The sequence below is a fragment of the Lactuca saligna genome, chromosome 5 (assembly GCF_052625555.1).
Source record: "Lactuca saligna cultivar CGN05327 chromosome 5, ASM5262555v1, whole genome shotgun sequence".
NCBI classification, from domain to species: domain Eukaryota; kingdom Viridiplantae; phylum Streptophyta; class Magnoliopsida; order Asterales; family Asteraceae; genus Lactuca; species Lactuca saligna.
The window spans coordinates 297,366,075-297,510,253 of record NC_136421.1 but is presented as its reverse complement, the minus strand read 5'-3'; the positions used below and the strand labels follow the sequence as shown (position 1 = coordinate 297,510,253).

The 144,179-nt window shown below is 36.2% G+C and overlaps 4 protein-coding genes, 1 long non-coding RNA gene and 2 other non-coding genes across 8 annotated transcripts; 2 read left to right on the top strand and 5 right to left on the bottom strand.

Moving 5' to 3' along the window:
• The first annotated feature begins 84,880 nt into the window (after positions 1 to 84,880).
• On the top strand, positions 84,881 to 86,506 carry LOC145046920 (uncharacterized). The gene has a single exon (XM_078995184.1). It carries the CDS (start codon positions 84,881 to 84,883, stop codon positions 86,504 to 86,506), a length of 1,626 nt encoding a protein of 541 aa, XP_078851310.1.
• Positions 86,507 to 86,573: 67 nt separating this feature from the next.
• On the top strand, positions 86,574 to 88,186 carry LOC145046919 (uncharacterized). Its single transcript, XM_078995183.1, has 3 exons — positions 86,574 to 87,219; positions 87,294 to 87,791; positions 87,876 to 88,186. The coding sequence occupies exons 1-3, from the start codon at positions 86,574 to 86,576 to the stop codon at positions 88,184 to 88,186; spliced, it is 1,455 nt and encodes a 484-aa protein (XP_078851309.1).
• A 13,661-nt stretch (positions 88,187 to 101,847) lies between these two features.
• LOC145048304 (Protein phosphatase 2C family protein) lies at positions 101,848 to 103,404 on the bottom strand. The gene is made up of 3 exons (XM_078996765.1): positions 102,862 to 103,404; positions 102,432 to 102,770; positions 101,848 to 102,341 (listed from the first exon to the last, which is right to left on the bottom strand). The coding sequence occupies exons 1-3, from the start codon at positions 103,327 to 103,329 to the stop codon at positions 102,000 to 102,002; spliced, it is 1,149 nt and encodes a 382-aa protein (XP_078852891.1). The 5' UTR covers positions 103,330 to 103,404; the 3' UTR covers positions 101,848 to 101,999.
• Positions 103,405 to 119,169: 15,765 nt separating this feature from the next.
• LOC145046916 (uncharacterized) lies at positions 119,170 to 119,499 on the bottom strand. Its single transcript, XM_078995178.1, has one exon. It carries the CDS (start codon positions 119,497 to 119,499, stop codon positions 119,170 to 119,172), a length of 330 nt encoding a protein of 109 aa, XP_078851304.1.
• Positions 119,500 to 123,638: 4,139 nt separating this feature from the next.
• LOC145048302 (uncharacterized) lies at positions 123,639 to 127,983 on the bottom strand. 2 transcript variants are annotated; one of them, XR_013682793.1, is made up of 4 exons: positions 127,896 to 127,983; positions 125,188 to 127,545; positions 124,994 to 125,096; positions 123,639 to 124,278 (listed from the first exon to the last, which is right to left on the bottom strand). It is a non-coding gene; the product is annotated as an uncharacterized LOC145048302 (long non-coding RNA). The 2 variants fall into 2 exon arrangements; XR_013682792.1 differs by having other exon boundaries at positions 125,188 to 127,979.
• LOC144999336 (small nucleolar RNA snoR136) lies at positions 127,215 to 127,354 on the bottom strand. Its single transcript, XR_013660845.1, has one exon. It is a non-coding gene; the product is annotated as a small nucleolar RNA snoR136 (small nucleolar RNA).
• Positions 127,453 to 127,535, bottom strand: LOC144998962 (small nucleolar RNA SNORD25). Its single transcript, XR_013660494.1, has one exon. It is a non-coding gene; the product is annotated as a small nucleolar RNA SNORD25 (small nucleolar RNA).
• Positions 127,984 to 144,179: the final 16,196 nt, after the last annotated feature.

Genomic DNA, 144,179 nt, shown 5'->3' with positions numbered 1-144,179 from the left:
ATTTCTTTTTATGATGTATGGAAATTTGACATAAGAAATCTTGTTTGTATGATCTATATATAAAATCAGAATTTGGCTTGTATGATGTTGGTATGAAATCAAATTTGTTGGTATGAAATTTGAATTTATGAAATATTCGTATGAAACCGGAATTTATTAGTATGAAATTGGTGTTTACGCTCTATATGTTGGTTTTTGAAATCAGAATTTAAGTTATATGATTTATCAGATTATAACCTTGAAGATGGTGTTGGTATGAAATCAAATTTATTGGTATTAAAATGGTGTTATTTATTAGTAACCATGAATGCAGGAAGCTTACCATCCATAACAATTTGTTCACAAGTTCGAGAAAGACATGATGATGATGATGATGATGATGATGATGATGATGATGATGATAATGATAAGTTCATCATGAGATATGAAGAATGAGATGATTTAATAGAATAAACAAATCAAAACACTTATCACATTATTGTATATACTGATATGATATGTGGGTTGTTTCCATGTTTAATGTAATTGTATTAGGTCGTGTTAGAGAGAATAAAATGCCAAATTGGTGTGTAAACGATGAGAAGCAATGTTCATGAAGCATCTTGACTATTAATGTTATGCATTCAACCATTTAAGGTAATAATGTTTTTTTTTTAATATTTCGTAATAAAGGATACTACATTGTTATGTTTTGCATTTATTAGTTTTTTTTTTGTATGACAATTTATATTTTGTTTAAATGATGTATGTTTAATTTAGATTTTGTGTGACAGATTGTATTTTTTATAATTATTTTATCCAACACAAGAGATAATATAAGGATCATATGATTATTTTCCATCATTCATCAGTCAAAGATATAATCAAAAGCATAGTCTAAGTTAGTTGTGTACTCAGTCACAAATTCTAACTCAGTTAGGATTAACTCAGTCAACATCTATCAGATGAAATTGAGATATTTTGTAAACCATGAAGACCAATTATGAAATTTTGTCAACAATCTATTATCAAATTTATTTTTCGATGTATATCAACAATATAAGCAGCAACATAAAATAAAGTATACACCATATTTTTAAGAAATTATTATTATTTCAAAATAATTTTTTAGTTTACATTACGATCATTCAAGTAAACATTTTTTTTATAGTTCTGGTGTTCATAATTTAAAAATAAAACTTAAGTCTCAAATACCTAAACTTAAAGTTTGAAACAAAAATTTGACCGATAGAAATCCTTACTCTTTAAAAAACTATAAAATCATGAAATTTTGAACTTATGGTTTTAGACTTTTAGTGTGATTGATTTTAAGCTTGGTATTTGGTCTTGCACATCTATTTAGCCTATTGTTCAGAGCTTTGGTTGCTATTCATGTCTTTTCTTATCAAAAGTTATAATTATTTGAATAGACATGTTTTCATATACGTGTCATACATTTTCATGGTTTCAAGTTATATAATATTTTTTAAGGGAATTTTAGGCTTTCTGACCATTTTTGTAAATTTTTTGCGTACCCACTAATCCTCGTTACAAACATGACTCATATTGGGTTAATCGGTTTATCACCAATCGACAATTTTTAGTTCTAGGGGTAAAATATGAAAGTTTCCTTTTGTTTAAGTTTATTCCTAGTTTTTCTATTAAAGTCCAACTCATTATGTGTCTAGGATAAATATAGGTTTTCGTTGCATCTTTATTTGGATGCAAAACTTGTTTTAATTAAATAAGAAAAGTCTTTGGCATCAACTATCCATTGGTTCTTTGTTATTCTGTCTTCCTTGTTCTTGTTTTGCTTGAGTTTAAAGCATATCCTACACTTCTAAACTTACATTTGAGAGTCGACTTTTGAAGGGGAGGAGCCTTCGGGTGCGGGGTTGCCATCGTAGCGGAAGCGCAGTTTTTGGCAGCGTTTATTTCTACGGGGAGCAAAAAAAAACCAAAGCTTTGATCGCACAAGAAGATTCGGACAGCAGAGACTATTTTATAGCAGAAGACGGAGACGGTAAAGTGTTTTCGGGTCGACCGTTGTCGTGTGGAAACGAGGAGCACCGTTCGAAACGACAGGAGTGACCCGTGATGAACATAGGCAGTCCGTGGATGTTAGTTACGATAAAAGAATAGTTTGTTTCGAGATGTTTTCATCAATGAGTGTTGCTATTTAGATTTCGCAGTTATTGATCGGTTTGTTCGTGATAAGGGATACCGACGTAGGTGCGTGAAAAGCGGGCAAGAAGGATTCGTCAAAGCAGGTAGTTTTGGATTCAGTTCGTTCGTTTGGCAGATTGAAAGAAAACGGTGAAGCGGGTGGCTTTGTTTTCTTTGTCGGTGGAGTTGCCTCTTTGAAGAACGGTAATCGAAACAAAGGAAGATATTTGAGAAACTACACTGTGTGAAGATTATGACGTTGGAGTTCAAATTGGGTGGCGTTGGATTTGGCCGGGGAGAGGTCGGGATCTTGAAAAAATCAAGATGGTAATGAACATGTCCAACGGGATGCCATGTATATGTCACATGTGTTGTCAACAATCAAAGAGATTGAGAAAAGACTTTGGACGTGACCGAGTGAAGGTGGGGTGTCCGGGAAAGGTCGGGACTCAAGATGGTTCGAAAAGAAGGTTATTAAAGGTTGTTGTGAATGGACGGTTGGACCGATTAAGAGGGTGATTGTTGCGTTAATCGGTTTATCACCAATCGACAATTTTTAGTTCTAGCGGTAAAATATGAAAGTTTCCTTTTGTTCAAGTTTATTCCTAGTTTTCCTATTAGAGTCCAACTCATTATGTGTCTAGGATAAATATAGGTTTTCGTTGCATCTTTATTTGGATGCAAAACTTGTTTTGATTAAATAAGGAAAGTCTTTGGCATCAAGCAACTATCCATAGGTTCTTTGTTATTTTGTCTTCCTTGTTCTTGTTTTGCTTGAGTTTAAAGCAAATCCTACACTTCTAAATTTACAACTCATGTTTTGAAATCACTGCAGATGAATCTTAATGATCACAATGACTGAGTAGTGTTAGGATTTAAATATAATATTAATGACCGAGTAGTGTTAGGATTTAAATATAATATTAATGACCGCAATGACTGAGTAGTGTTAGGATTTAAATATAAATCAATAGATTATCCATTATATTTTCAACATGCATGATCAAGTAACCACACCCTCCAAGACCAACTTTCACTCACCCACTAATTTGGTAATTTGTTTCTAATTAATAAGCGATATTCTTATTTTTTTTATAAGAAAAACAAAATCTATTTATGTGTTAATTTATCATGCTATCGAAAGACGACAATGTTGATTAAGGTTTATAAATCTATATCTCTTTTGTTTATAAACAAATATAGCCTTTCAAAACAAAATTCCGAAAAGATGTTCAACTTTGTGATAAGTCGACTAGTCGAGATATTTTATTGATTTTATTCACTTAGAGACACTGAGGCATTTCAGTATTTGGAAGAGTGAAAGTTCGTATAATGGACACTGCCTTAAAAACAAATCTATGGATATATATATTTTTATATATAAGTGGATAAGAGCTAGATATTTTCAAGTAAAACTTTTAATATATAAAATATGTTCGATAGATTTTACGATGGAATATTTTAAGCAAGATTGTTTTGTATATAAGTTATCCCTATTAGTATTTCCCTATATCATTTATTAAAGTAGTATTAATAATAAGGGGGTTAATACAAAAAAAAAAGTTACTAAAGTTTCGAATAGCACTATTTACTTTTTATGGTTTATTATGATTATTATTTATATTTTTCATTATTTCAAAATAATACTAGAAGTTCAATATATGTGGTCAAATAAAATCGATAACGAAAATGTAAAAGAAGAAAAAAGCTATAATCGAAACGCCAGAACACATGGAGAAGGCGACAGCCTAAAAGGAAATCTGACGGTGGCCCTACTTGCTGACTTGGCGATCGGGGATAAGTCCACGTCGGCATAGGCAAATAACAATCAGAATGTCTGTACTGAAGTATGTAGACGTGTACAATCGGCCTCCATGAAAACAAATACGTATTTGGATTTTTGACCTTTATGTTTTATCTACTCTTATCTAAAAGATATAATAACTAATAAATACTATCAACAAGAAACAATCAGAAAATTCATTTTAGAATTATGTTGTAATACAGAATAACAAAACAATAATAATAAGATTAATGTAATATCTAATAAATCGAGATGGCGTGATTAACACATACATAGAGTTGCATTAGAAATTGGTAATTACCATAAATCCATAATTGTATACATTTAGTGATTAAATAAAGATATAATTTCATAAAACGTCCTAAAAACAATATTACAATTATTTATAAATAAAAAAACAAATATATTTCATCCGAACTAAAAAACAAATACCAGAAAGAGAGTCGTTTGTCCACATATAATTGTTTGGTTAAGGATAATTAAGGATAGACTAAAGATCCGATTTGGGATGTCCTAAAAAAGGGAATAACACAAAACTTTTATATTTTGTTATTCAAATAAAATAGTATTTTAAGTTACAAAATTTTAAATCCTATAATGTTTTAAAAAAACAATATACAAATTGTTTAAACAGTTTTTAATATTTAAATTTTATAATTTATATCAAACACCATTTATATATACATACACATACACATGTATGTATATATAAAGTGGTAACAGAAGGTGAATATTGTGATAAAGGAATTTAATGGGGGAAAGGAAATGGCTGGTTCTCAAGTCGACATCAACCCAACCATCCAAAATGTGTCAGATGCAAATTGAAGTATCTAATTCAAGATCTTGCTTCATACCTTGTTTGTTTGGTAGCATAATCCATCACAATATCACTTGGCATTGGGCAAGCCTAATTTTTTAATTGTATAATTTGTAATAAAATAAGTAGGTTATTCTCTATCACTCTCTTCTCAAAAGATGAAAAAAGATTAAAAAGGTGATATTTTTATTATAATTCTTTTAATGTGTTTTTATTCATCTATTGGATAAATGAAAGTTTTGGATTAAAGTATTTTAAACAATCTTAACGAATTGACATGTTAAATAAGCTTGTATGTTTAACATTAAAAGAGTTTAATTAAGTAATGTAGTGCCGTTCTAAAAAAAGTAATATAGTTTTTACTTTCCACACAAAGGAATGAAATGCATATTAAAAAAATCTCTTTGTTTTCGACAAGTAATAAATGAAATAGAAGTATGATATTTTTTTGGGATTTTCTAATGGTTGTCTAAATGTAAAATAGGATGTTTTATTAGCCAACCCCTTTTCTAATATGTGTTCTAAGGGCACATATAAGAAGTATTAATTAACCACAATTATTACCATAATTAAATATAAAATGCATTAATTGTAGATATTATTAATGAATTTTATATTTAATTATGATAATATTTCTTATAATTAATGTGTTTAACATTTAATTATGATAATAATTATAATTAATTAATACTTGAGCCCTTAGGACACATATTAGAAAATCCTTATTTTTTTTTTTTACCATGTTTGGTTTTATTCTATGGATAAATAGGTTTTTTAAAGGTTAATTAACGTAAAACATTAAATTTACAGTTGTTTACCTTTTCATATTTTTTTTAAATCGATGATATTTTGTGACAAAAAAACGGCATTAACTATTCTCTTAACATTTAGATTGAAGGGATATGATATTGTTTTATTTATATAATTTTCACGATACTGTTTTTTTAATCAAACTTTAATAACTTTATTACTTCTTATTTCCAAAATTACTAAACATGTTATTTTTTATGATAACTCTACTATGATACTTAATAGTATTTTATTTTATTTTTTCAAACTAGTTTTTAAATGATCGATTTTTTATTTAAGAAATATATAATATATCAAAATGAAATTTAATTTTGCGAAATTTATTTAGTCATATATTTATATTTTTTATTCATCTTTCAACAACCAAATAATATACTAATTTAATCTTATATAACTTTTTCAACTATACATACAAACAAAATGACTCGATTCTTTTTAGCCAATTAACACTCAGGAAGTTAAGATCGATTTTACACATTCAATGGATATAGTTTTAAATTAAATGAATGGTAACATTAAACTGTTCATTTATTTTGTCGTATTTAGAATAAGTAATATGTTTTAGGATATAGTTTGGACTTTGGAAGAAATTGGAAGTTTGTAATGCTGGATTTTGCCGGGGTAGAAAACGGCTAAAAGGGCCATACATAACTAACTTGATCCGATGGTGGACAATGTAACATGCATATAACTAACTAACCCCCACTACCAACACACGTTAAACTTAAATCTCACACACCACCTAGTCACCACTTATTTACTGATCCTATACTTTCATCATGTATATTTTAATTTTTTTTACTATATTTTAATTACGAATATTAAAGTCAGAGCATCCACAATACAATGTATTGAACTCCATAGAGTTCAATGGATTGCCAGATCATTTTTTTAAATTACATACAACTCAATCAATTTTTTCCTATAATGTATTCAACTCTACAAAATTCAATAAAAAGTTACAAAAGCTAATTTATAGTATGTATTTAAGATTAGAAAACTTTTCTTTTTCCCATTGAAAAGTTCAATAGTCATTGAACTCCAAATCCATGGAATGCTAAGGTAACATCTCACTATGGTAGAGTTTCATCAATTAAATGACAACTAGATTTGCCACATCATTCAACTCTCTCATTGAACTTACCATAGTGGATGCTCTCAACATAATTTCTTTTAATAATGTGTTATTTGTTGGTAAAAGGGGTAATGATTATCAAAAGACACTAGGATATTACTACGAGGGTGCAATCATATTTTTCAAAATTTGTAATTTCGATTATATTAGTCTAGGTTACACAAAATCATATCTCGATCATACAAGAAATTACTATCACGATTTCAGGCAAAATCAACGATACAAAACTAGATAATATGTATTGTTTGATGTTATTATGGGACAAGGAATTCAAATGCAAATAATAGAAAAAGTGATTTCCTACAAAACTAAAAACTTATAAATATATGTGTGCAATAGTTATTTTCGCATTGTAAGGACTGTAAAAGTTTTTTTTTTTTTTGAAACGACAAATAATATTAAAAGGCATCAATGCATAGCAAAGAAGCTAATTGCGGAGGCAAAAGTACATACTAAAAGGAAAATGTAGAAAATACAATTAAAAGTGATTAAAAGGTGAACAACACCAACTAGCCCACGAGCCACAACTTGTATGACTCCTTTATTTTACCCACGAATAAGATAGGATGATAATCATGTCCGCCATTTTTATTGGAGAGCACCTTAGTTTTTTAAAGATCACATTATTTCTGGAAAACCAAACACACCAAGTAAGACAAAATAATATTGGGCTTAGGATCCCTCTTTTACGTGGATAGTTGCCATATGAAGCCGCGAAGTCGATGAACTCAAGAGTACTGGCGAAATGAGCAAGTTTTTTTGGAAAGGGATCTTCCCTAACGAGGGTTTCCGGGCCAGCTTTCGCGCACCGATTAATCCCCCGCTACAAACATAAAGCTTTGCTTCATGCCCTGGAGTCACTGCAGGCGAACCTCCATGGCCACAAGGGCTGAGTGGTGCCAGGATTTGAACATGGGTCAATAGGTTATCCACGATATCTTCCACATGCCTTACCAAGTCACCACAACCCAAGTTGCAAACCACACCATTTGAAAATCCATTTCTGCACATTCCTAGTGAACTTGCAGCTAGAGAAAAGGTGATGCGTTGTCTTCGTCTCATTATCACATAGAGCACAACATGGATTGTTCACAAACAGATAAATATAACCATTAAACCATAGATATTGTTTCAGGCGATGAACGCTCCCCCAAATCCTGCAAGAGCGGCCCGAAGGTGTTGACCACCCCGTGTGCTGTTGAGACCAAATAAGCTTATGTACACTTTGCACCTCCCAAGCTAACTATATAGGAGAAAGTGAGTTCAACTTGTCTCGATTTAATCATAGTCACATTAGACAACTTCATAAAGCTAAAATCACCAATAGTCATCTATCATTTTAGTATAACTCATTATTAACTTATATTAATATACATAAAACCAAACTTAAACATAAATGAAAATATCTAAACGATTTAAATGTCCATATTAATCTAACACACATTTCAAATACTATAACAAGACATAATTTACAATAAAATTTAGATTAGAAAACTTTTAAAAGAAATTAATATTTATATGTTTTCACAACATACATCCATAAAAATGAATATTTAAGGAAAAAAAAGAGATAAGTCAAATACACATAAAAACTGATATATAAAAGTAGTAATTTTGTAAAACAAATTCATAAAAAATAGACTTGTAAAAAGTATACGTAGATAAAATATTAAAAAGTGATAAACCATACCATCTGAACAGTCTACATAAACACATCTCGTTACTCATACGAGAGGTTAATCACGAAACACTATCAATATTTTAGATGTGTCAAGATTTGAACCATTGACATCTTCTTTGAATTAAATTTGGAAAAAATAAAAGAAAGGCCAAAGATGAAAATTTTGAAAGTTGGGGGTGGGCTGTCGTTAGTCGGAATTGAAAAAATAAATAGACTTAATTTCAGCAATTTGTTTTCAGAGAGGGACCACTTATGTGTACTTGAAAACTATAAGAACAAAAAAACATTACAATATGATATGCTTTTAGAAATACGACAACCGTTTGGTAAAATGTTAATGCATATAATAAATTTACCTCACAGTGAATCACAATGAATATTGAGTTTTTGTTTCTAGGTTGTTCATTTTGTCTTAACCATCACAACTTGGGGCAACAAATCCACATGCAATCCTTTGTCATGAATTTTCTATTATTTCTTAAATGGCTAAGAAAGTTACATGTGAACATGTTTCCACTCTTAATTTTGTTACATCTTAACATAAGATGGATCTCGATGTTTTATGTGGACCCGATCCATATGTATTATAAATGTTATAAAAAGAATAAAAAAATATATGTATCATAAATTATAATATGTTATAACATTCATATTTTAGTTGTCGAATCTTTCCAAGACTACATATCTAAGAATTGCAATTTTGGGTGTAACATCCATATTTTGGAAGAAAAAAAAACATGATATATATATATATATATATATATATATATATATATATATATATATATATGCAAAAAGGGAACTTCCCTAACAGGGGTTTCCAGGCCAGCTTTCGACCACCGACTAATCTCCTGCTGCCAACATAAAGCTCGTCTCATGCCCTGGAGTCACTGCATGTGAACCTCCATGGCCACAAGGGCTCAGTGGTGTCAGGATTTGAACATTGATCAATAGGTTATCCACCATATCTTCCATATGCCTTACCAAATCACCACAACTCAAGTGGTTAACAACATGATATTTTAGGGCTACTATATCTGATTATGTTCAGTAGGGTTACTATATCTGATTATGTTCATATACCAAAAAAACCATATTTTAGATATGAATTGTTAGAAATTTAGGGTTTGAGAATACTTGGTAATTTGAGAATCATGAAATGACTTTCAATTTGAAGTATTTCGGTTACTCCGAAAAATCTAATTAGAAAAGACACAAAAGAGATGCAAGAACATAGAAGAAGATTATTATGATCTTGGTGTACCAGAATTATAACCAAAAGCGGATTATAAACTTCTATGTCTGAAAACTACCCAAGCTATAACAAGGCAACTCGACCCCAACCAGTAGATACGTCTCTAAATGATAGTCTACTTTCAATTTTGAACAAACTTAAACAAATGTGTACTCTGCACCACCTTACTTGTTTAATGTTTATCAAGATTGTAACGTACCAATTTTAAGAATAAATTTTTTATTTTTAAACTAGAATAAACACACATTTTCAAAAAACATATATTCAAGGCAAAACCCTTTTTTTGTAAACCGTAGTTCAAAATCAGAGTTATACCGAATGTATCACGGAGTATCAGATCATAAAATTGTTGATGTGTGTATATAGTTATGCCTTCGTATCCCTACGAACTGATAAAGTGCCCGAAAAATATTTAATCAACAACTGTAAGCACACAACTTGGTGAGTTCGCGAAAATACCCCACACAACAATACACATACAATACATGCATACAAGGCCTACAATACAAAGTTAGACCACCGTCTGGGCCTTCAATACAAAGATGGACCGCCCCTGGGCCTTCAACATAAAGTTTGACTGGCCCAGGGCCTATAACATAAAGTTGGATCCCCTTCCCCCCCCCCCCACCCCCACCCCCTTGCACCTACAACATAAGCTTGGACCGTCCATGGGCCTATAACACAAGGTTAGACCGCTCCCTGGCATATAACATAAAGTTCAACAACAACCTTTACCAACGGATTAGCTAACACAAGCCTCTTAATGCCATACCGAGACTAGTTCTTAGTCAATTACTCAATCCTACCCAACTTTGACCAAAAGTCAAACTAGTCAAAAGTCAACAGTCCATGGTCACCATGTCGTGTCGAATTCTTAACTGTGCCGTGGCCACTTTAAGATAAAACAAACTTGTTGCCGCGGCCCACCACATCGTGGTTTCAGTTAGAAAGAACTTTCTTCATTAACAGCTTAATCAAGGCTCATAACATAATATATGGTACTTAATAACTCCATAATGGATAAAGTTTCCAACTTTATCCATTAGGATGGTCCAAAAAGAACCAATATCTAAACTTAAAGTCTCAAAGCATCCAAGAAGGCATCTTTCTCGACTTAATCCATTAAGTCTAAATCTTCAAATTTCAAATCTAAATCAAAATGATGTCTAAATGGATAAAATTTCCAACTTTATCCATTACAAGGCCACAAACTTCTGAGATCCAAAACCCTAAGTTGAGAAATAACTAAAAACCCATCTTTCTTAATGCGTGGAGTAAAGAGGGCCCTTGCATACACTCTTTACTCTACCAAATCACTAGATCTAAACTTTAACCTTGAACTAAGGCACATGGAGTTCGTCAAACTCCATGGAACAAGTCACAAAGGGACAAAAACTCATTAAAATGGAACAAAACACCAAGAACTCATAGATACAAATTTTCTAAAGAACTATTAAGAAATACTCCTTTTCTTGCAGTATTGAACACAAAGCTTGGGATTATGTTAATAATGTGTTCAAATCTTCAAATGTCATGGTTTCCATATTGAATTCAACATCTAATATTCAATTAGATGGGAGTTAGGTATCTCAATACGAAAGGTTCAGGTAGACTTCAAACCTATCCCTACATCTGCCTTGTGTACAAGATCTATTGTTAACCCTTTGGTTAGATGAGGGACTATGTTCAAACGAGTTCTCATAATCTCCATAGTTATCACACCATCATGATGAGATCACGAATCATGATATTTATAACACTTAAATGTCTGGACTTATCATTATACACTTGAATATAAGCCTTAGCCAAGGTTGCAACACTATCACACCTAATAGAAATGGTAGATGTCGGTTTGGGACATAATGGAATTTCGTATGTAACACCCCAAGGTTCAAGTACTTCTAAATTCACCCCTATAATTTTTTATATGAAATTTTGGTCCTTAAGTCCAAGAGAAGGTGCCTTGAAACCCTAGTGACAATATTTTAGTTTAGGCAGGAGGAGTACGCTAAGCGTACATGAGGGTACGTTGAGCATACCGTTGGGCATACTTATGTATGTTGGGCATAATAATGTCTTGAGGAAATCCTAAATTTTAGTGTTAGAGTGGTATATAAGCATCCTTATGGCCCATTTCTCTCCACATTTTCAGCCTCCACATCCTTTGAGATGTCATTGCAAAACCCTAGCCTCTTAGAGTGTGTTCTGAGCCTAAGAGTGTGTTTTTGGTGTGTTAGAGAGGAAAGAGAAGTTGCATCAAGAAGCCTTGAAGTGGAAGCAAGCTTGTGGATCTGGAATCTTTGCCCTTTTGTGAAGCTCAGAAGGTATAAAGTCTATACCTTGATGTCTTTGTTGTTAGATCTCATTTTTGAGAGTTTTATGTTGCTTTTCTTGTCCCAGAGGTCCTATTCTATGCATGTTTTGTTATTTCGTTTTGAGCTGTCCTTTCAGACCCTAGGAAGGGTCCCAAGCCATAAAAATGAGGTCCCAATGGCTAGAATTGTCTCCTGCATCTTGTAGAATGTCTTAATGGATCAATACCTTGTGTTAAGGACTTTATGGACATGAAAAGTCATAAAGTTGGAGACTTTATGACTCCAGGGTGCATTTGGACCGTAGATCTGAAGTATGGGCTTAAGTGCTTAAGCCATTAAGCACTTAATGGGGATTTAAGGTTTGCGAGGTTACACCATGTATAGGTGGGAGTACCCCCTGTGTACTTGGTCAACCACCCTGTAAGCTGGTTAGTTCGAGGCTTTGAGTACGCTTAGCGCACCTCTGGGTTACGCCATGCGTACTCGCATGAGTCAGCACTTGTTGAGTTAACTCGGTTGAGTTAACTCAATTGGGTTGACTCAGTTTGTTTAGTGGGTGTGACCAATTGACTTCGAGTTTGACCATGTTTTACTTTGAGATCATTTTGGGTATTTTGAGATTTTGATGGAATTGGTCACTTGGTGGATATAGGTATTGATGGGTTTTATACAAACAATCCTATGTGTGCATGCAACCCTAATTGGATCTATGTTTTCACTATTAGACATACAACATATGAACACAAGGAAAACCCTAGAATGCATCAAAAATTTCAAAATACACAAAACAAAAAGATTAGAATACATACCTTTGTTTCTATGTAGTAATAAACAACTAAATCTTGAAGTTCCTTTGCTCTTGAGAACAAGTACCACAAATGTAGTACCTCTAATGTCTCACAAACACAAAATAGTGAAAGGATGAATATGAGAGAGAGGAGAGAAAATATACTGCTCTATAAATCATCACTTCTAGGGTTTTTCAAGGGTGGGATGAAATCTTAAGCCTAGGGGGTCTATTTATACTTGAGGCTAGCTAGGGTTTTAAGGTGGAAACCCTAATCATTTAGCTTAGGGCCTAAGCAAGTCCATTGACCTCCTTACCTTATGCCTTGGATGAAAACTCCTAGATCCTTCTAGGATTTTTGGCCTAGCCCTAATAAGGGTGATCCAATGGCCCAAATCCTCAACTATCAAATAATTACAAAACAGTCCATGTACTTTTAATCAATTCCTTTAATCCCAAAATTAATTCCAAATTAGTTAATACTAATTAATAATATGATTTCAAATTAATATATTATTCTTATAATATATTAATAAATTATATTTATGTCCAAATTTATAATTCTTAACAATAAATCAACCTCTCTCCTTAACAGTCATCATATCCAGTCACCAATGTGAAGGCAACCCAAAAGGACCATGTTACTATCGGGTCAAGCATGTCCCAATTATATTTATGAGCTTAGATACCTAATCCAATAGTCTCCCTCTTGGATAAGTCTAATAACTATAATTTCCAATGTAACTTCAAGATCTTATTAGCAATCGTAGCTCTCAAGAACCGTTGTTGAACTATGACCTAGTCAATGACGAGTCCTTTAGATAAGGGATCATGTACTCCTACGTTCTCAATATATCATGCTAAAAAATACATGGAACATAGTCATACTTATTGTCTAGCAGTTTTTTCCCGATTTCTGATTTGTCTGATGTAGAACTTAATTGAACACATCAATTTATGTCCTGACTGGACCCGACACATAAGTCAACACAAAATCATTGAGGGGCACAAGATATCACTTTTAACCTCTTAGGATAAAAGGAATAGACTAACTTTGACTTATATGCTTGTACTATTTACTCATTAAATCATACACAACAATACGTTTTATAACATCAAGTTACTGATGTGTTTACGCATTATCAATGCACAACCAATTTGTAAACAACAACTCATATATCTCGGTTTAACGATGATATGATATTATTGTCTCACAATCACTCGTGATTTATTCCATGAAGTGATTCATGTGAGTGTGGGTTTAATCCAATACTCAAATCTTATTTTAGGAGTACTCGTGAACGTCGCAGCAAACTTTTGCTATGTCTAAATGCTTAGACAATCTACAAGCCAATTCATGACAGTCTTGCCTCAATACATACCTCCAAAGTATGATCGACTGTGGATAGTTTGATAATCATATTATTCTACAAGTTAAAACATGCAAAATGAAACAATAGTAAACAATTGACACAAGATAGTAACTTTACTCATAAATAAAACTTCTTAATTTAATCATCAAATGTCAATTACATTTTATCTATTACAAGTTTCTAATAGCTATCTAAACACTAAAACTAATATCGTTATTCAGACCAATACTCCTTGCATGCTGCAAGTGCTTAACCATACTCAGTCCCTTCGTAAGGGGATCTGCTGGGTTATCCTCTGACGATACCCTCTTTACTATGATGAGTCCCTCTTCTACTTGATGTCTAATGAAGTGATATTTTCTGTTGATATGCCTCGTTCTATCATGATCCCTCGCTTCCTTGGTTAAGGCAACAACACCTTCGTTATCACAGAAAATCTCCATAGGCTCCTTTATGGCAGGTGCAACTCCAAGGTCTCCAATGAAGTTCTTTAGCCATATTGCCTCCTTCGACTCTTCACTCGTTGCTATGTACTCTGATTCGCACGTTGAATTAGCTATGGTCTCCTGCTTGGAACTTTTCCATGTCACTGCTCCTCCATTCATGGTAAATACCCAACCTGACTAAGAGCGAAAATTGTCTCAGTCGGTCTGAAAACTAGCGTCACTATACCCTCGCACTCTCAAGTCATCACTCCTACCGAGGATTAGAACCCTATCCTTAGTCCTCGTCAGGTACTTAAGAATGTTCTTTACCGTAGTCCAGTGAGCTCTACCAGGGTTCCCTTGATATATGTTGACCATGCTCAAAGTAAAGGCCACATCAGGGCAAGTACATGTCATAACATACATGATTGAGCCAACAACGGAAGCATATGGTAGTCGACTCATTTCTGTCATCTTAGCATCGGTACTCGGACTCTGAGTCTTACTGAGTTTGGTATTGCTTTGAATTGGTAACTCCCCTTTCTTGGAATTCTCATCCAATTAAGTAATTTGACTAAGTCCTATTAGTCTCTTGCTCCTATTTCTCATTATCCTTATCCTAAGAATATAAGCAACTTCTCCGAGGTCCTTCATAGCGAAGCACTTCCCAAGCCTGGACGTGACCTCTTGTAAGGTTGGGATGTCGTTTCCTATGAGCAGTATGCCATCCACATACAAAATGAGAAAGCTAACTATACTCCCACTTGCTTTGACATATACACATGACTCATCCCCGCTTCTCGAAAAACCAAACTCTTTGACTTTCTCATCGAAACAAGGATTCCGTCTATGAGATGCTTGTTTTAATCCATAGATGGATTTTTCAAGCTTACACAGTCTATTAGGGTGCTTTGCATCGACAAAACCCTCTAGCTGACTCATGTAAATATCTTCAGCCAACTTCCCATTTAGGAAAACGATTTTGACATTCAACTACCATATTTCATAGTTATGAACATAACCCTTATAGATTTAATCTTCGCTACTGGTGAGAATGTATTGTCACAGTCAACCCCGGGATTTTGAGTAAACCCCTTCGCAACTAATCGCGCCTTATAAGTGTGTACTTTACCATCCATGTCGGTCTTCTTCTTGAAGATCCATTTGCACCCGACCGTGTTATGACCCGGTACATTGTCAATCAAGTTCCAAACATGATTGTCATACATGGATTGACTCTTGCTGTCCATAGTCTCTTTCCATTTTGTAGACTCTGGGCTTGCCATGGCTTCCTTGTAGCTATTAGGTTCTTCCAAATTTATTAGTGTACTACCACCACTAATAAACGTATCACCCTCAGCAGTGTCACACCCCCGAACCAGACGGCGGAAACGTCCGAGGGCTATCGTGACTCATTGAATACCATCACAATGCATATACATGAAACATAACATTATACATCACCAACATTTGGAATGATACAACTGGTAACGTTACATTCATTACATTGTTCAAAACATTACATTCTCAAAAAAATAACTGTTTGATACTACTTAAACCACAGCAAAACGTCATAGAGTACAAATCATCCTTCACCTTATCTGTTACCTGAGAATACAAGTATTTTGAAAACGTCAACATATGAAATGTTGGTGAGTTCATAAGTAGTGTTTGAAATCCAATGTATTGTTTGAAAACCATCAGAAAATCCGATATTTTCTAAAAATAGAATAGTGTAAAAATATGTGATGATCCATGAGTATGCTTGTTTGAATTCTATAGATGTAAGCGTAAGAGTTGTGAAATTCGACCGGTAATTCATAATTGTAATTGTTGAAAACCCTAGGAAAACCCGACGTTTTCCTATCACTTTGCTTTACTTAGTTTGTATACCGTTGTTTCGTTGCGTTAGAGGAAACCGTTGAGCTCCGGAGGCATTGAGAATACAGTGGGTGGTGAAGTGTTGTGACGTGCGTTAATGAAAACGTCCAATCGACAACCTTACAAGCGATCCCTTAGGCGTCACTCGTAATTCTTCACACCACTCAATCCTCCCGGACTTGTGTAGTCCCACGACCGGAGGGAAGAAGAGAAGGTGCGAAACCCTCGGTATTTCCCCGCGTCGTTCAAGACCATTGCAATTGCGAAGGGCCCGAAGCCCAACCCGCAATCGTGAGTTACAGACTTTACTAGCAGCACTGAAGGACCCTTGGGGACCAGCAGCATGTTTGCCATTGAAAGTCCTTTTACGTTATGTCGGATCGGTAAAACCCAACACTTCGTAAGAGAGAGGTCTTCGGGCCTTAAGATTAGGTCATTGGGCTAGCTAGGCTCAACAAACAAGATTTTACACTTTTGGGACCCAAAGATGGTGCGTAGACGTCTGTGCACACTCGCATGTATAGTGACTTCCCAATCATTATTAGTTATGAATCGTAATGTCGTAATGTCATAGTGTCGTCGTGTTAGTAGTTTCGGATTGTTATTGGTTCGAGACCGAACCAATTCGTTTGACAACGACTTTTGGTATTGTAATGTATTGTATTTCGTCGATAGGCGTGGTACCATCATTTGGTCAAATTGCATGTATCGAACTAGCCTTGAGAATTTTCTGTTTTCAGTCTCTCCTTATTTGTAAAATTTACCCTTTTCACCCCTTTATTTAAAAACTTTCCGGTTTGGTCCTTAAATCAATTTTCTTGACATTTTAACACCAAAAATTATTGAAATAAGTATTTTCCAGCATATTTTTCATAGAAAACAGCTTAAGTCCTTGAAATTGCAGTTTTCTCGGTTATAACCCCTCTTTTTCGCAATTTTTACATTTTTGGCCCAATTTGGAAAATTTTTGCAACTTTGGTCCTTTTTAAATTTGAAAAGCATTTTAAACCTTTGAAAAGTACATGGAACACTTATAGTCCACTGTTTTACAGAAAAATGCAGTTTTGGTCCTCCAAAATAGAAATTTTCGCTTATTGGGCCTCATTGGGCCGAAAATGTCATATTTAGCCCAATAAGCTTGGAATTTATGTTTTTAACCCTCCAAATAGTATATTTTCAGAAAATGCATTATGTAAACTGTTTTGAATCATCTCACCCATCAGATTTCGAAATATATCATTTTAGACCCTTCAACTTTGTATTTTTAACATTTTATGTCAAAAAAAATGAGTTTTTAGCCCAAAATAAGTATTGTCAAGCCATTTGGCTATTTTTCTTAGTACACTTTGCATGTAATAGTATATTTTATGCTAGAATAAAATATATATATCTCGGTTTTTAGTGTTTCATCACTAGATCTAGCATCAAAATCATACAAAACATACATATAAGCATAGAAATCAACCACAACATACACATAATGATGGATCTACACCTTTTCTTGTATTCTCCCCCACAAAAACTTATAAAAACCGAAAATAAGGGGGTATGAAACTCACCTTTGGATGTTGATTCGGTTTTTGAAGAAAGGATGGAAGAAAACTTGGTGATTTTCGACCCTAGCACCCCTTGTTGAAGATCTCGAGTTTATGGAGTTCTAAGACACAAGTTTATGATTTCATGGGAGTTAAGAAGAGATTTTCAGATATAAGAAGAAGTCTAAAGTGTGGATCCAAGTTTCAGCTTACCTAGATGATGATCTTTGTGGAAGAACTCCCTTGAATTCCTCTTAGATCTTCGAAAATTTGGAGAGAAATGGAGAGAGCTCCTTGAGAGAAAAGATGAGTGAAATGTTTGTGTGTGTGTTTGGGATTTGGCCGAGAGGGGGAAAGAGGAAAGAAGAGGGTGGCTTTGACAAGATAGATGCTTGGAAGTATGAGTTGCATGCATGGATATCCATCAAATAAAAGTGAGGTGGCAATCCAAAGTCAACTCCTCCTTATTCTTGGGCTTGGGCCGAGAATGGAGAGAGAAGAAAGAATTTTTGGGCTTTTTGCCTCTAAGCCCAATATTAGAGTTAGTTTGGGTGATCTTATGCCTTATAAGATAAAATTGTGATTTTTATGCTTTATTAAGCTAGATTAGGTTAATTATGGATCAAAGCTTTTAAGTCATTTCATTCTAGGCCCAAAATGACCCAAAATCTTGAATTAAATTAATGTGAGTCCAATTAGAGCCCACTTAAGAGTTCTAAGCCCATGATAGTCAAATTGGAAGCTTATTGGTCCATAGAGTCCAATAAGGAAGTCCTAGTCCAAAATGGACCTAATCAAGAACTTCTAGGGTTTCCAATTGCTTGATGTAGTGAATTGGGGTTTAGTTTTCCATTGAGTAAGCATCATACATGCTCTTGAGTTTTTGAATTCAACATTTACTTGAGTATAGTGATTACAAGACACAAAATTTCTAGTTGTGACATCATCCCCCTGTTAGAGGGAATTTCGTCCCGAAATTCTGTTTGAAAGCTAGATTTGAGAATGCTAGAATAGGTGAGGGTACTTTTGCTTCATTTGGTCTTCGCGTTCCCAAGTGAATTCTGGCCCACGCTTTGCGTTCCACCGTACTTTCACGATCGGGACGCGACTCTGCTTAGTACGCTTCACCTCCCTGTCCATGATTTCAATTGGTTCCTCAACGAACAGGAGTTTATCATTGATTTCGATTTCGTCAAGAGGAATGACGAGTGTTTCATCTGAGAGACACTTCTTCAGATTAGAGACGTGAAACACGGGGTGTACACCGTTTAGCTCTGCGGGTAGTTGCAGTCTGTATGCTACTGGACCAATTCGGGCGACGATTTCGAAAGGTCCAACGTATCGCGAATTTAGTTTTCCCCGTTTTCCGAAACGTATAACCCCTTTCCAGGGCGAGACTTTTAACAGTACTCGGTCACCGACCTGAAATTCTAAGGGCTTCCGCCGTTTGTCAGCGTAGCTCTTTTGTCGGTCACGCAATGCTTGCAGTCGAGCTCTGATTTGAACGATCTTTTCTGTGGTTTCACGGATGATCTCCGGTCCCGTTAGTGTTTTGTCCGATGTATGGGTTTTTGCTAGCTGGGTGTCACCTACTTCAGCCCAACATAGCGGTGATCTACATTTACGCCCGTACAGTGCTTCGAAAGGAGCCACCTTGATGCTCGAATGGTAACTATTGTTGTATGAGAACTCGATTAAGGGTAGGTGGGTATCCCAAGACTTTCCAAAGTCTATCACGCATGCGCGGAGCATATCTTCGAGCGTTTGGATGGTTCGCTCGCTTTGACCATCCGTTTGTGGATGATAAGCGGTGCTCATATCGAGGTTTGTTCCCATCGCCTTATGGAGTGATTGCCAAAATCGGGACGTGAACCTACTGTCCCTATCCGAGATGATAGATGTTGGTATTCCGTGGAGTCTCACGATCTCTCGAATGTATAAACGCGTCAATCTCTCCATCTTGTACGATTCCTTAATTGGCAGGAAATGGGCAGATTTCGTTAGTCGGTCGATTATTACCCATATAGTGTCTAATCCATCCGACGTTTTGGGTAGCTTGGTCACGAAATCCATAGAAATCCCCTCCCATTTCCACTCAGGGATTGCCGGTTGCTGTAACAATCCTGAGGGTTTTTGGTATTCCACTTTTACTTTGGCGCACGTAAGGCACTTACTGACGTAGGTCGCGATTTCCGCCTTCATGTTAGGCCACCAATAGTGTTGCTTAATATCCAAATACATCTTATCGGAACCGGGATGAATGGAGTATCGCGTCTTATGGGCTTCCTTCATGACAACATCTCTAAACCCTCCAAATTTAGGGACCCAAATACGGTTCATGAAATAGTATACTCCATTCTCCTTTGCCTCCAGGTTCTTTTCCATTCCGCGCAATACTTCGCTTGCTCTATTTTCTGTCTTCATGGCCTCTGACTGGGCTACTGCAATTTGAGTGGCCAGGTGTGATTGAATGGTTATCGAGAGAGTTTTCGTACAACGATTAGAGTACTCCTTCGGACTTAATGCATCAGCTACCACGTTGGCCTTGCCTGGGTGGTACTTAATCTCACACTCATAATCATTTAGCAACTCAACCCATCTTCGTTGCCTCATGTTTAACTCCTTTTGGTTCAAGATGTGTTGGAGACTCTTGTGATCCGTGAAGATGGTGCACTTTGTACCGTAAAGGTAATGCCTCCAAATTTTTAGGGCAAAGACTACAACTCCCAATTCTAGGTCATGGGTCGTGTAGTTTACTTCATGCGCCTTTAGCTGGCGGGATGCATAGGCTATCACTCTCCCACATTGCATGAGAACGCAACCTAAACCCTAATTTGACGTGTCGCAGTAGACTACAAAGTCTTCCGTTCCTTCAGGCAGAGATAGTACCGGTGCGCTACAGAGAGCTTGTTTCAAGGTTCGAAACGCAATCTCTTGTTTGTCTGTCCATTTGAATGGTACGCCCTTTTGCGTAAGCGAGGTAAGTGGCTTGGCGATCTTAGAGAAGTTTTGAATGAACCTCCTATAGTAGCCTGCTAATCCCAAGAATTGACGAATTTCCGTGGGCGTTGTCGGGATTGCCCATCCTTCTACAGCTTTGACCTTAGAGGGATCCACATGGATTCCATCTTGGCTGACTACATGACCTAGGAAGTTCACGCTCCGCAGCCAGAACTCACACTTGGAGAGTTTGGCGTAAAGTTTTTCTGATCGTAGAGTTTCTAAGACTTGTCGAAGATGTTGGCCATGCTCTTCCTTGCTTCGAGAATAGACGAGGATGTCATCGATAAAAACAATGACAAAGTTGTTGAGAAACGGTCGGCAGATTCGATTCATTAGGTCCATAAATGCGGCAGGGGCATTCGTTAGACCGAAGGGCATTACGACAAATTCATAATGTCCGTAGCGAGTTCGGAAAGCGGTTTTTGGAATATCCTCTTCCCGGACTTTGAGTTGGTGGTATCCGGACCGTAGATCTATTTTAGAAAAATAACTAGCTCCTTGGAGCTGGTCAAATAGGTCATCGATTCGTGGGAGTGGGTAGCGGTTCTTGATTGTGAGTTTATTTAACTCTCTGTAATCGATACACATTCTAAAAGATCCGTCTTTCTTTTTGACAAAGAGCACCGGAGCTCCCCATGGCGAGTAACTAGGTCGTATAAATCCCTTATCCAAAAGTTCACTGAGTTGGCTGGATAATTCCTGCATTTCGGCAGGAGCCAACCGGTAGGGTGATTTAGCGAGAGGAGTTGCTCCTGGAATAAGGTCGATTCGAAACTCAACCTGTCTCTCTGGGGGTACTCCCGGAAGATCTTCAGGAAACACGTCCGGAAATTCACATACTACGGGAATGTCTCGAACATTAATCTCCTCCTTGGTTTTGTCCACCACGTGAGCCAGGAACGCCAGATTGTTCCTTCGTAGATATTTTTGTGCTTTGATACACGAAACGAGGCGAAGGTTCATGCTAGATTTGTCTCCGTAAATTACTAGGGTTTCATGATTTGGAAGGCGAAGACGAACGGCCTTCTCATGACACATAATTTCGGCATGGTGGGGGCTTAACCAGTCCATGCCGATGATCACATCGAAGCTCCTAATTGACACTGGCATTAGATCTATTCGAAAAACGTGTTGATTAAGAGTTAGGGTACATCCGGTGTAGATTTCCCCAGTGGATTCGGTTTTCCCATTGGCCATTTCCACCGTATAGGCTTCATTTAGCTTTTGGGGAAGTTGTTTTAATAAGTGCTTAAACTTATTGCTTACGAAACTTCGCTCCACTCCGGTGTCAAATAAGATGCATGCATATGCGTGGTTTAAGAGAAACGTACCGGTAACAACAGAAGGGTCTTGAATAGCCTCACTCTGACCCATGGTCAACATCCTTCCTGTTCCTCCATTTCTTAAATTGTTGTTGTTGGGACATTCTTGGCGGATGTGTCCAGTCTTCCCGCATCCGAAGCAGGTGTAGTTAGGCCCTGCACTATTGTCGCTGGCATGGGCGTTGTTGTTGTTGCGAGGGTTGTTGTTGTTGATTCCCTGATTTTGGTTATGGGACGGGTAAGCCTTGCAGTACTTTGCGGTGTGACCCCTTCGGTTGCAAATGGTGCACTGAAAATCCTTGCATTCTCCATAGTGATGGAAACCGCACTTGTTGCATTTGGGAAGATTATCGGAATAAGGTTTGGAAGCATTTGAAGTGGCTGAGGTTGGAGCATGTGGTGCGGCTGGAACCAATGTGATAACAGCATTAACCGCCACTGTCTGCTGCTTCTTGGAGGTGTCGGGGCCCTGGCGCCCCTTCCTCTTATTGTTCTTTCCCCTCTTGCCATCTCCTTCCTTCGTCTTCTCAGCCTCCACTGGCTTCTCTCCCTTTTTGTTGTTATGGTCGTACAACCTTTTTGCCAGTCTCTTTGCACTGTCAAATGTTTCGGGGTTTGCAGCTATCACATTCCCTTGAATTGGTGATGTGAGTCCCCAGATGAATCGCTCAATCTTCTTTCCTTCCGAGGTGATCATACCCGGGCACAGCAAAGATAGTTCGCTAAATCTCAATATGTAGGCATCGATATTCGCATTCTGCACAGTGAGGTTCCATAGCTCTTGTTCCATCTTCTGTATTTCGCCTCGTGGGCAGTACTCTGCCATTAACATTTCTTTCATCTCCGTCCACGGCATAGAGTTGGCTACAGGGAGTGTCATGGATTCTACATGTCCGTTCCACCAGGTGAGTGCTTGATCCACAAAAGTGCAGGCTGCGAACTTCACCTTCATGTGCTCAGGGCAGTCGCATATCTCGAATACCGACTCCACCTTTTCGATCCATCGCTTCAGAGTGATCACTCCTCCAGTGCCATTAAAAGTTCGTGGTTTGACGTTTGTGAAGTCCTTGTAGGTACATGTCTTGGTGGGTCCTTGATTCATTCCATTGTTTGAACTTCCGGCTCCTTGCCCATTGACTCCTCCATTGTTCCCTTGTTGAATTTGCGCAATCGCTGCAGTGACTGCTGCAGATACAGCTACCTGGAAGGCGGCTGAGTCAACTTCAGGTGGGGTTGGTCCTGGATTTCCGCGAGTAGGTCGGAGAGGCATCTTTCTGTGACAAAACGGAAAGATGTTGAGGGTATGTGGTTTCGGTGAGGTCGTGATCCTACTGACTAGGTGCATGGTACGAACTTAAACACTACTACCATTTACCAATCAATAATAATATCTCAACACATAGCAATTTGCAATATCGTAATAAAACACGTAAAAATTTATTAATATTATCCGCATTTGATACATGAAAATTTGCTCGTAGGAGCATACATGAGTGATACTAGTTCGACAGCATAACGGCTCTATGAGTAGTGTAGTCACTTAAACATAGAGTCGGAGTGCATAGCGCATTTCCTAACGACCTACTAAGATAAGTCTATCCCTAACCGCGATGAGTTGCGTCCTACTATAACGGTGAAATCATATGCCAAAGTGCTGAGCCAACAGCTGCGCCATCTCTGTCATGTCTACAATGACCTCATCCCTCTCAAGCTCTGCTTGCACGACTCGTGCTTCCATGGCGAACAGTTGTTGCCGTAAGTCGGTAATCACGGCTTCTGGGGAGCGATTCTCCCTTGCGGAGTTCACTGGTGGGACCTGGGGATCCTGTTGCACTTCGCTAACAGGAGATGCGACGTGACCCATGTCCGGTGCCTGATCCTCCTCCATGTCATCGTCGGTCTCCTCGAACTCGTAGTCGGTGTCCATGTACTCGTCAGGTTCAACGCCGTGGACTCCCTCTTGATTCCCCTCTGGTTCGTCTTCGAGTACCCCGTGTGCCCCTGGGGCTTGGAGGAACTGAATGCCCTGATGCTCTCCCTCCATGAAGACTGGGAGAAAGTATACGAATAAGCTATCACTTTCCTATGATTCTAACGCTATGGCACAAGCTAAACAGACGTTCTCTTTTCGGTGGTAGGGGTATAGTTTTAGATTCCCTAGAAATCCCGATCTCATCAGGACGTGTGTTAGTTTTACTTTGGAGAGAATGTAGTTGATTAGGCTGCATTCACTCCTTGGTATCACTAAGAACAGTTCCCGAATTAACCGAGACACTAGTATTATTTTTGTTTGGTTCGGCGTTATGTTCCTATTCCTAGTGCAAACAAGGGTGTTTTATTTACTTGTTTTGTTCAGAGTTATGTTAGTCCCTCTTTTTGGTTTATAGTTGCATATCCATGTGTGGCTAGATATGCTAGTTCACTATAAACAAAACTCTGATACCAACCTGTCACACCCCCGAACCAGACGGCGGAAACGTCCGAGGGCTATCGTGACTCATTGAATACCATCACAATGCATATACATGAAACATAACATTATACATCACCAACATTTGGAATGATACAACTGGTAACGTTACATTCATTACATTGTTCAAACCATTACATTCTCAAAAAAAATAACTGTTTGATACTACTTAAACCACAGCAAAACGTCATAGAGTACAAATCATCCTTCACCTTATCTGTTACCTGAGAATACAAGTATTTTGAAAACGTTAACATATGAAATGTTGGTGAGTTCATAAGTAGTGTTTGAAATCCAATGTATTGTTTGAAAACCATCAGAAAATCCGATATTTTCTAAAAATAGAATAGTGTAAAAATATGTGATGATCCATGAGTATGCTTGTTTGAATTCTATAGATGTAAGCGTAAGAGTTGTGAAATTCGACCGGTAATTCATAATTGTAATTGTTGAAAACCCTAGGAAAACCCGACGTTTTCCTATCACTTTGCTTTACTTAGTTTGTATACCGTTGTTTCGTTGCGTTAGAGGAAACCGTTGAGCTCCGGAGGCATTGAGAATACAGTGGGTGGTGAAGTGTTGTGACGTGCGTTAATGAAAACGTCCAATCGACAACCTTACAAGCGATCCCTTAGGCGTCACTCGTAATTCTTCACACCACTCAATCCTCCCGGACTTGTGTAGTCCCACGACCGGAGGGAAGAAGAGAAGGTGCGAAACCCTCGGTATTTCCCCGCGTCGTTCAAGACCATTGCAATTGCGAAGGGCCCGAAGCCCAACCCGCAATCGTGAGTTACAGACTTTACTAGCAGCACTGAAGGACCCTTGGGGACCAGCAGCATGTTTGCCATTGAAAGTCCTTTTACGTTATATCGGATCGGTAAAACCCAACACTTCGTAAGAGAGAGGTCTTCGGGCCTTAAGATCAGGTCATTGGGCTAGCTAGGCTCAACAAACAAGATTTTACACTTTTGGGGCCCAAAGATGGTGCGCAGACGTCTGTGCACACTCGCATGTATAGTGACTTCCCAATCGTTATTAGTTATAAATCGTAATGTCGTAATGTCATAGTGTCGTCGTGTTAGTAGTTTCGGATTGTTATTGGTTCGAGACCGAACCAATTCGTTTGACAACGACTTTTGGTATTGTAATGTATTGTATTTCGTCGATAGGCGTGGTACCATCATTTGGTCAAATTGCATGTATCGAACTAGCCTTGAGAATTTTCTGTTTTCAGTCCCTCCTTATTTGTAAAATTTACCCTTTTCACCCCTTTATTTAAAAACTTTCCGGTTTGGTCCTTAAATCAATTTTCTTGACATTTTAACACCAAAAATTATTGAAATAAGTATTTTCCAGCATATTTTTCATAGAAAACAGCTTAAGTCCTTGAAATTGCAGTTTTCTCGGTTATAACCCCTCTTTTTCGCAATTTTTACATTTTTGGCCCAATTTGGAAAATTTTTGCAACTTTGGTCCTTTTTAAATTTGAAAAGCATTTTAAACCTTTGAAAAGTACATGGAACACTTATAGTCCACTGTTTTACAGAAAAATGCAGTTTTGGTCCTCCAAAATAGAAAATTTCGCTTATTGGGCCTCATTGGGCCGAAAATGTCATATTTAGCCCAATAAGCTTGGAATTTATGTTTTTAACCCTCCAAATAGTATATTTTCAGAAAATGCATTATGTAAAATGTTTTGACTCATCTCACCCATCAGATTTCGAAATATATCATTTTAGACCCTTCAACTTTGTATTTTTAACATTTCATGTCAAAAAAAATGAGTTTTTAGCCCAAAATAAGTATTGTCAAGCCATTTGGCTATTTTTCTTAGTACACTTTGCATGTAATAGTATATTTTATGCTAGAATAAAATATATATATCTTGGTTTTTAGTGTTTCATCACTAGATCTAGCATCAAAATCATACAAAACATACATATAAGCATAGAAATCAACCACAACATACACATAATGATGGATCTACACCTTTTCTTGTATTCTCCCCCACAAAAACTTATAAAAACCGAAAATAAGGGGGTATGAAACTCACCTTTGGATGTTGATTCGGTTTTTGAAGAAAGGATGGAAGAAAACTTGGTGATTTTCGACCCTAGCACCCCTTGTTGAAGATCTCGAGTTTATGGAGTTCTAAGACACAAGTTTATGATTTCATGGGAGTTAAGAAGAGATTTTCGGATATAAGAAGAAGTCTAAAGTGTGGATCCAAGTTTCAACTTACCTAGATGATGATCTTTGTGGAAGAACTCCCTTGAATTCCTCTTAGATCTTCGAAAATTTGGAGAGAAATGGAGAGAGCTCCTTGAGAGAAAAGATGAGTGAAATGTTTGTGTGTGTGTTTGGGATTCGGCCGAGAGGGGGAAAGAGGAAAGAAGAGGGTGGCTTTGACAAGATAGATGCTTGGAAGTATGAGTTGCATGCATGGATATCCATCAAATAAAAGTGAGGTGGCAATCCAAAGTCAACTCCTCCTTATTCTTGGGCTTGGGCCGAGAATGGAGAGGGAAGAAAGAATTTTTGGGCTTTTTGCCCCTAAGCCCAATATTAGAGTTAGTTTGGGTGATCTTTGGCCTTATAAGATAAAATTGTGATTTTTATGCTTTATTAAGCTATATTAGGTTAATTATGGATCAAAGCTTTTAAGTCATTTCATTCTAGGCCCAAAATGACCCAAAATCTTGAATTAAGTTAATGTGGGTCCAATTAGAGCCCACTTAAGAGTTCTAAGCCCATGATAGTCAAATTGGAAGCTTATTGGTCCATAGAGTCCAATAAGGAAGTCCTAGTCCAAAATGGACCTAATCAAGAACTTCTAGGGTTTCCAATTGCTTGATGTAGTGAATTGGGGTTTAGTTTTCCATTGAGTAAGCATCATACATGCTCTTGAGTTTTTGAATTCAACATTTACTTGAGTATAGTGATTACAAGACACAAAATTTCTAGTTGTGACATCATCCCCCCGTTAGAGGGAATTTCGTCCCGAAATTCTGTTTGAAAGCTAGATTTGAGAATGCTAGAATAGGTGAGGGTACTTTTGCTTCATTTGGTCTTCGCGTTCCCAAGTGAATTCTGGCCCACGCTTTGCGTTCCACCGTACTTTCACGATCGGGACGCGACTCTGCTTAGTACGCTTCACCTCCCTGTCCATGATTTCAATTGGTTCCTCAACGAACAGGAGTTTCTCATTGATTTCGATTTCGTCAAGAGGAATGACGAGTGTTTCATCTGAGAGACACTTCTTCAGATTAGAGATGTGAAACACGGGGTGTACACCGTTTAGCTCTGCGGGTAGTTGCAGTCTGTATGCTACTGGACCAATTCGGGCGACGATTTCGAAAGGTCCAACGTATCGCGGATTTAGTTTTCCCCGTTTTCCGAAACGTATAACCCCTTTCCAGGGCGAGACTTTTAACAGTACTCGGTCACCGACCTGAAATTCTAAGGGCTTCCGCCGTTTGTCAGCGTAGCTCTTTTGTCGGTCACGCGATGCTTGCAGTCGAGCTCTGATTTGAACGATCTTTTCCGTGGTTTCACGGATGATCTCCGGTCCCGTTAGTGTTTTGTCTGACGTATGGGTTTTTGCTAGCTGGGTGTCACCTACTTCAGCCCAACATAGCGGTGATCTACATTTACGCCCATACGGTGCTTCGAAAGGAGCCACCTTGATGCTCGAGACGGAGTTATGTTTTTAAGGATCCTAGATTTTGTGTAAACAATTATGAATATGTGTTTTCGATAAATTGTCATTTAGGGGATTTGTCAATTTTGTTGATGAGATTCATGTGATTTTAAAAATGAAAATTTGCGGTGTTACAAGTTGGTATCAAAGCCTTAGTTTGAGGGACTTGGATTTACCTTCGGGTGTGTCTGGACTCAAACTAAGGATTTGAGAAATTTTTTCAAAAGAAATGATTTTTTCTAAAACGAGTAAGAGTTTTTAAGAGAAAAACGAGTTGGAGCAGTGTGTACAATCAGCTAGAGCCCGAACGATGATTTCTTAAAATACCCTTGCTTATTTGTGTTATGAGATATTCAAGAGATATTAGGGATGCATGCTAGAGGATAGGCTAGGTATTTCATATTTTAGGGCTAGAGTTGCCTAATTTGTGATGCCTTTGTTGGGTTTTATACAAACAGTCCTATGTGTGCATGCAACCCTAGAATTGGATCTATGTTTTCACTATTAGATACACAACATTATGAACACATAAAGAAACCCTAATACTAGCATATAAGTAATCATATTAACATAAGAATAGGTTTATAATATTACCTTGATTGTTATGTAGGAATAACAATCCCAAATCTCCTTGTATTGACTTTGGAAGGCTTAGAGTCACAAGTGTCACTCCTCTAATGGCTTACAAACACCAAGAGCAAATGGAGAAGGTATAAAGAGAGAGGAGAGAGGTTAGAATTCGTCCTTAAATGCTCTAGGGATCAAGTGCACGAATTCTAAGGCCTTAGGGGTCTTTATATAGGGTTAGGATTAGGGTTTTAGTCCTTATCCTTATCTAGTTGCTTGTCCACCAAGCAACCATAAGATAAGTCTTAGAAACCCTTATCTTAGTCGAATTCTAAGGCATTATCACCTTAAATTCGTTCACCATATATTTAAGATAATCCTTACCTTATTTTGTAACTATCACATAATTACAATTCAACCCCTCTAGTTTAATTAATTACACTTGATCACAAAATTAATTCTTAATTAATTATTGACCAATAATAATTAAAAAAATATGATTTCTCCTTTAACATATTATTCTGATAACATATTAATTAATCATATTATCCTCTCTCTCTATATACTTCTCCAATCAGGTTGCTTCAGTGAAGGCAACCCAAAAGGACCATGCACCATCGGGTCAAGTACATACCAAAATAGTTATGGACTTAGACACTAATCCAATAGTCTCCCACTTGGATAAGTCTATTAACTATTCTGCGTATGACTTTAGATCCTTATCTGCAATCGTAGCTTTCCAAAGCCACTGTCAACTCTGATCATATCAGATACGTGTGTCCCTAGATAAGGGATCATATATTCCTCCATTCTAGATATCATATGAGATATGATTTCTAATCATTCTCTTTGTACTACTTCTCGATTTCTGATTTATGATGACTGACTAATTGAACAAATCAAATTAGCCCTAGCCCGGCCGAGCATTTACGTATGTCATCACTAAACAATCGAGGGGCCCAAAGATATCGCTTTTATCCTACTTTGGATAAAAGGAACAGATAAACTTTGATACAATGCTCGCTTGCACTCACTCACCGAATTACACACAACAATATGTTTTATAACACCAAGTTACTAGTGTGTTTACATATTATCAACGTGCAACCGATTCGCAAGATACAACTCACACATCTCGGTTTCAAGAATATAAGATGTTATCGTCTCACAAATCACTCGTGATAAAATTCATGGAGCGATCCAAGTGAGCGTGGGTTTAATCCAATGCTCAAATCATATTCGTAAGCACTCATGAACGTTGCAGCAAACATTTGCTTATGTCTAATACTTTTCTAGACAATCCAAACACCAATTCATGACAGTCTTCATTCATATCTGCTTCCAACATATGAACGACTGTGGCCCGTTCGAATAATTCGATTATTCTTAATAAACTCAATTATTCTGGAAATCAAAACATGCAAAGTGAAACACAAGAATAATACTAATCTCATATGGCCTCAAACTTTTGAGTATAAATAAAACTCCTTTTATTTATCACCATACCGATTACTCATTATTTGTCGTTTCGGGTAATCAACTTCTTACTTGAATTATTACACTTGTCCCATGCTCCTAGGATGCACACAATGTTTACCTATGGTTCTTACTTTTGTGAAATAGACAAATTGAGCACATTTCCAATCATTCTCATTTCACAACTCCAAATCCTTTTTCATAAGTGTAAGAATATCACATTCTTGCTACTTACAGAATATGCTAGATTCTAACATTCTATGCAACGATCCTTTCGTAATGTCATTGCACCAAAGTCACAAAGACTATTGCCAATGATATTACAAAGTTCTCTAACGGAGATTGTTACAAGACATTTCCTTAGATATGATGTCTCTGACTCAAAGTACATTCCTTTGAACATCCTTTTGCATAAAAGTTTCTAATCTAGTCATAGTTTTTCAATATTTACTTCCCAATATAGACACGCTTCCATATGTTCCATATGACAACTTATTCTTAATAGAATCTTTTCTATTCATAATAAGGTCGATATGGTCCATCCAATATGGAAACATTTCCACATTTTCCATATGACAACTCATTCTTAATAGAATCTTTTCTATTCATCATAATGTCAATATGGTCCATTAATACCATTCTTCCAACTACTCACAAGCAACCAATGCTCATCGAACTTTGGATTGTCCTTTGTTAGTTGTTTAATTATTTTAGTCAAAACCAATTCTAGTCCCTTTTTCCTCTAAATGCGCTAGACATTTGGAAAATTTTAGAATGGTCAAATATTAAAGCATTTGCAATCGATCCTATACCCGAAGCGTATGAGACACGACGCATAATGTTTTATTTGCTATGTTCTCAAAATTCGAATTATGAAGAGGAATGTCGTAATCATAATCGAAATTTTAAGAACACACTATGTACCTTTGATTAAATTTATTAACATTTTTCAACCTAATCCTTTAGATTTGAAATGAAGCATAATATTCTCTCCCTTAATTATAGCAAAACAACTTTACAACCCTTACGACTTTGCAAGGTATAACTCTTTTTTTCTATAATTAATATTACCAACTTGCAATACTTTCCATAATAATCATACAATCATAACTTTTATGCTCCCTCTATCATGATGATTACTATAAAACATAACACGTATGCTCTCACTAGCTTCGACATGTATTCAAAACATCTTAACTTCCAGAAAAACAATACCTATTGAATTTCTTAAGTTCATGTTTCTAATACTTAATGCTTTGATAATCTTTTATCAAGGCTTCTTGAACTTATACACCTTTGCCTTAGATAGTTCATATGTGTGTCTAAACATTTAAGACTAATTGCCAAACCTCACAATTCAAATCATGGAAAGGGATACAGTAACCATAATTGAATTTGAGAATGAAATTTTACAATCACTATCTTCTTAAAATCTTTCTTAGTGAAAGCATTTCCTCACAATCATTTTCATGAAGTAGGAAATCTTATGACACTTAGATTTAAAGCTGTGTATTTGTTTCTATCCATGTGAATTTGTTAAAACCAAAGTTTACGACAAATTCAAACTCATATGGACCAAACTTTCTTAATCTTAATTTCTTGCCTTATGGTAGCACAGCTGCTCACCATGTCTTCCAAGTAGTTAAGCAACTCACCCTTTCCTATCAATGTACCTTTCATTGATTAAGGTGCTTTGCCTTTTATGTGTTCTAAATGAGAACTCATAGGACTCACATGCATAATTAACTCAATTGGAACAGCACAGAAACAAATTAATATCAACACGATAGGTTGTAAACCTCAACTCGTGTGCTAGTGATGATCGTTAAGGTTTATTTGATTTGTTCTTGAAACTTTTCAAGTCCATTAAAACTCCCACTGACTCCTTAACATATATAGGATTCTTTTGTCAATAACCATTTCTTGACAAACAAATATCCAAGAGTTAGTGTAGTTTTTATCAAAACACTTCATAAATTGGCTCTAGTTGGTCTTTGTCTTATTCAAGACATCACAACTTTCCACATTTGATGAATGTTATAAATCTTTAATACTTTTCACTCATTGTCACAATCTTAACTTTAAGACTTGTTATTGGGACGAAGTATGATTGACGTCTTGATTTAACCATTTCTTCAATCCTTGATTCCTCTTCTCAAACATACAATTGTACTAAGACTCACTTAGAGGATCAATTGACATATGGTTCTTAATCATTAAGACCTATCATAAAGCATAAAAGCTACTCTCCCTTCTTCTGAGAATGGAGAAACTCTTATCTTTCTGCATACTTGATTCTTCTTATTCGTTTTGCTATTGATTTAAACCTTTTTAATCAATTCCGAATTACACTTAATCTCATAAGTATAATCACATTTACTAAACTTTTAGTAAATCATGACGAATATCTTGTTACTAATATGGTGGACTTTTACCAACACACAACTTTGTGTACTCAATCTCCTAGTCCTTCACTTGACACTTTGTCAACGAGTTAGTCTAATTTCCAAATATGAAATTTCTCATTCATCATGCAACCAAGTTGCGTGATTCCAAATTTCTATCCAATTGAAACTTTGGGCGATGGGAAACTCTCCCTATTTGGTAAATTCTTGACATTTCCATAAATAACATAGCTAAGAATCATATCCATTCATTGTAGAAATATGCAAACATCAATTTTCATAACGATTTCATTGTAAGGAAATAAACAAATAAATAAATAAGTCAAACAAAATTTATTTTATTTATAAAAGCAGCGGAAATATTTGTCCTTACAATGCAAAATCCATTGAAAACTATGTAAAAATAAAATTTCTAACAACTCTATCATAACTATCTAAGCTCAAAATCTAATCTTCAAGTCCATGCGATCGAGATCCATCTCTTGGTGATTAGATTCGTCTTGCTCTCTCAACAAGCTTCCTTTCTTTTCACCGATCCTGCAAAACATTCAAATGCAATCTTATCACATCATGTATTAAGAATCAATGAATAGGAACTTAATGGAGTTATATAGTGGATTTTACCTAAAGTACAGTCATACTTTTGACTCTCCCATCTCTTAGATCTCTTAGGTAATTAGGGCAACTTCGTCTCTAATGCCCCTTCTCTTGGCAATAAAAGCAAATTTACTCTTTTGGAACAACACATGGAACTACTTCAGACATCGCCTTTCTCTTATGATCAACCTTTAGATCATTGCATGTCTTTCATTGGCATTGTCTATATCCATAGAGGTCTTGAAGGCAGATTCACCAATCAACTTTGCTTTTCTATTGCACTAAACCATTGTTGATTCAGCAGCAATAAGCATTTAGGTGAGATCTATAAGTGTCATGTCGTGGTTCAACATATAGTACTCACTTACGAACTCACTATACGAGTTGGGAAATGACTGAAGAACCCAATCAACAACCATTTCCTCACTGACAACGGATCCTATCATTCTTAACCTATCAATGTGTGACTTCATCCCTAGGACGTGTGCACACACCGACTCTCCTTCTTTATGTTTACTTGCCAAAAGGGCTTGAGTGATATTGAACCTTTCAATTTTACAATCTTGTGGGTTAGGGAGAATAATTGGAGGAGGAGGAGGAAGTGAAGCATGATTTCTTGTTCCTCGATCGAATCGTGGAATATCATCTTCATGTGGAATACTTGTTCCACGGGATTCGGGAAGACCATAGTTGTCGAACTTTGACATCTATAAAACGGGAGAAAACGAAATTCAAGTTAGTTGATTGATTAAGTCCTTGGTAAATCACCCAAATGAAATTCCAAGGCTAGGACCCAACACAATACGCTACAACCTAGAAAAGGGATGCCGTAATCTAGTTGCAGAATATTTGAAGGTAAGTGAATGACGATTCACTAATTTCCACTAAAAAACGAAAAATTAATTTAAGTTTTAAATCTATGAAAACTCCTAGATCCTTTGAGATTCATTGAACATTTCAACGGCATGTTTAAATCTCGATATGCCCCTCTAGTTTGTGACTGGGATGTCGAGGATCACAAAGCGGGTGTGAATAACCATGCAAACTTACATGGTGCCCTCACATGTTACAGTCACCTATTCGATGTGCCGGTAAACCACACATGCTCCATCGAACTATGACAAACATTGAGTCACCCTTTGCTACCTTTGCTTAGAACCATTTAGTGTGCCGGTAAACCACACACGCTCCACTAACGTCTTCGCAAGGGCACAAAGTGTAATTTTATGGAATTGCATCAATTCATTTTGCCTAAGTAACTAAGATTGGGAATTTGAAGAACATTTAGTTACTTTTATACTTCATTATACTTATAATGGAAGGTTTCGTCCTATCCTACCCGTTCGGCTAACGACCATCCACTAGTCAAGAGTGCGGTGGGTAAGAGTGGATACCCATTCAATCGCCATTTTATAGGCAATTTCCTTAAACACTCCTTATAGACCAGCTTCGTGAATGAGGCCTACTAACGGTAAGACTGACTTTTAGTTATACATATATATAATGTTAGACTTTTAATGTTATACATAGTATAAGGGTGTATTTATGCTTTTAAAATACTAGGTGGTTTAATTTTACAAATTACACTTTTAATTTAATTAAATGTAAACCATAACATTATAGATTTATTAACTCTCTCTTAATTATACATTTAATCAATTTTAATAAAACCATAAGGGTGAAATTCGAACTTTTCAAAACTAGGGTTTTAGAATTTAACATTTTAAAATTAAACTTTTAATCTAAATTTAAATTCCAAAACTTGAGGGCAAGTTTTTGAAACTTCTCAAAACAATTAGGTTTCATTCTCACTTTAAAATTTTCGAAATTTAATACCATTTAAATTAAAATTTCAAATATTAAAACTCTTGATTTAATAATTATCTTGAATTAAACTATTAATTTAAATTATTAAATCATAAGGGATTATCTAAATCATAAAGGATAATTACCAATTAAACAATTAAGATATCCTAATCCCTTAAATATCTCTATAGATTTCGAAAATCATGGGATAGGATAATTCATAATCTTTAATTACCATATATAACCATTAAAGGATAATTACAAGATATCGGATAATCCAAATCCCTAAAAATTAGGATCTTATCTTGGGGAGGAGGCTAATCTCGAAAATCAAGGGTTGGATAACCCTAGAATTCGAAAAATTTGGTGGCTAAGGAAAGGGTTTAGGAAACCCTAACCAATTTCGAAAATCAGGGTTCAAGAACCCTAATTTCGAAAATTCAAGCTTCCTAGGGTTTATTGGCCATAAACCCTAATTTTTCAAGTTCATACATTTGTATCATGCTAATTGAAAACAAAAAACCAATGGCTCTGATACCACTGTTGGGTTTTATACAAACAATCCTATGTGTGCATGCAACCTAGGGATGAGATTTAGAACCGGAAAACCGGACCGGAACCGGAACCGAACCGGAACCGGACCCGTTAGAACCGGAATATATAGAACCGGGTCCGGTTCCGGGTTTAAAAATTGGCTTTATCCGAGTTCCGGTTAATCCGGGTTTGGGTCCATTGGGTCCAGGTAAACCGGGTCTAAAATCCGGAACCGGTTTTTGGAACCGGAACCACTTTTTGTGAAACGTTTACAAGATGTATATCTTATTCGTTTCAACTCCAATTGACATACGGTTTTTTCCAACATGTAGTTTAGAGTTTGTACATGATTGTAGACTATAAATTTTTCATTTTTAGTATTATATTCATTGACTTACAGTCCTCAAAAGTTGAGATACCAAAGCTGAAAGTTTTTAGTTTTTTAGTTTTTTTGTATTCGGTGAAAGTTTTAAAGCATGCATATCTAATTCGTTTGAAGTCGGATTGACATGTGGTTTTTTTTCAACTTCTAGTTTACAGTTTGTGCATGAGTTTAGACTATAATTTTGTCATTTTTGGTTTAACATTCAATGATTTACAGTCCTCCGAAGTCGGGATATCAAAACTGAAAATGTTTTTGTACTTTGTATTATGTGAAAATATTAACACAGGTATATCTCATTCGTTTAAATTCGGATTGACATGCGGGTTTTTCCAGAGTGTATTTTAGACTTTGTACATGATTTTGGACTCTAATTTTGTTAATTGTGGTTTCGTATTCAATAAGTAACAGCCCCCCAAAGTGGAGATATCAATATGAAAATTTTCAAAGTTCAACCCACTAAGTTGTAAGTAATTACCAAAAATTCCGGTTTTTTCGGGTTTTTCGGGTCTAAACCCACTTTATCCGGTTCCAACCTACCCACTTTGATGTTTCCGGGTTTTCCGGTTCTAGACCCACTTTACCCGGAACCATACCCGGAACCGAACCGGAACCGGTTCCTATATACCGGTTCGGTTTCCAGTTCTATAAAATCCCGTTAACCGGTTCCGGGTTTTCCGGGTCCGGGTCCATCGGGTCCGGGTTTGGACCCACTTTCATCCCTAATGCAATCCTAGAATTGGATCTATGTTTTCACTATTAGATACACAACATTATGAACACATAAAGAAACCCTAATACTAGCATATAAGTAATCATATTAACATAAGAATAGGTTTATAATATTACCTTGATTGTTATGTAGCAATAACAATCCCAAATCTCCTTGTATTGACTTTGGAAGGCTTAGAGTCACAAGTATCACTCCTCTAATGGCTTACAAACACCAAGAGCAAATGGAGAAGGTATAAAGAGAGAGGAGAGAGGTTAGAATTCATCCTTAGATGCTCTAGGGATCAAGTGCACGAATTCTAAGGCCTTAGGGGTCTTTATATAGGGTTAGGATTAGGGTTTTAGTCCTTATCCTTATCTAGTTGCTTGTCCACCAAGCAACCATAAGATAAGTCATAGAAACCCTTATCCTAGTCGAATTCTAAGGCATTATCACCTTAAATTCGTTCACCATATATTTAAGATAATCCTTACCTTATTTTGTAACTATCACATAATTACAATTCAGCCCCTCTAGTTTAATTAATTACACTTGATCACAAAATTAATTCTTAATTAATGATTGACCAATAATAATTAAACAAATATGATTTCTCCTTTAATATATTATTCTTATAACATATTAATAAATCATATTATCCTCTCTCTCTATATACTTCTCCAATCAAGTTGCTTCGGTGAAGGCAACCCAAAAGGACCATCTACCATCGGGTAAAGTACATACCAAAATAGTTATGGAGTTAGACACTAATCCAACAGCCTTAGCATAGGAGATGCTATTGATCGATGTTATCTGTTATTTGCCTTGAATATGTGCTGAGTAAGAGTATCAAGCAAGAATCAATTGGAAAGAGCTCTGAGTCGAGGGATAATCTAGAATAGATAACTAGATGAGCACATGAGGGTTTACTGAGAGGGTAGTCTGATATTCGTGAGAGATAGAGTACTTGTGAATTAGGATCCTAGGAGGAGGACTTGGGGTGACTGGGGGTGGTGTGGAAGGTAGTATTGGGCCCGTACTATTGAAAACACCGGCTATATATGTGACCCAAGTAAGAATCCTTAGAATGCTAAGGAGCATGTAAGGACGGGTAATCAAGTGTGAGTAAACTCGAGCTAGTCTCTGATGATTTTCATGTTGTGTTTTAGAGACACTATGGTGGGTACACGCCACAGCCCAGGGAGCAGTGGGACCAGTGATGAGGAAATATGCATGATCATTGCGGAGGAGGTGGCCACAACCATCTGAGAGGAGACACCAGAGATGTATGGGTCTACTAAGACCATATTTATTGAGACATTCGATGAGCAGTGTCACGGTGTTACTGAGGTTGCTGATGATACCGCCACCGCAGTCGTAGCCGCTGCTAGGCCTCATGTAGGTGACTAATGGTTGTTCTGGGATTTCAGCAACACGAAGCCACTAGAGTTTGATGGAACACAGGATCCAATTGATACTATGAGATGGATCTCCGGCATTAAGGGGTGTTTTTACACATGTTCATGCCCCGAGCACCTGAGAGTTTGCCTTGCACTGAACCAGTTCACTTGGGAGCGAAGGATTGGTGGAGGTTTGTGACAGCCAGATTTACTCCTGTAGATCATGCTGCAGTGACATGGGAGAGATTTACATAGTGGTTTCGAAACTAGTATGTTCCCCCAGTGGAGAGGGAACTGTTAGCCCAAGAGTTTGTCTCTCAAGTAGAAGACAGAAAGTGTGACTGAGATCACAAGGATGTTCCATGAGAGGGTGTTGTTTTGCCCTGAGCACGTGCACGTGTGATTCGTTATCTGAGCATACTAAGGAGGGATATACGGCAGTTCATGGCGAACTCGTCGTACAAGACATTAGCTGAGCTTTAGACCAATGCCATGAGGAGGGATATTGAGCTAGAGTTGTATACCAAAGAGGAGGAGAAGTCATGGGGTAGAGACAAGAGACCGATACAGTCACAGCCGGCGACGAAGCAGGAAAAGCCTGCTGATATGAGAGTTGGGGGACAGAAGGGTCGCACTTGTGGCAAGTGTGGCAAGAGTCACGAGGGATCATGTTGGTCAGGGATTTGCTACAAATGTGGAAAAGAGGGTCACATGGCGAAGGATTACCCCAAGGGGTTTGTAGTTTGCTTTCACTGCAACCAGACCGACCATCGGAAGGTCGATTGCCCTCTGATCACTCAGGGAGCAGCTCAGGATTCTGCACTTGTTGCTTTACGTGCTACTGCTAGTCGGCCAACAAAGGTCGGGACACCGAGGGCTCATGGGAGAGCTTTCCAGCTGACAACAGAGGAGGTCCGCGCAGTACCTGATGTCGTGGCTTGTATGTATTTCCTTATTTATATTATTTTGAGATTTGTTGTGCTTATATTGTGCTGTATATAGGTACTTTTCTTGTGAGTTTTGTACTTGCTTTAGAATTATTTGACTCGGGTGCGAGTTGATCCTTCGTGTCTTTAGCTTTTAGTCATCACATCAGTATCCGATGTGAGACGTTAAGTGGACCTCTGAGGGTTTCTATAGCTGAAGAGCATGCGGTTTTTGCCACTAATGTATTCCGGGGATGCGTATTAGAGATTTTTGGTGTTGAGTTCCCGATAGACTTGGTACCGATAGCGATGGGTGATTTATGTGTCATAGTGGGCATGGATTGGTTGAGTTGGTTTGGAACTGTGATCGACTGTGAGCGTCAGATGGTGACCATACGAGACCCTAGTGGGGGAGTTCTTATGGTGTATGGCGAGGGTACCGGATCTGGACCAGCTTTCTACTCTGCTGCCAGGGCGAGATAAAGTTTACAGGAGGCTTGTATAGGCTTTTTGGCGTACGTGATGGATACACAGGTTGCTATAGAGAGGCCGAGTTCTATCTCTGAGGTTCCGATAGTGTGCAAGTTTCCGGACGTTTTCCCCGAGGAATTGTCGGGTGTGCCTCCCGAAAGGCAGGTGGAGTTTCGGATTGATTTGGTTCCAGGTGCGACGCGTATTGCCAAGGCACATTATCGCCTTGCGCTACCTGAGATGCAGGAGTTATCCTCACAACTCCAGGATCTGCTTGGGAAGGGTTTTATCAGATCGAGTAGCTCATTATGGGGATCACCGATCCTATTTGCCAAGAAAAAGGATGGTTCACGTTGGATGTGCATTGATTATCAAGAGTTGAAAAAACTGGCGGTCAATAACTATTATCCACTAATAAGTCTCAACAATTTATTCGATAAGTTGCAGGGGGATCTTGGTTTTCCAAGATTAATTTGAGATCTGGATATCATCGTATGAGAGTTTACGAGGAGGTTAGTCAAAAGACAGCCTTCAGAACTCGTTATGGGCATTACGAGTTTGTGGTGATGCCTTTCAGACTCACCAACGCACCAGCAATGTTCATGGTCCTCGAACCGGGTGTGCAGGTCCATGTTGGAACGATCGGTGATCGTGTTCATCGATGATATTCTGGTGTACTCGAGGTCCAGAGAGCAGCATGAGGAGCATCTTTGGGAGATTCTTCGAGTATTGAGGACGGAGAGGTTTTACACCAAATTCTCCAAGTGTGATTTATGGATATGAGAGGTCCAGTTCCTGGGGCACTTCGTTAATCATAATGGGATTTTGGTCGACCCGGCTAAAATTGAGGCAGTTATGCGATGGGAGGTGTCGAGATCCCCATCCGAGATCTAGATTTTTCTGGGTTTGGCCAGCTACTATCGGAGGTTTATCAGACATTTCTCCAAGATTGTTGTTCCTCTCACCAGATTGACCCGGAAGGGTGTTACTTTTGCCTGGGGGCCCGAGCAGCAGGCCTCATTCGAGACTCTTCGCCAGAGATTGTGCGAAGCTCCAGTGGTAGCCCTTTCCCGAGGGAGTGGAAGACTTCGTAGTTTACTGTGATGCATCTATATCTACAATGGGTGCATTGTTCATGTAGAGGGGGAATATGATAGCATATGCATCGAGGCAGTTGATGCCTTACGAGACGAGCTATCCCACCCACGATTTGGAGCTGGGGGTGGTGGTGTTTACCCTCAATATCTGGTGTCACTATCTGTATGGAGTCCAGTGTACCATATACATGGACCATAAGAGCCTAAAGTACCTCATGGATTAACCCAACCTGAATATGAGACATAGGAGGTGGCTGGATGTAGAGAAAGACTACGACTGCGAGATCTTGTATCATCCGGGCAAGGCTAACATGGTATCCGATGCCTTGAGCCATAGAGCAGTGAGTTCTCCGATCTGAGATGTGTGTATGAGGATGACGATGATGACCCCAGTCTTATATACCATCCGAGAGGCCCAGGTGGAGGCCGTGAGACCGGATAACCGCAAGAGGGAGTGAGTGATCGGACAGGTTTATGAGTTTGAGACGGATAGTCGGGGACTTATAACTTTCCGTGGGTGGATATGAGTGCCTTATACAGGCGGAGCTCGACGTATTCTGATGAAGGAGGCACATAGATTGAGATTCTCAATCCACCCGGGAGCCATTAAGATGTATTTCGATGTAAAGAGTGATTATTGGAGGCCCTATATGAAGAGAGATGTGGCATGGGTTTAAGGTGGAGCATGAATGACCACATGGACCATTGCAGCCTCTAGAGATTCCCAATGGAAGTGGGAATAGATCTCCATGGATTTTATCACCAAGTTACTGAGGACCGTTCTTGGGGTTGATGCGATATGGGTGATTGTAGACCGGTTGACAAAGAGTGCTCACTTCCTCGCTATCAGTGAGAGCTTTTCTGCAGAGAAATTAGCCGAGATCTACGTACGAGAGGTGATGGCATGACATGGAGTGCTATCATCAATAGTGTCAGATCGAGATATGCGCTTTACTTCCAGGTTCTGGAAGAAATTTGATGAGGAGTTGGGTACCTGGTTGCACTTTAGTACCGCATACCACCTACAGACAGATGGGTAGAGTGAACAGACGATTCAGAAGCTCGAGGACGTGCTACGTGCATGTGTTATGGACTTCGGTGGATGTTGGGATACTTATTTAACCTTGGATGAGTTTTATTACAACGACAACCATTATTCCAATCGTCTGTTCACTGAGATAGGGCAGAGGGTGATGGGTGGCACTGAGATAGTGCTCACGACGACTGAGCAGATTCAACAGGTCAAACGGAGGTTACTGATGGCCAGAGTCGCCAGAAGAGTTATGCAAACCAGCGACGCTCCGAGCTAGAGTTCCAGGTTGGAGATTTTATCCTCGTAAAGGTATCCCCGTGGAAAGGGGTGATCCGATTCAGAAAGCAGGGAAAGTTGGGTCCTACATATATCGGCCCCTTTGGAGTGACTGCTTGAGTAGGGAAGGTATCTTATCGGTTGGAGCTACCTGCAGAGTTGAGTTAGATTCATAACACCTTCCACGTGTCTCAGTTGAGGAAGTATGTAGCCGATGAGACGTCAATGGTACCTTTATAGGACATTCAGGTCGACACAAGCCTGAACTATATTGAGAGACCAATAAAAGATAGAACAAGTGTGTGTTCTTGGTGTTCACGGTACATCATTATTTCTCCCATTGCATTCACATCGTGATCTTCTCACATAAACAGAAATGTAAACTATATTTTGATAATGATAGTCATACTTGGGAAAAATACTCACTTTTACAAACAAACAGCATTCAGAACATTCGGGTCTTGGAAGAAGGCTAGATTTCATGATAAATAGAAAATATAGGAATTTTTAGGAGATACAAACATTTACAACAAACACATACAAACATTTACAACAAAACTTTACAAACACTTTCTTCAAACTTATACAAACATTTGCTACTAAATACTTATGAACTCACCAGCTTAAATGTTGATCCTCTTTTTCAAAATAACTTGTATTCTCAGGTCACCAGTAGACAAGTACAGATGACAGGTTTTGAAGAAGACGGAGCACTTTCAGACTCATCTTTTATTTTGATATATATATGTATATATATATATATATATATATATATATATATATATATATATATATATATATATATATATATTGGTGTCTTACATTTACATTCAGAACACACTTGTATTGAATTATACTATTAATGTAACACCGTGATTTTCAAGGCAAAATTTTCATTTAATTAATCAAATTAATATTAAATCACTTGTTTAAATCTCATACACATTTGAATTACAAAAACATAGTTCCATTTTCACTTAGTAGAAAACCAGGATCCTCCAGAATACAACTCTTTCTTTGGTGTGTACAATCGAGCCGGTGCCATCCCGCGTTACTGAAAGAACCTGAAACAACATACATAAAACACTGTAAGCACGAAGCTTAGTGAGTTCCCCAATATACACCTTACGCACATACGCCTTTCCAGGCCCTGACCTTCCGGTCCACTGCACAATGCCTTCCGGCCCATGAGATAATCGCCTTCCGGCCCATAACGTGTTGCCTTCCGGCCCATAGTACATTGCCTTCCGGCCCATAACATATAGCCTTCCGGCCCAAAAACATATACGGCACATAATACATTTACTCTAACACATAAAGCACATATATCATATATCATACCTGACCTTTCTGTCACATAACACTTTGCCTTCCGGCCCATATAAACATGCATATCACGCGTAGCAACTAACTTTCCATTTATAGCATATATACATAACACATAACATCTTCGACCTTCCGGTCACACAATCAAACCCTTCCGGGTACAGTATAGTGAGAAGACTCACCTCGTGGATGCTGGAAGTTAGCAACCCTTGAAATCACTTGCACCTGATCCGCCGAGCTACAAGCTCCCTATAACAATATATCTCTTATTAATACTTTTATCTTCCACGTTAACTGACCCTAAGAAATCACACACAGGTCAAATCTAGTCAACGGTCATCTCGACTGGACTCGGCGAGTACCCTGGCGACTCGGCGAGTCTAGTCGTCCTCACAAATTCCCGGATGTTCCCTTTCTACTCGTCGAGTATCTCTCTTGACTCGATGAGTTCCTCGTGGAAGAATCGCGGGGCCACCCCGACTCCACTCGCCGAGTCTGAAGAACAACTCGACGAGTCCCAGCTATTCTTCAAGCTACTCGCCGAGTCTGCTCATCCGACTCGGCGAGTCCATGCCATGCAGTCGATCAAACTACTTCCTAAGATCAGAATCGTCCCGACCAATCATAGGTCTGGTCCTCCTAAGCTGGTCCATCACAAAAGGCCTTCATTTAGGTGCTCATGCTACACCCCAAGACTCATAATTCCCATGTTAACCTAAGGCATAAGGATTTCAATCCAAAACCTTCACCAATTCCCGAAATGCACAGACCTGGGATCTTCTGGACCTCCAAGGGTCCTAACACAGGGTTACAATCGTTTGGGGGACAAGGGTAACCATTAATCTAATCACAAAAGGGTTCCTTAAACCCTAATCCATGCACACATTCACATAACAGAATATAATCTGGAATGTTACCTGAATAATGCCCTCTCTGTGTCCCCAAGCCTCAGAACATGATTCCCTTGTTGTTCCTTTAGCCAAAACCTTCCCCTTCTTGAACAATAACTTCTTCAAAATCACCAATAGCCTTCAATCCTTGCTCTAGATGCCCCAACCGATTTAGGGTTCTTCTCAGCAGCTAAAAGGGAACAACGACGGCCAATGATCCCATTTATACGTCCCCAAACCTGAACGGCTAGGGTTTACGCTAAACAGCGCAGACTCGTCGAGTCCCTATCTGGACTCGTCGAGTCCAGTCGCGAACCCGCGACCAAATCTGCGATCCTACACGGCGAGTCAGGCTCCAACTCGCCGAGTCCCCCCTTTAAAACACCCCAAAATGTGATTTAACAATACTTTGAGATTTCGGGCTGTTACAATTAATGCAATGGATGATGTTGTTGCTTGTTTACTATTATCCATTGTTATGATACTGTACATGACGTCTTCCGCCCTCGAATATTTCCGCCAATTCAGTTTTGGGGTGCGACACTTATCCATACTTAGCTTATGTTTGAAGGTAAAAGTCAACACCTTGCTTATTATTTTGATTAGATCTCGTTTTTGGGAAGCTTTAGTGCGTTTTCCATCTTTCCTTGAGTCGTTGAGTATCTTGAGCTTGCCAGGAGATTGGGACTTCAGATCTAGACCTTGTGAGGTCCCTTAAGCCCAAAGGTCCAAGCTTTATCAAGCTAAAGGAGAGCTTTTATGCTTAGGACCCCAAATGGAGCTTGTTTTAGCATTTCAAGCCCTAAGTGCCATGCATGGACATTAAGCTTGCAGCTTTACGTGGTATCTCAGCCTTGGGAGGCTAGATCTTGAGTTTGTGGTCCCTCCTATTTATAACTATTTTTGGGGTGCACAGAGTGCATTTTAAGGCAACGTCTTCCCATCCACTTTGAGCCACGTGTTGGCATCTCCGTGGTCTGCATTTTCACCTTCTAGAAGTGTGTGTCGTGCACTCGACGCGCACCTGGCGCGCATTGCACATGATGCAAATCACGGATTTTGTAGATTCAAAATATTGTTCATACAGACTCCATTTTTGACTTTTTTTTTCACGCGTAGCCCTCGATGAGTACTACTACTTTGCTTAAGACTCCACAACTAGTTCTAACTTTATTTTTCATCCTTATTTTTAAAACATTTAATGATTTTGCAAAAATCATAACTCTCTTGTATGGACTTTGATTTTGGTGTTAATTTTATGAAAATCCATATCTTAAAGAATACTATGATTGTTATATTTGTGACTTTGCCCCAAAAGTCAATCATTCTTTTCGTACCTTATAGTGTCACATATTCACTATCCGAATCTAACTTTTATATTTTATAAAAATCATATCTAATTTATACGGAGTCGGATTTCTATAAAAGTTATACTTTCGGGATTGGGACGACGTATACTTTATATACATACATACATACATACATACATACATACATACATATATATATATATATATATATATATATATATATATATATATATGTATTTATGTATGTATGTATGTATATAAAGTATACGTCGTCCCAATCCCGAAAGTATAATTTTTATAGAAATCCGACTCCGTATGAATTAGATATGATTTTTATAAAATATAAATACTAGTTGTGTTCCCATGCTATACAGCGGGACACAAATTGTTTGGGTGAGGACGGAGCGGTTTCTTTCAATTTTTTTTGAATGCTAAACCGTAAAGTGATTTTGGCATGGTATTATTCAAATGATTAGAAATACTTTAAAAATTAATAAAATATAAGTAATTAATTATCATCAAATGATTACAGTTTTTATTTGCATCAATTTTTTTGGCTTTGTTTTGTGGGCAATGTATCGGTTCGTAAACTAAACATACCCAGTTTTTAATAAAAAAAATAAAATCATAGTTGGTTCGACTTTCATTTACAAATGCACAAAACAAATCAGCTAAAGTTAATTAAATAACATATGCAAAAGACGTTTTGCAGTGGCCAACAAAGCATCGTAGGCTAATGTTAGTGATGCATGTAGAAATTTATTCTTTGTTGCACAATAAGTGAGTTATTCATCATAAAATCCTCTACTTTATAAAGAGTAAATTACACGAATGGTCCCTATGGTTTGGGATAATTTGCATGTTTGGTCCCTAACTTATTTTTTTAACTCGGAAGGTCCCTACTATTTGTTTTTGTTACGCGTTTGGTCCCTACTGTTTGTTTTTGTTAAGCACTTGGTCCCTGTCTTACCTAAAAATACCATTATTTAAATAGAAAAAAATGGTGGGGTGCGTAAGGTAAGGTGAGAGGAGTGGGGCTATGGGTGTGTTTGTTTAAATAAATTAAAAAATCAATGAAAAAATAGTCTTTTTAGGAAAGACAGGGGCTAAGTGCGTAACAAAAACAAATAGTAGGGACCTTCCGAGTTAAAAAAATAAGTTATGAACCCGCGCAAATTACCCTAAACCATAGGGACCATTCACGTAATTTACTCCTTTATAAACCAACCACATTTTCAAATTAAGTCATAACCGTGAATGTTAATGCAAACAATGTGAGATATGTCAAACAAATTTAATCAAAACTTATGTTGCCTAATGTACAACATAATATTGAAATTGAATTGAAATAATTCATTGAGCGCACATCTCAATCTCTATCTTTAAATTGTACAAAATTTTCAAATCATATGCATAAATGGAATACATATCTAAGATTTAACCTTCTAATAAAAACAAAAAAAGATACAATGCTATTAACTATAACTGGGTAAAATTTTCATAGTACACTGTCTTAATAGTAAAGATGAAATTGAGAGACATTTAAATTATAAACAATCATCATACAAAATGATAAAAGAATCACTAATAAATGAAAACACAATATAATTTCTTACATTTAGCAAAATAATCGCATGTCATAAGTACATAATTTCAAAATTATTAAACTGAATACATACATATATACATACACACACACACACACACACACATATATATATATATATATATATATATATATATATATATAGAGAGAGAGAGAGAGAGAGAGAGAGAGTCAAGATCAAATAAGAAGGAAAATTTTGGTAGGAAGGTAAAAAAAAAATTATATACATATTTTCTTAGCAAAAAAATGAAATGAATCATTAGATGAATCATATGTAAGATGATTCACAAGAAAAAATTCCGAAAAAAACATCTTCATGATTCATTTTTAGGTAAATTAAGAAAAAATTCACTTTTGTGACAATTTTAGTGAATATCAACAAATTCATCGTAAAAATGAATCATCGAAATGTTTTATTGCGATTTTTTTGGTGAATCATGTTATTATTGATTCATTTGTTTTGTTCGCCAAAAAAACAAGCCGAAATTTTTTTTTCTTACTTTCCTACCAAAAAAAATTTCTTACTAGATCTATATCCTATATATATGTATGTATGTATGTATGTATGTATGTATAGCATTTCATTATATCACTTTCATTTATTTTCGTAATATTGTGGCATCATCTTTTGCCAATGGGAGATGGTATAGCTAGGCATCCACCACCTTGTTTTCTCGCATTAACAGTTCAGAAGTAATCATACAAACGCCAAATGATTCACGTTAAAAATTTGCTACCAATATGATATTGATGTTGTTCGTTGCACCTCCATACCATAACACACATGTGAGAATTCTTTGAATCTTGAGTAATATAATCAAACGACAGAAAAAAGACAAAACTTTGACTGGAAATTGATGCAAGATTAAAATGAATGAAAACTGAAACTAACCGTACCATAACTTATGCATGTGTGTTGCTTCAAAAAGCTCTCTGGACATAAAGATTCAGCTTTTTAAACCTGATACAGATTGGTGGTATAGAGTATGATGTAAATGTATGTACAAAGTATAACTCTTTAAGCTTTGAATATAAAATTTTTACGTATGATATTATGATGTAAAATAAGGGGGTAAGTACTAGACCTCCAGACCATGGTTATTAAAGTCGAATTTGCAGAAACCTAGAATGACAAAGAGGACGATTACCTTATTAGAATTCAACTAACAGAAGAATCAATGCAATGAATTGATTCAATGAATTTGATAGAGTCAAACCCATCAACCATGGGGAATGCATGTGTCCTCAAACAACAATCTCTTGTTCTTCCTCTCTCTAAAGAGAACATAAAAAGAAAGTATTCGTTGGTAAAATCGACTGGGACCGAGGGATTTGATTAAATGTGCAAATACAAAATCATAGAATGTTTATGTAATTGTGATAGTAGGGCCGATATTTGTTCTTCTAAATTATACCCATTTTCCATTTTAGTGCATAAGCTTGTCCATGTGAGTTATGCTCTCATAAAAAATTGTAAACCACAAATTTCAAAAAAAAAACTAAATTATTAGTAATCTTATTTCTTAATGAAGATAACTAAAAAACAAAAATGATGGAGAATATGATATTTTAAACAAACAAATGACTTATATAAGAAAAGCCTAGGGAGATTAAAGATGAATTTGAGATTTTAGAAAAGAAATCAAACTCATAACTTCCTTTACTCATGCTTACTGCTAAAATTTAAGAACATATAGCTTTCTTAACTGCTAAAAATTCAACCTATAATTTTCTCTATTCACGGTAATGAATGTAACGTATAATGATATTATAGGGTAACTGATTCTAATTAATGTTGATTAGAATTAGTAGTTTAGGTTAGGTTTTAAAGTTTATATTTTATTTTAGAATAAAGATATAACATGGAGGAAAAACGGGAAAAATGAAATATAGTGGAAATCTTCTAAAAGCCATAATTACGGGTTTAATTTTTTTAATAAGGGATTAACAGTTTATGTGCAAAACTTGATTATATATCTAGGAGTGAAAATTGTAACACTTAGATTTCAAAAAATGCTCAATATATATATATATATATATATATATATATATATATATATATATATGCTCAATATATATATATATGTGTGTGTGTGTGTGTGTATGTATGTGTTTGCGCACTTAGTTTTACGATTTAACTGATTTTTCTATTTTTCCTTAATACGAAACTTGTGTTATATAGTTTGCAACACGTATAACTATAGATTATCCTAATCAAGGATTTAATTTTAATAATTTGTTATTTATTATGTGTAGCCTATATATGTGGGTGTTACAGTTATCTCCCCCTTAGGATGATTACGTCGCAGAATCATCAACAAAACAGGGCTTGTATAATGACTCTGCACGTTACCTCTCCATCCTAGGTGATAATCGTAACTCTCATGTCTTTTCTATCGAGTTTATAATTATTATACTTCTTGATGGTTGATGGTTCTGCACCTACTCTTCCTCCTAAATTAAGGTCTTTACTTTGAATACCTTAACATACTGATGGGTCATGTTCTAATGACCTCTCATCGTATGATGCAACAGTTAGACTCAGGTCTCTTTGAGTCAGACTCTAACATGAAAGGTGTATTCCTACATGTTATAATGTGCTATAATAATGTTTTATCATGTTGCAATATCTAGCTACTAGTTGTTAAGCTATAATGTCGATTTGTAATATGTTTGTCTATTACTTTGATCATCTCCTTCTTCGATCTTTAAATAAGGTATGAAACTATGTTGAAGTTACTTCCTAGATTAGTCAGAATCGACTCGATATGACCACTAAGGTCAGAATAATATTTATCTTCATAGTCATTACGGAAACAAAGGTAATGTTGGAAATGAACAAAATAGCTCGATTAGTTAGAGATTTAGTAACCTTGTGACATTCCCTCATCCAAGTCTGAGTCTTGTGCTTCCGGTAGTATAGGCCTCTACTACTTTTCATACCTAATCATAGTTGTCCCAAGTAGTGTCTCGCAGTCCATTAAGTTATGACAAAAAGAATATCATACAGAAAACACATAACATATTCTAGGAAATTATATTGTTTCTTGGAAACAATTACAACATTTATTTGAGTTTTCCATACTCATTAGGATACATACGATAATCCTAATTATTTATCTACTTCCCTCGAGTACTCTAGACAAGAAGCTCCAAACTCTCGCCCTCTTGTTGCCTCATCAAGTCCCATAAAATATGCTCTCCTTCTTGGCTTTGGCGGAGAATTCGACCTTGAAATTCCTTCTTTCTTCAGGCAGTTTTGCTCGAAGTGTCCTTCTTCACCACACTTGAAGCAGACTTCCTTCTTGGCCGTGCATTCATTAGCATAGTGACCAATTTTCCTGCACTTGTAACACATCACTCCATCAATACATTCCCCAAAGTGCTTCTTTTTGCACTTGTTGCACCACCTCGCCATGTCACTTCCAAAGTTTTGATCTTTAGTGTTTGAGGACTTACTCTTCTTATTGGGTCTTGAAGATTCCTCCAACTTCCTCTTTTTTCCAACCTCCATATTCTCCAGACCTTTCTCTCTAATATCAATCTCTACGTTCTTAGCTGCTCTGACAGCTTCCTTTAGTGCGGTTTCCATATTCACCATTGGACTAAAGTCCGTTTGTACTCCGTTAGCAAACCTCTATATTTTAGAGAGTTCATTGGGCAACAAGTAGGGAAATAGCTTCATCTTCTCTGTGAAATAAATGGCATACTCAAGGACGCTCAATATTCCCTTCTTCAAATTCTAGAACTCGTTATTTATCTCTAATAGGTCAATTTCTGAACGGTATTGTCTCTTCAACTATTCCATAATTTTTTCCCATGACATCTTGATGGCCTTTCTTCTGGGCCTTATGTCAACCAATATCTTCTACCAACTCAACATGCCGGTATTTAGTTGCTTGACAGTGAAGATCATCTTCTTTTTGTTACTACAATCGTAACTATCAAACACATCTCCATCTTAGAGATCCAATCCATAACTTCTATTGGTTTTGGGATTTCTGAAAGACTTGGTGGCTTTTCATTCATGAAGTCCTTATACTTACACCTATTCTTTCCATCTCCTCCATTAGGGTGATTTCTCCTTACTACTTGGGGTTCCATACGACTAATAGTTCTACTGTAGTTTCCTTCTTGTAACGGCTCCTCTTCAAGATCACATTGTACAACCAGTGCAGTAGGATCTCTTCCATTCTCCTGGATCAGATGCCTCATTTCCTATATTTGCTCGCCTAATAGATTCCTAAGCATTGCCACTATGACAAGTTCAGCTATCGATACTGCTTCAGGTGCATGCTCAACTATTCGAGGCTTAGGTTGATGACTTCTGTTATCATTTACTAGTCCACTACATGTCCTCACCACGATGTTCTATACACCGAAGTAGGCTTTAAGTGTACAATGACGAGAATATAGATAGGAAAGGTTTAGACGTGTAATCCTCCTTATTACTTATAAAAATTATATGTTAGTTCTAATATCGTAATTAAACATTTGGAAACATGAACACATAAAATTTACTTATTCTAGGTCGGAAATATAACTTAAATTATACCTAATAATAACATCTAAGATACGCAAATCCTAAAACATGCTATAGCATAACTCATTTAACACATAAAAGCAAATTAGGCATCAAATCCTATAGTAAGCTAGTACTAGTGTCAATTTAGGTGTACTACCCAGAATATGTAACGCCCGCAGATCCGGTCTAGTCAATTTAGAGGCAATAGGGGTCAAAAATAAATTTTCGACAAAAGATTATTTATAATAAATAATCTTAACCAAGTTGTAGAATATGTCACAAGGTTTCCGTACATATAAAGAACGCCGAAATCCGAGTTATAACGAAGAAGTTATGGCCCGTCGAAGTTTCGCGACGGAACCGACACGGCACCGGGAAGCGTAAATAGTGAATTTACGATGGAGGACTTTTTAGCCTTAGTGATCTAAATGAAATTCGTAGAATATGTTAAACTAAGAGCGTCGATAAAAAGAACGCCCAAATCTGACTTCGTATGAGGAAGTTATGATTTTTCTAAGATTCGGCTTAGCAGTATACAGTCCGAAACTCGAATTTTAGTTCGAGCGGTTTTTGGATTACGTGACCTAAATGAGAGTTGAAGATCTCATTCATAGGAACTCAACGGTAAAAAGACAGACGAAAACGGAGTCCGTATGAAGGAGTTATGAACTCTTCGCGCTCATTTAACAGTCTAAACGCCTCCTACTGTTAAATTTGATATCGGTCGAGAATTAGCTGACAGAGTCTAAATGAAAGTTGTAGATCTTGATTTTACCTACGCGTGGATATAAAGAACGTCAAAAATGGAGCTCGTATGCGAAAGTTATGATTTTTCTAAGTTCGAAGGCTGATACGCGATAGGGGGTGACGTGGCACCACCAGAATTGGACACGTGGCACCACCAGAAGGCCACCACATGGACCAACTCGGCGAGTAGGTCCCCCCTACTCGGCGAGTAGACCAGTCAGCACCCCTATAAATAGAGGTGTCGGGTTCCATTCATTCTCACACCTTCAACCTTCTTCTTTCTCTCTCTATACTCTCTCTCTAAGCTCCCTTAAACCCCTAAAAGCCTAGGTAAACCCCTAGCACCCGAAGGAATCCCCAAGGCTCTCGGAGTCCCGAGAAAAAGGGTCTTTCGGCTCGGAAACGCTGCTCTAGCGAAGCCCGGTTTTCGAGAAAAACCCGCTGTAAGTGAACTATGCCTACGCTATCTTTAGTATAGCTTATGTTTTAATATAGTAACATTATTAGGAACTTATAATGAGTATTTGGGCTATTATTATGAGTTATATTGAGTGTTATTTAACGCTTATATAATAATAATAATAGTCAGACTATTAGTTTGTCGCGGTTATCGTTAGACTAAACCCTAGTGGTATTGATACTAGGTTTTATCGAAGGAAATTGTGTTGAGAGTATCGAAGCGTTGTCCGAGTGTTGAGTCACCACCTATCAGGTGAGTGCATGGTCCCTTTCATCTTACACATAGATATGAAGTATTTAATATAATTTACGTGTTGTGAGTGCATAGTCCCTTTCATCTTACACATAGATATGAAGTATTTTATATAAACTACGTGCTATGTGTGCATATTATCTGAATACTTGCTGTCTATGCTGGATGAATGTTTTATACATGATCTAAAGGATTTAAACTGTATACGTATTTTATATATACGAATATGTTGGGTATGATGATGGGTAGATGAATGATGAGAGATAGAAGATGACGTGAGTATACATTGGCAGCTATAGACTTAGTGCCTATGGGAAAAACACCGGTAGCTATGGACTTAGTACCTGTTAGACGTTGGTAGCTATGGATTTAGTACCTGTTGGGAATTGGTAGCTATGGACTTAGTACCTATTAGTTAGACGCTGGTAGCTAAGGATTTAGTACCTGTAGGAATTGGTAGCTATGGACTTAGTACCTGTTGAACATTGGTAGCTATGGACTTAGTACCTATTAGATAAAGGCTGGTAGCTATGGATTTAGTACCCGATGAATAGACTATAGCAGCTATGGAATTAGTGCTTTATGAACGAACATCGGCAGCTATGGATTTAGTGCCAGTCCTATAACCCTGGAAGTAAGGGACTCTGGAATAAACGAATGCAGGATAGATGACTCTTAGGAGTAAAGAAGATAACGGGGATGGGTAATTGGGTTAATTGTTTGCTGATTGAACATAACAATTATATTATTGTGGGTTGAAAACCCTATGTACTCACCAGGTTTCCCAACCTGACCCACTCAGTTTATTTACATCACAGGTGGCGATATGAAGTGACATTACAATGAGAGATTTAAAGAGATGTAGATCACTAGTGTAAATAATTGTAAGTTCTGTTTATGCTTATGTTTCTGTATTAACGATGACATCCTAAACGTTTTAAGATGAATAAAAATACGTTTCTTCGAAAATGTTTTAATAACGTATTTATCGTATTTTTCTGGGAACAAATTCCGCAACCTTTTTATAAAATGAAGTACTCTGATTTTCATAAAGCATAAACAAAATCGGTCTTTTCTGGCCGTGATTTTGGGGATATCACAGTTGGTATCAGAGCATTAGTTTAAGCGAACTAGGAATATGGATTTATTTCTAGACTTAAACTTAGAATGCTAAGTAATGATTGTGAGGAGTGTGTCAAATAGATTTAGGTAATACACCTGAATAGACACAAGCACTAGCTTATTTAGGGAAAATTCCTAACATGCTTTTATGTGCTAAATGATTTATGATATGCATTATATGATCGAATCTATGGTCTGTTGTCGACCGGATCTGGAAATTTTATGTGCTCAGGTTTCTAAACGTTTAATTACGATATTAGAACTGGCATGTAACTTTTTGGAGTAATAAGGAGGAATATGTGTCTAATTCTTCCTCTATCTATATTCTCATCTCGATACACCAAACGCTTGCTTTGGAAAATAGAATGTCATGATAAGGACTCATAGATAATTGAGTAAGTGGAGGAAATGAAAAGGCTTACGATAGTGAATGACACTTATCGGAAGATATCATAAGAGTGGTATCTTGCCATTAGAATATGTCATGTTGTACGTTTAGAGAAGTACAGTATGTCCGAAGTACACCTTCGATTGGCAGGATGATGGAATGATTGGCGTAATTCATGAACTTGACCCATCGTATGGTATTTCCACCGAGCTGAAGCAGAATTGATGATTGAAGATACGCATAGAAGAAGTCCTAGTAGAGTCTAGGGAAAATTTTGTGATTGTTTGGACACATTTTTATGTGATAAAAATTGTTTTGTGATAATAACTTGGGAAAACTGCGAGACAATACTTGGGACGCGAATGAGTAGGTGTGAAAGGTAGTAGATGCATATACTACCGGAAGCACAGGACTCACGCTTGGATCAGGGAAAGTCACAAGGTTACCAAGAAACTAGTAATTGATTTCGATTTATTCAAGTGTGTTGTTACCATTGTTTCGGTAATGACTAAGATGATTGTTGATATTCCGACCCTAGTGGTCATATCGAATTGAGTCCGACTACGATGAGTATGTTACGCGGTTCAGAGAACCAAGTTTGATGTAGCGTCCGACTTAAACCAAACGATTGAAATCAAAGCGATCAATAGAAATATCGCGCTCGTTGTTAAAAGAAGATGGTTGCTAGAGATGCTACCTTTTGAGATGTGACTAGACCATGAAGGAAGGTATAGACTGTTCTGGAATTTGACTCTAAGAGACCTGAGTCTGAGCATTGCAACATACGATGAGAGGTCATTAGAATATGACACATCGGTCCATTGTATTAATAAAAGAACTTATCTTAAGTTCGTATCTAGTGAGGATCGAGATTGTGACTTGAAGGTCATAATTTGGAGTCTAACGTGAGATAGAGAGCGTATGCAAGATCGAGAACCACCTGTAGTCAAGGAGTCTAAGAGTTAGATACACGTTCGAAGAAACATCAAACTTATGACTTAGGATGAATAGATAACAAATGGAGTCATCATGTGAGCCATGTTTCGTTGATGATTCCGGGACGTAATCATCCTAAGGGGGAGATAATTGTAACGCCCGCAGATCAGAGCTAGTCAATTTAGAGGCAATAGGGGTCAAAAATAAATTTTCGACAAAAGATTATTTAGAATAAATAATCTTAACCAAGTTGTAGAATATGTCACAAGGTTTCCGTACATATAAAGAACGCCGAAATCCGAGTTCTAACGAAGAAGTTATGGCCCGTCGAAGTTTCGCGACGGAACCGGCACGGCACCGGGAAGCGTAAATAGTGAATTTACGATGGAGGACTTTTTAGCCTTAGTTATCTAAATGAAATTCGTAGAATATGTTAAACTAAGAGCGTCGATAAAAAGAACGCCCAAATCTGACTTCGTATGAGGAAGTTATGATTTTTCTAAGATTCGGCTTAGCAGTATACAGTCCGAAACTCGAATTTTAGTTCGAGCGGTTTTTGGATTACGTGACCTAAATGAGAGTTGAAGATCTCATTCATAGGAACTCAACGGTAAAAAGACAGACGAAAACGGAGTCCGTATGAAGGAGTTATGAACTCTTCGCGGTCATTTAACAGTCTAAACGCCTCCTACTGTTAAATTTGAGATCAGTCGAGAATTAGCTGACAGAGTCTAAATGAAAGTTGTAGATCTTGATTTTACCTACGCATGGATATAAAGAACGTCAAAAACGGAGCTCGTATGCGAAAGTTATGATTTTTCTAAGTTCGAAGGCTGATACGCGATAGGGGGTGACGTGGCACCACCAGAATTGGACACGTGGCACCACCAGAAGGCCACCACATGGACCAACTCGGCGAGTAGGTCCCCCCTACTCAGCGAGTAGACCAGTCAGCACCCCTATAAATAGAGGTGTCGGGTTCCATTCATTCTCACACCTTCAACCTTCTTCTTTCTCTCTCTATACTCTCTCTCTAAGCTCCCTTAAACCCCTAAAAGCCTAGGTAAACCCCTAGCACCCGAAGGAAGCCCCGAGGCTCTCGGAGTCCCGAGAAAAAGGGTCTTTCGGCTCAGAAACGCTGCTCCAGCGAAGCCCGGTTTTCGAGAAAAACCCGCTGTAAGTGAACTATGCCTACGCTATCTTTAGTATAGCTTATGTTTTAATATAGTAACATTATTAGGAACTTATAATGAGTATTTGGGCTATTATTATGAGTTATATTGAGTGTTATTTAACGCTTATATAATAATAATAATAGTCAGACTATTAGTTTGTCGCAGTTATCGTTAGACTAAACCCTAGTGGTATTGATACTAGGTTTTATCGAAGGAAATTGTGTTGAGAGTATCGAAGCGCTGTCCGAGTGTTGAGTCACCACCTATCAGGTGAGTGCATGGTCCCTTTCATCTTACACATAGATATGAAGTATTTAATATAATTTACGTGTTGTGAGTGCATAGTCCCTTTCATCTTACACATAGATATGAAGTATTTTATATAAACTACGTGCTATGTGTGCCTATTATCTGAATACTTGCTGTCTATGCTGGATGAATGTTTTATACATGATCTAAAGGATTTAAACTGTATACGTATTTTATATATACGAATATGTTGGGTATGATGATGGGTAGATGAATGATGAGAGATAGAAGATGACGTGAGTATACATTGGCATCTATAGACTTAGTGCCTATGGGAAAAACACCGGTAGCTATGGACTTAGTACCTGTTAGACGTTGGTAGCTATGGATTTAGTACCTGTTGGGAATTGGTAGCTATGGACTTAGTACCTATTAGTTAGACGCTGGTAGCTAAGGATTTAGTACCTGTAGGAATTGGTAGCTATGGACTTAGTACCTGTTGAACATTGGTAGCTATGGACTTAGTACCTATTAGATAAAGGCTGGTAGCTATGGATTTAGTACCCGATGAATAGACTATAGCAGCTATGGAATTAGTGCTTTATGAACGAACATCGGCAGCTATGGATTTAGTGCCAGTCCTATAACCCTGGAAGTAAGGGACTCTGGAATAAACGAATGCAGGATAGATGACTCTTAGGAGTAAAGAAGATAACGGGGATGGGTAATTGGGTTAATTGTTTGCTGATTGAACATAACAATTATATTATTGTGGGTTGAAAACCCTATGTACTCACCAAGTTTCCCAACCTGACCCACTCAGTTTATTTACATCACAGGTGGCGATATGAAGTGACATTACACTGAGAGATTTAAAGAGATGTAGATCACTAGTGTAAATAATTGTAAGTTCTGTTTATGCTTATGTTTCTGTATTAACGATGACATCCCAAACGTTTTAGATGAATAAAAATACGTTTCTTCGAAAATGTTTTAATAACGTATTTATCGTGTTTTTCTGGGAACAAATTCCGCAACCTTTTTATAAAATGAAGTACTCTGATTTTCATAAAGCATAAACAAAATCGGTCTTTTCTGGCCGTGATTTTGGGGATGTCACAGAATATAATAGAAACACATCTCACGATCAGAGAATCCTTTTAAAAATATTTCAACTGTGACATCCCCATTTTTACGGCCATAAAAGACCGATTTGCTGATGTTTATGAAATCAAAGAATCCTTTTAAAAAGATTTACTTTGCGGAATTCGTCCCAAAAATATGATAATAACATTATCAAGACATTTCAAAGAAATGTATTTTATTTATAAAACTCGGGATGTCAATGTCAATACAAGAAACATAACCATAAAGGATGACTTACAACATCTCTTTATATTAATAATATATATCTCCTTTGAATCTCTCGAAAAATACCTGTATCATCATATATAATTACATGTGATACAATAAACTGAGTGGGTAAAGTTGGGAAACCTAATGACTACTTAGGGTTTTCAACCAAAATAATATAATTTATCTCTTTATATAAATCACACCAAACAGTTAACCCGATTACATTTTCCCATTACTCTTTCTTTCTCTCTCTCTCCCCCCCCTCTCTCTCTCTCTCTCTCTCTCTCTCTCTCTCTCGGGTTCTACCCTAAGGGTTACGTGTTGATAACGTAATCAAGGAAAAATAGAGTACTCAAATGAATCCACAATCCATACTCTTGGTTTGTGTGATTTCATTAACACCTACAGAGTGCAAGTCTGCTAGTGTTCTACTGGACTATCTAGAATAGTTCGTGGTCTCGATCAATACTCGACTTGATGATAGATCTTTGTTGGGCATGGTCTCTTTGCCCTATCTCTAGTATTGTCTCTTACCACTAGTCTAACTCTGATATGGTTTCTTACCATCATCTTTTTTCTCTTATGGTCTCTCACCGCTATCTCTACTCTTATGGCTCCTAATTTTTATCTCAGTTTTCTTATTTCTTTCTACCCATCCTACCAAATACATCATGAGTACGGTAAAATACATATATATATATATATATATATATATATATATATATATATATATATATATATATATATATATATATATATATATTAGAAAAATAATTATCTCATGTAACTCAGATAATAAGCACATAAAGCATTTAGGCAAATTAAATAATTGATATTATGTGTAAGTTGAAGGTAACTATGCACTCGGTTGTTAAGGTGGATGACTGGAAAGTTGGACAACACTTCGCTTTAGCACTTAGCTTTTCCTTTGATATGACATAGGTTTAGTTATCTCTAGGTCTTAGTTTATTACCTCTTATGACTTTTTAAGAGTTTAGATTCCTCAAAAATCTCAATGTCTACTGATCTATAGCTGATAAGGGACAACCATGTAGGATCATATCAGAGGTAGGTTCCTGTTTGGTATATAAAGTATACTGTTTGGAAATTCCACTTTAAACATCTCACTAAATCCAACATAACGATCATCCCCGTAAGTAGACCAATCAATATATGGACATGGAATTACTGATAAATCTTATTTATAGGTTCATAATAACGACTTATGACTATAAATATAAGTTACACTGGAAGATATAGAGTGTAGCTTAACTTACAATGATTTTCCTGACAAAAGTTAGTAAATTGCACTGGACGACAGGAAGAGCTTCTACTCGCTAGCTACTACTATTTCAGGGATTGCAGGGGTTTGTCAAAGGTTAAAAGTTATGGAAAACACGATGAAATCAAAATCAACTCGACAGAGAAGATCTTGGGAGGTGTGGTTAGGGAATGAGGCTTGGCCTCCTAATTTATAGCCTTTTTGGGGTGCACGACAAGCAAAAGGGGTACACGTCGTGGATTTTAAGGCTACATATCCCCAGCCACTTTATGCCACGTGTCAGCCTCTCCATGGTCCAAATTTTCACCTTCTAGAAGCGTGCGTCACGCTCCCGGTGCGCACTACTCGGGGCGCAAATCGCATATTTTGTAAATTCCATAACATCTTCACACAGACTCTATTTTTGATGCTCTTTTTTTACACGTAGCTCTCGACGAGTACTACAACTTTTCTTTAGACTCCATCAATTAATTCTAACTTTATATTTTGTCCCTATTTTTTTTAAGATTTAATGATTTTGCAAAAAATTATAACTCTCTTGTACGGATTCCGATTTTTGTGTTCATTCTCCCAAATTCATATCTTAAAGAGTACTACGATTGTCTCTTTGGTGAATTTACTCAAAATTTAACCATTATCTTTGTACTTTTTAACGTCACAAATTCCTTGTGCGCAGCTGACTTTTATATTTTATAAAAATCATATATAATTCATGCAGAGTCGGATTTTTACGAAATTTATATTTTTGGGATCGGGGTGACGTGTACTCTCTCTCTCTCTCTCTCTCTCTCTCTCTATATATATATATATATATATATATATATATATATATATATATATATATATAGGTTCTGGCACACTTATTTTTACGACTTACGAATGACTTGGCTGATTGTTTCCATTTTTCCTTAATACAAAACTCATATTATATAGTCTGCAGTGCACATGACTATAGATTATCCTGATCGATAATTTAATTTTAATAATTATTACTTATTATGTGTTTCTTGAATTTGTGGGTGTTAGATAATATTGGAAATTCTAACAACATGAGCATAAGTATCAAAGAAATCAAGATCCATTATGTATTATTTCTCACTAGGGTAAAAAACTATTTTACCCTTCCAAGGCTAAACCCACCCAATCATGGCCCAAGGCCTAAAATGACATATTTTAACTTTTGGGAGTACGCCATGCGTACACCCCAACCACCCCCGCGTACCAAGTTTCAACAGAAAAGATATCAGGACAAAACCTATTACGTGTTGCATACTCCAGGAGTGTGTCCTGCGTACTCAAGCAGTTACCAAAACTTATTTTTAAGTCCTTAATACCTTAAGAACATAAGTCAAACTCTCAGATCTGCACCTAAGGGATGTCTAAGTTCATAAATTTCCTGACTTTATGACTTTGCATGGATAATGAGAGCCTAAAACCAAACGCTAGTTTAATAACTTCACAAAATGACCAACAATTCATGCATGGGCGATAAGTAACCACTAAGCTCCAATTTTTATGTCATAAAAACCTCAAAAACATCAAGAAATGCTAAACCTAAGCTTTGGAGTAGCTTCTACTCACAAGAACCAAGCCATGGGACCAAACGCATGAAAATTTCTATGTTAACCAATATCTAAGCATAAGAATCCTAAAGGTTCAAGCTTTATACATCTTGAAGCTTGCATAGGTGGTGAAAATTTTGGATCTTCAAGCTTCAAGCTCACCAACACTTCTCCAGTGGATTCCCTCTTCACAAGGATACACAAAAACCACACTAAGGCCTTAAACTTTCACAAACTGGGGTAGAGTTTCGAGTTGACATAATAAGGGAATGGATGAAGAAGGTAAAGGGGTCTCAAGGACTTAAGGTCCTTTAAGTAGAAGCCAAACCCTAAAAATTAGGGTTTTGGATCAGATCGAGTACACCCTATATACTACTCAAGTACGCCTTGCGCAATGAATGAATCTTTTGTGCAATTTAACGATGTACACTCTGTGTAGACCTCATGTACGCCCTGCGTACTACCAACTCTCATATCCAACTTAACTTTAAATAGTCATAACTTCTTCGTTCAAACTCCGTTTTTAGTGTTCTTTATATGCACATAAAGGTATTGAAAAGCCCCACAATTATATATAGTTACTTATGACTTACCACCAACCGAACTAATACAAAAACCATCCCAAGAAGCCAAATCCGACTTTACCCTTTCTACCCTTTGGCCCAATACACAAATTAAAGGAATTAGGCCTCACCAACAACATTATTAACCTTCAATAAGACCTAAAATTTCTTTCCTTAAAGTCCAAAATCCTTTTCATGATCGAACTTCGAATCACCACACCGAGTTCATAAACGACCCGAAACATGGTGTTACAGTGTTGAAGGTAGAGTAGTGGTGGCAGGGGAAAGAGAGGTGGTAGATTCATAAATGAAAATACCTAAATTTATATTCACATATGAATATTACCTCACCCCCATTGCGCCGATACGAAAGTACATTTTTTAGAAAATATAAATGTGTAGTTGAAAATGGTTCTTCATTCTCAAATTTTTTTTCTCAATTAAACTTCTCTCCCCCCCCTCTCTTTCTCTCTCTCTCTCTCTCTCTCTCTCTATATATATATATATATATATATATATATATATATATATATATATATATATATATATATATATATATATATATATATATATATATATATATATATATATAAAAGTAATTTTTAAGTAGTCATGCAACTTATTTCTTTATAGAATGAAAAAATAGCACTTAAAAATAAATATCCTAGCAAAGGCATTAGTGATCGAGATGTTGGTGACAGAAGTGACAGAGGTGTTAGTGAGAGGTTAGTGGTGATAGCAGTGGCAGGGATGGTGGTGGTAGAAGTGACTAAGGTGGTGATGATGGTCGTTGCAGCGGCGACGAGGGTGTTAGTGTGTGGCAGAGGTGTTAATGATGTTAACGATGGCGGAGGTGATGGTGGAGGCGGTGGTAGTGGTGGCGACGTGACAGAGGTGGTGGTGGCAGAGAAGAAGGGAGGTGGTGGATTCATTTGAATATACCTAAATTTATAATCACATATGAATATTACATTCCCTCCTATCGCGTCGTATGTAGGAGCATTTTTGCAGAAAAAATAAATGTGTGATGAAGAATGATTCGCTCATTCTAAATTCCAGTTGACGAGATATCTCCGGTGTGTCGCAATGCATGTTTGGATTCTTTTGGAGAGCATGTAGTTCATTATAAATAACTCTCAGGGTTCAAATATAGGCACGATATGGTTAGGGATGTTTTGTTTGACATATTTAAGCGTGTCGGGGTTTAGAGGCACCTATGAATTTCTTGACTGACCCGAAAGAAGGAAGTCAACCATTAGACCGACTGACATTTTGATTTTTGGATGGGTCGGAGAGAAATACGCATGCGTTGACCTTACGGGGTATCCCTTCTCGCGGGCTTAAAAGCTGGAGGTTTCACGGTGGGACATGCTGCTTTAAAAGTTGTTACAGACAAAGTCACCAAACATGAGAAATCATGCATGGAAAATGAACACGTGTTCATCCCGTTTGCATTTGATACGTTTTGATTTTTCTCGTTGGATTCGGTGGAACTTCTTAATATAGTACAACAGATTACAGATCATGCATAACAATGTTATATCCCTAGATATATTGATGTAATATTCAAAAGAATTAGTTTACCATATAAAAGGCTTAGTGGCGTAGCTTGTTCTCTGTTTATCATCTCATTCGTTTTATGATGATAATTAAATTAATGAAAAAATTAAATTTTTGTTCAAAAATTAAATTTAAAAAAGACATGAAAAATGAAGTTGTCTACGAAATATTTGGCACGAAATCAAGGAAAAGAAACATAAAACATAAGACGTGGGATGTTTGTTGGTTTGTCGAATTTGGGAGTGTTCATGTTTTTATAGCTAAAGTTGGGGTGATCATTGTCGTTGCCAAAATTTGTTGGCTAATCCTAATTACATAAACCACCCCTTCAGTTTATATTTACAATCCTAACCCCTACTGACTTTTGACTTTTGACTTCCAATTGAGATTTGAGGCTGGCCCATGATATTCCCTTCACCCTTTTTGACCAAAATTGTTTACATGCACGAAAATATGTAACTTTAATTGAACAAAGCATTGGTTCCTATCTTTTGATTGATTAATGGATCAATTTCTACATTTGAAACACCATTTTTGGAATTTTTACGGTTTTTATTTATAGTCTGTATTCAATCAGCATACGATTTTAGGAGCATTTATGTTTGGGTGTAATATAAGACATAATTTTATATTTCAAAAGTGGTATTATTATTAAAGTCTTTTGAACTTGACATATTTTACAATAAGCTATATAAAATATATAATACAATAACTATATACATTATTCATAATATCATTCTTCACTCTCAAATCTAAACAATGAATCTAGTTTGACGTCATCCTACACCATATGTCCCTTTTATTGATAGTCCTTACAATTGGGTTCGGTTCGAATCGATGGATTGTTGGATCAGAAAATATAAACTTAACCAAATCAATATAATATATGAGTTGGTGGGTTGGTGGGTCACGGACTGGTGGGTTGGAAACTGCACTCCAACCCAACCCAACCTAACCCATATAACCCGTTTAAATATATGAGTTTACGGGTCGACAAGTTAACGAGTCAAACCTAACCCATACAACTCGTTTAATAAATAAGCAATGCATTTTTAAAAGTAATTAACATAAAAAAGTGGGTTTCAATATAACTTCATAATTATTATCAACGTAAAATTGAAAAATGAACACATTCATACAAAATAGACGCGTTCTTCGTTCGTTATTCGTAAATATCTAAAAATGACATGTGTTTTTTTCTTTTTTGATTAGGCCACCGCAAACACAAACTAACCACATATGAATACGGAAGAAATACAATAATAAGAAATATTACAAATACGAAATTAAGGAAATCAGATTTCACTAATATATATATATATATATATATATATATATATATATATATATATATATATATATATATATATATATATATATATAAACGGGTTGACGGATCAAAAATCTCAATCTAAACCTATCTACTTTCGGATTAGATCAATGTCGGGTTATAGATTGGATCGAAAGTTGCCACCCTTACTTAGAGACATATTTTCTATTCATGTATCCTATACATATATTATGGGAAGTGATTTGTACACAACAGTTTTTTGCCGTACACAACAATTTATGCATTATAGAGTTGTACAATACAACACTTTAAAGCACAAATTGTTGTGTATGGAAAAAAAATATTGTGTACGAATCAGTTCCCATATATTATAGCTTGCATTGACTTTAAAATAAGTTATAAAAAACGACAACATTAACTGTGTATTCGAAAAAGAAATCAAATTTATAGTAAAATATTATATGATAAATATAATATTATACAAGTAGAAGGGTGTGAGTTTAGATTTTAAAAATCACATGGAAAGATTTTGTACAACTCTCATGTGGTAGTAGTTGCCTTTCAACACACGGGGTTCTCTCTCCATGTTTGTGCGCTTGCGAGCATGCATGCGCATACTTAGCAATTTTAGGGCAGCAAAAATAAACCATAATACAAGAAAACTGAAAAAGAAAGACCGATTGTATAGTCTTTTATTTTCTAAGGATCGAGTATTTACACTGCGGTTTGGTTTTATATTTTATACAACACCGAAATAGCGACACCGCAACATTTGGATAGGGATGTCAACATAGGAAAACGGGACGGGGAGTGCATCCCTGTCCCTGCCTCCTGAAATTTTCCCGTTACCCTGTTTCCGCCCCCACTTCGGAAATGTTCAGCCTTCCTACCCGCCCACGCCCCCGAATCCCCTTTATTACCGCCGACCCCGCCCCCGATTAATTTTGGGCTACCTCTTTTTAGGCTAAAAAAGTTGTTATTTATGCTGGAAGAAATTATTTTTAGGTAACAAATAATTATTTATAACATAATTTACATGTTAAAAATAAAAACGTTATGACATCTTAAAAATATTATACGAACAATTTAAAAACATGTTTTTGATGAATTTTGAAAACTCAAAATCATGTTATTGTTTATTATATTTATATAATTTATATATGTAAATATATATGTAATTTATTAACGGGGTCCCCATGAGGGTTTCGAGACGAGATTGTCTACCCCACTCCCGCCCCCAAAATTAAAACGCGGGTTAACATTGCCCCCGTCCCCGTCCCCGCCCACAATTTTTTTTTCTTTTTTTAAATCCCCCAAACGGAACAGGACCCTACGGGAACGGGGTTCCACATGACTTTTTGACATCCCTACATTTGGAAAACCACACCCAAAAACTGTACCGAAATAACTGGACTTATTTTTAATATTTGAATAATAAATATTGCCTAAATTTATAAAACACATTACCGTTATTATATCTTTCAATTACTAATTGTCTAAGAAATTAAGAAACATGAAGTCAGTTGAGAATTATAGAATACGGATAGGGAGAAAGATTCTTTTTCTTTTTTGAATGATTAAGTGTTGAACCTTTTGTTTTCGTACACATATAAGAAGGCAACATTTTCTTGATGGAGCATGATGGCTTTGTTCGTCGACCACTTATTCTCTTTCAAAATGCTCATGTTCTCCGTTTCAACTTTAATAAGTGCCTATATATCTTCGATTTTTGCGGTTATAAAACCAAACTACACAAAAAAGCCAAAACACTTAGCAATGTTAAAACCAAAACCAAAATCGAATGCAACCGAATTGAATACATAAACCGAAAACCGATTTTGCAGAAAAATGATAAACTACACCATCTCAGTGGTCGACGTCAACCCATCTTAGGGTCATGTAGGAGGTCAATCATGAACATAAACAATATTTTTGGTGTGTTATGGTTTAAACCCTAAACCTCTACTCGTACATCATGGGGCAAACTATCTTATACATACAAACCAAACAAACAAATTCAGTTCCACTAAAACCGAATTATAAAATCGAAAACCGCATCATACTCATCCATAAAAATATTTATAATTTGAATTGGTTGAATTATGTACGCGTATACAATATAAACTCTATTTTAACAAAATGTTAGGTTACGTTGGCAAATTAAGGTAGTCTACATATAACTAATAAGTAATAACCATTCCCTAAGATATTGCATGATTGCCGAAATGAATGAATTATTGCAAAGTACCCAATAAATGGATATAAATAAAACCTTAAATACTATTACAATTTTATATCGAAATTTGAAGCATTGAAGGCGGGCTCAACAATTGGGCTCCTTTGAGTTTAAGGTCAGCTACATTGACAAGGGTGGCATGAGAATTGCCGCATGTTTTCTTTAGTTGTTCTTTTTTCTATTTTTGGTACCCATTATCTACATTAAAAAGTAAGCTTTTTGTCTCAATCATGTAAATATAGAGATGTTAAAAAAAACTAATGGATAAATTACACCAACGGTCCCTATGGTTTGGTGTAATGTTACATAATATGTTTTTATCTTATTTAACAAATTTTTTTAACTCGAATAGACCCATAATACGTTTTTGTTGTGTCTTCGGTCCCTAAGACCAATAATATGTTTATGTTTCCATTTTTTATCTTCTTAATATATATATATATATATATATATATATATATATATATATATATATATATATATATATATATATATATATATATATATATTACTTATTATTATAAAAGAAATGGTAATTAGATTTATAGCTCTTGCACCACATTTTATCCCTTTCCATTTCTCTCCTATCAAACCCAAACCTAGGTATCTCTCTTTTTACTCTTTTCCGCCGCCGACAACCTTCCATTACTGCCACTCACCTATCGTCATTGTTATATCGTCACCTCATAACCCTCACCTTGTAACCCAAACGTTCTTTCCTCTTTATTAGACCACCGACACCTTTGAAAGTATGTGCCCCTCTACCACTGGTAACCTAAACACACATGAAAACCCTATCGGAACAATAAAACTCAAAGCTTTCAAATTCATTAACTAGTTCTCAAATATTTGAAAGAAATCATTAGGGATGAAATGCAATTTCGTTGTGTTGATCCTTCTGTCTCAATTTCTCCCTACTCAGATTATAGAATTATGGTATGGTTAGTTGAAGAACATTTCAATCTATTTTGCTTTTGTTTCAGATTTCTAGATTGCAAAATTTAGATTCGCTTCAAATTTACTAGATGATTTTACCCAACAAATTCAATAGTGGTTTTAAGGTACAGAGGAGATGACTCAAGGTGGAAAAAGATAGGTGAATATTTTAGCTGAATGTTTAACACCCAGTTTCTGGTATGTATTTAATTTATTGTTTATTCAAATTTTAAGAGCAACCGGACAAGTTGGAAGCTCCAAACCCGTCTAGTAGAGATTTGGCAACTTTATGAGGTAAAAAGTCCCAAACTTGATGCTTAATATCTTAGATCTCTCTTAGTTTTATTTTATTGATCTTTTTTACCCCTATTGTTGGAATATGATAACCCCTCATAATGTGATGCTAAAAACTTCCATTCTCAGTGTTATTTGGTCCTTAGATTCATAAAAGAGGTCCTAAAGTCGTTTATGATAAAAAAATGACCATATCCATAGAATTAGGTTGCTATATCTCGAGATTAGGTCCATTTGAGGCATGTAAAGCCATCAAGTTGTCAACTTTACAGATGTATACCATGGAAACAATGTAGATCTATATTATGGAACCTTAGATCCGAGGAAAGGGCTTAATGGATTAAGAATCATGAAGAACTCAACGAGTTCATGGAGGAACTCAATGAGTTGGGTCGAACAGTCTCGATCCTGTTAAAAGGAAGAACTTGGCGAGTTGGAGGAAAACTCGACGAGTTACATCGTGATTTCGCAATTTCGTGATTCTTGGGAACTCGAAGAGACGAAGGGTAAACTCGACGAGTTGGGTCAACTCGGAGCGTTGACTTTGACTTGACCTTGATTTTGACCATAGTTCACCCTAAAAGGGGTTATGAGCATGAAATGGTATCTAAGGGGATGTTTTAGTTCAGGGAGTGACTAGAGTTGATTCCGGGCAGAGACGTTTCAACTATCATCCGATATTTGAGGTGAGCTTCCTCCTAGTTTGAACGGGTCGAAGGCACCAAGGCCGACATGTGTATGTTATGTGTGTTGATTAGTAGCTAAGTGTAGGCATGACCCGTATCTTAGCAATATTTAAGTATGGATAGATAGATTTGGTTATGCTTGTTGTCTGTGTGATACTTGTATGTGTTTCTTAGTATCCGAGTGTGGGTAGGGCCCGTATCTCTTAGTAGCCGAGTGTGGGTGCCCGTATCTCTAATCAGCCGAGTGTGTGTGTGGGGGGGGGGGGCATATCTCCTAGATAGTTGAGTGTGGGCAGTGCCCATATCTCATTAAGTGTAGGCAAGGCCTGTATTTCAGATGGCGGGGCCCGTTAGAAGAGTGTGGTGAGGCCCATGTCTCCTAGTTGTATGTTATGTGTATTGTATGTGGTAGTTTGGGGAGACTCACTAAGCTCCGTGCTTATAGTGTTCAGTTTTGGTTTCAGGTACTTCCGTTAGTAAGGGGAATGAGTTAGGATGACTGCATTGCACACACCATGATGTCTAGTCTGGGATGTTACTCTGATATGTTTGACACGTGTTTTATTATGGATGTATTGATTTCGATTGTTTGAGATACTATGGTTCCTGTTTGATAAAATGATTTCAATAATTATGGTTTATTAATGATTTAAAAATGAAAATTTTGGTAATGATTTTTGGGATGTTTCAGTATGTATAGAAGAAAAGGTGGACGTGTTGCGGTGCAGGGGGCAGAATGTAAGGCGAAGCGGGTTATATAGGAGATGGTGATTAGAAAGATTTGATTTTTCAGGCCTGCGGCGATCTTAATTTCCAGTTTGGTGGTTTGATTTTGAAGATACGATAGTATAATATTTAGGTCTAATTTCATGTTCAAGATTTTGGTTTGAGTATGGTGTTGCGGGTTTGACAATACCAAATTTTATAGTAGTTTGTTTTTAACTTAAATTTCTTGATTGAGAAAAAAAGGAAAAATAAAATCAAAATTCGGATATGTGAATTTTTTTTTGCATCTCCATCTTTACATTCTAGGCTTAAAATAACAGAGAGATCAAATCAAAAATTGGTATGATTCTAGTTCATTTTGGTGATTTCACCTTTACCAGTAGGGATGGTAGTGACAGAGATGGTGTTCGTGGTGGCCAACAACCGATTACTGGAATGGGTGAGAGAGAAGAGATGGTGACAATGAAGGAAAAGGGAAAAGGATGTGTGCGTTTCTCTTATGAATGGAGGGGAAGTGGAGGGGGGGGGGGGGTTAATTAATTTATTTACTTTTAATGTAAAACTGATAAAACAAATATATATATATATATATATATATATATATATATATATATATATATATATATATATATATATATAATGTTAGAATAGTCTTTTACGTCATTTAGGGACCAAGCATGTACTAAAACCAAAACATATGGATTGTCCTAGTTAAAAAAGGTTGTTCGGGACCAAGTTTGCAAATTACGACAAACTACAGGACCATATGTGTAATTTACCATAAACTAATTATTAAGTTTTAATTAAAAAAAAATAGTCATAATAGTTATTTTACAAATTATTACCATAAAATAACCACAAAAGTAGAAATTGACATAGTAGCCATAATTTTCATAGTTGTGCCATATCTGAAAATGTACGTTTTCGTAGTTAGCTTCATTTTTTCCATTACGATTTTTGTAGCAAGGCGTTCCATTGACATTTTACATACCCAAATTGGAAGTAGGGCCTAACACCCGTTTACCAGAATGTATTAGCTAAAGATTAAATGGGATCAAAGATGGAGTCTTTGGAGAAAAACCATGTGTCACGACGTGGCATGGCTTTTATGGAACATGTATTTGTAGTGAGCACCGCGACATGACAATAGGGTTGCCACGTCCAAGTGGATGTTGCAACCCAAGCCTATAATTTGTAGGTTTCTTCCGTATTTAAAGCCTCTAACTTCAAGATTCGGGTATTGTAACATCTCGGGAATTATAAGTATCATACTGCATGCATGTGCTTGGTCTAATTAAGTGTGGAGGTTTTTCAAACCTAGAACCTTTAATTTCTAGCTTGGTGTTGGAGGCAAGGCTCGAACGCAGGGAGTTCATATTTTGAACGCTCAATGTTCAGTGCATGAAGTTGGACACGTAGGCCAAGTCGAACGCGGGGAGTTCCAAGGAAGAATGCATGGAATTTGCCATTTGCACTAAAAAACCCTAAGTGTGCACTATCTAAACAACATAAGACCCAAGGTCCTTCATTCTTTCAACCTTCACTGTACCTTAAGCCTCATTTCGAAACCCTAACCCTAATTATGAGTGTGTGAGGTTGGAAGACCATCTTTGAGTGTATTTTGGTGTTCTTGAAGGAGAGTGATTACCTTGGAGTCTGATTAATCAAGGAAGAGCTTTTGGATCTAGGATCTACAGCTTATTTGCAAGTCTTATAAGGTATAAAGTCTGTATCTTGCTATATTATAGCTTAAGATCTAGATTAGGGCTTGTTTTGTGATTCACACATTTCTTAGTTGTTAGGGTCATAAAAATGGTAACTTGATGGTCATGCAATAAGCTTCATCATTCGAGGTGAGTTTTCATCACTGTACTTATAGGTCGAAGGCACCAATGCCGACCATGTTGGATTGTTATCCTGGTTTATCTTATGATTAAGTGTTGTTATGATCTGTTAGATCGGTATCCTGGTAGATAGGATGGTGCCATGCTTAGTGATCTGTAAGATCTACCTGTTTGCCTGTTGATTGGCTATGTGTTTAATGGCTATATATATGTCGACATGTGTGTGTATGGTTGAGTTGAGAGGTGGTCCTGTTGTGTGCTGAAGGCTAACAAACCCAGGGCAGCCTGGATAGATTGAAGGCCTACGAGACGATCCAATTAGGCCGAAGGCCCAGAGCGTATTCCAGATAGAGTATAGGCCTTGCGAGGTGGTCCGGTCATGAAGAAAGCTCGAGAGCGGTCCAGATAGGTTGTAGGCCGAGTGATGCAGTCCAGACGTGCTGAAGGCTCAGTATACATGCTGCTATTTGTATATGTTATCTGTTTGGGTGATGGTATTTTGGGGGAACTCACTAAGCTTTGTGCTTACCATTTTAGTTTATGGTTTCAGGTACTTTAGTAGATCGTTGCAAGGTGAATGTGTGACCGTACACATCCTCGTGTTTTGGACTTATGATTTCTGGGAAACTCTGATAATGTGAACTTTTTGGAAACTATGTTGAAATAGATTCTGATTTTCAGATAAAGTTTAGAGAATAATGGTTTTTGTAAACACTACTATATAAAAAGGGTTGTTTTGAAATTTTTAAATTTTATGAAATTCTGAGGATGTTATATGCATCCTTCTCAGCCTCTAACCTTACTAAATAAAACCCTAGCCCCCTTTGACGATTGTCGATGTATTCTTGGTGTTCTTGAGGTTTTAAGCCTTGGTTTGCACTTTGGGAAGTAAAAGAAGGTGTGCTTGCTAGTTAGAACTTACAAGAGTGTATCTACTTCATATCTTGCATATCCTGCATCTTGTGGGGCTTAGTAATGTATAAAGCTTCCACCTTTATCATCATCTTTTTTTCTTTAATGCCATGAAGTCCCTTGAAGCAGTATTCTTGGAGTTTTGGGCAACTCCATAACCCTAGGCTTGTTGGACGACCATCTTTTGGCCCTAGGTAATGGAAAAAGTGTTAAGTCTTGGTCCCCTTTTCTCCATACACAAGTTGAGATCTTATTAAAGGTTTTATGGAATTAGGGTTTTAGATTTTGTCTTATGGTGAGGTCCAAAATGGATAAAGTAGGAAACTTTATCCATTAAGTTACTAAGAGGAATTGGATATGGAAATATGAGTTTTGATTTGTAAGGATTAAGCTCTTAATAGATAATTGTTGTGTCTACCAAAGATCACTACATGACTAAGCAGTCACCACGACGTGGATAAGTTTAGACTCGCGATGGTTTCTGATAGTTGATGTAACGTCCGTAGATCCGGGCTAGTCAATTTAGAGACGATAGGCGTCAAAAATGAATTTTTGATGAAAGATTATTTAGAATGAATAATATTAACTAAGTTATAGTATTTGTTACAAGGTTTCCGTGCATATAAAGAACGCCGAAATCCGAGTTATAACGAAGAAGTTATGACCTGTCGAAGTTTCGCGACAGAACCGGCACGACGCTGAATGACATAAAAAGTGAATTTACGTTAGAGTGATATTTAGCCTTATCAATCTAAATGAAAGTCATAGAGTTCATTAAACCATGAACGTGCATAAAAAGAACGCCCAAATCTGACTTCGTATGAGGAAGTTATGATTTTTCGAAGTTTCGACTTAACGGTATGCAGCTCGAATACTCAATTTGAGATCGAGCGGTTTTTTGCTGAAACAATATAAATGAGAATCGAAGATCTCATTAATTGTAGTAAACCAATAAAAAGATAGGCGAAAACGGACGTCGGATGAAGAAGTTATGAATTTATAACAGAATTTTCCTTTCCCGGCCTACTAAAAATAAATTCAAAACTAGCCGACGGAGTCTAAACGACAGTTGTAGATCGTGGCCTCACCTACGCGGGGATATAAAGAACGTCGAAAATGGAGATCGTGTGAGGAAGATATGAATTTTGAAGTTTATTAAATAATTAAAGTATTTAAATTAAATAAAAATTCGGATATTATCCAAAGGAGGGAGTCACCGGGCTTATCCACATTACGCCTAGCGTAAATGAGCTTCAAGCCCCCTATAAAAGGGTGTCGAGGGCAACCGAATTCTTTGCTCATTTCTTCCCTTTTTCTCGCGTTTTGCATCGTTTTTCGTGCAAGAAATATCCTGAAGCCCTGGTATCATTCCCGAGCCCCGAAGCAAGTCCCGAGGCCCCGAAGATCCCGAGAAGTGAGATTCCCGAGCCGAAGCTCTGCCCGCGAGGAGCCCGATTTTTGTGAAAATGTTCCAGATCTACGGAAGAATACTACTTCTACAAGTCGTAGTGCTGTCCGATCATCTTATAATCAAGTGAGTGTGTGGTTACTTTCTTCTAACGCATAATTATTAAGTATTTAGTATAAAATACGTGTTATGTATATATTTTGTTGTTATATGCGTGAATGTATATTCACTTTCTTCTATCTCATAGATCTGATTTATTCTCTGTGAAATACGTGTTATGTGGGTATGCCTCATCTGTTATGTGGAATAGGTATTGAATGAGAATGTTATACAGGTTTTAAACTATGTATAAAAATGTATATTTTTATCTACTAATATGTTGGGTAGAACATGGGTAGATAGTTGATGTGTGATAAACAGATGAGAGACCCCGATGTTGTTGTTGTTGATCTAGTTATTCACCGAGTATGGATTGGACCAAGAGGTTAGTTTTAGATCCGGGAGTATGGATCAGGTAAAGAGATTAGTCCGGGAGTATAGATTAAGACTAAGTTAATTGTCCCTAGTCCGGGAGTATGGATTGGGCACAGTTATTGATCCAGGAGTATGGATCAGATCAGGATTAGGGTATAGTTAATTGTCCTTATTCCGGGAGTATGGATTGGGTACAATTATTGATCCGGGAGTATGGATCAGATCAGGATGTTAGTTTTAGATCCGTGAGTATGGATCAGGGGAAAAGGTTAGTTTTAGATCCGTCAGTATGGATCAGGTGAAAAGGTTAGTTTTAGATCCGTGAGTATGGATCGAGTGAAGATAATAGTTTTAGATCCGTGAGTAGGGATCGGGTAAAGAGGAAAATTTTAGATACGAGAGTTTAGATCGTGTCGTTGTGCGGATCGATGGGGGTGGGATAAGAGTTGCCTTTATATGGTGAAATTGTAGAAGTTTGAATGTTCTATATTTATAAATATATGATATAACATTGTGGGATGAAAACCCTATATGCTCACCAGGCTCTCAAGCCTGACCCACTCAGTTTTCTTTGTATCATAGGTATTAATACAAAGACATACTTCACAGAGAGATTTAAAGGAGATATAAATCAATTGTGTAATTAAATGTAAGTTCTAATTATGCTTATATGTCTATATCGGAACATGACATCCCAGCGTAATGTAGATTTACGCCCAGCGTAAATGAGCTTCTAGCCCCCTATAAAAGGGTGTCGAGGGCAATCGACTTCTTTGCTCATTTCTTCCCTTTTTCTCGTGTTTTTGCATCGTTTTTCGTGCAAGAAATATCCCGAAGCCCTGGTATCATTCCCGAGCCCCGAAGCAAGTCCCGAGGCCCCGAAGATCCCGAGAAGTGAGATTCCCGAGCCGAAGCTCTGCCCGCGAGGAGCCCGGTTTTTGTGAAAATGTTCCAAATCTACCGAAGAATACTACTTCTACAAGTCGTAGTGCTGTCCGATCATCTTATAATCAAGTGAGTGTGTGGTTACTTTCTTCTAACGCATAATTATTAAGTATTTAGTATAAAATACGTGTTATGTATATATTTTGTTGTTATATGCGTGAATGTATATTCACTTTCTTCTATCTCATAGATCTGATTTATTCTCTGTGAAATACGTGTTATGTGGGTATGCCTCATCTGTTATGTGGAATAGGTATTGAATGAGAATGTTATACAGGTTTTAAACTATGTATAAAAATGTATATTTTTATCTACTAATATGTTGGGTAGAACATGGGTAGATAGTTGATGTGTGATAAACAGATGAGAGACCCCGATGTTGTTGTTGTTGATCTAGTTATTCACCGAGTATGGATTAGACCAAGAGGTTAGTTTTAGATCCGGGAGTATGGATCAGGTAAAGAGATTAGTCCGGGAGTATGGATTAAGACTAAGTTAATTGTCCCTAGTCCGGGAGTATGGATTGGGCACAGTTATTGATCCAGGAGTATGGATCAGATCAGGATTAGGGTATAGTTAATTGTCCTTATTCCGGGAGTATGGATTGGGTACAATTATTGATCCGGGAGTATGGATCAGATCAGGATGTTAGTTTTAGATCCGTGAGTATGGATCAGGGGAAAAGGTTAGTTTTAGATCCGTCAGTATGGATCAGGTGAAAAGGTTAGTTTTAGATCCGTGAGTATGGATCGAGTGAAGATAATAGTTTTAGATTCGTGAGTAGGGATCGGGTAAAGAGGAAAATTTTAGATACGAGAGTTTAGATCGTGTTGTTGTGCGGATCGATGGGGGTGGGATAAGAGTTGCCTTTATATGGTGAAATTGTAGAAGTTTGAATGTTCTATATTTATAAATATATGATATAACATTGTGGGATGAAAACCCTATATGCTCACCAGGCTCTCAAGCCTGACCCACTCAGTTTTCTTTGTATCACAGGTATTAATACAAAGACATATTTCACAGAGACATTTAAAGGAGATATAAATAATTTGTGTAATTAAATGTAAGTTCTATTTATGCTTATATGTCTATATCGGAACATGACATCCCAGCGTAATGTAGATTTACGCCCAGCGTAAATGAGCTTCCAGCCCCCTATAAAAGGGTGTCGAGGGCAACCGACTTCTTTGCTCATTTCTTCCCTTTTTCTCGCGTTTTTGCATCGTTTTTCGTGCAAGAAATATCCCGAAGCCCCGGTATCATTCCCGAGCCCCGAAGCAAGTCCCGAGGCCCCGAAGATCCCGAGAAGTGAGATTCCCGAGCCGAAGCTCTGCCCGCGAGGAGCCCGGTTTTTGTGAAAATGTTCCAAATCTACCGAAGAATACTACTTCTACAAGTCGTAGTGCTGTCCGATCATCTTATAATCAAGTGAGTGTGTGGTTACTTTCTTCTAACGCATAATTATTAAGTATTTAGTATAAAATACGTGTTATGTATATATTTTGTTGTTATATGCGTGAATGTATATTCACTTTCTTCTATCTCATAGATCTGATTTATTCTCTATGAAATACGTGTTATGTGGGTATGTCTCATATGTTATGTGGAATAGGTATTGAATGAGAATATTATACAGGTTTTAAACTATGTATAAAAATGTATATTTTTATCTACTAATATGTTGGGTAGAACATGGGTAGATAGCTGATGTGTGATAAACAGATGAGAGACCCCGATGTTGTTGTTGTTGATCTAGTTATTCAGCGAGTATGGATTAGACCAAGAGGTTAGTTTTAGATACAATTAGGTTCTGGATTATGAATAAGAAGGTGTATTGTGGGCTTCCCCAACCTCCATACTATATTTAAGAAATTTTGGCATATCATGCTTCATGATTGCTATAACTAATTTGGGTTAAATGATAATCTTATATATTGAATCCTAATGATAGACAAACAAATATTCTTGGTGTTAAATGACGTTGTTTGACCAATTCTCTTTAGTATTTGAACATCTAAACATCTTGCTAAATTGCAAGCTTTTTAGTTATTCAAGTCTTTTAGTTTTCAAACAATTCACAAAACCCCTCTTTTTAGTTTAATTGTAGTTATTTAGTTTTATTTCACTTGTTCAGTTTAAATGCATTGGTGATTGAATACAACCATTTCCCCATGGCCAAGGAGGGTCCACAACGTGGTAATTCCCCGCATATCATCTAGTTTGTCCTATCATGTCCACGACATGGCCAAGAGGTCTCCACATCGTGGTGGCCATTGAGTTCGTTGACCGTTGAATTTTGACCAGTTTGACTAAGGGACAAACTTTGAGGATTTGGTTTGTAAATTAAGGATTTATCTCTTTTAATATAAGTCAATTTATGGGATAGAGTAGTACAATGTGTGAGGGTATTGTTGTGCTTCTCCGGTTCTTCAGCTAAGTGAGTTTCTCACTTTGCCACGTATCCCATTATATATCCTTTACATGGTAGGATAGAGGTACTATTAGAATACAAGTATGATAGTTGGCTAGGATGACACTTTTTTATGTTGATCGTACTATTAGAATACTAGATTGGTAGGGTCTTTCATGTTGATCGTATGATGATGTTAGGAGTTATGTTTGGTTAGGGTAACTAGGGTGGGATAATTATCAGGATCATGCACGACTGACCAACGAATGACTTTATTGAGAAGTGGTCAATGGCAATGTAACTAGGGAAGGCTAGTTGCTAAGGGTATGGATATGCTAGTATATGCTATGTGCTTATGTTACATGGTTAGGTGGTAATGATATTTTAGGTTCTATGTATTTTAAGTTGGTTAACCTAAAAACTGTTGGTCTAATGTCTGATTGTGATGTTCTTGTTCGATAGTTCGCTCTCGGGTGGGTCATCTATTCGACTGTTTATCTGATCCCTGACTACGTATGACTTTAAAATTGTATGAAAGACCGGGATTTGGCCCCGGGAAATTATATGAAACACAAGGATCTAGCCCTAGCAGTTGAATGAATGACCAAGATCTAATGCTTGACAGTTGTATGGAAGAACAGGGTCTAGCCCCAGACAGTTGTATGTAAGACCGGGATTTGGCCCTCAGCATTGCAAGGAAAGACCAAGATTCGGACCATGGCAAGATGTGACTATAATACTATGATTTAGTGCATAACATCCACTCAGGGTTGGAGTAGACCCGTTATTTCATGTATGGTTGTTACGTATGTTTATGTGGATGGGAAATTTTTGGGTGGTCGGTTGTTGAACACTTTGTGTGGGATGCATTGTATGTATGATAGAATATGTGTTGTACTGGGGAACCCACTAAGATTCATGATTATATTTGTGTATTAAACATATTGTAGTTCGTTCATGAGAAGAGTTCGACAAGACTGCACACACGTATCAAAGATGTTTGTTTCTGCGGTTTTGCATATTTAACTCTAATAATGTATGGTTTCGATCAAAAAAATGTTACTCAATTATTTTTGAATCAAAGTTTTAACTGGTTATTTTATTTTAAAAATCAAAAGTCTATATGTGATTTTTGGGACGTTGCATTGGGAAACCATACTTTTTATGTAACACCCGGTTTCCAGATAGGATCGATTTAGGGCTCACGATGTGACCATAAAGTGGTCAAGATGTGAGTAGTGATCAACTAAGATTCCGATTTAAACTGAGCTCACGATGTGAGCATTAGGAGCACACAACGTGAGATGTGCTGTCACCTAAGCCCATGATCTTTTAGGGTTTCTTTTGTATTTAAACCCCATAAACTTCATTTTAGGTTCCTAAACAGCCTCCTTCATCCCTAAGCTCAGTAAAACCATAACCCTAGCCTCTACTTATGATTTTTGAGCTTTTGGTGGAGTTTTGGTGGTGTGAAGAAGAAGAGATCAACATTGAAGCATAATATTGAATTGGAAGTTTCATTTGTAACCTCTGGCTACACACCTGGACCATTGAGAGTAACCAAGATCCAAGCTTTATGTTTCCTTGTTGCTAGATCTAAGGGTTTATGCATATTTTACCATGAATTTAAGTGTTAGAGTGTCCGGACTCCATAAAGTTGGCAACTTTATGGGTCCTTAGGTTCCCTTTGTGCTTGTATGTTATGGATCTGAGTTTTGGAGGATGTTTGAGTTCATACTTAAGGATTTATCTCCTTTTTCTTCATGAATGACATAAAATCATCAATTTTTATGATCCTTGGAGTGTTAGGAAGCCACGTAGAAAAGATGGATTAGTGGCTTAGTGGAAGATGTTTTTGGATCAAAATGTCATTCAGACGGATCTCACGATGTGAGGAGATGCATGTCATGCTGTGAGGGTTGTGAGACCGACTATTTTGTCCATTAGTGGCTCATGACGTGAGCCAATAGATGGTCATGTCGTGAGGGTCTATTGACTGTTGACTTTCATTGATCGTTGACCGTTGACTTTTTGACCAAGTTTGACTTTGGGTCAAACTTGAGGATTTTAGGGTATTAATTGAGATTCTATCTAGTTCTAGTATTGTTGGATTCGCAGGATCAAGTTGTGCTGAAAAAGGGATCGTATCGCAGTGTTCAAAGTTCTTCGATTCAAGTGAGTTTCGCCTCTTTGTATCGTGGGTCAAAGGCACCAATGCCAACCCACTAGTTTTGGTTATATTTAGTAAATGGATGCCATAAGGACTGTATATAGTCATGTCGGATAGACTGACGACTCTTAATCTAGTCTTTCTTGCATGTTCCTTGTTTGGTTGTGGCTTTAGAGTAGGATCACCTATCCGGATGTCTATCTTACCTTTGAGTATATATGGTTATGTATTCCTTGGATTGTTGGCATTTAGGATGTTGCTATGTTGTAAGGATCTTTGGATTTGTATCATGTTATATAGGATGTTACTATGAGGTAGTGATCTGTAGATTTGTATGTTTACCTGTACTTATTGGATATTATCTAGTAAAGTGCCATAGGGATTGCATGTGGTCATGTAGGATAGCCTAAGAACTCTTGATCTAGGCTTTCATGTTTGTTCCTTGTTTGGTTGTGGCTCTATAGTAGGTTCATCTGTTCGGGTGGTTATCTTACCCCTGGTTACTTATAGTTACACATTTCATGGAGGTTAGCTAGTTGTGGGACAGTGTGCAGTGCGAGGACTAGTAGGTGGTAGTGAGCTCTATGATTGTTGTTGCATGTATTATGTTCCTACTTGGTCCTTATTGTTTATATGTCGACATATGGTGGTAGTGGGTTGAGGCGGGCCTGCTTTGTGCTATAGGATAAGAAACATGGTGCGGGCCAACTGTAATCCATAGGCACGGAGGCTCGGGACGAGCGGTTGGGTGAGGCGGTAGGCCAACGAAACCTCAACATTCCAATCCAATGATTGTGGGTCGTTATGTATGCTTGTATGTTTATCGTATGGTGTAGTTTGATGGAAAACTCACTAAGCTTTGTACTTACACAGTTATTTATTATTTCAGGTATCATCGGTCATCAAGGGAAGGCAAATGCATGATTGTACACATTCATCAACAACAATCAAGATTCTACGCTTTAATATTACTCTAATTTTCAATATAAATGTATTTGGAATAAACGGTTTTCTTCAAAATGATTTTATAAATAGGAAGCTTTACTTAAATAAAATAAAAAAAAATTTGTTATGAAATTAGGACGTTACAATTTAGCTCATAGTAGACTATTCAGTGAAAACTATTAAAAAAAGTTAATAGCTTCCGCATGCGAACTTTATAACAATCATCATATCAGCTAGGTTCTCTCAATTACAAGGATGTCCTATAAAAATCGAAAGAAATCAAAAATAAAACTTTTTCATTATCAGTCAAAACTTTCGTATAATACCAACGAAAACTAAAAAACAAAAAATCACATTTTCGCATATTTTCATATGTGGATCATTTTTCATTTTTGTGGCTATTTTAAAATATTAAAAAAAAACTATTATAATAATTTTCTTTTTAATTAATTGAATTCGTTAGGAAAATTGTCAGAAAAATCTTAATATTTTCGGAAAAGTTTTGCTTTAGTCTTCCCAAAAAAAATTAAATATAAAAGTTCCGATTATTTCATTTTGACTCAAATTAACAAAAAAAAAACATTTTTTAACATGAAATGACATATTATCGTGTAAAATCAAATAACCATGACTTTTCTGTTCAAAAATTAAAAAAAAAAAAAAAAAACATTGGGACTAAGGTGAAACTTTTCCGAAAATATTAAGATTTTTCTGAAAATTTATCAATTCATAAATAATAACTTGAGCAAACTTTAGAATGTAGTTAGGCCAAAAATTGATACGGATATCCTATTAAATTAATGTGCAAACCAAAATCAAAACTGATAATTTGTTTTATTATTTTAATAAGAACAATCAGGTGCTGTTCATTTTTTCGAAGTGAAAATTCATGTAGTCTGCAAATCATTTTAGGAACCCTTTGCAACAGAAGAGGTGGACCATACAGTTACAACATGTAAAAATAAGCATTTTTTTTTATCATCTACAGACTGTTGTAACAAACTTAAATTTAAATACATTAATTTTATAAATTGAAAATAGTTTTAAACACTGAAATTTTAATAATTTTAATCTTAAACCATTGAAAGAATAGTAAAATGAACATGTAAAAAATATAAATTTTCTAAAAAAAATATAAAAAAATGTTGAAGAATCTCAACGGTAAAAAATTTAAAAAATCAAAGATTTTTTTTAAATCAAATTATAAAAAAGTGCGAAAACTATAAAAAGAAATTGTATCGAATCCATAAATCAAAGTTAAAAAAAAAAAAAATCAAGTTACAAAAAAATAAGCTAAACCAAATTTCTAAAAAAAATCACTTGGAAACAATGAAAGCAAACGAGATTTGAAGAGACAAGTCAAATGTTATGCTGCTCAGAATACGTGCAGATGTTTTGTAGATTGTAGGATGAGGCCTTTCAAAAAACAAATTGTTATAAAGAGTAAGTGTTGCACGTGTGTGGCGCCGCATAACAAAGAGTAGTTTGAAGAGATTTAAAAAAAAAAAAAAAAAAACAAACAACTTAATGTAAATATATCAAAAAAAAGTATCAGTAATATATACTATTAATATAATTATTAAAACTTATAAAATAGTTTATTAGTAGGATCACTTTTAAAAAAGAATTTATATATTATATATACCATAAGAAAATCTATGGGCTTTGCCGCTTTGCCAAATTGAATATGGTTATTTGTTCTCTTTTTAAGTTGATTTGATCAAAATCATATCTTAGTGATGATTTTTTTTTTTAATTCTCTATTATCAAAGAAAAAAATATATATATTGTTTTGATTGTGTGTTTCACATCTTCAAATTTTAGATTTTTTTGTTGTATAAAGTTATCATTAATTTTTCATCTTTAATTTAGGTTGTTTCATTACTCGATAAGTTTTATTACCTTGATTTTTTTTTTTTTTTTTGGTAAAAGGGTTTTGACAATATGAATAGAGTTGAAGGCTGTTTTAGATAAACTCACCATCAAGTTATCGAAGTTATCGAAATGGAGTGAAAAATCAACAATGGTTTCAACTCTCAAATACATTAAAATTATTTAATATAGTTGTTTATTTCGAAAAGAAGAAATTTTGGTAAAAGCCTTTCATTTGCACCTGGTAGTAGGTTCATTTTTATGTAGTCGATTTAAAGAGTTTGGAAATATATTACATGTATATGTTTAAAAGTTCTAAGCATTGTTTTAAATTTAATGGAATCCTTGAGGTGTCGGTTCATTTAGGATAGCGATTTGGGTGCATGAAACTTGACTTGGGTTAGTTGGAAGAAAATAACACCGAACAAAAAAGTTGGTGGACTCGGTAGGATACCTTAGCTGCTTTTTAAATGGATTTAGTGATTTCTTGAAGTAAATAATACCTTGCGGGTTCGGATTATTAAAGCTCTTTATGGTGAAGACGGTCTTTTAGGCCAAACTTTTAGTGAGGTGCTATAAAATAGGTTGGCCTTACTTTATTGGTTGAATTAAATAGGAGTAAAAGCCTCACCCAACAATGTTGGTAGTCATGGGAGAATTGTTATTATTAAGGTAACAAGAAACACAATCACAAAACTTAATGCTCCTACAATCTCGCTAGTTGGTGATTGCCTCTCATCTATTGAGGTTCACGATCACAAGAAAAGGTAAAAGTGAAGCATCATTAATCAAGGTTGTAAAAGTCATTTGACTAACTACTATAAATTAATCGATCTATTCGGATATTAGTCGATGACTAGTCGGAGACTCTAAATAAATTTTATTGATAGTGTTTAACATGCGTTCGGATTTTCCATTTTGTTGGGAGGTGTGAGGACACAAGAAGGAAATTGACTTATGTTTTTTTGCAAAGAAATTATGGAAGTTCTTGTTATTGTACTCACCCCCGTTGTGATACTGTAAGGATTTGATGGTTGTTCAAAATTGGGTTTTAACAAGTTGAAATAATTCAGGAAATTTATCAAAAATATCATAATGAATAATATCAAATGCATGAGAAACAATGAAATCAAAACTAACAAACAAAAGCTTTGTGTGCTTGACAAGTTGACACGATTGACAAAGTTTATGAAGCTTATCATTATTACAAGAAATAAATTTATTGGATGTTAAATACGTGAAAGCTTGGTCACTAGGTGACCCAAACAATAATGTCACATGGAAGGACTCAAGGAAACTTACACTTGTAGAGTGAAAGGAACGATCGGATAAAGAGGACCCCCACTGTCAAATCGGAGTCGTGTAATCATTGGCATTAAACACAAACTCATCACATTTAATAGTGCATTTATTTTGTTTAGTGAATTGATGATCAAAGATGCGATTTTTAATAATAGAGATTGTTATGAGTACATTATTAAGGTGCAAAGGACAGTAAGGATTTTTAAGTGGGAAAGAGGTATGTCCGATAGTCACTATAGGTATGCAAGAACAATTATCGACTAACATCGAATCAAAGACACTTGTGAAGGTTAGTATTTAATATACTTGCATTTGCATGTATATGCACTAGTACAGAATAGTTTTTGTAGTGCGAATATTTGTTCTTTTTTGAGGCGGTTATTTTAGGAAACCGCCTCATCAAATCGATGTAGCACTAAAAAACACGAAAACCGTATTAAAAGAGCAACAAAAAATTCCTCCAACATTTTTATTAATGCGGTTCACCAAAAAAAGCATTAAAAACGATTTTTTGATGCTATTTGCTATAAACGCACTATTAAATTATGATTTTTTGGTGCGTTTTTTTCTAACCGCTTCATTAAACAACGATTTTTTGGTGCCATATTCAAAAACCGCTTCATTAAATTACGATTTTTTAGTGTCATATTCGAAAAATCGCATCAATTAAAAGCTAATTATTCTCGGTGCGAGGGTTTCTCTTCTTTGTAAATGTGAACATTCTTCTTCGACGAAATCCCTATGCAAGTTACAAAAACTCAAAATAGCCTCATTAAATTGTCTAGTTATCTTCATTAAAGGTAAATTAAATTTTATTGTTCTTTTGATTTTATATTACCTGTTTATTTATTAAATGATTGTTTAATTGTTATTTTAAATTGATTTGTATAGATTATTAAAATGTTAAAATTTACATAACTTGTTTGTTGAAAATCGATATATTACATTGTTTGTTTGTTTATTTTAATTTTCGGATGACTCGTGATTATTGGATGTACAAAGCTTCACGTTTTTCTGAACTTTATATAGAGGGTGTTCGAACTTTTATTAGGGTTGCCGAAGCAAATCGCGTGAATAATGGAAATGAATCGATTTCTTGTCCTTGTAACCTTTGTAAAAACTTTAAAACGTTTAATTTTATTGGAGAAATAGAGTATCATTTGTTGCAAAATGGTTTTGTGCCTAATTACACTTGTTGGTCAAGACATGGAGAAACACTTGTTGATTGTGGCACATCGTCGAGCAATATAAATATTCATAATAGTACATACAACAATGATTCATATGTTGATGAAGATGATCATCATTCAAATGAACCAAATGACAATTTCAATGAAATGTTTGATGACATGGAGACTAACATGGATGATGTTGAACAAGAAAAGTTACAACGCGTATTTGAAGAAGCGGAAACACCGTTATATAGCGGTTCCAAATTTATGAAACTCGATGTGGTATGTAGGTTGATTAACTTAAAGTCGAAAAACGGATGGACTGATAAAAGTTTCACAAGTCTATTAGAGGTTTTGCATGACATTCTTCCGGAAGATAATGTATTACCCATTTCTACATATCAAGCAAAAAAGCTAATGTGTCCGATGGGATTGGAAGTTGAAAGAATACATGCATGTCCAAATAATTGTATGTTGTACAGAAAGGAGTTCGAGAATAAACATAATTGTGTTTTTTGCGGTGCATCGAGGTATAAACGGAAAAAATATTCGGATGAAGTAGATGATGATGTGACGAAAAATGGACCACCGGCTAAAATATTATTGTATCTCCCTATTATACCAAGACTAAAAAGGTTATTTTCAAACGAAAAAGAAGCAAAGTTACTTTGTTGGCATTCGGAAGAACGTGTAACTGACGGAAAACTAAGACATGTTGCAGATTCACCTCAGTGGAGGAATATTGATAAGAAGTATCCTGAATTTGGAAAAGAGATGAGAAACATACGGTTTGGGCTGAGTTCAGACGGGATCAATCCTTTTGGGAACATTAGCAGTCGTCATAGTACATGGCCGGTTCTTTTATGCATTTACAATCTTCCACCATGGTTATGCATGAAACGAAAATACATTATGATGTCGTTGTTGATTCAGGGGCCGAGACAACCTGGTAACGATATTGATGTGTATTTGTCTCCTTTGATTGATGACTTAAAAACTCTTTGGAGTTCGGGTGTAGATGTATATGATGCTTATAAGAAACAACACTTTCAATTGCGGGCCATGATTTTTTGTACTATAAGTGATTTTCCAGCATACGGTAACTTGTCAGGATACAAAACAAAGGTTAAGAAAGCTTGTCCAGTTTGTGAAGATCAAACAAGCTCAATATGGTTAACAAATTCCAAAAAAACTGTATACATGGGACATCGAAGATTTCTTCCTAAGGGTCACCGTTTTAGGAAGAAAACTATTGAGTTTGACGGAAGTATTGAGATCAGAACGATGAGGAAACGATTTGATGCATTTTCACGAGTTGCAAGTTTAAATGTTGTGTTGGGAAAAAGATTTCGTGTTAATAAAAATGCCCTTTGGAAAAAAAAGTCAATTTTTTTTTTAATTGCCTTACTGGAGATATTTGGATGTTAGACACTGTCTAGATGTTATGCATATAGAAAAAAATGTATGTGAGAGCTTGATATGCTTATTATTAGAGATGAAGCATAAAATTAAAGAGGTTAATGCCCGAAAGGACATGGCCGAGATGGGGATACGTGAAGATCTTGCCCCCGAACAGAGTGCTAACGGTGTTTATCTCCCACCTGCTTGTTATACTACATCAAAAGAAGAAAAAATAAAGTTTTGTCAATGTTTACATGATATTAAGGTCCCATCAACTTATTCTGCAAACATTAAAAGATTTGTGTCGATGAAAGACTGTAAATTGTTTGGAATGAAGTCTCATGATTGTCATGTTTTGATGACACATATGATTCCTATCGCAATTCGTGGAATTTTACAAGATGATGTCCGGCATTCTATCACTAAGCTTTGTTTGTTTTTTAACAACATTCACTCAAAGGTTATTGATGTAGATGATTTGGATCAATGGGAGAAAGACGTTTATGTTACACTTTGTGAACTAGAGATGCACTTTCCACCCTCATTTTTTGATATAATGGTTCACCTCATATCTCATATCGTACAAGAAATTAAGGCTTGTGGTCCTATATTCTTACGATACATGTACCCTTTTGAAAGATACATGGGTATCCTAAAAGGTTATGTAAGAAACCGTAATCGGCCAGAGGGCAGTATTGTTGAAGGGTATACTTGTGAAGAGGTTATTGAGTTCTGCCAAGGTAATCCTATTAATAATATATTACAGTTATAACAATCTATAATATTTTATATATAATATTAATATTTTTTGTAGGCTATATGAAAGGTGTCGAAAGTGTTGGTGTTCCAAAAACTCGTCATTCAGGTCGACTTGAAGGAAAGGGAGGAGTCGGTTGCAAAATAAACATGCCAACTTATGAAGAGTTACAAGTTGCACATTTAGTGGTCCTAAAACACATGAAATGTCTTGCTCCTTACGTTGATGAACACATGGACATGTTAAAGTTGAAATACCCGGGTAAGGAAAAAATGTGGTACATAAACAATCATAACAAAGAGTTTTCGAGTTGGCTGGAAAAGAAGATAGCAGAAACAGATGTTGATGAAACCGTGAAAAGGTTGGGACGTGGGCCAGATTGTAGAGTTAAATCTTATCAAGGGTACGACATTAACGGTTATACATTTTACACCAAAGATCAAGATGAAAAAAGTACAATGCAGAATAGTGGAGTTACAATGATAGCATCAACGACCGAATTCGATAGACGGGATCATGATACTTTGATAAGAATAGCCAAAGATTCTTATTACGGTATTATACACAAAATTTGGGAGTTGAATTATTATGACTTCGTTATTCCTGTGTTCAAATGTAAATGGGTGAATAATCGTACAGGTGTTCAAGTTGATAAAGATGGTTTTACACTTGTTGACCTTTCAAGAAATGGCTATGTATCTGAGCCATTCGTTCTCGCAAAACATGTCACACAGGCTTTCTATATCAAAGACCCAAGCAAGAAAAAAGAGCACATCGTCTTACAAGGCAAACGACGTATTATTAGTGTTGATGATGTCGTTGACGAAGAAGAATACGACCACTTTGATGATCTACCACCATTTTCGGTTGGTATTGAACCCGGTAATTACGATAATATTGAATGCACAACATTTGTACGATCTAACATAGAAGGGACATATGTTGATTAAGTGCATGGATTGTTTTTTTTTTCTTTTTTGAATGTTGTTTTTACATGAATTTTGTATGAAATACTATCTATTGATAAATAATAACAATATTGCCCTTATCTTTTGATAATTATAATGTTTGTATAATTGTTATAAGAAATATCAAATAACATTTATAAGTATCAGTTAAGACTTTTTTTATCTGCGGTGTTTGATCACTTGTGATGGCATTTAATATTAGGCATTTAGTAAATAGGTAATCTACTTTTTTGGTGAAAACCGCCCTAATAAATAAACAAACCGCTTGAAAAAAACGAAAACCGCATCAAAAGATATACTTCTAGTTTTTACGTGGAAACCGCCCTAAAAAATAAAAGTAACCGCCTCAAAAGACAAAGACAACATCAAAAAAAATACAAAACCGCCTCAAAAAATACGTATAAAAAGAAGCTAAAAATAGCATCAAAAAATCGATAAACGCATAAAAACATATTGAGTTTTGATTGAGTAGTATTTTAGAAAAGATAATTATATATTGCTATTTTCTTTTTAGAAAAACTAAATTATTTAATTTAAAAAAACAACGAGTAATATTTTTTTAATTTTTACATTCAATTAATATACAAACTATTGGTAAAATGAAAATATATATATATATATATATATATATATATATATATATATATATATATATATATATATATATTATTGCTAAGTCCACGATGAGTAATGGGTGTGCGATCTGACTCGCCGAGTACACCTTGTGACATCTCTATTATGTCGATTACAGTCCATTCCAACACCTTCAACTCATAGATCTGGACTTCTAATGCCAACTTTGCATGTAAAGTTGCTAACTTTAGGTGCATGCAAGGTGTTATGAGGCTAGAACACTCAATCCAACTCTGGATCTGTAACGACCCAATTTTCAAGTCCAAAATTTTTATTTAATTAACTGACTCATAAAAATATTCTTAAGAAAATACTGTGAAATCACATCATCTCATAGACCGGATGCTAGGGGCTATTTCACCCCTACTAGTACCACATAGCATGTAACACATAACCATATTCTATCTAGTATGACTAGGTATGACCACCCCCTTTTGGCTTCTCTTTCCTCAAAAACGATTTAGCTCACTTAGGGTTTCTCTAAGGGACTAGTAGCCGCAATGAGAGGCTATGAGTGCCCTTAAATAGGTCCCTTGCAATGAGAGGCTATGAGTGCCCTTAAATAGACTCCTAAGATCCATCTAGCACGTAAAGTTACGAACTTTACATGCATGCATGGGACTATGAGCTCAAAAGACCCTAAAATGGCTCTTATGTCGCAAGGTACCTTCCATGGGTGCAAAAAGCAACTCCAATCTACCTTGTGACCCCTCCCAGTCCACATGGTCCACTCTCTGAGTCTATAGTATAATTGGTCCGCCCTCTTGGGGCCTTCAGCCTATCCGGACCGCTCGCCGAGCCTTCGGTCTAACTAGTCCGCCTTAGGTATATTGGCCTACAGCACAAAGCAGGACCCGCCTCAACCCAACCCCAATCCAACAACCATGTGCACATAAACATGTAATCATATAACATCTCACAACTAATCAAAGTCCTTCTTGAGCCATTTCCAAGCTTGATTATGAATTAGGGTTTGTAATAAGCTGATTAACCTTTAGATCTAGGCATGGTTGAGCTCCAGGAGCTCGGATCTACTGCCTTTATGGAGCCATATTGCATGAAAGCCCTAGATGTACTCTGTTAGTGCATTTTGAGCCCTAAAACCTTCATTGTGTTTGTTTACACGTAAAGTTGGAAACTTTACGTGATAATCGAGCCCTAGGAACCCAGATCTATGTATGGCATGAGCTGGAATCAAGCAAAATCGAGCATATAGTATTTACATGCGAAAGACTCGGCGAGTCGTTCATCGGACTCGGCGAGTCGAGTACCCGATCGTAGTAGGGGGTGAAATACTCCCCAGTACCCGGTCGAGAGGACAAAAGGGGTAGGTCAGGCACCCAGATATGCCTGACAATATATGTAGGTTATGCGATTGTATGACATGTGGTATGTTGGGGGAACTCACTAAGCTTCGTGCTTATAGTTTTCAGTTTTGGTTTCAGGTACCTCTTCTTCGATGGGGAAGGAGCTGGCGCGGTAGCGGCACATCACACACATGCCTCGTATTCCGCACTATGAGATCTTCCTGGGGATTTATACTCTGACATTATTATGTTTTATAAAATGTTTTTCCAGACATGCGATATCTTTTATGAAATGATATGATCGGTGAACGTTGTATTTCTAATGTTTTGCTAAGTACATGTTTTAAAATGAAATTTTTGGCCCGTATTTTTTGGATGTTACACATATAGAGGCTTTTCAAGCCATGCAAGTACTCCAATCCATAGATCCACTCTTCTACAGCCTAACCCTCACATAAAGTTGCAAACTTTACGTGAAAAGCAAGGAGATATAAGCCCAAAACACTTCTAGGGATAGGGTTTAAGACAAAGGGCTTCACCAATGACTCTTAGACAGGAACTTTATGACCTTTTGGGCCATCACAAGTCTAGATCTGAAGTAGCAACTTCAGATCTAAGCCTCAAACTCGAGATAGCTCCCAAACAAGCTAATGAATCCCAAATCAACCACCATTCATGAATCAATAATGAAATAGCTTAAGGAGGAGGTTCCTTACCCCTGAAATGTGCCCAAACAGAAGTAGATTCCAGATCTACCCAAGCCCCTTGATGATGGCCTCCAAATCCCCAAGCTTCTTACACTAAGAACCCTAACCAGAATCGCGACATGACTCGCCGAGTCTATCCATTGACTCGCCGAGTCGACCTTCCTTGTTTACACTAAGAACCTTGAACTTGCACCAAACTCGAATCCTTCAGTCTCCTCGTGAGTTACCTTCTATGCTCTTCTTTCTCCCTTGTGTTCAAAACCCATAAAAATCACTCAAAAGCCTTAGATCTTGCACCAAAACACTTAGGGTTTGCTATGGATGGTTTCTGGGAGCAATAGGGATGAGTGGTGGCTGAAAGAGACGATTAAATAGACTCGACGAGTTGACCCCCTTTTGACTTAGGGTTTCCTTTTCTTTCTTGGTCTTTCTGATTTTTGTTGTTACACGTAAACCCTAACCCCTGAACACTAAACCTTGAACCTTAAACCATAAACCCTAACCTTTAAACACTAAACCATAAACCCTAATCCCTATACCCAAACACTAAATCCTTAAACCCAAAACTCCAAATTAAATCCACAAACAGTAAATCGTATACAGTAAATCGAACATGACTATACACACCGACTCGAGGTGGGTTTTTGGAATTGATATTGAATTGGTTATCATTTCATGAATTTTAAAATTATAACTAATAATGTTCGAAAACTGAATTGACCTTGGGTTTTGATATTTCATTTGTTTCGAATAAAATACATTAAATATATGATTTTATGTTATTTTAAAAAGTTCAAATTTATTGGAAATTTTAGGATGTTACACCACTAAACACTAAGCAGCATGTTCGGTCTTAGGTAGACACTAAAGGCTAAACCATGCACCTTAAACATTAAAACATTGAAACTTAAACCATAATTTTTTAAATTTTGGAAGTATATATTATGTTTTTATTGTTTTTGTAATACTTATTTTTAGAATTATATATAATTAATTATGAGTCATAACTAAATATTAAATTGAATAATTTCTAAAAATAATTTTTATAAAACCAATATAATTGCTAAATAGTAATGACCGCATAAGAATTGCACCGCCTCATAAAAAACATCGCTCCACAATAGTTGCACCATAAAAATACCTAAATCCTTATTTATATTATTAATTTATGATTATGATTAAAAAAAAAAAAAAAAAAAAAAAAAAAAAACTTAAGAAAATCATCGCATTATAAAAAATAAATAAATAAAAAAAATATAAGGAAACCGCCTTATAAAATAGGAAGGAACCGCCTCAAAAAAGTGAACCCGCATTAAAAGAAAATCACCGCCTCATAAAATCATCCGCCCACAGTCAATACCTCAAGTTTAACCTCCTGTTGTTTTCTAAATTTTTCACTGCGCGCCATCTCGAAACCTCCATAGCGATTCGTAAACCCTTGCCGTCGCCGACGGAAATCCCGGTTTTAGTGGACGGCTAAGTTGACGCTGGGGCCTCCACAAGTCTCCGCGGTAAACCTCCACAGCTCTCGTATGAAACCTCCACAAGTCTCGGCCACATTTTTTGTTTTGAGTTGCTTTGTCGTTAAAGTATATTTACATTGATTTGTTGGTGGTGTATATATATTGCTTTGTTTTCAAAAGTTTATTCTTAAAAAGTGTTTGGAATCTTTTAGAATTGATCGTGACTTGTCTCGTGTCGTATAGCTTTAGAATTTTTAGAATCTGTAAAGTATTAATTTGTTGTTGTGAAAAAGTGTTATTACTTTACATTATAGTTTAGAATCTTTAGAATGCATAAACGTGTAATTGTCTCCTGGCTAATAAATGTAATACTTGGCCCCACATATATGGGGTCTACCAATTTATTGGATCGATCCTTCTTTTTCATTGGATTATGTTAGATTCTTGTTTTGTATTCATGGAATATACTATTGTATTGGATTATGTTTTTTGTTCTTATGTTATGTTTGTCTTCTATTATCCATGGATAAAAATATTTTTAATTTGTTTAATGTTGTTAGGCTTGTAAAAATGGAAAATGTACGACCAAAAAAAAGAGGTGAACGTGGTATTGCTGCATTTAAGTCAAAGATTTCTCCGGAAAAATATAAAGTGAAGTTTGATAAAAATAATATCCCAGACGATGGCATGCCAGCACAGTTTAGTTCTTGGTTTGGCATGAAGGTTCGACGCAGTTTTCCTATAGATATAGAGTCGCGTAAAGCTGGAGAAAAGTATTTTAAAGATTTATGGTTGGAAACTAAGGTATTTATATTTTAATTTATTGCAAATATAAATAACTTGTTAATTAATTATTATGTTTAACATATTTTGTTTTGAAATTGTAGAAACAGTGGAACATCGAGTCTAATGATCAGGAAAAATATTTGAAGAGGAAAGCTGTAAAACTTGCATCAAATTTTAAATCATTCCTTGTTTCAAATTTTGTGAATCAAGAATTGAATGCTTGTCTCAAATATGATTTTATAAAACCTGATGAATGGGAAAGATTTGTTGCACAAAAAACTACTCCTGGGTTTTTGGTATGTTTTAATTGTTTATTTATTTATTTATTTATTTATTTATTTATTTATTTATTATTATTATTATTATTATTATTATTATTATTATTATTATTATTATTAACAATTTGTTGATATGTGTGAAGGCAAGAAGTGCAAACGCTAAAGAAAGCAATGTGAAAAGGATATTCAATACACGTTTAGGTCGAAGTGGATGGAAGGGTCTTGAAAAAAAAAGGGATATTATATGGCCTCAACTTGTAGCCAAATACGAGTTTCTGGGTCGTATACAAAATGAGCGGTCTATGTTATATTTAATGGCTTTCGCATTAATTAACCCAGAAACAAATACGTACGATCTTCCCCAAGGGGCAATTAAAGATTTTCAATTTTTGGTAAACAATTATTTTTTTTCAATTTATATATGAAGATTTTGATTTTTCAGTAGATATATCTTTACAAGTATTTTTTTTCTTCATAGGAACAAGAAGAGAAAAGAATGATAGCTGATGGGAGTTATTTCCAAAATAAGGAAGACCCATTAGTTAGACTTTTGGGACGCGAACACGGGGGGCGATCACGGACAATATCTAATATCATTGGTCATACCCAGGTTTATGGTGGATTGTTCAAAAATGTGGAAAATAGTAGAACCACGAGACCGAGACAACAGGTTGACATGATCCCATCATTGCATGAATCTAGTGGTGCATCTGGTGGACGGTTGACAGAATACCCACCTATTAAGGTAATATATTTATAGTTTTCATATAAAAAGATATATATATATATATATATATATATATATATATATATATATATATATATATGTATATTATAAGTTATGTTTTTTATATTATATTTACGAAAAAAGTTGTATGATTCACAGGTTAGGACAGAATGTGAATTGCTAGTGAATGTGGCTGATACTCAATTGATAGTAGCTAATGGTATTGCATGGCCAACATCTGAAACGGTCATACATTCACAACAAATAAGTACAGGTTGTGTGAAAGTACAGGTTGATGAAATCGTCAAAATATATGAGAACTTGCCTGTGCATGCCGTCACACGGACGGAAGAAGTTGAATATGTTAAACATCTTCTACATACCATCGTTCAGTGGCCGAGATATGCAATAAAGGTATATTTATATTTAAATATAAATATATATTTTAATATATGTTTATTTAAATATTACAAAATATTGTAGCTTGTGAACAAGACACCTAGCAAATCAAATAGTGGCACGAGAATGGGGTCGAATCGCGCCTCACCACACATACATGTTGATGACATCATGACGACTTCAGCTTATCGTCCACAAGTATTCAACCAATTCACTCTTATTTTTTGTTAATTTAGTATTATTTTCATAATATTATAACAATTTTTAATTTTTTTGTTATTTTAGTTTGAGGAAAACCACATTGCTTATCAACATGAAATTAATGAACATTTTCAAGGTGGTTTAGTTGATATGGTTAGTCTTAAAAAACTTGTTTTATGCTCATTTTTAGACATATTATGATTTTTTAGATGTTTTATGTTTGTATATAATCATATCTAATTACTAATGTTTTGTGTTTGTCTGTAGATGTTATCTATGAATCCACCACAAGTTCATTTAAATGCACCCGAACCCAGAGCCAGACCCGAACCCGAATCCGAATTTGAATCCGAACTCGAATCCGAATCCGAATCCGAATCCGAACCCGAACCCGAATCCGAATCCGAATCCGAACCCGAACCTGAATTCGTTACACATGATGAACTTGACTTGTTTACATCCTTGAGCAAATTACAAGAACAAAGACCTCAAATTCAATCTGTTGGTTTTCAAGTAGTAGAGTTTTTTGGGAATGCAAATGTTGTTAATATTTTTTCACCCAAAGGGATGTATCACCGTAGGGTTCAAATTACCATCCAGTATATCGAGGTATTACAACTATTTTTAAGAGATTGGCTTGATCAAAGCATTATTCATTGGTTTGCAATGTAAGTTATTATTATATTTTTTAATATGGTATTATAACTTTTTAGATATAATTAATTTTTACTAACATTCTGTAATATATATAGGCTTCTTTTTAGGTCGCCCAATTCTGAACGTGCTTTTTTTGATCCGCTTTGCATTGCACGCTTAGATACTAAAACAGACCTGTCGCCCGTCACTAAACATATCGAAGAAGTATTTTCGTATCATAAAAGCAAACGATATTTTCTTGCTCCATATTTACAGGGGTAATTTTTTTTTCTTTCCATAATACGTTCACATACATATACACACTACACTTATATAAATACACAGTACACATATATGCTTACTTGTTAAATAATTCTTATTTTTGCAGTATGCATTGGTTGCTTTTTATCCTATGTCCTGAAAGCAAATGTGGTTATATTCTTGATTATTTATGTGAAAAGAACCAAGAAAAGAAAAAAGACGCTTACCACTTTCCTTCTTTCATTGATAATGTTTTCCCGGGATGAGTTAATAAGTGGGAAACAGTAAAGGTATTTTTCTATTAATTTTTATCAATGTATTTCAAGTGGTTTGAAATAGTTATTGTGAATTAAATACAATGCTACAAACAAAAAGGTGGATGGGAATGTGGATTTATAGTAATAAAACATATGAAGGAGTTTGTTGAAACCATTCAACATGATTTTGAAAATAAAGTAAGTATTTTGTATAGATTTAAAATATCAATATTTTGTGTGTGTGTGTGTGTGTGTGTGTATATATATATATATATATATATATATATATATATATATATATATATATGTATATGTTGTTTGTTTGTTTGTTGTAGTTATGGAAAAAGAAGAGTTTTGTTACGCCCGTTAAACTTGAAGATATGGTCTCAGAAATAATATCTCGTTTAATTAAGATGGTGAACGATAGTCGGAAAAGAACTTTCTAAGAATTATAATGTTTTGTGTTTTATTATAACTAAAATGTAAATTAGAAATTGTTGGTTTTTTGTATAATGAAGTTTTGTTAAATACTATGTTTTTGTTTATTAATGATTTTTAAATGATATATTATTTTTTATAGTGCGGTTTTGTTTTTGTGCTATATATATATATATATATATATATATATATATATATATATATATATATATATATATATATATATATATATATATATATATATTATTTAATAAGACGGTTTCTTATTTTTTGGCTCCATTATTTAATAGAGCGGTTTCCGATTTCTGGTGCGATTATTTAATAAGACGGTTGTTTATTTTTTGGTGCTAATATTTAATAGAGTGGTTCCTTATTTGTTGGTGCAATTAGTTAATAGGGCGGTTTTTGATTTTTTAGTGCTAATATTTAATAGAGCGGTTGCTGATTTTTTAATGCGGTTTGTTATTTTAATTTTGATATCTTATAAGGCGGTTTCTAGTGTTTTTTAATGCGGTTTGTAAACCGCATCATCAAATATACTATTTTTTAGTGCCATATTTTTTGGTGCGGTCAGAAAACCGCATCAACAAACTATATTAACCGCATTATCAAATCTCTTCTGTACTAGTGATGGTCCGTCGCCTAGTGTTAATAAGCCAGTCGTTTACCGCCGGATTGATTAACGACATGGTATTAAAAAATTTTGGAACACTAGTGGGCTATCAAGAGGTTTGTTGTGAGCCAGAATTAGTAATACTAGAGTATGAGCACTTATGAGTGTTGTACCTAATAGATAAACTTTGACAGCAATGGACTTCGTGTTGATTCCTTAGGTAAATCCTTAGGAACGAATGGATAAATGATAGTTGATTCTTAGGGTAAAACCTTAAGAAATAAAGAGGATAATGGGGATGAGTATTTGGGTTGATTGTTTGATAATTAAATATCATAAATGTATTATTATGGGTTGAAAACCCTATATGCTCACCAGACTCCCAAGTCTGACCCACTCAGTTTTCTTTGCATTACAGTTAATGGCACAAGAGTATAAGTTGGTGGACTTGACGAGAGATTTTGGATTATAGATCGGTAGTTATAAATAATTGTTGTAAGGTCTATTTTATATTGTTTATGCTTTTGGTTTGTATCGGAACATGACATCTCGGGATTTTATTATTTAATGAAAATACATTTCTTTAAAGAAATGCTTTGATAAATTCTTATCACATTTTGTTTTGGGAACAAATTCCGCAACTGTTTTCTTTAAAAGATTACTTTGATTTTTAAAACAAAGCATAAACAAATCGGTCTTTTCTGGCCGTGAAGTTGAGGATATCACAGATTTCATCTGAGATATGGGATATTTGGAGTTTCTTAGTCTCTATTGGGAAGGTCATCGAGTGTTACATAGTACGTTCCAAGAGCCAAGTGTGAAGTGCCTGGTGAAACAATCTGTGAGCGGACTGATGGCAAGCCATACTATTAGTGACTGATCCAATACTAGCAGGCAAGTTTACTAGCTCATACAATATGCACATATAGGCATCTCTTGTCTCATTTTATCATGTGAATCCATAGCAGATCCTTAGCCCTAGTCTAGCATGCTATTCACTGATTTAAAATTCAAAGCATAACACAAGAACATGTATGGGTATTTTGGGAAAACTTACTCGAGCTCGGTCGATTGCATGCACCACACCCGTTTATTTTATTAGAAAATTCTTTTATAAAACATTTCTTTTAATGAAAAATCTACCAAACCCTCAGTTTGAGTTCAGGCACCCCTGAAAGTATGCCTTAATCCCTCAAACCAAGGCTCTGATACCAACTTATAACATCCCAAAACTCAAAACCAAAATTTTTGTTTTTATATTGAATAGTTCGTCAACCAAACATGTTTTTCAAACCATAATGTACTCATTGTATATCAATAAACATTCCAAAGGTATATTAGAGTCGATAAAGCGGAAAATCATGGTGTTTGAAATGTGAGCATCCCGAGCTCTTCTCCTTTGAATCGAAAGTACCTGAAACATAAACTGAAAACTATAAGCACAAAGCTTAGTGAGTTCTCCAAAATACCTCATACCATACATACAATGGGCTTTGCTTGACAACCATCAAGCCTCGCCCGGAACAGATCTATCAGTAACATGAAATGGGCCCCGCCCAACACGCTCATCAGGCCCCGACTGGCATTGGGCCTCGTTCGATATACATACAACACATACAATGCATGTAAGAGTCACAACCATACTATAACATAATCTAATGGGCCGACATTGGTGCCTTCGACCTGCAAATAATGTGAGGAGAGTCACCTCGCACAAGGCATTTCCTTAATCTACCTATTAACAACTAAACAAAAGCTCGCAAGTCAAAAGTCAACCCTGAAGGTCAACGATCAAAGTCAAAAGTCAATGTTGACTCCCAGCCAAGGTTCTAAAAAACGCAAGGCGTGACTTGGCGGCAGGGTCAAAGTTAAGTTATGCCAAGCCTGGGCGAGCTATGATGTTTTTCAAGGCGTGACTATTTTATATACATTAAAAAAGATAAATAATATAATTATTGAATTGTATCAAATATATGAAGTTTTTAGAAGTGTTATATTAATATTTAATATAAAAAAGTTAACAAAAACTCAATTATTTTAGGCCCGACAAAAAAAATAGAAAAAAAAAACAAAAAAAAATCGAAAAAATCCGTGCCTTGAAAAAAACTCGCGCTATAACGCGATAAGGCACGCCTTGACACGTTATTTGGGCGCCAAACTTAACAAACCCGCCTTGGACGTTTTCGTAACGGCTACACCACGCCTTGCGACATGACACGCCTTGAGGCACGCCATGACGCGCTTTTTAGAACCATGCTCCCAGCCGACAAGACGTGGTGACCTAGGACCACTCTGTGGCAGCCGAGGTTCTAACAACTTAATGCATTAAGTTGTTTTCTTCGATTCCAAGAGTTCCAAATCTCAGATTTAGTCCAAACTGTGATCTAGAAGGGTAAAGTTTCTAACTTTATCCATTAGGACCACCCAAAAGGTCCAAAACCCAAATGTCTAAGTCCGAAAGTGCTTAACAATGCCAGAACCTAACCACTAAGCAATTATTCCATAAGGTCTGAAATCCATGATTTTCAGAAGTGATTCTAGCACCAAAACTAACCTAAAAGTTGGTGCTTTATAGAAATGCATGTCTTGCACCCATATTAGGTCAAATTGAGATTTTATTACCAAAATCATATGCATGGATTGAAAACCCAACCAAACTCTAGATCCAAGGCACAAACTACACCAAATGCCCCATAGATTCATAAAGTTGCAAACTTTAAGAGATCTTACCAACCCACCAAGCAAAAAAAGAAGTTAATGGGACAAAACTCAAGATCTAACAACCTAGCATGATGAAAACTGATTCTTGGACACTTATAAAGGTCCATATGAGTGCTAGGGTGAAGAATGGAGACTTGCTTGCTTGATCTTTGCTTCCTTCTTCCTCCTTCTTCCTTCTTTATCTTCAAGGAACACCAAAACTAGCTCAACAATGGAGGAAAGTGATTATGGGTTTCTTTAGGGCTTTAGGGGGGTTATGGAGGCTGAGGATAAGCAAACCGTAGCCTCCTCGTTCCTTTAAATAGGGAGCAAACCCGGAAAAATAGGGTTTTCACGTCATCCGTCCACCACGTTGTGACCAATACTGCCATGCCATGGTGGCTTAAATAAAACACGCGAATCTTTCTCGCCTCACCACGTCGTCGTGGTGCCTCCACCACGTCGTAACAATCCTCAAAATGATATTTCAATTACAAATAAAGTACCTCAATATTCGAGCATTATAATAAAATTTGGAAGTGAGTAGGACCGAAGTCCAAGTTAGAAGCCTTAAGGGTCACCGAGGAGTGATTTGAGTGCTCTCTAGGGAGTGCCAGAACAGTGGATATATGTTGAATCCCAATAAAATTTGAGCAAACAAGAAATCTGTCAATCTTGGTAAGTTTAAATCCATCTTCTCTAAGAAAAATGAATTTTCGTCCCCCTATCTGAAATTCACGAAGACCTGCATTTGCAATAAATTAGTGAAGTCGGCAGCCGAATACTTACAAAATCACAGGAGTTGCATTCTTAAGTGAGAGCAAATCTACTCATAAGGCCCTTCTATTGGTTATTGATTGTGGGGGATAGATGTTCACGACATTTGTTATACCAGGGAATCCTTTCCAACGACCTGCAATACGATGAAGTGTTTGGAGGAATAGACATTGATCTTGGTGAATAAGGACGAGTTCAAAATGCAAATTAGAACACCAGACCTTCCGATTGGGTTCACTGCTTCAAAAGCAAATTTGTTTGAGCCCTAACATCCAACTAGGTCTATACGATTGAAATCAGCCACCCGGGTTTCTTGAAGTCAAATAAATTCAATTTTTTGCATTGCTTGAGATTTCGTATCCAATCCACCTTGAGGGATTCACCAACACCCCTAATGTTTAGACTTAGGCTGTGGTTGGCGCGCCACAACTAGCTAATAAGCTAGCTTATTTTTTAAGCTTTTTTATGTTGTCGTGTTTGGTAAGCCAAAAAGTAGCTTATAAGCTAGTTTTTTGAAAAGCTACTTAGACTAGCTTTTTAGGAGTTTTTTTAAAAAAATTCCAAATACACCCCTTAATTAATTATAGAAACACATACTCTCACATGTCCTTTTATGTAATTTTATATATTTCAGCTAGCTTTTCAACTAGTTTTACCAAACGTCATTTTTCATCGGCCAGTTTTTCAGCTATCAGCTTGCTTTTTATTTAAAAACTAACGTTTCAGCTATCAGCTTGCTTTTTATTTAACAACTAACGTTTCAGCTATCAGTCAGTTTTTCAGCTAACAACTAGCTTTTCAGCTAGTATGCCAAACATAACATTTGGATATTCATTGAGGCCCTTCTTTAACTCCTTCAACATGAGTTCCGTTTCTAAGGATCTTTATAGAGAGACTATTTTCTCAATCAATCTGATAACCCACATCAGCTCCGACTTGTGCAAATTATGTCCAACACACCATTTCTATAAATCAGTCTATTCTTTTTTGGAAAATCGGAAGTTTTAATTTATGAATTTATAATAAAACTCTTAATTGAAGTCATTATTCATATCCGTTGCGATCGTATACTTCTTTATATCAAGATAAACAAGGGCCATTCCAAGGTTGTAGTCAACCACTAATTCTTCCCTTTAAGTAACTCAATAAATCGGGTAGCATAAATTGACTGATTGACCAATGGCTTCAACGGCTACATTATGACTCGTTCTCGACTCTTGTCTTCCTGACTTACTCCTTTTTCCCATTGTATATAAATGTTGATTTATATAGCTGTTAATGGAACAGTTTGTATTGTGTTCTATGTGTATTAGATTAAGATCCAAACTGATTTAAATGTAACAAAAGGTCTCACAAAAGACATAAATATATTTCTCATTTTTGTCATAAAATTTACAAAGAATGCATGAAACTTTAATGCCGATGAATCATTTTCAAATTAAAACCCCATTAACAAATGATTGAGTTATAAAGAATGAACGAATCAAGTAATTAGTTCGGGTTTATTACAATGAATCTAGTTAAACTAAGAATACTAAACATCAAAAGAACAATAGGATCATCAGAAATTGGAAAAAAAATGTTCTCTTGATGATCTTTTCTGATGATTTCATCAACAAAAACGACCCAAGTGCACAATCATCACACTCGTATCATCCATGGATCCTCTAGAAACCGAGAGGTCAACAAGCTTTTTGCAGGCCACAACAGCTTCCATTTTATCCATGGAAGCACAAAAAGGTCGAGCTATATCAACTGCTTCTTGATTGCTAACTTTGTCCCATAAACCATCGGAAGCCATGATCAAGAACTCAAATTCAGGTACGATTTTGAATACTTTGGTTTCAGGTTCTGCTGTTATCCATTGTTTCAGGCTACGATCTCCGATTCCTCTAGAGACAGCTAGTGATCCAAGAACTCTACAAACACCTCGTCTACAGTCGACATAACCTCCCTGCAAATTACCCATAAAGAAAAATCAGCAATCGATTTCTATAATTGTTTGTAATCGAGTTCAAAATGAAAGGTTTGGGCGAATTCTTACCAGGGATTCGATTCTGAGTTTCTCATCTGGTCTTGAAGGACGATGATCGGAAGTAAGAGCCTCGGCGGCTCCTCCTCTGCTGACCACTGCACGGCAGTCACCGGCGTTTGAGACCACTAGCTTGCCGGAGGTGATAATGGCAGTTACGCAACAAGCTCCGCCGCGTTGTTCTTGTTTTAAAAACTCTGCATCTGTGTTTAAGTAGCCTTGTTTGATTGCTTCCACTATTTCGATTTCACCACTCTTTTCTACTTCATTTTGAATGTTGTTTCCGAGATTTTCTGCTGCAAATTCGGCAGCTTTTGATCCACCGTGGCCGTCGAAAACACCAAAGAACGCCTGAAAATGTCACCGGAAAAAAGGTAAAGACCAGTTCAGAGTAACAGAGTAAAAAAACACAAGAAACCCTTAAATTTCATAACATATTCACCTGTGTATTCTCTCCATTGAAATCGACTAGAGCTTTAAACCGATCTTCCATCGCTTCTCTCTTTCCTCTCTTACAATAAACCGAATATCCATCTCCCTCAACCTCCACCTCCTTCCACCGGTCCTCCGCCGTCGCCACACAAGGCGTTGACTGATCTGCAGAAAAGCTCAAAGGCGCAACAGGAATAGCTAATCGAGTGGGTCTTTTTCTCTTCAAAAACGTCGGAGAAGTAGAAGTAGAAGAAGAAGAAGAAGTGGGTCCATCTTCGTTGGAAGCTCTGATAAGTCCACTAGCAGGCGGCAATGGTTTCTGAAGTCGAAACTTGAACGACGACTTTGGGGATGAAGAAGACGCCGATGGTGAATGGGTCAAAGTCAAAGATTCAGGTGAAGATTTGCAGAAAATCGAAGAAGAAACTCTCGATGATGGAGAGAACACCGGCGAGTTTGAGATCGCAACGGTACACATGTTTGATTTTCGATCTGTGTAACGTTCGAATTTTTATTGTTGTGTGGTTGGATTTCTTGATGAATTATGATTAAAGTGTTTTGGGGAATTTATATATGGAAGGTGATAGGAGAATATGGTCAAAAAGACTCGGAGTGGGACCCTTATATTCTTCTCCGTGTTAATTTTGTATTCCTTTCTCATTGCTATTTCCAGTCATATGTAGTAATGTAGAAGGATGTTTGCAATGGACTAAACTGCCCCTGTTGATTTTGTTTTATAAAATTAAGTAAAAGGATATTTCGTCCATATGTATATTGTAGAAGGATATTTGCATTTTGCAATAGACTAAATTGCCCCTTGCTGATTTTTGTTTTATAAAATTAAGGAAAAAGCATTCATTTTTGCAACAATGATGATGTCTTTTTTATTAATCTTAGGTAGAATAAAACGATTGGTTCATCTCGTTTGCCATGACCAGAGGTGAGTACAGTGTGATTCAGTGTGGTTTTTGGCAAAACCGATCGCAAACTGCGGTTTTGAATCGGTGTATTTTTTTCGGTTTTAAAATGCATAAATCGGTACGTTTTTTGGTGCGGTTTTTCATCTTACTTTCAATTTTAACACCTTACTTTACATCTTTATGAAACACACATGTATATAAAGTTTTCACAAGATTATGTGTGCTCAAATGAATTGACTCTTGTGTATCCAGTATTCCCAATATTTCATCATGTGAAAGTTAGATTACAGAATTTATATACATTTCATTTGATGAAAAGAAGGTGAGTAATTTGTGAAGTTAGATTAGTCTTGTTGCTTTCTAGTTGTTGTGTTGGTATATCGGCATATGTGAAACTAATTTGCAAAATACAATACATATGAAAACAAATTTGAAAAATACAATGTGTATGAACAAGGAACAACAATTTTTTTTTGGGAAAAGAGTTAGTTATAATAAGGTATATATACTCTTTTTGAAGGAAATTACTGATCTATAAGTTGATTTACATCTCTTTGTGTTATATGGGTTAATCCATAGTGAGTTCACACCATGTATTTCAAGAATCAAACCATGGCTAGTTGGTGCCGGCAAGGTGAAACCCTTCGAATGGCGATGCTGAAGAATGATGTCAAATTTTAGGGCAGTGAAATATATATTAATAATTAAATACTTCTTATTACATATAAAATATAAATATATAATTATTTATATATAATATAGCAGTTCAGTTCGTATTTACTTGGAGTTTGCAGTCTGGTGTCACATTGCGATGTGGTTCAGGTTTTTTTTCAATCGGTATATATATCTAAATCGTACCGAAAATTTTCGGTTTTTGCAAAGCTATAAATCAGTCCATCAGTTTTTGTTTCGGTTTCGATTCGGTTTTTGTTTACCCCTAACAACTAGTTCTTTGAGAACAACAATGAAAATATCTACACATTTGTCCCCATGGTTTCAGTTCCTTTGCTTTTGTCCCCATATTCGACTACATTGCAAGCCTATTTTGTCATCAAACGCCTCTTCCCACCTTTGTTGAAACTCGCTCTATACTGCTAGTGGAGGGACAACCAACGAACCAACTTCATAACCAAAAAGTTAATGCATATGGGTCTTGGCTCACTAGAAAACTGCATTGTTGCCTGAATTTTTGCAACACATCATAGATTCATAGTGACATTGGGAATTGAGTTCTCCATGATTGACCTTGGGGATCTTAACTTCTTTCTTGGCATTGTTGTTACGGAAGATCAACATGACATGTTTTTGTCTCTACAAAATATGCACTTGAGATTATCAAACATGTTAATATACTCAATTGCAAACTTTCTCATTGCTCGACACCTTAGTAAAACTTGATGCAACAAACTCTCTTGTTTCTTATTCAAAGTTGTATCATAGCCAGAGCCTAGAAAGAGCACTATAGAACCTTATTATTACCACACCCAACATAATACAAATTGTTCAGTAAATTGCCTTCATATGCATGATCCTCGAGAGCCTCTCTTGTTGGAGGATTAGGGTTTATGTTGGAGATCTGAATACCATTTGGATCGTGTGAACATTTTTCGAACTGATATTTCTACCCTATGACTGGGTTGCAAGAAATTCAGCCTAGGATAATCCTAAAGGACACTTAGGATTCTAGGCATAGAAATCGTAAGCCAAATTACTAGAATGATTCTCTGTTTATTTGATGAAAGAGAGCTAATAATTTTTGTGTATCTCTTCTCAAAGAGAAGAGTCATTTATATAATAAACGAGATTAGGGTTTCTTTTAGGGTTGCCGACATGGGTTGCTTTAGAAGCAAGTTAGGGAAATTCCGATTTTAATGATGATTTAAGGTTTCCAAAACTAACGAATTTCGTTAGTTTTACCATAATCACCCTCAAGAATGTGAATTTCCCACTATGGTCTCATATATAAAAATCGGAGACCTTTTGGGGCGGGACCCCATCCAGGGGCTCTGCCGCTAGACCCCGCCAAAGGGGCGCTGCCCCGGGCCCTCTTGTGACAACGTTAGTTGTCACAATTGTATAACCCCGTCCCATTGTATAACCCCGAACCCAGGGACGCTGCTCCCGAACCCCCGACTTGTCGTCAAACCAGTTTCTAATACGATCTTATACATGAGTGCACTCCACACAAACCAATACATATATTAGAGTACAAATTATGAAGTCCCTTAACTCACATGTTAGTTCAACTTACATAAAACAACATGGTGACACTAAAATCACCAACCTCACTTTCATGACTCTTATGAGGATTGTATTTTATGTTCATGGTACCACCACTTTCTGTCTGCAATTATTTTTCTCATCCTCCTGTGGTCTCACGGCTTATTCAGACGCTGATTGGCTAGGTTGTTCAACCACTAGACGATGATCTATTGTGTGTTCCTTGAAAGTAACCTCCAATCAAAGCACCATTTCCCGATCTAGTGCGGAAGCAGAATATGATGGTGTTGCAAAATGTTGTTGCCAAAACGTGTTGGATTCGCAAGCTTCTTCTTGATCTTTGCAAACCAACGGACAATACCACCATTGCCTATTGTGACGACGTTAGTGCGGTTTACTTAGCGACCAACCATGTTCAATATCACTAAACCAAGCACAATGAGATCAATATTTACTTTATTCGAGACAATATCACCATCAATCAAATCCGGGTGTTGTGTGTTCCATCATCGTGTCAATATGCAAATATCTTCATAAAGGGTATGTCGTCTACCTCGTTTTTGGTTTTTTGGTCGAGATTGAACATTTGGAACAATCACAATAATCCAAATGCATGGGATGTTACTATAGGCTATTTGATTGTATTTACTTTGTATGTAGTTAGCCCATTGTATAGCCCGTCTCATATTATGCTTGTATTAGCTATATTCCACTTAATAAAGGATGATCATTATAAAAAATATATATATAATGTCTTCATCTTCAACTTTTTTGAATGTTGATTTATTATGTCAATTGACACATCTTTTTTTCTGGTTTTCTTGAACTAACGTGGAACTAAGTATTTGAAAAAAAAAAAGAATTACATGAGAAAAGGGCTATTTTCAAGTGATTCAATCATACTCTCTAATCTCTATTGTTATATAGAATTACATCTCACTAAAGTTGATAAATATATTGCATATCAACATTCACAAATTATAGTTTCGGTTAAAAAAATGATTGATTTTTCAATGCATACGGATGGCCAACCAAACCAATTGACTGATTCAGAAAAAAAAAAAAAAAAAAAAAAAAAAAAAAAAAAAAAAAAACGAACTAATAGTAGTAGTACACAGAACTTGTAAACCAATGAAACTGCCTTTGATTAATCGTTTACTCGATTCAATGTTGTGATAAGAAAAGGGCAAAAATGTCAAAAAGCAAAATATCTAAATTTGTGAATTAAGATTGGGTGACATAGGGTCAATCATGCAGCCAGCCATGGCATTTGCCCTTTAGTAATATTAAAAGGTCAAACACGTTATTTGTATCGACAGAATTGGGTGTGTTTGACTCGTTTCAACAACTATTGATTTCCTTCTTTCAACTTCCAACACATCAATTATAACTAAAACAAGTATAATATCTCTTTATCAACTTGTGAACAACGTATAATATGTTGTACGTGTTTTTAAATCTAGTAAACTTAACTCTGAAGAAGAAACGCATCTTTTTATTGTTTTATCTTTAATAATTTATTGTTTTTTGCTTGTTGTTATTTTGAAGATGATTGTTTAATCGAGAAAAGGTTAGGGACAGATGGCACATTTTTAAGAAAGACGGAAACTACGAAGAAAGTTTGGTCTTCTTGACAAAAATATTGGGTGAGTTGTCACATTATTGAACACATGACTACAAAAAAATAATTAATGTTTTCTAAAATACGTGTTGTCGGGGTTAGGGAGTTTAGATGTTTAGGTAGTGTTTTTAAAACTTTCTTCTAGTGTTTTTAACAATTATTATGATATTTATTTATTTGGAAGATTTTGTCTTTGAGAAATCGAGTAGAGATATTGAGAATTTGAAAAAAAAAAAAATGTTAAAAGGAGTAATGTTAACAATGCTATATTGTCAGGAATGTTATTTATTTTTTATATATATATTTTTTCGTTTGCTCCCAAGTGCTTTTTATTTGCTATACTTGTCAGAATACATGAGAAATAAATTGTTACTGTGTGCACCATAAAATGGATATATGATAAGCATGCTACTTTGATTACGTTGAGATTCAATCATCATTCTCAATGATCAGAAAATCTTATTTTTTAAAGTTCTTTAATAAAGAGTGATTGTTGTAAATTTTACATACAATGCATCTAAACATGATTGTCGACTGGTATGGAAATCATGGTTAGAATTTGGGACGCCTACGAATTGCAAGATCGGTCCTGAAGATTCAAATGACCATGACAAGTCGGAAAAAAAAGTCTCTTAGACCATAACTTGTAACTAATTAACTTATATAAGCTAAAGTTTTTTTTAAAACCACGATAAACTTTATATCAATAAACATAACAAAATCATAATATTTTAATGAATAATAAGTGTGAACTATCTCTTTGGGCTTGAATATAATATTAAAAAAAAGTTAGATCATGTACAGATAAAATAAGTAACTCGTTTGAGAGTAATATTTTACCTACCAAATAGCTATCTTCATATGTCGACAGCTTATATGTTGCTATGGATAGGGATGGTGAATTTGGTATATGAGAATGAGAGATGAGACAAATAGGTATTTTAGTTCTAGAAAAGAAATGGATTAGATGTATAAGGTATCTTTTGGTAGGGCGCTGCTAATAAAACACCCCTTAGACACCTTATAATCATTTTTATAAAAAGTCAACCTATAATCAACTTCTTCTAATCATCTTTTTCGGAAAACAATGCAATTTCAACCGATAAAAATATTTCAAACATTAATTAGGGTTGTCTAAATGTTAAATAGGGTGTCTTTTTAGACAACCCCTTTTGGTAAGTTAAACTAAACTGTATAGAATAGAACAAAGTTTTTTTAAGAAGCTTTTGGTATGGATAGGACCAAACTAAAATTAGTTATTGATCTAGGTGTCGTTTGTTTTTTCGAAGCGAAAATGTCTGAAGTTTGCAGACCACCCCTGCAACCCTCTGTAGCAAAAGAGGGGGGCCAAACGGCTGCAACATGTAATGAAAAATTTGTTTGTTTTTTAACCTCTAAAGACTGCTGCAATAAGTTAAAGTAAAGTGTGAAGAGGTTTGAAACACATGGTCAATTGTTGTGTCACGCAGCACACACACAACAATTTTTAAGTTAGAAGTCTTCTAAAAAACTAACAACTGTGAAGGGCCAAATGCTGCGCAGCGCAACAATAAATTACTAGAAGAGGTTTTTTAGAAAAAACAAACAAAGCTTTATTCATTTGGACTAAATGATAAAATTTTAGTCCCATCAAAATGATGAAACAAAATGGAACAAACTTATAACGATAGAAACACCCTCTGCATATTCATCGGTTTTATTGTTGACATGTCTCACTTAACGATTCTTAAGACAATGATTCATAACAAAATACGAAATAGCACCATTAAGTTTATATTATTAAGAAAGATGAGAAATTATAATTTAAAACTAATGTAACAAACGATCATAGTCTTTGTTTGCGAAGATTGCCTTCAAGCTTTTCATTTCTCCCTAATTGTCAAAAAAAAAAAAAAAGTTGTAAGTAATTGTAGTGGTGGAACTAGATTGGGCGTTGGAGTACTACACTACCACCAAAAAATTTATATATATATATATATAAACATGTTTCACGTTATTGTACCCCAACTAAAGAGATTATAATATGTTTTTTTAATGTCCGATATTGGATAACTACATATAATATATTGATAATATTTGTACCCCATATCAAAATTTCTAGTTCCACCACTGAGTAATTGTATATATAAGAAATGCAATATTTTATAATTTACAACGACTTCGAAGTGATAAGTGAAAATTACAATTGGATAGTCAATTGTACGGTGGTTGTATGCAAGTCCGCTAGGGGTGGGAATTATTTGGTCCGGAACCAAAAAAACTCGAAAACCAAATCGAACCAAAATTGATTTCGGACCGAACCATAGTAAAATTTGGTTTTTGGTTTGGTTTGAGACCAAACTGAATTGTAAATTTAGTTTTTTGTTCAAGTTTCGGTCTCATGAAGTTTAAACTAAATCAAACCGAAAAACTGAATTTCATAAATCAATAAATTAAAAAAAATATTTTATATTTTATATTAAATAAAAGTATTAATTATAAAGTAAAAATCATTTTAACTCAATTACTATTTAGATCATTTTGTATGAAACTTTAGATCTTTCTATTTGTAACTTTAGGTTTCAATGTTAAGAACATTATAATTTATGTTTGAAAAAATTTTAAGTTAATATTTGGTTTCTCGGTTTTCAAATCAAATCAAACCGAATTAGAATTCGGTTTTCGGTTTGGTCTAGAGAATTTGAATTTGATTTGATTTGGTTTTCGAATTGGACAAAACAAAATTAACCGAGAAAACCGGTTAGAGGTAACCGAAAAACCAAAAAACCGAACTAATTCCCACCCCTAAGGTCGGCAGGCGTCTACTGTTTTGGATATATATATATATATATATATATATATATATATATATATATATATATATATATATATATATATATGGTAGGTTCGCATATTCTAACTATTTATTATGTGGATGTAGGAATCAGTATAGACCAATCATTTCACAAACCTACATAAAGGTAAATATGTAATCTTACCTACTATCCATGTTTTAAAACCCGGGTCGACCCGGCCGGTTCAACCGGTTGGACCGTGACCCAGGGTAGAAGGCGGGTCAAATTAGACCGGTTTTTTGTAAAATACGAACCGGATCGAACCGGCCGGGTTTCCCCTAAACCGCGGTTCGACCGCTTATGTTGAACCGGTTAAACCGGTTTGACCCGTTTCAATAGAGTTTGGATGGTTGGATACAAGTAGCGAACGCCAAAACAACGAGCCGTTTGCGGTTTCTTCAATGTTTAAACTTTGTGGACATCAAATTATTGGTTTTATATGTTTATGCATTATGCATGAAAGTAAAAATATATAGAAATAGAAAAAGACCATAAACCGGGTTGACCCGGCGGTTCAACCGGTTGAACCGGTTGACCCGTGAACCGGTCATCACACCGGGTCAACTAAAAACCCGGGTTTTAAAACATTGCCTACTATTTAATTTTGGTAAATAAATAAGTATTTAATTAATCCCTAATCTTCTTCAACCTTGCCCTAGCATTGAGTGCACCCTTCAATCTTTGGCAAAAGAAACCATCGGCCATGTTCCACCAGCCCCCAACGCCATCAATGCTTGAACAACCCACCCCTCACCGTTGCTCTCTCTCTCTCTCTCTCTATATATATATATATATATATATATATATATATATGTGTGTGTGTTTCTCTTTCTGATACTGAAAGTCGGTGATGGAGATCTTGGGTGAGAGCTCTTACTTTCTCCGGATAAATAGGTATGTACGCTTGAAAATCCCCCTTTTGTTCAGCAATTGTAGACATTGAGGAGTCTGCCAATAATGGCAGCAATCAGTGGAGGAAGCAGTTCCTCAAATTCAAACGCCTCATCATCTGCTTTCTCTCATCAAGCCCCCAAAATCCTATTAGCCAAGCCAACTCTAGTCATTACCGCCAAGTACAACCGCGAACCTGGTGACGGTGGAGGAGGCGGCGATCCCGATGACGATTCATCGTCACTCCGCTCCTGCCTTCCCTCCATTGGCTTTCTGAATCTGTTATCTGACTCCTGGGATTTCCACACCGATCGCTTCCTTCCGGTAAGTTGCTAGCCTTTTGTCAACTTAACCCATCTGTATGTCTTATATTGAACTCATTTGGTTGCGGTTTTTGACGGACAATACCGATTTTACGGTGATCGGAGTGATTGGTCTGCAGGGGATCGGCAAGTCTACTATCATGAATGAGATTTATGGCTTTGATGCAACTTCTCCTGGTAGCCTAGCATTCTTTCCTTTCTTCATCTATATATACACTCATATTTGCGACTTCAATTAATATTGATTCATTTTATGTTATCATTGGGGGGTAGTAATATTTCCTCATTTTTCGAAAGAATCCATGGAAACCAAGGCCATGGCTAAGTAGTGTAGAATTGGTATTGAACCTAGAATCACTTCTGAAAGGATCATACTTCTTGATACACAGGTTTGCACATTCAAACTCCCAAACCTTTCTTTACCTTATGCTAAATTGTGTTGTATGGAATGCCACCTGTTTATAGCCCATCGATTTTGGTTGAAATGATTAGACCTGATGGTTGCCCCAACTTAATCATATGAGGAACTCCATTGCATATTTTTGACTCTTTCTTGACCTGATTAGGTTTGGTTCCTTCAAGAACAAGATATTTCCTTTGTATTTACTATTTATGCATTTTTTTTTACTTGGATATTTTTCAACCATAATACGTACGGTAGTTGAATCTTGAATTCCAATTCTATCGGAATAGAATCATTAATTCCAATTCTGTTGGAATGGAATATGGATATTTTCTCATTGATTTATTCATGCTCTATACTTCTCGGTTATTGGTTTTTGTGCAATTCATAAGTCTGTATATTTTTTCAAAGGAGTTTAGTTTTTTATTTTTCATTTCCTAATGCATTATTGGATTCTAAACTACAATTGGATTTGTTTTCACAGAAGTTGATGGTTGAAGAACGAACCATAAAATTGAAAGTGATTCTTAGCAACATTATACTTTTAGAATGTATTAGTGTTTTTGTTAGATTTGGATGTTTTTCCCGATTTTAAAGTTTTTTTAGGTTTATTCTTTTACAATAAATGTAATTCTTAGCAATTGTTACCTGTATTCTATAAAAATTAATGTAATTTTTGTTTTTATTCTTTAATTGATGGTTCAAGAATTTGTTATTCTACAAGAAGTTTTTAAAGTCATGATCAAGAAATAGGTTCAATAATTTTTTTATTATTTTATAGTTCAAGAATATTTTTATTTTTGAATATACTCAAAAACATATTCTGTCAGAATGTCTAAATTAAAAGAATTATAATTCGTAAAACCGGATTTTTAAAATTAATAGAATCTATCATCCCTTAAAATATGCAATTTTCCTTTATTAAATCTATATAAATTGACTAAAATACCCTTGTAATTAAATTAGATGTATTTTTCAATTATATTTAATTCAATAATATGTATTAATCAATTTCTTAAAATAAGTAAAATGATTGGTCCACAATCATTTCTATATCCATACAATAATTAGTTAGAATATAATAACCTAAGCTTATATATATTTTTGTAATTTTAATGTATTGTCCCGTCTTGTACTAGTCAAATCAATCGTTGGATATATAATATTTTTAAGTCCTACTATTTAGGTCAGTTCTATTTGGTCCATGTACTAAACGCTATCTAAAGGGACTACAATCTAGAGGTGAGCTTTTGAACCTCTAAATTGCACGTGGACTGGTTTTTTGGAATAGGGCTAGTTCTGAAAAAATCAATAATCAGAGAAGGGTTTTTAGGCTTCATTCATATTTTAATATAGAATACACGGAGGCTATATATAATAGCAAAAGAGATCAACTAGGAAACAATAAACCATAAAGATAGAAGATATGTACGGAAGAAATAAAAGGAATATAATTAATTCCCAATACTCCTCCTCAAGTCGGAGCGCGTAAGTTCTGAGCGCCCAACTTGCCAAGGAGAAACTGTAATTGTTGCGTCCCTAAGCCTATGGTGAGAAGATCAAGAACTTGTAGTTTAGTGTCGACAGAACGCGAACAAAAAAACAATTCATCTCCACATGTATTGTCCGTTCGTGGAAAACATGATTGGTAGCTGTATAACAAGCAACTAGATTGTCACGGAAAAGAGGAGTAGGTCTAGTAATGTTTTCATCAAACTCTTTCAGCAGCCATCTAACCCATAAAACTTCACTAATTGTCGACGCCATGGATTGATATGCAACTTCAGTTGACGAGCGGGAAACCACAGAATGCTTCTTTCTTTTCCAAGAGATAGGTGCACCTCCAAATAACAACACGTAACCTGTTCTATATCGTTGAGGAAGAGGACAACCTAACCAATCAGAGTCATAATATGCCAAGAGATCATTACCACATTCTCATGGAAGTAGGACTCCTTGACCTGGAGTGGCTTTTAGGTACCGAAGCACTCGGACAACTACATTTAGATGAGACTGCCGCGGAACTGCAACAAATTGACTTAATATATTCACCGCGTAGGCTACATCTGGTCTAGTTGCTTGCAGATAGAGTAACCTCCCAGCAATTCTTCGATATTGACTAACATCAACCATCGGCTCCTTCTCACCCTTGTCTAGGTTTAAATTTTGTTTAATGGGAAATGAATTAGGCCGACACCATTGCATACCACAATCATCAAGAATATCAAGGATGTACTTCCGTTGACTCAGCACTAAGCCTTCTGGAACACAAGTCACCTCTATTCCAAGGAAATATTTGAGATGTCCAAGGTCTTTTATGTTGAATCATTTGTCAAGTTCTTCTTTCGTTTCTTGTATTTTGTTGGTATCATTCCCCCACAATGATGACATCATCAACGTAAATGAGAGCAGCTATAAGGACATTTTCCTGTCGTAATATGAACAACAAATGATCTGCTTTTGACTGTTTAAATCGTTGCTCAAGGAGGGCATTGCTAAATTTTTTATACCAGTTTCGAGAAGCTTGTTTCAAGCCATACAATGACTTTCTGATACTATATACTTTCATTTTCATTCTTTAGCAAATCCTTGAGGGGTCTTCATGTACACTTCTTCGTCCAAGTCACCATGCAAGAAAGAATTGTTGACGTCTAGTTGTTGTATGGACCAATTTCTTTTAACAACGACAGTAAGAAAATTACGAACACTGACAAGTTTAGCAACTGGAGCGAAGGTATCATGATAGTCCACGCCCTTCATTTCTGTAAAACTTATGGCACCCAGACAAGCTTTGAATCTCTCTACTTCTCCATTTGGTTTGTATTTTATTTTGTATACCCATTTTGAATCAATAGCGTGTTTCCTTCTGGTAAGTCTTCGATGGTCCAAGTATTGTTTTCTTCGAGTTCCCTAACCTCTCTTTTCATGCCATATTTCAACTCTCATCTTTGACTTCTTGATGGAAATATTTTGGCTCATCGATAAAATCAATGGCATCTAAAAAACTATGTGAGAGTTAGAGAAATTATCATAATAAACATAAATGGTTAAGGGGTATACCATGGAAGAGCTTTGAGTTGGCGGGGTGCGTGGAGGGTCGACCGAATGGGGAAGCTAAACAACATAATCTTGCAAGTGATGTGGTTATGTTCTGGTTCGTTGAGGCCATGAGTGTTCAACAGTTTGCTTGATGTCACTGTTATTGGTAGAGTTATGTTCACTTTCCACTTCATGCATGTGTTGGGTCTCGTTGTCATGCTAAAAATCAGGATCATCACTTGACGGGGTGTGTTGATTTTCGACTGAGTCTAAATCATGTTCTTTATCATTAGGAACCTCATAAGTCACGGTTTCATCGAAATAGTCACCTCGACTTGCCTCGCTTTCAGTTTTTATGAAAGGGAATTTTGTTTCAGCATGAAATCTCACGTATCTTGATACCGCAATCCTTCTCTTCTCAATTTCATATATTTTATAACCCTTTGTACCCGTTGGATATCCTAAGAAAATCCACGGTCTCCCACTCATTTCAAACTTGTCTCCTTTGGTTTTTGTGTTTCTGTAGTAAGTTAGACAACCGAAAACCTTCATGAAGTCGTAGTCAGGTTTTTGACCAAAAACGATTTCATATGGGGTTTTGTTTTCAATCACACGATATGGCAGTTGATTTTTGATATAGGTGCCAGTCAAGAAACACTCACCCCAAAATCGTTTAGGAAGGTTTGCTTGAAACCTTAAAGCTCGTGCCGTCTCAAGGAGGTGTTGATGCTTCCGCTCAACGACTTTGTTCTGTTGAGGCGTGTTAGGATAGGAGGTCTCAAGTTTGATCATCTCTTCATTATAAAAGTTTAGCATATCATTCGAGGTAAACTCACCGCCATTATCGCACCTGATCTTCTTAATGTTTTTCTCAAATTGATTCTTTATCATTCTACTGAAATCGTCAACTATAGTAAAAAAAATAACCAGCTCCCGATAAAGAAGGAGTACGGTATTTACCCAAAATGACACAATGCAATAACTCAAAACAACCACTAGTTTTAATTTCACTGTTTGAAAATGGAAGCCTTGTGTGTTTGGCTTTAGACAAGAATCACATTGTTTATTAAAAGAAAAACCACTAAGAGACTTGATTTTGGTAAGGTTTTCGTTTGAAGTGTAACACTCGTGTTTCTATCCTATGCATTAATATTAAGGTGATAGTCTAGGTTAACCTTTGTAACTCATTTTGAAGAAATGAAAAAAAAAAATATGTGAATTCTATGTGTTTTATGTGTTTTATGCTTAATTACTAGGGCTTAGTTAATTAAGAATAAAAATAAGTGTCAAAAAAATATTAGATAAAGCCGATATATTTACATAAAGTTGTAGTGGTCAAAACAAAGATTTCGGGGATATAAAGAATACTAAAATCCGAGTTATAACGAAGAAGTTACGACTTGTCGAAGTTTCGCGATAAAACCGACACGGTGCAGAATGTCGTAAAAAGTGAGTTTTTGATAAACTACTTTTTAGCCTTAGTGATCTAAACAAAACCCGTAGTGTTCATTAAACCGAGAGTATGTATAAAAAGAACGCCCAAATCTGACTTCGTATGAGGAAGTTATGATTTTTCAATGTTTCAGCTTATCAATAAACAGCTAAAAACTCGAATTTTAGATCGTGTGATTTTTGGCCAATACAACCTAAACGAGAATCAAAGGTCTCGTCATTAGTAGCACAATGATAAAAAGTTTGACGAAAACGGACGTCGGATGAAGAAGTTATGAATTTCTAACGGATTTCCTGTCCCGGTCTGTTAAAAATAATAATATAAAAATTAAATTCAAAGTTAGCCGACGAAGTCTAAACAAAATTTGTAGAGCGTAATTTTACCTACGCGTGCATATAAAGAACGTCAAAACGAAGCTTTTATACGAAAGTTATGGATTTTAGAAGTTTTTGCACAAAAACCAAGAAATCTCGCATACGTGGACTTCGGCCACGTCACCCTCGCTCAAAACGTGCCACGTGTCTTAAGTCTGCTGAGTCATCCGAAGGGGTCCACTAGGAGTCCGACGCGTGTCGCCTTCCCTCACATGAACAGTAGTTGCGTGTCAGATTCTGATTCGAACGAAAGGAAGCCCAATCAGAAGCTCGCAGCTGGACCGAGCCTCGCATCGCCTAGCCTCCGAGCCTCGCAGATGGACCAGTAGACCTCGGTCCAATCAGCAACTGCCACCTAGGCCTTCGCACGCGCAGCCACCTGCACACCCTCGCCCAACTGCTGTCACGTGGCCTTCGTTCCTGATGTCACCTGCCCTCGCATGCTGACTCCTCTCCTCCTTAAACCGACTTCGGAACCATATAAATAGAAGGGTATGTGAGCCTTCTCGATTACTTTTGGAGTTTTGCCATATTTATCCCCTTTCTTCATATTTTCTTCATCTTAGCATCCCCCAAAGCCCCGGTATCGAATATAAGCCCCGGAATACTCCACGAAGTGCACGAGAAACCCGGAAAATTTATCTTTTCAGTTTCGAAGCCCGACCTTTGCAAAGCCCGGTTTCTCAATAAAACTCCCGGTTTTATTAGAAACGATCGTTTTAAGCAACGAATTGTTGCCCGATTATCATCAAATCATGTGAGTGTGTAGTCACTTTCATCTTACACCTAGATATGGAATATTTTCTATAAAATACATGCTATATGTAATTATATTAAGTGCTTATTTGAGGTGATTGTTGAATGGATGTTCTATACAAGTTTTAAACTATATATGCTTTTTATCTACAAAATATGTTGGGTAGAACATGGGTAGATGAAATAGTTGATGTGTGTTAAAATGGTGAGTGGCCTCGATGTTGTTGTTGTTGTTGTTTTTGTCATCTAGCGGAGTATAGATTATGACCACGGACCCTTCTAGACAGTCCAGTGGAACACTAGCAGGTTCGCAACTTGTAGGTGTTAATGAACTAAATGTTCATCAGTGTACTCCATCCCCCTCATGGTTTCCTTTAGGACATGTATGGCTGAGGAAACCCCTTAGCAGTGGTGTCCATCCCGATGATATTCCTTAAGCTAGGTCCCTTGTGATAGGTGTTTAGGGACGTAAAATGAGGACAACGGGAATGGGTAATCAGGGTTATTATTGATTGGTGAACTAAATAAGTATATTATTAATGTGGGTTGAAAACCTTATATGCTCACCACGCTCCCAAGCCTGACCCACTTAGTTTTTATGATTACAGGTAGTGGATCCCGAGCATAGTTGGAGGACGATGAGAGATTTTTTATTATAGGCCAGTAGTTGTAAATAAATGTTGAAAGGCGTATAATGTTTTGTTTATGCTTTTGATCTGCATCGGAACATGATGTCCCAAGGTTTTGATATGAAATGAAACTATACATTTCTTAAGGAAAGACTTTGATAAACTTTTATCATGTTTTGTTTTGGGGACCAATTCCGCAACATCTTTTAAAAAGATTTCTCTGATTTTATTTTAAAAAGCATAAATTAAATCGGTTTTTTCTGGCCAACAAATTAGGGGATGTCACATGAAGCGTAACCTAGCCTTTACACCAAATTTCTCCCATCGTCATCATTGCTTTTATAGAATTTTCAAGGATTCTCATTCGGTACAGACCCCTATTGCAATCACCTGCACCAATCATGTCGCAGATTTCGAGTGCTTTCACGTCGGACTGGCATGGTGGTCTTGAAGGCCACTACCTCTACTGAAGGTTTCTTGTCACTAGAAACAGCTTTTTGCCGCTCGTTCTTCGCAACAAGGTGGTAAGCGTTCCCCAAATTAGGAATCAGATTGGTAGTCAAAATCAGGGTCCAAATGATGGAGAATTCGTTATCAAGACCCATGAGGAATTCGTACAATTTTTCTTTGTCTCTCGGTTGGCTTAGATTTTGGTGACGTCACACTTGGATCCACTACAAGTGCAGCGGGTTAAGGGCAACGCAGATTTCATCTCGTCCCATATGGCTTGGAGCTTGGTGTAGTATCTTGACACGGACGCCCCATTATGGTGTGTAGCTGCCAGTGTTCGCTTAATTTCGTAGGCGCGAGGAGCGCTCTCCTTTCCGAATCGTTCTTGAAGGTCCACGCAAATGTCTAAAGTAGTATTAGCGTATTTAAGCTTCCTCTAATGTCTCTTTCCATTGTCGTGGTGAGCCAGCCCTTCACCATAGCATCACAACGCATCCATAACCTGTAGTCGGCATGTGTCTTTTCAGGATTTTCGATGGTGCCATCAACGAAGCCTACCTTGTCTTTTCCAAAGAGAAAATTCATCATTTCTTGTGACCAATCTGCATAATTGTTTTCGGTGAGATTGTCGTTGACGTGCATATGTTTCAGGTAATAAGATGCATGGATGTAGAACGGTAGGTTCGAATCCGATGCATCATTCTTCTTTTTTGAGGACTCTGTGCCGCCGATCATGTCTGTCAGATATTGAGACTTTTAGGGTTTAGATGTAGCCCACGCTGATACCATGACAAAATCGATAATCAAAGAAGGTTTTTTAGGTTTCATTCATATTTTAAAACAGAATACATAGAGGCTATATATAATTGCAAAAGAGATAAACTAGGAAACAATAAACCATAAAGATAGAAGATATGCACAAAAGAAATAAAAGGAATGTAATCAATTCCCAATAAGTTCTCAATTCTATGAATCAAGCAAAATCGGTCTGATCCAAAACCAGTTTAGTCCAACCAGCTCCAGTTAAAAAACTGGTTTAGACTGGATTTAAAAAATAAAATTATACATATCTCATTTTTCTAACTCAGATTAGCATATGTTTTTTCAGTGTGCAGTTAAGAGTTTTTACATGATTTTAGAATTAAATATTTTCGTTTTTGGTTTTATATTCAATGACTTGCAGTCACCCGAAGTTGGGATTTCAAAGCTAGAACTCTTCAATTTTTCAACTATTTTTTAGACTTTTGTATTTTGTGAAAATTTTACAACATTTATTATTTAACTAGCCTATAATCCATAATTCTCTCATCTGTTCATCACACCGGTGCTCTTGTGCCACTACCTGTAATACAAGAAATTGAGTGGGTCAGGTTTGGGAGTCTGGTGAGCACATAGGGTTTTCAACCCATAATAGTTAAATTCTTTATTTTCATCAAATCATTCAATCCGATTACCCGTTCTCATTATCCTCACTTTTTGTCCTTAAAGCATTTAATTAAGGGACCTAACATAAGGATTATCTTCGTTATTGACAATAATACTTAGGGGATTCCTCAACGATATATGTCAGTAAGGCAACCATGAGGGGATGAAGTACACCTGGTGAATATACAGTTCAAAAACACTTACAGGTTGCGAGCCTGCCAACGTTCCACTGGATTGTCTTGAATAGTATGTGGTTGTCATCTATACTCTGCTAGATGACTGGATCAACTTTAAATTCAAGGCCTCTTATCATTTATTTCATCTTTCATCATCTATATTATCCTTCATCTACCCATCTTTACCCAACATAATTATAGGTATAAAATACATATACATATTAAATCAAGTAAAACATGTATAAATCGTTCATCCAACATAGATATTAGGAACACAAATAATAGGCACATATAACATGTAATTTATATTAAATACTTCATATCTATGTGTAAGATTAAAGTACCTATGCACTCACTTGTTAAAGTGACGACTCGAAATTTGGGCAGCGCTTCGATTCTAGCAACTGTCTTTTCCTTTGACGTAACCTAGTGTCATTATCACTAAGTCTTAGTCTAATATTTATTGTGACTAATTATTAGTCTAGATTCATCATTAACTCAAAGTCTACTTCAAGATATATCAAGTAAGGAACTACCATGTACGATCATATCGGAGGTAGGGTCCATTTGGTATAGAAAGTATACTGTTTGGAAATCTCACTTTAAACACCTCACTAAATCCAGCGTAAACATCATCCCCGTAAGTAGATCAATCAGCATAACAAATTACAATCACCAATAAATCTTGTTTATAGGTTCATAAAAACGATAATGAACTTTAACATAAGTTATACTTAAAGTACGGTAAGCATAACTCAACTTACAGGTGGTTTAGCGAGAAATCAAACTTTGCGCAGACATAGCTTCTAAGACGAAAGCTCTACTTCTCGGGGCTTTCTGGTGCTCCGGGGCTTTGCTTCTAACACCTAGAAAGTGCTGGAGAAAATCTTAGAGTCTTTGGGGAGGTTTGGGAGAGAATTGGATGAAGAGGTGTGAAGATTTGAGTGACATTCACCATCTATTTATAGGTTGGAGGAGTCACGTACGCAGGGAGAACTCAAGCCCTATGTGGCGTGTAGACGTGTAGTTCAGTACAGTGGGCGTACGCATGCTACGTGTCGCATTCATGTGGAAATCTATGGGGAAGAAGGTGTGGCCTAGATCATGTCACATGTCGATTTCTAGTTAATCCGAAAACTAATTATCTTGTAAAATGTGTAACTTTCGCATACGAGCTCCGTTTTTGACGTTATTTATGTCCACGCATAGCAATCGACGTGATCTACAACTTTCGTTTAGACTTTGTCGAATAATTTTGACTTTATTTGTAAATTTATATTTTAATAGGCCTAGACAGTTAAAGTCCGTTAAAAATTCATAACTTTGTCATCCGACGTCCGATTTCAATTGTATTTATATCGTTGAGCTCCTATTAACGAGTTCTTCAATTCTCTTTTAGATTGTGTCGGCTAAAAATTGATTGATCTAAAATTCGATTTCTAGGTTGTGTACTGCTACCCTGAATCTTATAAAAATCATAACTTCTTCTAACGAAATCAGATTTGGACGTTCTCTATATGCACGCTCTCGGTTTAAAGTCTACTACAACTCTTGTTTACATCGCTAAGGCTAAAAAGCATTTCATCTAAAATTTACTTTTTACGATACGCAGAGTCGTGCCGGTTTAATCGCGAAATTTCGACGGGTCATAACTTCTTCGTTATAAATCGGATTTCAGTGTTCCTTATATCTCCGAAAACCTTGTTACGACTACTTCAACTTTATTCAAAGATATTGGGTCTAGTTATTATTTTATTTTAGGAACGTATTTCATTCTTATTTTATTATATCGTTATAAGCACGTATATTGCACATAATTTACACGTAAATCACATAATACTCAAATAATTCTTTTTCATTACTTCGAAATAGGTTACAATTATTGACCTTAACTATTACAAATTAATAATAATGCTTAGCCAGAAACACGGGTGATATCGAACTCTTCGTGCATTTGTGCCCAAGGTGTTATTGTGTCCAGTGGGAGTGCCTTTAACCAATCTCCGGCATCCTCGTGGTCTTTCCCATAGAAGGGTATGTCTTTAAGTTGAGCAAGGAAGTGGCCTTTCAGTTCAAAGCTAGTTGTGTTGGTAATTGTGGGTTGCACAAGTCCCGGTCTGGTGTCCTCACGCATCCACCTCTTGTAAGCCTCCATCGTCATGTTTGCCATTTTGTTGTTTAGCTATCTTCCGGTTTCAATTGTGTTCGCTTTCTTCATCCTTTTTGTTGGGTTTCATCTCAAAACTTTCGAATTCACTTTCTAGAGTTCGATTGCTTGATTCTCCGATTTTGGTTGTTATCTTCTTACGGAATTCTGAATCAGGATGGTCAAACGGTTCAATGATTGATGCCTAAGATCCCTGGGTCATAAATCACTATAACAAAAACAAACAAAATGCGTAAAAAACAAAAACGAAAAATAGAACTTAACTGTTATGACACCACGATGTGGTATTAATGATCACGACGTGGTAAGTCAAACATTTAAAAAAAAAAAAAACGCAAATATAAAAGAAAATAGATGGAAAAAATTCTAATAAAATATCATATTCAAATTAAATAAAATTGGACATTTCCTCGGCAACGGCGTCAAAAAACTTGATGCATAAATAATTATGCACTAGTTAATCCTAATAATGTAACTAATTATTACCTCCTAGGGAGTGTATCTTGTTGAACATAGTATATCACAATAGTAAGGTAACGAACACAAAGAACAGAATGATTACCTATTTTTATCTATTAATTAACAAAATTACTATTAAATTAAGAATATGAGTTTTCTCTAGTTTTGACAAACTAGAAACTTAATTAACCAAACTAATAACTATCACTTATTGAAGAAAATATTAAAATTAAAAGCAAGAAACACAAAAGACGATTTAAACTAAGGTAATTGAGAGACTTTCGTTTAGCTTCAATATAATTGCTATTATGGTTGATTTATGGGAATGCAATGGATTAATGTTTTGTTGGTTACCGATTTCTAAGATGACTAAGTTAATGTTTACTAACTTAATCCTTTAGCAACCAAGTTCATTCGTATGGTGATTAGGTGCATAAACTATCAAGTCTACTACTGTTCGGTTCAAGTTAAATTATACTTATAATACATTGATCAAATTGGTTTCCTAAATCAATACAATATATGATTGATCGTCATATATTAGCTCCTACAAAAACTTACCCACTTTTTTATTTACCTCTAAGTTTTGGTCAAAACACTAGTCATACAATTTTGCTATTCACAAATATCATAAGATTCAAGTTCAATAAAAAAAAGATAGTCATGCAATTTAAATTAAACTCAGAAATAAATAGGAAAGTAGTTCTCATAGGCATACAATGTTCTTTAATAAGCTAAAGTAACAAATAACCAACAAAACTTAACCCTAACCATAAATCAAGCCATAAAAAGTCAAGTCATCTAAAGTAAACGAAAGTTATAGGGTTTTAACCCATGATTTCAGCAAGTAAAACAGCAAAACGAAATTCATCTTAATAGACATGATTAAACTTAAGTAGAAAATCGTAACAGAATGTTGCATTGCCTCAATCCTTTCAATTCCAAGCTATGATCGACTTCTACAACTCCAAGCTTCAAAGTTGGTGTTTGGCCTTCAAAAGACGATAGTAGCTTCGAGCCAAATTTCTATTTTCGGAGGATAATGGCTTCAATTTATAGTTTTCCCGAAAACAAATCACCACGACATGGTAAGTCCACCACATCGTGGCCTTTGCGTTTATCCTGTATTCAACAAGTCTTCTAGATTCATCGAGGAAATCGAAAACACCACGTCGTGGGAATATCACCACGACGTGGTGAGTGTATTTTTGTTCATTTTTTATCTTGATCCAAATTTCTAACTTCCAACTTCCAGCTTCATTTTCGCTCTGAGCAAGTCTTTTACCACTACAACACATCATACAATAGATTAAGTACTTTTTTGTTCTATAAATGGCATAAAATGACTATAAATGTTAAGATATGATGTAAAATATAAGTATAGATATGCACATATAAGATACTTTGAAGCTTATAAAAGTAAAAATTATAACTAATTTGATGATTATTTTGTGGTAAGTTGGTATTGTGTTCATTTTGCATGTTTACAACCTACTCGCTTTTGATTATTTAAAAATATTAGATTCAATTTAGTTATTGATTTATCCAAATAAATAAGAGACTGATTGAAATAGTATCTAAAGTCATTAAAACAGTTGTTGATTTATCCAAATGAAAGACCAATTGTGATAGCATCTAAAGTCATTAATTATGGATGATATTTCTAATAACTATGGATCAAATACTAGATGCTAACTCTTTCCTACAAAATTCGACCTCCTTCTACACCCTCCTTCTAGGGTTTGTAGAGTTTCAAATCCTACACCAACACATAGGAATTGTCATACGTTTTACAATTTTTTTAAATATATCTAAAAGCTTACATTTTAGGCCCACTGAGTTTGGATTTTAAAGCTAGAATTTTTCAAACTTTTCAACAATTTTTTTATACTATGATTTTGTCATTTTTTGTTTTGTATTCATTTTATGCTCATAATAAACAAACTAACTTTCAACAAGTTGCACCTTATGTACAAAAGAACAAGAAAATCCAAATATATACCCGATAAGCCTCAACAAATTCAATCCAAGGTCAACATATCTCAACCAGACCAGTGAAATCCAAGAGTCAATCGGATCCTGTTCCATAGGAATGTTCACCCTTACTACACAATCAAGTGTTCTTCATATAAGATTGAAGATCGGTATAATAAAATATTCATTAATGTCAAATATCTTAGAAGTTGAGTAAGTCACCGAATGTATCGAATTTCTTCCTAATAGATACCAGTTTTGACCAATAGCTTGTTTGATATTCATGACACCCTTCCACATATGATGTAATATTTCAAATGGCCTCAAAGAGTGTAAAGGAACCATGCACGTTTTGTGGAATCTCATCTTCAAAGGGTAAACATCCATGTATATCATTTGTCAAGTTTATGTCTGTTCTGTTAGGGATTCTTCGGATGCTCAAAAGAAAGTTGAGAACATTACCATTTAAGATGATGCTTTAAGTTTTACTTCTAGGAACTTCGAAGCTATATTTAAGTTAACATCTTTGATTTCATAATCTTGCAGCTAGAATAGGACAAATTTGGTTGGAAGCATACTTAAGGTTTGTTGGAGTATTTAGGATTGCAATAAAATAATTCAAATAAGGTTGACTAGTCAACTAGCAGCTGCACATGTATTTATCTAGTCCACATAGTCTTTAGTTTTTCTTTTTCAAGCAAATCCTAGATAGAAAGATCACCAAGGTGGTGTGGGATTCCATGCAAAAGAGAATTGCAGGGAATGATCAAGTGAAGACATCCATGTTGCAAAAACTTCAAAGGGATTTCGAAGTTCTCAAGATGAAGACAGAAGAGACGATCCCTAAATACTTAAGTAGAGTTCTCACAATCTCAAATCAAATGAGAAACAATGGTGAAGTGATGAGAGATGTCAAGATTGTGGAGTAGATTCTCAGAACTCTAACTGCAAAGTACATGTATGTTGTGGTGTCCATTGAAGAACTGCAAAGTACCCTTGTAGTTCATGAACAAAAGTTCAAGAAGAATGAGAATGGAGGACGAGCAAGCACTAAAAATAGACACAAGTGACAGCTTCAACACATTAGGACATGGTAGGGATTGTTCCAACAATAGAGGAAGAGAACACGCTCGAGGCCGACATTCATTCAACAAAGAAACCTTTGAATGCTACTCTTATGAATGCCCAAATGCAAAGAAAGTTAATTGTGCTGGTTTTAAAAGAAAATGAATAGGTCATGCTGATGACAGAAGTAAATGGGTTCATCGCTCAAGAAGTTGGCAAAAGAAATGACATGTGGTTCTTGGAATCTAGTTGCTCAAACCATATGTGTGGTAATAAAGAAAGGTTCATAGAGATGATAAATCGTTTTATAATTACGTTCACAGCAAAACCAAAAGATGTTCACTTTGCTGCCACAAATGAGAAGGAAAGACTGAAATTTTTTAATGACCGGAAAAACACTTCTGGTTACCTATTTATGTGGGATTAAGCTGCAGTTGCATGGTCTTCAAAGAAACAAAATGCGATAGCTTTATCATCCACAAAAGTTGAATATATGGCAGCTTATGCATATGCCTATCAAGTTGTTTGGATCAAAGAAATACTAACAGAGCTCGATAGGCAAGTGGATGGATGAATTGTGATAAAACGTGACAACACATTGGAATTAGATTTCAATGCCTCAAATACATGGTGAGCTAAGGAACAGATAAGATGATTATGTTACAAAACAGTCAAGTTCTCTCAAACACAATCACAATGCAGCCATTTTTGTCCAAACCAAACCCAAGAGCGTGGTTCACAATGCAACGGTTTGACTAGTCAAACAGGAGCTGCTTGTGTTTATCTTGTCCATCTAGTCGTTAGATCTTCTGTTTCAATCTTTTAGTTTCGTTCTTATAGCCATTCTGTTATTCCCTTTATGTACTTAAAGCCTTTATGGCCTCAAGAATTAAGTATTGAATTAGTGTGCAATACCATGTGATAATCTTGCTATCAAGTTTACACTCTTTTATACATATCCTCTCTATTCTCTCTTAATCTTCAACGATTACTTTTTGAAATACTGGAACCACTTAAAATGCACTAAACAGAAACATTATCTGTTTCGACAGATTGATATGTAAACAAGTAATAAGTAAAAATGCATTAGGAAAACTCGCGTATTGTACCTTGAGATATAAACAGTAGTCGATAAGTAAACAAACGGATTCTAAAAATTATATGTATCAAGAAACATGAATTTCAAATGTTGTTTCCCAACGTCCAAATGCTACATTGATGGTTGCACCGGATAGCGAGGGGAACATTTTTTCTAGGCTTCACTCCATTAAAATTTGCCAATACTAAATTGTAGCAAATCCCCATTCAAAGTATGAAAAGCCACGAACATACATATTCGAAATTAGAATCTTCAAAAATATAGAATTTCCATAAATTCCAAAATTGAAGTCATAAGTAAAAAAATAAATAAAATGAGGGAATCGAGACTCAGTCCCTTAGATGTTCATAAGTTGCGATCATTTTCGCAAGTCATTACAGGTCTGTATTGGCTCATCACAGTCACATATTCCCAAACTACAAGAAAAAAAAACCCTAAAAGTATCGTAAGTGGTTACTAGTGATTGATTTTGAATGATTAATATGTTCAAGTTAATGAACATATGTAGCTGGTTAAGAGTTCTCCAATGAAAATCGATTGAAGATTATGAAAATCTAAAAAACAGCACGCTTCATTTTGCTTCAAGGGAACGAGTCAGACAGAAACTAATAAAATTCATGCCGACCAGATTAGCGAAGCCTTGGTTAATTCGCAGGAAAACATAAAAATTGGAAACAGATACATTTCAATCACATTGAGAAAGAGAGATCGGGCTATGAAACATGTCCTGTCAAAGTTTAATCTAAAAGAATAGGAAATCGATTACCTTGTAGACTCCAGCGGCGGAGAAATAAACAGATGTTTGATAAAACATGAACCCTAATTGAAAGCTGAGTTTGGGTAAGAGGAAATGAGTTGTTATATAGAGGACGAGCAACCTGGTTAGATCCGAATGTTGATATAATAGACGGCTGAGATTAACAAGCTTGTTTCGATTGGGCCGATTAGGTTAAAGGCTTTCTAAACGGTTATTTATTTAAGATATTGAAATTTGAAATTTAAAAATTCAAAAAATTTATAAAAAAAGTAAATTACTTGAATCGTCCATCATACAACTGCTAAAATGCACGTTGAGTCTTTATTTTCAAAAATTAATTCGTATCGTCCTTTATTTGATTAAAAGTTGCACATGTCATCCCTTCGGACATAAGAAGACTATTTTACCCTGAATAATTTCTTTTTTAATTTTCTTCTATTTGTTTATAAACTTCAAATTAAAAGAAAAAGAAAAAATAATAATAAATATTCACACTCAACACACCCACCCCTCCCCTTCCTTTTCCCTAAATTCGTCTTCCCCATTTTCACTATGTCCTCTTCTTCACCATCGAATCCAACAACTTATCTATCATCTGTTTAGTCTCTACTAATCATCTGTGTTTGGTATTTAGAGTGTCTGTGGAGCTTTTGGGGCTATCACCACCTTGTTCTTCCTCATTTGACACCGCCTAAGGTTTTCTCTACAAGTCGAAACCACCACCGGCATACCTACAACTTGTTGCTCTAATTTTGCGTGTTTATCCCCAAAGCAAGTCTCGACACAGACACCGTCTTCTTCTTCTCCCTCCAATCAATCACCAGATGCGTCTTCTTCTTCATGATCTTGATTCAGTCGACAATCACCAACAAGAAAAATTAAAATCACAACCTTTTCTTCTTTTATTTCCTTAATCGAGAAATCACCCATGTACATATCAAGAATATAGCATCTTTCACTAATGTGTGTGTTGTTTATCTCAATGAAGCAGACAATGATTGGAGGTTAGGGGTAAGAATTTGGTGAATAGGGGATTTCCCTTTTCCTTTGTTTTTGTTTGTGTGTTAACAAGATTTGCATAAAGGTGTCGGCTTGGTAGGGATGTGATTGTTAAGCTTGTGGTTGGAATGTGATTACAAAAAGAGAAAGAGGTGATGATGGCAGAATATATGTAGGTGTTGACATTGGTTGTTGGTGGGTGGATATAAGGGTGGTTGTACTAGTAATGAATTTTGGGTGAGGATGAAAGTCTCTAGTTATTTGTGGTTTATAGATGGAGAATGGTTGTTCTGGTATAGATTTTGAACGATAGTTGTGGACGGCGGTGGTGATGGTCCATCATGATGATTTCCAATCAGTAAATTTAGGAGGGGAAAGGGTTGAGAAGGATGGGGAGGGGGTGGGGTTTTTTATTTTATTTTGTATATTATAAAATTGTAAGAAAAAATAAAATAAATCAAAAAAATAATAAAAATGGTATAATAGTCATTTCATGTTTCACAAGGGATCAAACGTGCAAATTTAAATTACACAAGGGATGACATGTGCAACTCTTGACCAAACAAGGGATGGTCCGAGATAAATTTTAAAAATAAGGACTGAACATGCATTTTAACACTTGTACGAGGGATGATTCGTGTAATTTACTCTATAAAAAAAAGTCATTCATAAGATAACAATAATAGTTTTTAAATATATTAACTTTGTAATGTATAGTACATAATGTGTGAAATCAGCATCGGGGAATTCAATGTTGTTCAGTAACCTACATTTTTATTTTCTTTTTTTGGTGGCAATATGTTTGCTAAATTTTAAGAAACATAATAGGATAATCCTAATAGGTAAAAAATTTGATAATGATTTCAAAAGCTAATTTATTTTTTGATTTGTATATTTAGTGGTTGAGTTATTTTGGGTAAATTACACCAATCGTCCCTCTTGCATGTGCCCAAAAGCACGTTTGGTCCCTATTTTCAAAAACTAACTCGGACCGTCCCTCGTTTGGTTAAAAGTTGCATGCTTCGTCCCTCGTATATATAAAATGACTATCTTGCCCTTTTCTTTTTCTTTTTCATTTATTTTGTCACACCCCGAAAACCGAAGGCGGAATACATTTCCGGGGTGGACTACCGTGTTGAGTATCAAATCCAATGTACATAGTAAGTAAAGTAAAACAAGCATTACATTACATAATAACAGTTTTACAATTGTTTCAAAAGTAAAGTTTGTACAGTTGTGATACATAGTATATATAGACAAAATGTAACGGGTCTTCATGTACACCGTCTTCATGCAAAAGGATCTTCGGGTACCTGTTCTAACGCTGACCTGAGAACACAAGCGGTTTGAAAATCAGCATAAAGCTGGTGAGTTCATAAGCGGTTTTGGTTTACGAAAATGTATCGGTTTCCTTTCTGTTTCTGAAATGTTATGTACACCAAGAAAATCCCGTATTTTCTCAAAAGTTGGTTATTGTTTCACAATTGTAAAGTATAGTAAGTTTGTACACTGAAAACATGTTTACTCATGTGAAAATGTGTAGTTGGTTATCTGACTGGTTAAACTATTCTGTTTACTTATCATGTGTTACCAGGAAAGTCCCATACTTTCCTTGTTGTATGTTACAAATTGTAAAAGATGTAATGTTATCCATTCTGTGACTCTTTCTAGTTATGTAAGTGTTACCCAGGAAAGCCCCATGCTTTCCTGCATGTATGTATCTTATGTAAACGATGTAAAAGATGTAAAAGATGTAATCGTGATTAGGTTCCATGTTTTCCCCAGGAAGGTCCCGCACCTTCCTGAATGTTAGTTACAGTAAGTAAAAGATGTAAAAGATGTAAACGATGTAAAAGATGTATAAAGAAATCCATTATTACTGTAAGTAAATCTCTGTTATCCTAATTGCGAGTTCCATAACCATACAATAGACTGAAACCTGTGGCAATAAGTAGTCCACATGTGGCAATAAGTCGTCCACATACTTATGACTTTCGTCACCCTTGAACCATTTCGGTTCGGCTGTAGCTAGCAGCCAGGTGCGGGGTAGTCAGCCCCGTATAGATCTATACACTCAAGTCACGCTCTCTAAATACCAGAGATTCTGGTTATGGGTGTAGTCCTCCACTCGCGTAATCCAGGTGGAGTGTTCTCCGAGGACGTGTCTCCAATCGTACCGGAATGACAAATTTACTAGTAATAATATGAAAGTCCTCCACTCGCGTATGTGTGTGGAGTGTTACCGAGGACAAAACAGTGTATAGGTATTATATTCAAATGTTTTAATGTCATGCTTTTAACTGATAAAATGTGGAAAACCATTTGTGAAATACATGTAAAACATACTAGTTTAAAGACTTATTTCACAAATATATGTTACGTGATCTGTATGTTCGATCTGTGATCAGTTGGCATTATCAGTTATAAAAGCATAAGAATATGAAACACACATTTGAAAACATGTTATGAGTACAATAATTCCCTTGTACTTTGCTTATGTTCCCCCCCTGAAAACAATGAAAACAGTGAAAAAGGGTAGGGGTATGAACTCACCGGACTCGGAAACTTGTCGGTTTTGGATGCTAGACGTCGGTTCGGGGTTTGATTACTCGCGATGACCCTATGTAAGATGATATAATGTCCATATATATACAATTAGAGATACATTCACTAATCATATGGAACATTACACTCCAATGAGGTTAAACACCTCAAAACGAGCGTTTGGAGTGACCCGGGTGACATCTTCGGACTTGTAATGGCACTAGGGACTTGGGACATGAGTTTACTCTCCATAAGTAAACATTTAAATGAGTTTACAACCATGAAACACACTCACACATGAGTTTACGACCGTAAACTCATGTTGGTGTGGTTTTGAGGGTTTAAGGGTTCAAATGGACCTAGAGGTTGCTAGAATGGATTTTCTAAATTGCCTTGGGACACTTGGACTGAATTTAAATCATCAAAAAGCTTATTTTATGGGAGTTTACGGCCCAGAATAGGTTCCTGGCCGTAAACTCCTTAATCTTCATGAAATGGGTGCCAAATGTTGTTAAAACCAATCACATGTGATTCATAAGATTATTCCAAGACTTAGTATGGTTTTTATGTGACATTTGAGGAGTTTTATGGAGTTTACGGCCCATGAGACCCTCCTCATGGCCGTAAACTCTAATGTAGGGTCATACAAAGTGTTTCAAGGCCTAAAACTTGCATAGAAGGGCTTCTAAATTTCATCTAAGGGCTTTAGGGGTGTTTAGTTTGCATTCTAACACCAAAAGTTTTGGAGTTTACGGCCCAAGAACAATCCTTGGCCGTAAACTCTTATAAATCTCATAAAAGATGTGTTTTAGGCCCTTAAAGTATTTTTGGTTGGTCCCTTGATTTATTCCAAGGCTTTTGGTGGTGTTGGATGGCTTTCTAACACCCTAGAATTGGATTTATGTCACATTTTGGGGAGTTTACGGCCCAAGCACTATCCTTGGCCGTAAACTCACATAAGTCCCACAAAATTTATGTTTCAAGTGTCCAAATGCTAAAGCCAAGGTCCTACAATTCATATCTAAGCCATAAGAGTGATTTGGAAGGGTTTTAAGGCATGAAAAACCCCTTTTACTTGAGTTTACGGCCCAAGCTTATGCCTTGGCCGTAAACTCCTTTAAATGGCTCAAAATCATAGTTTTAAATGTTCTAAGTCCATATCTTGAAGTCCCATAGCCATATCTAAAGTCCAATTGAGTCTAGGAAGGAGTTTAAGGGCTTAAAACCCCATTAAATTGAGTTTAGGGCCCAAGCTTGTTCCTTGGCCGTAAACTCATGTTCTTGGACCTAAAACTAAAATATTTCATCAATTTGAAGGCTAAAGGTGTTGAATAACATGTTAGGGAGGTTACCTTAAAGGTTTGAAGCCTTAAACTTGTGATTTGGACCTTAATTCTAGCTTGAGGAGAGAGGTTGTAAGAGTTTAATGATAATTTGACCAAAGGCTTCAAATGAAGTCCTAAACACGTTTATATAGTGTTTAAGTCTTGGGCACGGTGGAATTCTACCCGATACCGTCTTTAGACGGGGTTTTTGGTCGTACCCGATTAAGTTACCGTAACCCGATACGGTAAATTTTAGAATTATTCCGATCACTAAAGTTGGGTGTTAAATTGATTTCTAAATGTATGAAGACACCCATTAAGTCATTTTAGATGCGTAATAATTAATGACTTAATTAAACGGAGAAATCGGAAATTGGAAATCGGAACGACGATCGGTTGCGTGAGTTGATTTATGAAAAAGTTACATTGAAATGAAGCGGAAATTTCGGGTTGTTACATTATCCCCCCGTTAAAGGGAATTTCGTCCCGAAATTCAAGTTTAGAACATAAGACAAAATACAAATCATGGATAAGAAAAGAGTTGTGGATACTTCTGTTTCGTTGAGTCTTCCCGTTCCCAAGTGAATTCCGGTCCCCGCTTGGCATTCCAGCGAACCTTCACTAACGGGATGCGACTTTGTTTTGTACGTTTGACTTCTCGATCCATGATTTCGATCGGTTCCTCCACAAAGTTGAGGTTTTCATTGATCTCGATCTCGTCTAAGGGAATTGTTAGGGTTTCATCGGATAGGCACTTTTTAAGATTTGAAACATGGAAGACAGGATGAATGTTACTGAGTTCGTGAGGTAAATGAAGTTTATAAGCAACTGGACCAATCCTGGAGAGGATCTCAAAGGGTCCAATATACCTTGGATTAAGTTTCCCACGCTTGCCAAAGCGTACAATGCCTTTCCAGGGCGAGACTTTTAACAGGACACGGTCTCCAACCTGGAATTCTAGTGGTTTCCGACGATTATCAGCGTAACTCTTCTGACGATCACGTGAGGCTTTCAGTCGGTTACGGATTTGAATGATCTTTTCGGTGGTTTCGCGAATGATTTCAGGACCAGTGAGAGCACTGTCGGGGACTCGATTCCTGGCTAACTGTGTATCCCCCACCTCGGCCCAGCACAGAGGAGATCTGCACTTACGACCGTATAGAGCTTCGAACGGAGCAGCTCTAATACTAGTGTGGTAATTGTTGTTGTATGAGAACTCGATCAAGGATAGGTGTGTATCCCACGACTTTCCAAAGTCAATGACACATGCCCGAAGCATGTCCTCCAGGGTTTGGATTGTTCTCTCACTCTGTCCATCGGTCTGAGGATGATACGCCGTGCTCATATCTAGTTTGGTTCCAAGGGCCTTCTGAAGAGATTGCCAGAATCTGGAGGTAAACCTACCATCTCGATCAGAGATAATGGAAACAGGTACTCCGTGTAGACGCACTACTTCCTGGATGTAGATTCGCGCGAGTCTCTCCATCTTGTATGATTCTTTAATCGGGATGAAGTGAGCGGATTTTGTCAAACGGTCGACAATTACCCAAATGGTGTCGTACCCACTAGAACACTTGGGTAGTTTGGTGATGAAGTCCATGGTAATCATCTCCCATTTCCACTCGGGAATTTCGGGTTGTTGGAGCAGACCTGAAGGTTTCTGATGTTCGACTTTGACTTTGGCGCAAGTCAGACACTTGCCCACAAACGTAGCTATCTCAGCTTTCATGTTTGGCCACCAATATTGTTTCTTGAGGTCCAGATACATCTTGTCCGAACCTGGGTGAACAGAGTATTTGGTTCTATGTGCTTCCTCCATGACTATTTCCCTGAATCCGCTGGATTTGGGAATCCAGATTCGATTCATGAAACAGTGAACTCCGTCACCTCTGATTTCAAGTTTCTTATCCATTCCTCTCAAGGTTTCATCTGACACGTTTTCAGGTTTGAGGGCTGTATACTGAGCTTCTCGGATTTGCGTAGGTAAGTTGGAATGGATGGTCATTGTCTGGTTCTTCACTTTGTGGCTTTTACTATCCTTTCGGCTAAGGGCATCTGCTACCACATTGGCCTTGCCGGGGTGGTAACGGATTTCACACTCATAGTCACTGAGTAATTCTACCCATCGCCGTTGTCTCATATTTAAGTCTTTTTGATTAAAGATGTGCTGTAGACTCTTGTGATCAGTGAAGATTGTGCACTTGGTTCCGTAGAGATAATGCCTCCAAATCTTTAATGCGAAGACTACTGCTCCTAGCTCCAAGTCGTGTGTGGTATAGTTGACTTCGTGTGTTTTCAGCTGTCTAGAGGCATAGGCAATCACCTTTCCTCTCTGCATAAGCACACAGCCTAAGCCTTGATTAGACGCATCGCAGTAGACAATGAAGTCCTCTGTCCCTTCAGGCAGAGACAGAACAGGCGCGCTGCATAAGGCCCTCTTCAACGTTTGGAACGCAGTTTCTTGCTTATCACTCCAACAAAAGGGTACACCTTTCTGTGTTAGAGTGGTTAACGGTTTGGCGATTTTGGAAAAGTTCTGAATGAATCGTCGATAGTAGCCGGCTAGACCCAAGAATTGTCGAATTTCCGTGGGTGTTTTCGGTGCCGACCAACCAGTCACTTTTGACACTAGCCACCTCCGGTCACCAACTAACTCCGACAAACACCACCATTGATCTCCAAAAATAAAAAATAAACTTGGAATTAAACCCTAAAATAAAACCCAAATCCATACCCTATATCTACAAAACGGTTAAACGAAGAAGGGAGATGAAAGGATATGAGAAACATTGTGCTCGGACACCAACTGTTCAATCCCTTATCCTACCATTGCCATGAAACCTGCAACTTCAGTTGGTTTCTCCCCAAACTTGTTTGAAAAAAAAAATTCCCAAAATTTGTTTCAGTGAGGAGAGTTGATGTGATCTATTCGGGCATTGTTCTTCTTCCACCAGACGTCGTTGTTCCCCTCCCTTTCCTTTCTCTTCGTCTCGAAACTCTAGGAGCTGACTATCTGTTAGATGATGGTGTAGATATGAGACAATGGTGCAAAGATGTTGGTCCTCTAGCTCTCTCTAAGATAATGGTTCAAAGACAAGGATGGTTTTCAAGTGCTAGGGTTTTCGGCGAAGAGGTGGTGACGATGGGTTACAGGTAGAGATCGACATTTTCAAGTGGAGATGACGATGTTGTAAGTGGCTTCAGACATTGATGGATGTAGAGAGAAGTTTCATTGGAGGTTAGGGATGGTGATTAGAATAGTCACCTGAGGGAGTGGCCGTCGGAGGGAGTAGCTGTCGGCGATGGTTTAAGGATGGTGGTTTTAGGTTTCCTGGAAGATATTAGAGATGGGAGGAAGAGAAATATTGATAGAGGGGATGATGAGGTGGGTGGGAAGGTAGGATAGGGGCCTTTTTTAATTTTTTTTTAAATTATTAATAATAATATTAATAACATTAAAGTTAATGAAAAACAAATACACAAAAGGGCATTATAGTCATTTCAGATCTGGTAAGTACTAAAACCGTAACACAATAATTTGTCAGGGACGAAGCGTGCCACTTTTAACGACATGAGGAACAGTCCGAGTTATTTTTTGAAAATAGGGACTAAACATACTTTTTGGCACATGTACGAGGGACGATTGGTGTAATTTACCCTTTTTTATCTATATTTTTATATTGAACTTGTTTGAAGTGTTCAAAAAATATTTGTATGACTTGCTATAGCATGTTTCCGACATATCTGGCAACTCCAATGAGTCTCCAGCCAACAATGCTTTTCCGGAAAGATTTTGATCATCTCCTCCGATCTCCATTAAAATGGTTCACTGTTCATCGTCTTCGACCTACAAGTGACCATTATAACCAATACAACCATCAAAATTGTTTACAGTTGATAACATATCATTGAATTAAACATTTCTAACGAAATTGATGAATTTGTAACTTTCTAATTCATCAAATTTTATGGGTTATTTGAATCAATGATTTTCTGATGTAATTGCAACTTTCTAATTCATCAGTTTTAAAAATGATGTTTAGTTGTTCATCTCTAGTTTTCACAATTTTGTTTTTATATTCACTAGAGAACTTGAGATTAATCTTGGCAAGATTTAACGGTACTTTTGTAAAAGTACATATACCCCTTGTAAAAGTACATATACCCCTTGTAATTCCCAATATCATAGATTTCTTATTAGCATCATCTGCATGATGAGTTTGTAGTTTACTCTTTTGTTTTAGATTGTAGTTTATCCTATTATTCTACCAAAATAAAGTCATAAAACCATTTGTTTTGAACATCAAAAACATGACTTGATTTAACGGTAAGCTTTTAGAGAGAAGGAGAATGAGCAAGAAATACGAGTTATTGGACACCTTTTTTTGATAAGAGTATAAACCATCGATCAATTTCCTATAAGCTATCAAGACCCGGTTAGGTAAATGGAGTTGAATTTCAAAATGGAACTCTAGGATCAAGATTTAAAGCATACATAAGAATTTAAGGTTTTAATGATCGAAATGTCTAGAAGTTAATTGGTGTTAATTTGATACAAGTGTCCATTAATGATTTTGTAATCAATAAACTGCATGTTGATCGACTTAAAAAATTTTGAGTTGCTAATTGGTGTATTGCTGATTTGTTTTGTTATTTATGACATTTTCATGATCGGGGGTATTTTGGGTACAAAAATATTATATGTATGTTTGGTTCTAAATGTTGAATCAAACTTGTGTTTACAAATATATGTTTTTATAACTCTTCAGTAACTTCATCCATCATTGTGTAGAGCAGCAAGGTAAAATTGTCATTTTTCATCAGTCAGCACATTCAGTCAAATATACAAACAACATGATTTCTTACTCACTCAGGATTTCTTGCCCAGACATACCTTTCCCAGTCAACACTTAGCAACTATCAAACAAGACTTAGTCTTCACTAAATAATAATGTGAGTTATAACTCGCTATCTCACTAGATTATGTATGCATGTTTATAAATGATCATTTTATTATGTATGCATGTTTAAAAGTTAGTGATATTTGTTAAATACCCATAACTCATTAGATGAAGATAATGCATGATTATATGAATCATAACCTTATAAATGACTATGTATGTATAAGTGGATGTTAGTGATATTGTGGTAAATATCTGCAATCTATCAGATGAGAGATAAAGTATGGAAGTGTAATTTGATGTAAATAGTATTATGTTGAATACCCATAAGATGTTAGATGAATAGAGATTATGATTATATGTTCATAAACATGTAAGTGAGTATGTGTGTATGTTTAGATAATAATGGTATGAAGATAGAGTATATATGTGTGATGAGATCTTAATGGTGTTGTGTTGAATACCCATCATATATTAGATAAAGATATAGTATAGATGTATGGATATATTTTAAGGTATTGTGTTAGATACCTATATGTAAGTGGATGAATATTTAGATTAAGTACTTAATGATTTAAGTTCTGGAGTGATAGTATAAGACCTTTTAAAAGACGATGAGATAGATTGAGATGAGACGTGTGATGTGTAAGGTTATTGTGATACCATAGCATTCACATAAAACATTATAAGAATGTAGAATATATGATTCTTTCGGGTATGAGAAAGATGATTCCTTCAGGAATGTGACAGATGATTCCTTCGAGAATAAATGATAATTCCTTCGGTAATACGATAGATGATTCATTAAGGAATGGAGATATATGGTTCATACGTGAATAAGATTATGTGTGGTTAGAAAAAGAATGATAAAGGGTTCTATAAATGGAACAAAGTAAGAAGTTTCTTAGAGAAACTACATATAATCGAGGAAGGATTGAGTGTAGAGGATTTACAAGGCATCATTATAGTCCCTGGGTGATTTAAGAAAAGAGAATTGTTCAAAAGATATGTGTAGGATCAAATATACGTGTTTGATTAGGTATCAAATCCGTTGGTAAACCTTGTGCAAACTTATTGGTCTATTGCCGACCGGATCTGGAAAACCTTATGTGTGTAGGATTCTAAGCGTATGATTACGATATTAGAACTAACATGTAAACGTTTCAAAGTCTATAGTTAATAGAGATCTAAATTCACCCTATTCGGTGTATAGATAAAGATGACAAGAACCAGCAGTGGAGTCGGGAATGCAAATGGAAATAGAAATCAACCACTAGTACTTGAGCAAGTACCTGTTGAAAGAGTTGCACCAGATCCAATATCGATGTATGGAGTGCAAATGATGATTCAGACAATGTTGGATCATCAGATGGAGGAGACCAGGAGGTTGCTACAACAGAATAGGGAAGAAACTACGATACCTATTGAACAACCTGATTTGAATGAAGGGAAATCGGTAGGAGGGAACTACAGTGGGACTGTTGGTCAAGCCAACCCACCGATAGTTAGACAAAACAACCAGAATGGAGGAGGTGATGGACATGGATGCAAATACAAAGATTTCATGGCATCCAAACCACCGTGTCTATCCGGAAGTCCAACGCCAGTGGAAGTTATAAATTGGATCTCCGAAATGGAGACAATGTTTGAAAGTTGTGAGTGCAGCAACAAACAAAAGACCGCACTTGCAATTCCTTTGTTGAAATCTGGTGTATTAAGTTGGTGGAAGTTACTAGCTGATTCGATGCCAAAGGGAGAAGCTAGTAAGATGTCTTGGAAAGATTTTTTGGTACAATTGAAATTGCAATACTGCTCTGCAGCAGTATCTTCTGGAAATCAATAATGAGTTTTAGAACTTGAAGAAAGGAAAAATGAGCGTTACTGAATACGCTGCTAGTTTCACTGAAAAGATGAAGCTTATTCCATACTTAGTTCCAACTGAACTCTCTAAGGTAAATAAGTTTGCACGAGGTTTTCCAGCAGATTTTGGTCCATTGGTTAAGCAAGCAACCACATTGAAAGCCGCCATCTGGGCTGCTAAGAATGTCGAGACCCAGATCAGGGAAAAGGGTATGGACACGACAGATGTTGGTGAGAAGAGGAAGTTTGAGGGGCCTTCAAGGCCCAACAAGAAAAGTAAATTCTCAAAGTTTGGCTCGAGAGGAGGAGGAGGAGAAGCAAAATGGTGCGACAAGTGTAAGAAGAAGCATGCTAGGAAATGTGGCGAAGAGGTTACATGTTTTAAATGTGGAAAGCCTGGTCATTATGCCAAGGAATGCACTCTCATCAAGAAAGTTTGCTATGGGTGTGGTGAGGAAGGGCACATTTCAAGGGACTACCTAAAGAAGAAAGGAGAAGCAAGGCCCAATCTCCCACCAAAGCCAAAAGCTAGAGCCTTCCAAATGACACTTGAAGCTGCAAAGGAGGAAGTGGATGTCGCTTCAGGTACTTTTCTCGTAAACGAATTGCCTGTCCAAATTTTGTTTGATTCTGGAGCCAACTACTCCTTTATTTCGCATGAATTTGGTAGAAAACTAGCTTTGCCTGTCAATAGACTAGATAATGCTTTAATAGTCGAGGTTGCTAGTGGAAAGTTCGTACCTGTTAGTGACCGTATTAGGAACATCGTCATCAACCTAAATGGAAATGAATTACATGAGGAGCTATTACCCATAGAGTTGAACGGTTTTGACATCGTTTTAGGAATGGATTGACTTAGCGCCAAAGATGTTGAGATTCTTTGCAATAAGAAGATAGTAAGAGTGAACCCACCCAGAAGAGAGTCATTTATGGTGTATGGGGACAAACGCTGAGTGAGTTTTGGAATCATCTCCACAATAAAAGTTAGAAAATGTTTGGCCAAGGGATGTACATCATATCTAGCGTTTGTGATCGATGCTAAGAAGGAAAAGAATGAGGTGCAGGAGATACCAGTGGTGTGTGACTTTCCGGAAGTCTTTCCCGAAGATCTTCCCGGATTACCCCCTGATAGACAAGTAGAGTTTAGAATAGACTTGTTATTAGGAACAACACCAATAGAAAAAGCACCATACCGATTAGCACCATACCGATTACCCCCTTTGCCAAGGATCTATGAATTTTTGGTTATGTCGTTCGGAATAACCAATGACCTAGAAGCTTTCATGGATTTGATGAACAGGATTTGTAAACCATTCCTAGATAAATCTGTGACAGTATTCATAGACGACATCTTGATTTATTCGAAAAGCAAGCAGGGGAATGAAAAGCATCTACGTGAAGTGCTAGAAGTCCTGAAAAAGGAGAAGTTGTATGCAAAGTTTCTCCAAATGTGAATTTTGGATTCAAGAAGTCCAATTCTTGGGTAATGTGGTTAACCAAGAAGGAATAATGGTTGATCCAGCAAAGATTGAAGCTGTAATGAAGTGGGAACAACCAAAAAGTCCCACGGGGATCCGAAGCTTTTTAGGATTAGTTGGATATTACCGAAGGTTTATCCAAGGCTTTTCTTCGATAGTTGCTCCATTGACAGCCTTGACCCACAAAGGAGCTACTTATACTTGGAGTGAAAAGCACAAGGAAGCCTTTGAGAAGTTGAAGAAGAAATTATGTGAAGCACCAATTCTTTTTTTTACCGAAGGAGTTGAAGACTTCGCAGTCTATAGTGATGCATCTGGAATTGGGTTAGGTTGTGTTCTAACCCAGCGGGATAAAGTGATAGCATATGCATCAAGACAACTGAAGGAGCATGAAAAGAACTACCCTACTCATGATTTGGAGTTGGCAGCGGTAGTTTTCGCTCTAAAAATATGGAGACATTACCTCTATGGCACGAAGTGAAAACTTTTCACTGATCATAAGAGTCTCCAATATCTCTTTAATCAGAAGGAATTGAATATGAGGCAACGATGTTGGCTGGAATTACTCAAGGACTACGACTATGAGATACTTTATCACCCTGGTAAAGCAAATGTTATTGCTGATGCTCTCAGTCGGAAAGTCAACCTTGAAAAGAAAAGGCCAAGAGCGTTGAGAATTGAGGTTGTCTCAACAATTGTGGAGAGTATAAAGAAAGCTCAGGAAGAAGCTTTAGAGAAGAATAACCGAAAAGAAGAATGTTTGGGCAAAACATTAGTATTCGGTACAAACAACCAAGGGTTGAAGGTATTCCAATATAGGCTTTGGGTACCTAAGACGGGAGGAGTAAGAGATGTTCTGATGGAAGAAGCTCACAAGACCATGTACTCGATTCATCCCGGCAGTACGAAAATGTATAGGGATTCAAAACCCTATTACTGGTGGCCAACGATGAAGCTCGATGTTGCTAAGTATGTGGCCGAGTGTGTGACATGTGCAAGAGTCAAGGCACAACATCAAAAACCGTATGGGAGTTTAGAACCTTTACCTGTACCCATGGGTAAATGGGAAGACATCACCATGGATTTTGTGACTAAACTACCCAGAACAAAGAGCGGTCATGACATTATTTGTGTGGTTGTGGATCATTTCACCAAGAGTGCACACTTCATAGCACCCAATGAAAAATGGTTTATGGATAAGCTTGCGAATGCTTACGTGAAGGAAATTGTCAGACTTCACGGCGTTCCTCTAACAATTGTATCAGATCGTGATAGTCGTTTCACGTCACGATTTTGGAAAAGTCTACAAGAGGAAATGGGTACCAAGTTGTGTGTAAGTACAGCTTACCATCCACAAACTGATGGTCAGAGCAAAAGAACAATACAAACACTTGAAGATATGCTGAGAGCATGTACCCTGGAATTTCAAGGTAACTGGAATGAACATTTACCTTTAGTAGAATTTTCCTACAACAATAGTTTCCACTCGGGCATAAAGATGGCACCTTATCACGCTTTGTATGGACAGAAGTGTCGTACGCCGTCTTGTTGGCTTGAAGCTGGAGAAAAGCAGTTTATGGGACCTGAGATAGTCCATCAGACTACTGAAAAGTTGAAAGTGATTAGGAAAGGATGTTAGCATCTCAGGATCGTCAAAAGAGCTATGCTGACAAGAAAAGAAAACCTATAACATTCGAAGTTAGTGATTCGGTTTTGCTTAAAGTCTCGCCGTGGAAGGGACTTATAAGATTTGGTAAAGGGGGAAAGTTAAGTCAAAGGTTTATTGGAACATTTAAAGTTCTTCAGAGGATTGGGAATCAAGCTTACAAGCTAGAACTACCAGAAGAACTAGATGGTATTCGTAACACTTTCCATGTGTGTTATTTAAGGAAGTTCACGGGAGATGTTCCCAACATAATTCCAATATCTGAGTTAAGGCTGGATGAAAGCAAGAGGTTAATCGAAGAACCAGAGGCAATCGTTAACCGTAAGACTAAAAAGTTGTGACGCAAGAAGGTCAATTTAGTGCTTGTGCAATGGAAACATACGAATAGGCCAAATCTCACCTAGGAAACGGAGAGTGACATGATGAGTCGCTACCCGCATTTGTTTGCTGATGTGTGATTCTGGGGACGGAATCATCCTAAGGGGGAGAGAATTGTAACGATCGTGTTTCTGGGCTAAAAGCATTAATAATGTTGTAATAGTCTAGGTCAACCTTTGTAACTCACTTTGAAGTAATAAAGAGGAATTATGTGAATATCATGTGAATTATATGCTTATTTGTTTAATTATTATGATTTAATTAATTAATAATGAAAATAAGAATTGAAAATAAATATTAGAAAAAGCCGATATCTTTTAAGAAAGTTTTAGTGGCCGAAACAAGGATTTCGGAGATATAAAGAACGCCGAAATCCGAGTTATAACGAAGAAGTTATGACCTGTCGAAGTTTCGCGACGGAACCGACATGACACCGGGAAGCGTAAAAAGTGAATATTACGATAAAGTGCTTTTTAGCCTTAACAATCTAAACGAAAGTCATAGTATTCGTTAAACCGAGAATTTTGATAAAAAGAACGTCCAAATCTGACTTTGTATGAGGAAGTTATGATTTTTCTAAGTTTTAGCTTAGCAGTAGACAGCTAAATACTCGAAATTAAGATCGAACGATATTTAGCCAACACAACCTAAACGAGAATTGAATGTCTCGTCAATAGTAGTACAACGGTAAAAAGACTGACAAAAACGGACGTCGGATGAAGAAGTTATGAATTTTTAACGGATTTTCCTGTCCCGGTCTGTTAAAAATAATAATATTAAATTAAAGTCAAAATTAGCCGATGAAGTCTAAACGAAAGTTGTAGAGCATAATTTTAGCTACGTGTTCATATAAAGAACGTCAAAAACAGAGCTCGTATGCGAAAGTTATGAATTTTAGAAGTTTTGGGTGCAAAATCCGAGGAATTTCGCATGCATGGCTCGGATTTGGCCACGTACGAGCCTCGCATGCATGACTCGTGTCGGATTGTAATACGACCGAAAGGGAGGTCCAGCCGAGATCAAGCACATGTCGCATCCGTGGAAGAGTCCGAAGCAGCCACGTCTTGCCTACCAGCCTCCGACGCGCCTTTCGCATCCGAACCTCGCACGAGCAGTGTAGCCGCCTCCGTGTCTCGCCCTCG

Coding starts and splice junctions, on each gene's coding strand:
- LOC145046920 (XM_078995184.1), top strand. CDS start 84,881: ATGACTCGTGATTATTGGATGTACAAAGCTTCACGTTTTTCTGAACTT.
- LOC145046919 (XM_078995183.1), top strand. CDS start 86,574: ATGAAGCATAAAATTAAAGAGGTTAATGCCCGAAAGGACATGGCCGAG. Junction 87,220..87,293: donor GGTTATTGAGTTCTGCCAAG/GTAATCCTATTA, acceptor TATTTTTTGTAG/GCTATATGAAAGGTGTCGAA. Junction 87,792..87,875: donor AGCCAAAGATTCTTATTACG/GTATTATACACA, acceptor ATAATCGTACAG/GTGTTCAAGTTGATAAAGAT.
- LOC145046916 (XM_078995178.1), bottom strand. CDS start 119,499: ATGATCGGCGGCACAGAGTCCTCAAAAAAGAAGAATGATGCATCGGAT.
- LOC145048304 (XM_078996765.1), bottom strand. CDS start 103,329: ATGTGTACCGTTGCGATCTCAAACTCGCCGGTGTTCTCTCCATCATCG. Junction 102,771..102,861: donor TCAATGGAGAGAATACACAG/GTGAATATGTTA, acceptor TGACATTTTCAG/GCGTTCTTTGGTGTTTTCGA. Junction 102,342..102,431: donor AACTCAGAATCGAATCCCTG/GTAAGAATTCGC, acceptor GGTAATTTGCAG/GGAGGTTATGTCGACTGTAG.